Source organism: Gopherus flavomarginatus, chromosome 25 (assembly GCF_025201925.1).
Source record: "Gopherus flavomarginatus isolate rGopFla2 chromosome 25, rGopFla2.mat.asm, whole genome shotgun sequence".
Taxonomy (NCBI): Eukaryota; Metazoa; Chordata; order Testudines; family Testudinidae; genus Gopherus; species Gopherus flavomarginatus.
Window position 1 is genome coordinate 9226279 of NC_066641.1, and position 121896 is coordinate 9348174.

Genomic DNA, 121896 nt, shown 5'->3' on the forward strand with positions numbered 1-121896 from the left:
TGCCAGCCACACTGACCTTTAGAATCCCAGAGGGAACCAGAGAATCAGAGCATCTTCCCTCCCAGATTTGCACTTTGGGTCCGAGTGAGTGAAGGTGAGATTCAGGTCTCGTCTGTTGTATGGCCAGGGGAGCATGGTCCTGATTGCTAAAAGAGGAGCTTTACCTTGGCGCAAAAGAACAATTAAAATAAGGAGCAACTGAGAAGCGGTTGGTGTTTCCAAACCTCCACTGTTTTAGAATTGGGCTTGGAAAAGAAAGAAGTGTTTTCCCCATCCCAGATGTCTTTGCTGTCTCTACAGTGTAATGCAGGAGAGGCTACCTGAAGCACTGGCAACAGTCTAATATTTTCTCCTTCCAGAATTCCTCAGATCTCTGCACGAGGATTAATTAATTCAGTGTTACAACACTGCTGCAAGCAAGGGAAGGTAAATCACTGCAGGTGGGGAAACTGAGTCAGAGATTTGACTGAGGTTGGAAGGACAGAGGGGGAAATAGAATCTGGAAGTCCTTATGGTAGAGAATATTTCCCCTTGCGGAGGGAGGGCAGGAACCCAGACTCACAGTGCAAAGCTATAACCTTCAGGCTACATTCCTATCCTGGGGTGGGGGGGAAGTGCTTTACAAAGAAGAGTAGTGCCATTAGCCACACTTTACAGATGGGGACACGGAGGCAAGAGCATTGAAATGACTTGCCCAAGGTCACCCAGCAAGCCAGTGGCAGAACCAGGAAAAGAACCAGATCTCCTGAATCCCACCGCTGTACGCTATCCACTAGGCCACCAAAGCAAGCCATTTTAAGTGGGGACATCTAGACAGAAGATTATTACTCACACCCATTCTCCTAGCACTGCCTGCCCCATAACGTGACCAATGAAGACTTGGCCAGTGAATCTGGGAGAAATACCATGCAAAGGAAGAAACTGTGTTTCTCTCTGAAAAGCCCAGGAATTGATCAGAATCCAAGCTGGTTAACATTTTTGTCATAAAAAGTTGTTTAATCAAAACAAAGTGTTCCCCTTCGCCCCCCTGTTTAACTTTCTGTTAAAAAAATTCAACCTTATCAACATTTCCCATGACATTTTTCACTGACACTTTTGTCAAAATTTGCTTTAAAATGACTGACTTTTTTTATACCCAGCAAATCCACATTTTCTTCCTGAAAACAGAGAGGCCGGCAAATGAAAAAAAAAATGCAAAAACAATTTGGGTGACAACAGGTCCCCTGCAAAATGGAAACAACTTGGATATTTTGAAATTGGTGTCCAGGTTTTTTGACCAGATCCAGGTAAAATTAATAATGTGCCTGATCAATAAATATGCTCTCTCTCTGGCTGCTTCCCCTGCAAATTGATCCCACACTCCTTGCAAAGGCTGCGCCTAGTCCCTGAGTCTGGAGTGTGTAAAGATTAAGGTTTGAAAACCAATGGGTCTGCTTCTGCCTCCGGAACAGTCAGATGAGCACATGGAAATGTCATGGCTGCCTTTCGCCTGCAAGGGAAGGAGCCCCTAGCTTTCTCCACCCTTCCTGCCCTCCTCATTAGTTCTCCCATTAGCCTGGCAGATTGCTCAATTAGCAGCAGTTTGAAAACTGAGCTCCCTCCCTAATGTGGAGCCCACTGAGGAAGGAGGCTGCCACAAACTGTTCTAATCACACTGTAATAAATCCTGCGCAGGGCCGGCTGCCAGTTCACGGATGGTGATAGCTCCACCACATGTACCTTCTCCAGTGCAGATAGCAGAAGCCATAATATGGGAGGTAGAAAGAAGGGTTTCTGGGGGGGCAGGGAGATGGATGAGTGTCTCTCTCTCTCACACACACACACAGTCTTCCCCTTTCAGCATATATCCAAGAGCTCTTCTGTGTACTCTCCATCTCACTGCTGTGGAGCCACCTTCTCTTACTGTGCTGGTGGTGGGCACAGAAATCTTCCTCCCCACCGGGTGTGCTGTACACAGACGCAATTCTCGGGCAGTGCCGAACCCCTTCCAGGCTCTTCTCCCTTTCCTGGGAGTGGTCAAACCTGGCTTCCACTGTAGAGGAACTCCATCCAGATGTTTTTTCTCCCAGTGGATGTTGCGCCCGAGTCCGTCCCAGGATAGGCTGAGAAATTCAGCTCGGAAGCATCTTGTTCTTCAGGGGGTTCCTTATATCCAGAGCCCGTTCCCAGGTCCACCTTCTCCAGGGTCTGCACTCATTGAGGGGGGGATCTTTTCTCCCCATCAGCTGTACCCAAGTCCCGTTTCAGCTGGGCACACAAATCCAGATCAGATACCTCCTCCCCGTTACGCTGAGATAGCTTTCATGGCGCTCACTATCTGACACAAGCACGGTCTTTATTAGCTAATTTCTCAGTGATTTGCACGCTGCCCCATCATGAAATAGTCTCTTGGAAATCACAGGATTCCTGACCTACTCTTTTTCTCTTGTGCCCAGATGTAGTGTCTAGTGGCAGCCCTCTTCCACCCTGGGAATTTATATCTGCTCATATCTTACTAGTGGTGGAAGAAATATAACAGTAGCGCCTAGGCACCAATGGCATTCAGGTCGTGGTGGTAGGTGCTGTCCGGAGTTAGGACTGTCCTTGCCCTGAAGAGCTTACAGTTTAACTGGACAAGACAGAAGCAGGGAGGCACAGGGAGGGAAAGTGACTTGATGAGTGGCATAACTGGGTATATAACCCAGGCATCTAGATGCCCACTCCAGTCCCCTGCTTGGGACACTTTTCCGAATTAGTGGCCTAAATTCTACTGGTGTAATTCTGCTGAACTCAATGGTTTTCCTCCAGATTTACATCAACGTAACTGACAGCAGAGTCTAGGTCCATCCTTGCCACCGAACCAGGGCCGGATTAATGCAGGGGTTTCGGGGCTGCAGCCCAGGGCCTCGGGCTAAGGGGGGGCCCTGCAGGCTGGATGTGGCCCACTACTTCTTTTCATCTGGCCCAGGGCAAGTCTCTGCACCATGGGCCGGACACCGGTCCCCAAGCCTCGGCGCCCTCCCGGGGCTGGAGCCGCGAGCGCTGGCTCACTGATGTGCTCCTGTGGCCCCTAGTCGAGGGGCGTTCAGGGAATTTCTGTTTGCTGCCCCCGACCCCAGCGCGGGCTCCGCAGCTCCCATTGGCCGGGTACTGTGGCCAATGGGAGCTGCAGGGGTGGGCACAGGCAGTGTGCACTGCACAGAGCAGACTGGCCCCTCCGCCCAAGGTAAGCGCCTCCTGGCCAGACCCTACCTACACCCCAATCCCCTGCCCCAGCCCTGAGCCCCACTCCAAACCCCCAGGGGCCCACAAAATCTAATAGCCCTGAGCCCACAGCAGAGTTAATCCAGCCCTGCACCGAACCCTCATGCATCATAATTCTCAGACTAGCTGATCTCTATGGAGAGATGATTCGTCAGGCTGGGGTCTCCTGAGTTGTTCCCCCATGGAGCTGCCCTGCTCTAATTCCCTTTTATGAATCCAAGATTGTTACATCTCTGGTCATTCCTCAAAACTCACGTTGGAGGGATCAGGAAATCTCCATCCTGGGGTCGCTGTATCTGTCAGAGGGACTCTGGGTCTGGCTCCAATAAACTTCAAAGTCCCCTTTGTGCTCAGCCATTAACCGAGCTGTTTTTTCATCTTTGTTTCATCGGCGGCTCATTATTTCTGATTGTGACTGTTGCTGCTTTCTCTAATAGGCTGCTGAAAGGTCCCGTCTGGGAGAGATGCCCCCTTTCACCTCCTTGCTGTTCATGAAAAGACTCTGGGCATGAACTTTTGTGTCTCCCGGAGAAGAATTCCTAGAGAGCCTTAGCCTGAAGCATCCACCTAAATCAGACAGTAATACGAACAAGGACCTTCTGCCTGACCCAGCCAATTACACACAGATACAGGGGCTGAGATTCTGCGCTGTGCCAAGGTGTAGGCCGAGGATGATGGGGAGCAGGGCCTTGGGATTCTGGGCTCATCCACAGTCTTTGTTCCCTGGGGATTTGGGGTTGCTCCAGAGGGCTGGTGCAGCCTGCAGCCAGGGACTGCTCAAATGGACAGCTGCCTCCCAAGGACTGCTCCACAGTCCTGAGCCATCCATAACCCAGCGTCATAACACCATGTTACAACCCCATCTACTCTTGGCTCCAGCCTTCATATGCTCCCTTTGTTTGGAGCAATGCAGTGTCTCCCCCCAACCCAACAGTGTCTGCCCTGTTTATGGCCTCTCTTTGCAGAAGTGCAGGCTGAATCCCTCCCAGAATATTTCACCTCCTTTGTGCCACGCGCTCCTCCATCCCATTCCTGAAGTCACACACATCTCAGTGATGCTGACGGCCCATGTAAGAATGATGGTGGCATCTCCAGGGGCTTGTGCAGGGGCTCTTGAAGGGTTGGCTCAATTTCCAAAGGAGAGCAGGAGCCCCACCCCAGTCACTGTGGTCTCTGCTGAATAGAACTAGAATTCAAGTTCCCGCTGTTCCTCACCCTGAAGTCAAGGTCCCCCAGAGAAAAGCAGGAACGGGAGTTAAGACTGTATTGGGGAGCAGTGGTGATTCGCTCAAGCACAGTCGCTCCCCACACCAGGAGAAATTGTTTCGATGCCCTGACGTCAGCGCGCACACACCCTGCCTGTGAAAAGCAAGGAGGAACTCCAGGGCACCTCTGCAGGGCAGGAGAACAGGAGCCCTTGTCCTGGGACAGCAGCCTGCCCTGGCATTCTCTTTGCAGGACTGCAAAGGATGGATCTAAGCGGTTGGTCTTCTCATGCACGTACAACGTTCTGATGACATGTTCTGCAGAATTTGGGATGGAAAAGAGACAGAAAGAGGACAGTCCAGAGCAAAAGGGTAGCAAGGACAGTCTAGTGGTGCAGGAATTGGGCTAAGAAGCTAGGAGACTTGTGGTCAATTCTTACCTGTGCTGTTGGCTTCTTGCATGACCACAGGCAAGTCATTTAATATCCCTTGTGCATCAATTCCCTCATCATAAGAATGGCCACACTGGGTCAGACCAATGGTCCATCTAGCTCAGCGTCCTGTCTTCCGACAGTGGCCAGTGCCAGGTGCCCCAGAGGATAGGGTGGGATCTGAGTTACTACAGAGAATTCTTTCCTGAGTGTCTGGCTGGCGAGTCTTGCCCACATGCTCAGGGTTTAGCTGATCGCCATATTTGGGGTCAGGAAGGAATTTTCCTCCAGGGAAGATTGGCAGAGGCTCTGGAGGATTTTTGTCTTCCTCTGCAGCATGGGGCACTGGTCACTTGCTGGAGGACTCTCTGCAGCTTGAGGTCTTTAAACCACGATTTAAGGACTTCAATAGCTCAGACATAGGTTAGGGGGTTGTTACAGGAGTGGGTGGGTGCAGGAGATCAGACGATCATAATGGTCCCTTCTGACCTTAAGTCTATGAATGAACAGAACAGGGCATTTTCTACTGCTCCATCCCCTGTTGTCCAACCCCAGTTTCTGGTAGTTAGAGATTTAGGGGCACCTGGAGCATGAGGCTGCATCACTGACCACCTTGGCTAACAGCCATTCATGGACCTATCCTCCATGAATTTATCTAGTTCTTTTTTGAACCTTGTTATAGTCTTGGCCTTCACAACATCCTCTGGCAAACAGTTCCACAGGTTGACTGTGTGTTTGTTTGTTTTAAACCTACTGTCTATTAATTTCATTTGGTGACCCTTAGTTCCTGAGTTATGAGAAGGAATAAATAACACTTGCTTATTTACTTTCTCCACCTCCAGTCATGATTTTATTGACCTCTGTCATATCCTCCCTTAGTTCTCTCTTTTCCAAGATGAAAAGTCCCAGTTTTATTAATCTCTCCTCATATGGCAGCCGTTCCATAACCCTAATAATTTTTCTTGCCCTTTTCTGAATATTTTCCAATTCTAATATATTTTTTTGAGAGGGGGAGACCACATCCGCGTGCAGTATTCAAGATGTGGGCGTACCATGGATTTTTATAGAGGCAATATGATATTTTCTGTCTTATTATCAATCCCTTTCTTAATGATCCTCAATATTCTGTTCGTTTCTTTGACTGCCATTGCACATGGAGTGGATTTTTCAGAGAACTATCCACAATGACGCCAAGATCTCTTTCTTGAGTGGTAACAGCTAATTAAGACTCCATCATCTTATATGTATAGTTGGGATGATGTTTTCCAATGTGTATTACTTTGCATTTGTCAAAACGAGAATCTTATTACCCTACCTTACAGGATTGTTGTGAGGATAAATTCATTAATGATTGTAATAAGCAGCTAGATAGAGTTGGAGAAATACTACTGGACCTAAAATAATATGTGACGTATTTAAAACACATACTGACTTTACAGGAATTTGGGGGTTTGCTTGATGTTCAGTGAGTGAGCAAAGGTCTTGCTGTTGCTGTTCTGAGCCAGCACTTCCTGTTGTTATGGCGGGAATCACCCGGTAGTGCTGTTACACACAGTCTTACAAGAACTTTTTCTTTAGTGCGCAAGCAAGTTTTTAGCCTTTGAAGAACTGCTGATTCTGCTTTTGGTGTAGTGAAGATTCTGTGGGGAGAGGGGGAATTGTGGCAAGTTTCAAGAGACTTTACTCTCTGCCTTAATCCAGAGACAGAGTTGTTCTCTGGGAACCAGTCGTAAGTGCCTAAATTGCAATCCCTGAAAGAAAGGCTTGCCTGTGTGCTGTTTGTGACCACCTATGTTCCAGGACTGGTGTAAACTTGGATCTGAGAGGCACCTGTGTGCCAGTTTCACCTAAGTACATTCAGATATTGCCGGGTTCCACTGGTGCTGTCATAAATAGAGCTGGGTGAAATTTTGTCAGCAAAATGTTTTTTACGTGAAAAATGCAAATTCAGTGACACCAGAATATTTCATGCATCTGGGTCTACTTCACCAAATTGTTTCGGTCAGGGGGAAAAAAACCCTGAAAAAAATCAAAACATTTCATTTCAACATTTTCTAAACGAAACATTTCAAATTTTAAACTCCCAATGACTTTTTTCCTCAAAATTTCCTTTCGTTTCTTTAAAATGTAAAAACATTTTAAAATACTCAAAATTGAAACAAAACATTCTGTCCTGTCAAACAAAACATTTTGTTCAGCTGTAAATGGATCCCAGCCCAACTTTTCAATTCACAAAAAATGGTTTGACACGCAACAATTTGCTGCCCCCAGAATTGCCATCAAAGTGAAAAAACCCTGATTATTTCTAGACTTTAAGGCCAAAAGGGACAATTATGATCATTTAGTCCAGTGGTTCTCAACCAAGGACATTTGGGCTCCTAGGGGGCCTTGAGCAGGTTTCACAGGAAGCCTCCAAGCAGGGGGAGCATTAGACTCGCTGAAGCCCAGGGCCTTGAGCCCTGCCACCCGGGGGCTGAAGCTGAAGCCTGAGCAATGTAGCTTTGTTGGGCCCCCTGTGGCGTGGGACCCCGGGCAATTGCCCTGCTTGCTACCCCTTAACACTGGCCCTGGTTTTTATATGCGGAAAAACATTTGTTGTGGCACAACTGGGCTGTGAAGTTTTTATAGCATGTTGGTGACACGGCCGTTGGGGGGAGGCTAACCTCCGGCCCCTCCCTGTGTGCCCAAGGCCCCCCCTCTCCCCATCTGTCCCTCTCCCACTCCCATTCTGCCCCCCTCCCTTGCAGGAGCCCAGAGCACCCCCACTGCAGCCCCTGGCCCCAGCATCAGGCGGCCAGGGGGCGAGACCCCAGCCCCGGTGCTCCGAGCGGCCAGACAGAGCCCCCAGCCCCGGTCCACCAGGCAGCAGTGCCCCCAGCCCTGATGCTCTGGGCAGCCGGGCCATCCCCAGCCCCAATGCTCTGAGTGGCACGGACACCGTGCCCCCAGCCCCGGTGCTCCGAGCAGCGTGGCCCCAGCAGCAGCCGCCCTGAGTCCCTGTGGGAGGCAGGTCAACCAGCCTGGGACAGCCAGGCAGAGTGCTGGGAATTGCAGGAGGGGGCCCAGCCTAGGGGATGGAGTGTGGGTGGGGCCACACTAAGCTGTTTGGGAAGGCATAGCCTACCCCTGCCTACAATACCCGCCGCCCATGCCTGAAATCTTGATTTTAAGACTTCAGAGAATCCACCATTTACTGTAGTTCAAACCAACAAGTGACCTGTGCCCCATGCTGCGGAGGAAGGCGAACCCGCCACCCCAGCATCTCTGCTAATCTGACCTTGGGCAAAATTCCTTCCCGATCCCTAACATGGCAACTTGATCCTGAGCGTGTGGGTGAGACCCACTAGCCAGACACCCAAGAAAAAATTCTCCGTAGTAACTCAGAGCCCTCCCCATCTAGTGTCCCACCTCCGGCCGCTGGAGATATTTCCTCAAAGCAGACATGGATGGGCCATATGCCATTGTAGGCAACTTCATCACACTCACCCATCCATATACTTATCAAGCTCAGCTGCCCACTGCTGCCCGAAGCCGAGCTTGGAGTCCCAAAGGATAGGCCAAATCCTTTTCTCATTTACATTGGTGTAAATTTGATACAATCCTTGGGTAGAAATGAAGCCTTGCAAATGTAATGTTGCCGGCAGGGGTAATAGGGTATTGAAAAACACAGCTAGACAGATTTTAAAAGCAGAGTTATGGGCAAGGAAGTGGTTATGGGCCAGATTTTGAAAGAGCTCCCATTTAGGCACCAGAATAAGGCAGTGGGTTTTCCAAAGAGCTGTGTCCGGAGCCCTCGGGTCACACTAGGAACTGCTGGATACTGAACATTGGGTCCTTATTTAGGTGCGCTGGACTTCTGAGAAAATCTAGCCCTTGTGTGCAAGAGGCATCACTGCAGTCAACTATGTTGTGCATCTTCCTTTACTGCTGCAAAGTAAGTTAACTATCCAAGAGATGCAGCAGTGGGAGAAAGAACTGGATTCTGCAAAGTCTTGTGCACCACCAACTAAACTGTCAGCAAAGTCCCAGTGGCAGAATCTTTGCAAGGCCCCAGCAGCAGTTAAGCACCGACCTCCCACTGAAAGACAAGGCATCTAACAGCTATTTGTGCCTTACATCTCTCCTTTTGTCTTTGGCGGCAGAGTCCTGGGTAGAGTTTGCAGTGCTAGGACAGGTAGGCAAAAAGCATTTTAGACCTGGTCTACACTAGGGATGGCGGGGGAGGTGGTCGATGTAAGATACGCAACTTCAGCTACAGGAATAGCGTAGCTGAAGTCACATATCTTATTTCGACTTACCTCCCGTCCTCACGGCGTGGGATCGACGGACGCGGCTCCCCCCATCGACTCCGCTACCGCCGCTCGCCCTGGTGGAGTTTCGACGGGAGCGCGTTTGGGGATCGATAGATCACGTCTAGACGAGACGCGATATATCGATTCCCAATAAATCGATCGCTAACCGTCAATCCGGCGGGTAGTGTAGACATACCCTTAGATTTGTCCAGAGAGCAGATACAATTAGGAATCGGTGCGGGAAAAAAAAAAAAGAATAATGACGTGTCTATTCTCAGCAGTCTTTTTCTGACTCACTGAGTGCACTTTCAGGCTGGAACTCTGAGACTTGATGAGTTAAAGATGGGCTTATGCAGCCCCTGTGTCGCCTCATCCCCAATATCTACAAATTAAACATTATGTGTGTCAGCAGGGAATTTAGGGAATCAATTGGCAGATAATTAAGGCGCACTGAAATTTTGGTTTACGGAGGAATAAGCAGCAAAAAGGCTTAAGCTCAAAGACCTGTCGGTTGTTGTCAGTGCCAGAGTTTGGAAATATGCAAATAGACGAGATGCTGGGTGGGGGTGGCGATATTTGTGAGGAAATACCTGGGGACCAATGGAAGTGCATTTGGCAGAGAGTCATGGTTTCCTCTTAGATGCTTTAAGAGTTAAAGAACATGGCGGTAAACAGCTCCCTCCTTGGCACTTAACTATGCTGCTTTGTGGGACTCAGGCTGCTGCCTTTGTCAATTGCCAAAAAAAAAAAAAAAAATCCATTGAGGTGAATGAGAGTAGGAGCAGGCCCTTAAAGAAGGATAGTGACTGTTTAGATGAGGAGTAAAGGCTGCTGAGTGATGAGAGAGGACAAATTCCAGAAGCCCTCTTTTGTGATTTGCAAACACTGGGGTGAGATTCTATGTGGCACCTTCCTCGGACAGCCCTGAGGGAGGGAGGGCAAAGGTGGCTTTTCACCACTTTTCTGCCCTCATAACGCTAGACTATGGTGGAAACCAAAAATGACAACCAGCATAACTTAGAGCAGCCCAGGAGGCTGCTCTATGCTACAACAGCCTCCCCAGGACTGCTCATAGCTTGGGGCCTGCTATGATGACCATAACAGCCTGCACAGAATTCTCCCCAAGTCCCTTTTTAGCAGCCATCTGTCTTAAGCACCTATCTGACCCCCATCAGGGTAGTAGGGAATCTTTGCTGTGAGGTAGGACAATGCTATTATCCTCCTTTTAAAGATGGGGAAATTGAGGCACTACAAGATCACATGACTTGCCCCAGGAAGGCTCTGGCAAAGTAGGGAATAGAACCTGAGTCTTTAGCCACACAGACCTTCTGCTTCTTCCTGGCCCCACATCAGCCTGTGGCAGTAGGGAAGTGAAATTCTACCCCAGGAATTTCTGAGCACCTGACCATCCGTCCCCATGAAGGTGTATCAAGTTGGGCACTTGGAAATGGAGGCCCCTCCAAATCCCATCTGAAAAGCTTGGCCTTGGTGTACGGCCTATAGGGTTAAAACGGGGGGAGAGACAGGCAAATGTGATGACATTGTCACAGACACCAGGAGGCAAGGGTGAGCAGCATCCCAGAGCCCAGCACGCCAGAAAATCAGATGTTCCAAATCGCTCCTCTTACTCCGCTCTATGCTCCATGCACTGTTAGAACATCTCCGCTCTTTTATTTTGATTTATTTACATTTTCTCTCTGCATTGCTAAGCGCCCGTCTATCCGAATCCAGCAGAGGTTTTTGCAAGGCCTGGTTGTTCTTTCTCACCATCATCTGTCGAACACAGGGGGAAGGGAAAAACACCCATGACTCGGGACCTCTCCCTCATCGACGTGGCCATCATCATGTTTTCACCCTCTCGCTCTCTTAAAACAAACAACATCTGAGCTGCTGTTATGACCTAGAGAGGGCCGTGGAGACCTGCAATGGCAACTGAAAAATGCTGCTTGGAGAATCTCTCTGGACGCTGAGAACAAAAGGTCTGGAATCACTTTAGCAGCCTGAAAAGGGGACGGAGGTGGGAGGAGTAGGATGTGTGGCTTCTGGACAGAGCTGATCATTGCCAGCTGCCCTCAGGCCCTTTAAGCAGGACGACTCCCCGGAGTCCCTGTGTAGTCACTAAGAACTTTAACAATCCTCCTGGCCCTGGATCGCACCTTTTCTGCCACGTATCCCGTCGCGCTTCGCCGTGTGGGGAAGTTCAGCCGCTCAGATCATTGGGAAGAGATTTGCTGAAAACAGATGCAAAGCTGGTTGGGAGGGATGGTGGGGCTCTGTCCTTCTCTTGCCGACACCGAATCTTGGTGGATCTTGGTGGGGATCTGTGGGGGCCCTGCCCCCTTTACTGGGTCTGTCCGGGAGGCAAATCCAATCCACCACGCTGGAGGAGTCAGGAGGACTCACTGAGGTGGATTCAAGGGGAGGCAGGTAGAGCTTTCCATATTCAAGGGCCAGTGCAGGCTAAGGCATCTCACCCCTGGTTCAATGAGCCCCATGGGGCTTTGCAAGGGTGCAGAATTACCAGGCAGCAAGGCAGACTTGGCCACGCCCTGCCTCCTTCCCTGATCTGCCTCATCTCTCCTCGGCCCGGCTGGGGGAGGATGTGGAGGCAACATCTCTAGGTGTGGGAATGGGGTTCCCTGGGAGGGCAGGATTCCCCAGTCAACAGGCGCCAAATTCATGGGTGCTCCAGGGCTGGAGCACTCGTGGAAAAAAAATAGTGGACACTCAGCATTCACCAGCCACAGCTGTTTGGCAGCTGAGGGAGGGACTTGGGGAAGGCAGAGAGCAGCAAGCGGCGGGCGGGGGCAGAGCGGGATGGGAAGAGGCGGAGTGAGGGCAGGGCCGTGGAGGAGGGGGCAGAGTGGGATGGGAAGAGGAGTGAGGGCAGGGCCGTGGAGGAGGGGGCAGAGCGGGATGGGAAGAGGAGTGAGGGCGGGGCCTTGGAGGAGGGGGCAGAATGGGATGGGAAGAGGAGTGAGGGCGGGGCCGTGGAGGAGGGGGCAGAGCGGGATGGGAAGAGGAGTGAGGGCGGGGCCTTGGAGGAGGGGGCAGAGCGGGATGGGAAGAGGTGGAGTGAGGGCGGGGCCTTGGAGGAGGGGGCGGAGCGGGATGGGAAGAGGAGTGAGGGCAGGGCCTTGGAGGAGGGGGCAGAGCGGGATGGGAAGAGGAGTGAGGGCGGGGCCATGGAGGAGGGGGCAGAGCGGGATTGGAAGAGGAGTGAGGGCGGGGCCATGGAGGAGGGGGCGGAGCGGGATGGGAAGAGGAGTGAGGGCGGGGCCTTGGAGGAGGGGGCGGAGCAGGATGGGAAGAGGAGTGAGGGCGGGGCCTTGGAGGAGGGGGCGGAGCAGGATGGGAAGAGGAGTGAGGGCGGGGCCTTGGAGGAGGGGGCGGAGCAGGATGGGAAGAGGAGTGAGGGCGGGGCCTTGGAGGAGGGGGCGGAGCAGGATGGGAAGAGGAGTGAGGGCGGGGCTGTGGAGGACGGGGCAGACCGGGATGGGAAGAGGAGTGAGGGCGGGGCCTTGGAGGAGGGGGCGGAGCAGGATGGGAAGAGGTGGAGTGAGGGCGGGGCCTTGGAGGAGGGGGCAGAGCGGGATGGGAAGAGGAGTGAGGGCGGGGCCTTGGAGGAGGGGGTGGAGCGGGATGGGAAGAGGAGTGAGGGCGGGGCCTTGAAGGAGGGGGCGGAGCAGGATGGGAAGAGGTGGAGTGAGGGCAGGGCCTTGGAGGAGGGGGCAGAGCGGGATGGGAAGAGGAGTGAGGGCGGGGCTGTGGAGGACGGGGCAGACCGGGATGGGAAGAGGAGTGAGGGCGGGGCCTTGGAGGAGGGGGCGGAGCAGGATGGGAAGAGGTGGAGTGAGGGCGGGGCCTTGGAGGAGGGGGCAGAGCGGGATGGGAAGAGGAGTGAGGGCGGGGCTGTGGAGGAGAGAGTGGAGCGGAATGGGAAGAGGCACAGTGAGGTAGGGCCTTGGAGGAGGGGGCGGAGCAGGATGGGAAGAGGAGTGAGGGCAGGGCCTTGCAGGAGGGGGCGGAGCAGGATGGGAAGAGGTAGAGTGAGGGCGGGCCTTGCAGGAGGGGGCGGAGCAGGATGGGAAGAGGCGGAGTGAGGGCGGGGCCTTGCAGGAGGGGGTGGAGTGGGGCAGGGTCTCAGGGCAGAGCTGGGGCGGAGCACCCCCGGGGGAAAATAAATGTCAGCGCCGATGCCCCAGCCCCTTTTGCCCCAGGGTGCCAGCCTAGCCGATGCAAACAGGCTGCAGGGCAACGCTGAACAGGACCCACTGGGTATGTCCACATTGCAGCTGGGAGCATGCCTCCCAGCCCAGATAGAAAGAATCGCACTGGTTCAACTTGAGCAAGCATGCTAAAACGAGCAGTTTGGATGCTGTGGCATGGGCAGCCGGCTTGAGCTAGCCACCTGAGCTTGGACCTGTCCCTAGGGAATGAGCAGCTGGTCCACACCACAACCTCTGCCCTTGCTCGCTCCTAGCCGCGGTGTAGTTGTGCCTCGCTAAATTTCTAGACCTCTACCCACATTATTCCTGGGCCTTGGCAGGGTGGACTAGGCCATTGAGAATCTTTCTGGAAAACCTGGGTTTTGTTCTTAGCAGGGACAGACAGTAGCAGAACAAAGATGTCTCTGTTTAGGGAGTCTGGCCTTTCAAATGCAGAGACTGACTGCAGCATCGCCTGCCCCTGTGGATCCAAGGACCAGGTCCCTCCCAAAACATCATGAGCGCTTAAGAAGTAATGCTTCTTAGGTCCTTTTAATTGACCTTCTGATTTAGGAGCCTTTATGGGTCATGGTTTTCAAGCTTCTCTCTGCAGCCACCAGGGCTAGAACTTGCCTTGTGTTTTCTTAAATGAAAGCTGAGATTCTGCTGTAATCACATGACTCTGGGAGCTGGGGCTTTAAGAAAACAAAACACCAAACAGCACAAGACTTGGCAACACATGGCAAAATCAGAGAGCAGCCAGCAAAGAAGGGCTTACTGGTCCACAGTATTTCTGGGTCCCCATGCCCACTGATATGCCCTGCTCCCCACACAGCATCACAAACTAGCTTCAATCAGGAGGCAGTGTGATGTAGTGGCTAGTGCACTGGCTTGGCACTCAGCAGATGTGGGTTCTATTCCTGGCTGTGACCTGCTCAGTGACCTTAGCAAGTCACTTCCCCTTGTTGTGCCTCAGTCTTCCTATCTGTAAAATGCGGATAATGCTTCTGATCTCCTTTGTAAAGCACTTTGAGCTCTCTGGATGAAAAATGGTATCTTAGAGCTTCAGAGAAGCAGCCAAATATTCAGAGGCTCCGTGAGACAGCAAGTCCAAACTGTCTGAGTGTCACCCATTACTAGTCCTCCCCCTCTAGAGAGAGGCAACTGGGCCTTTGAATCGCAGCCACATATGGGGGCAAAGCCTGGTCCAGTGTGTGAAACCAGAGTGAATGGTCTTAGCCAGCGCTTGAGAGACAGAGGCTCTTATCCCAGCCGGCCTGCTAGTGGCACCCGGAGACACTGAGGCAGATGGGCCATGGCTGCTTCTGTGGGATACAGCCTGACGCTCTCCCCCTGTAGGTTCCTGGCCCCGTGCAAGAGGCAGATCCACAGCCCCCAACTGCTACCTCACCGCCATGCTCATTCCTCCCTCACAGGCCAGCCCAGGGAGAGAACCACTGCAGAGCTCTGCTCCGCTGTGTGCTGGACGACGCCCGGGTCCCTTGGATGGCTACTCTACTGCAAGGCATCCCCTTACGCTGAGCAGCCCACGCCACACTGACTTCGACGGCCTTTGGCTCAGGCCCCCAAAAGGGGACCCCCTGGGGATCGGCCCCCTCGTCAGCTCTGGGCTAGATAGCATTGCTTCCCCTTGCATTGTTCCCAGTCTTATTTCTGCCCTTTTAGATAACTGCCCAGCCACTCGGGCCCAGACTCGTTCCGCTCCGTCCATTTCAGCCCCTCTCGCTGCCTCTCCCAATAAAACTTGACCAAGTGGGGACTTCTGAGGCTCCATTCCCCCTTCCCCCCCACACCCTGTCCACTGAAAGAACAATGTGGAAAGAGCCTTGTCCTAAACTGTGCCAGTTGGGCGGAGCAGATTGCACTACGCCCTTAAGGACAAAAAGAGCCCAGATGATTAGTGACATCACTGGTCATTTTGGGGAGATTTCTTTTCACATGACAGTCAGCCTCCACAAAGGCCCAGATTGTTCCTCTGAGGAGTCTGCGAGAACTGCTGGTGCATCCGCCCCTGCGCATCAACAACAATAACAACAAAAAAGCCATGTCAGGCTTGACCTACTGAGTTTCCAGTTCTGCTGAGTGAAGGCACAATTCAGACTTTTCCTGGGCTGCATCAGAGGCTGCTCTTGCTCAATAAAAGGGAGGTGGTAAAAGGTGCCAATTTGCAATTACAACATGGATGTTAGCTGCCGGTCACACTGTTCTCTCTGCTCGTGTGCAGTGGCAGATTAGCCACTGGGGCCTGTACCCAGGGGCTCTGGCCAATTCCCCGCCCTGCCCGTCCAGTGCTCCTGCCAGGGAAGCCCCCATGGCCCAACCATGCTCTCCAGCAGGCGCGCTGGGCAGGTGGAGCTGGGCAAGCACCCATGCCCCGATGCCACTTCCCAGCAGGAGTACTGGGCTAGGCGGGGGCGGGGGTCGGGACGGGGGCGGCAGGGCAAGCCTCCGCGCCTCGACCCCTTTCCCCAGCAGGAGTGCCAGAGGATGGGGGGACTGCAGGTGGAAGGGGTGGGGAGGGGCCCCCACTTGCTCTGACCCAGGGCCCTACAAGCCCCTAATCTGCCTCGGCTCGTGTGTTGCTGGGATAGTATTTGTATATGTAATTATTGCCTGCCTCTCCCCCAGTGTCTGACCCCCTCCCCCCACATAATTTCTCCCAACTGTGAACATTCAAATCAAAGATAGGAAAAAATGGCTTAAAACCCATAATTTTGTAAGACCGTGAAATTTTTAATTGATAAAAATTAAAAAATGCTTAAAAATTAACATCATCAAAATAAAAATCAAATTCAGCCAAGTCTACTCATACTCAGGATGGTTTTTAAGGACACCTTATTCTGTTGATTAAGCTATACAGGGTTAAGAGGAGAGCTATTTAACAATTTTCCAGCTGAACTTTCTTCTGTCAGAAAACGCCATTTCGTCAGAATCAAAACTTTTCTGGGGAACATGTTGGCTGATGAAATTTCATTTGGAAAAAAAAAAAATCCCAAGCAAAGCGTTCTGATCATATCCGTATTTTCAGAACAGCACATTTTGATTGTTTTGTTTCTACAAGTATTTTATTTTATAGTATAATAAAAAATGTTTAAAGAGTCTAAATCAAAACAAAACGTTTCAATATTGATCACAATGAAATGTTTCAATTGACCCAAAACCATTTCTTTAAAAATTTCATTTCGCAGCAAATTTCAAAATGCTGCTTTTTGTTTCAAAGTGTAACCACCCTCCTGCCTCCCCGAATGTCAGAATTTCCCATGGAACCAAAATTCCGGTTCCTGACCAGCCACAGAAAAGAGTCATCTGGACAGAGAGACTTTAGGACGCATCATTAGCTGGACAATTCTAGCTCAGGAAATTTCTAAGCTCCCGACATCAAATAGTTCTTGGCTTTTGTTGTTTTGTTTGTTTCCTTTTCCTCGTCATCTTTCGCTTTAGAAAGGTAGGTAATGAAATGCAAAAAACCTCTCTACGCTAGTGCAACATGAAAAAGACAAACTCAAATACACAAAAGGCAGAAAACTAGAAAAAGCTATGGCTGCTTCCACATAATCAGCACATCTGTATTTCATGTCAGTAGTTATTATTATTATTTGTATTGGGGTAACCCCTAGGAGCCCCAGTCACGGACCATGACACATTGTGCTAGAACAGGGATTGGCAACCTTTGGCATGCGGCCGGCCAGGGTAAGCGCCCTGGCAGGCTGGGCCAGTTTATTTACTTGCCACGCCCACAGGTTCGGCTGATCGTGGCTCCGACTGGCCGCGGTTCGCCGTCTCAGGCCAACGGGGTCTGCGGGAAGTGGTGCGGGCCGAGGGACGTGCTGGCTGCTGCTTTCTGCAGCCTCCCATTGGCTTGGGACAGTGAACCGCGACCAGTGGGAGCTGCAATTGGCCGAACCTGCCGATGCGGCAAGTAAACAAACCGGCCAGGCCTGCCAGGGGTTTATCCTGGCAGGCCACGTGCCAAAGGTTGTCGATCCCTGTGCTAGGCTCTGTATAAACACTGAACTAAAATATAGTACCCGGCTCCACAGATCTGAGCAGTAGTTTCTCTTTCTGGTTTCCTTTTAAAATCTACACAAGAAATCCATTAAAGCAGCCTTGTGCAATTCACATCACAGCCTGGCAAATTGCAAACCTCTTAATCTGACCAGGGCCAAGGGTGGGACACAATGTGGATGAAGAACTAAAAGACAGGATGCACCAAAATTATTCATGGAGGAAACTTAAAATATGTTGGAATTTATTCCATTAATGTGAATGGTTCCATCTGTGACCTCAAAAAGGAGTTCCTGACAACAGAGATACTTTTCCACACGTGTAGTGAGACAATGGAACTCCCTGCTACATGATGTGTCTTCCCCCTCACTTTTGCTGTGGCCAGTTATTGACACCAGAATCACAAAACTGAGGTTGTTGTTAGAGTTATCTGCACTCCAGGAAGGAATCATGGAGCATCGCAAGTTTCATAGATTCATAGTTTACAAGGCCAGAAAAGGACTGTGATGATCAGCTGGCCTGATCTCCTGCATACGCAGGCGAGAGACTCTCACCCCGTGAGGCCCATGGTTGAGCCAGAGCATCTCGTTTAGAAAGACACGAGTACAATGTTTGCATGCAGTATTGTTGTAACCGTGTCGGTCCCAGGATAGTAGAGAGACAGGGTGGGTGAGGGAATATCTTTTATTGGACCAACTTCTGTTGGTGAGAGAGACGCTCTCTCTCTCTCAAATGCTTGTGCGTCATTTTGGACGCTGGTCAATCATTGTAGGCCAAGTTTGGGCCTTGGCAGGTTGATGATGATCGCACCCCACCCTTGTGTCTGGCTAGGTGTTGTCCAAACAGAATCAAAAGAGCTTGCAGTCTACGTACTGTATAAGACAAGAGACCATGGGGTGCTACAGACGGACTGATGGAGGAGCACAGTGAGCCAGGGCAGGTCACCATGATGGTCTCCGCTCACCCTGCTTTCTCACCGTTCTCTGGTTTTTTCTAGGCCTCCCAGCAAAGGCTGATTTGGAGGAGGACAGTGAGGTGGAGAGAGACGGTTTCATAATCTGATCTGGACGGGATACTTCTAAAGGGAGTTCAGTCTCCACAGTCCACTCTGCTCTTGTCCTCTTTAATGCTTGTGCTGCTTATAGGTGGGTGGTTTCAGGATGGGTACCGGCTTTTTCAGGTGGCTTCCGGGTAGAATGTAGCTTTCCCTTAGTATAGCCCTTTCTGGGAATATTCAAAGCATCTCTCTTTCTCCTAGTGTGCATGGGGTGGGGAGAGGTATTGTGGGGTCTGGATGATTAAAAAAAAAAAGCATCTTTCCTTTGCCTGACTCAGATTCTTTTGTCAAGTAAATGAGGGTTTGTTGCTCCATCTGCAATTCCAGCATGGTTTGAAAACCCCAAGCTAATTATTAAAACGGTCTCTATGAGAACATCAGGCAGCTGGGACCACAGGAAGAAAACAACCCATTAAAGAGCGCAAATGAACTCGGCGTGCAGGGATGGGTTGGAATCAATGGCTGTGCGCTAGCATTCATGTTATATTTATTCCTCGCTGCACTCACGGCTCAGCCCCTTTAGAGGGGGGACTTTAATAGCATTTCCATTTGTAGCCAGAAAGTGTTGGAAGGAACGCAGCCTCTCCCAGGCCGGCCCGCCGGTGGCGAGGCAGGAAGCCGAGGCCTTTCCTTGCCAAAAAGTCATATCCCCAGCTTGTGTCTGTCTGATTTGGTTGGGGAGCCCTGATGGGTTTCTTTGGCCTTCGGTGGCACCTGCCTGGCGGCCCCTGTGCGCAGTGCTCATGCCGCGAGAGACCTCCACCGTGGGCAATGACTAGGCTCCACAGCCTTTTCGTGGCCAGGCTCGCGGAGAGGCCCTGGAGACTGACGGTTTAACAAGATCCCTGTGCCCTCTGTCCCTGTTCAGTCTCTCAGGTTGTTGGTCTGACTCCTTTCACCAGGGACTGTTTAAGCCCTTCCCCACAAAAACCCTGAAGAGCTCCATCCTGCAAGGGCTTTGGCCCCGATCCTCAAAGAGATTTAGGTGCCCAACTCATTGAAAGCAATGGAAGTTAGGTGCCTGAATTCCATGGAGGAGCTGGGCTTGAGGGCCTGCACCTCACATTGAAGTCCATGGGGCTTCAGGGCACTCAGCAGGTGCAGGATCAGGCTGCATTTGCTCACAGCCAAATTCTAGGACTTTTACGTCAATTGTGATTTCAGTGAGACAACTCATGGTCTGTGGTGCTATCCAGTGTCAGCAAGGGTGTGAGAATCTGGCTCCTGGTCTGCTAGGGAGAGCAGTTCAACATGGACCTGTGCTCAGTTCTCCCTTGAAGTGTCAGTGACCAATGTGCTTTGGGACAGGTGTCTCTATGGATCGGTGCGTATCCAGGCACAGGGACAAACGTCTGCCTAGGGATCGGTGCGTATCCAGGCACAGGGACAAACATCTGCCTAGGTATCGATGTGTATCCAGGCACAGGGACAGGTGTCTGCCTAGGGATCGGTGCGTATCCAGGCACAGGGACAAACGTCTGCCTAGGTATCGATGTGTATCCAGGCACAGGGACAGGTGTCTGCCTAGGGATCGGTGTGTATCCAGGCACAGGGACAGGCATCTGCCTAGGGGTCAGTGCATATCCAGGCACAGGACAAACGTCTCCCTAGGGATCAGTGTGCATCCAGGCATTGGGACAGGTGTCTGCCTGGGGATCGGTGCGTATCCAGGCACGGGGACAAACGTCTGCCTAGGGATCAGTGTGCATCCAGGCACTGGGACAGGTGTCTGCCTGGGGATCAGTGTGTATCCAGGCACGGGGACAGGTGTCTGCCTAGGGATCGGTTCATATCCAGGCACGGGAACAGGCATCTGCCTAGGAATCGGCGCACGTCCAGGCATAGGGACAAATGTCTGCCTAGGAATTGGTGCGTATCCAGGGACAGGAACAGGCATCTGCCTAGGGGTCAGTGCATATCCAGGCACAGGGACAAACGTCTGTCTAGGGATCGGTGCATATCCAGGCACGGGGACAGATGTCTGCCTAGGGATCGGGGCATATCCAGGCACAGGGACAAACATCTGCCTAGGGATCAGTGTGTATCCAGGCACGGGGACAGGTGTCTGCCTAGGGATTGGTGCGTATCCAGGGACGGGGACAGGTGTCTGCCTAGGGATCAGTGTGTATCCAGGCACAGGGACAGGTGTCTGCCTAGGGATTGGTGCGTATCCAGGGACGGGGACAGGTGTCTGCCTAGGGATCAGCGTGTATCCAGACACAGGGACAGGTGTCTGTCTAGGGATCGGTGCGTATCCAGGCACAGAGACAAACGTCTGCCTAGGGGTCAGTGTGTATCCAGGCACAGGGACAGGTGTCTGCCTAGGGATCGGTGCGTATCCAGGGACGGGGACAAACATCTGCCTAGGGATCGGTGCTTATCCAGGCACGGGAACAGGCATCTGCCTAAGGATCGGTGCGTGTCCAGGCATAGGGACAGATGTCTGCCTAGGGATTGGTGCGTATCCAGGGACGGGGACAAACGTCTGCCAAGGGGTCAGTGCGTATCCAGGCACAGGGACAAATGTCTGCCTAGGGATCGGTGTGTATCCAGACATGGGGACAGGTGTCTGCCTAGGGATTGGTACATATCCAGGGACGGGGACAGGTGTCTGCATAGTGAAGGGTTTGTATCCAGGGACAGGTGTCTGTATTGCACGCCTGTGACTTCATGAGATAGAGCCTGCTCTTGCCCTGGTTTGCTGAGTTACTTCACGTGAGCTATGGGAGAACTTTGCACTCTCCATCTGTGGCTGTGATCGTTTTGGAACAATGGCACTTAAGTCTCCACTTCCCTCACAACTCGCAGCTGATCTGAATACCTCACTATGCCCCTGTGACCCCTCCAGCACTGAAGACTCTCTCTCACTGCCAGGCTTCCATCAAAGATGCTGGCCGTAGGTTTCCTCTCTTTCAGTCCAACAGCCCCATGAAATCCCCCTTGGCTCTTTATGACTAGGAACCCTTCACTTGACTGACAGATGCATAGACAAACCTGACGGCAGCTCTGCTGCCTGGATGGGTGGCTGTTTCCATGGTAAAAGCAAGAGGGTCAGAGAGAGGTCTGGGATGTTTTAGCCTTCCTGTAATAGCCTTAATTGCCCATTTATTTAGTGCAATTACTCCCAGGTGCTTGTTCTTGTCTGTGTGACCCCTAGTGAATGCATCTTCAGCCCTGCTGGGCTATTCTGAGCTGCCCTATCGATCAGTTTCCTGCCAAGGTGGCTGAATCTATCAGAGTTCTAATTTAAGCATCATGTGATATGTTCGGTGCATGTGCTTGAGTGTGCATGGGCATATGCATCTCAAGTGCAAAACCACCCCTAAGCAGTGAGACATTGTTACATTGACCGCCTGCAATGTCAGCCAGGCCCTGTCCCACATCCTGTATAGTTTACAATATGTGCATTGACACCGGATATTAATGCAACTTTTGCAGATTGTCACGAAATTTTACCAGCCCAGGTTCGTCATCCAGCCATCACTAGCAGGTCTGGGGATAGTGTAGCAATGACTGACGATATTGTATCTGCTGTACCTTGGAAGGACATTGCTCACAAAATTACCTACGTGCCACAATAAATCTCCTGACTTTGGTTGTTGCAGATTATTTGCATCTGAAATGATGAATCATAAAACTGTGGAACTTATGCTGGGCCTGGCAGGACCAACCCAGTTTGTCCCGGGATCCTGTTTCCATCAGTGGCCAGAAGCAGATGCTTCAGGGGAAGGTATAAGAAACCCCTATAGTAGGGTGAACTGGGATAATCTGTCCCTTCATAAAGGCCTCATCCTTATCCCTAACAGTTAGAGGTTTGCTTAAGCCCTGAAATATTAGGTTTTATCTGCCTTTTGATTTTTTTTTTGTTTTAGGTATTACAATTCTGGATATTCTTGTTATCTCTATAAATATCCAAAACCTCTCTGAATCTTACTAAATTCTTGGCCTCAGTGGCATCATGTAGCAGGGAGTTCCATTGTCTCACTACACGTGTGGAAAAGTATCTCTGTTGTCAGGAACTCCTGACACTAGGTCTCCTGAAACTGATCCCAGTGGCCTTGCCCCTGAACCATGCTGCTCCTCAGTGAAATGTGAAAGCAACAAGCTTGTATTGGTGACCGATCGTTTGCTAAAACTGGGTAAAATACTCATTTCTGAGGTATGCCGACCTCAAAGGGGGCGACGCTCCAAAGACACAAAGGGCAGAGAAAGTCATTGGGAATTGGGCCCTTGGCCTTCACTTGTGCTTTGTCCTAAAAATAAACGGATGTGTCCATAAATGCCAGGGTTTGACTCTTCACTCACGCCCACTCAGCCCCAGGGACGCTCCACCTGACATCAGTGCGGTTACTCCTGGGTTACACCTGTGGAAGTGAGAGGGGAACCAGGCCCTTCATCTATGTGAGTGGTCTCACATTTTCCAGAATAACCAAACCAAAGGGTTGCAGACCTGAGATGTGCCAGGGAGGAACGGTGACTCCCTCAACGACTTGTCCATTCATCCTCTTCCTCCCTGGTTTGAGACCATCTGTTTTCACTAACGCCGGGCTCCAGTTCTGATCCAGATCCAAACTTCTCCCAAGTTTGCACTTGCTCAGAGCGAGGGATTCCCTGCAAGGGTAGGTCTACACTGAACTCAAATACCCGCAGCTGCCCATGGTCAGGTGACTCAGGCTACCCATGGGTGTTTGATTGCAGTGCAGACCTACCTGAAGGCAAATCTTTGATGCTCCACCCAAAGGACGAACCAGGGACTGGCTGGGAGGCAGAAACCGGAACCCATGTCCCCATGATGGAGCTAGGCAGAGACCTTTCATGGGCAAATTCAGCCATTGAGCAAGAAGGCAGTGAATACAAAATCCAGCTATCGAAGCCTGTGGCTCATTGCCAGTTACGCTAGCAGATGTTCCTGTGGTAAACACAGTGCTGTTTACAGGCGTTTTATGGTTTAGGCTGAGATCATGGATTGTTTGCACTGCTGATGCAGTTAATTGCGGAAGGACTGCAGGCTTGTGGGGACGGGGTGCCAGACTGAGGTTAATACCAAGTGATCCCAACAAAGTCAACGTGCAGAACTAGGCTTCTATAAGGGAGACACTAAAGGGACCCAAAATGGCCCATACTTACCGTGTGGTCGGTGTCTTTCTTTCTCTCCCTCTCTCTCACACAAATAATCTTCCCCTCTTTCTCCCATCTAGGTCCCCTTTTCTCTTTCCTCCGCCTCTCTCACCTCCCTTGCACTTTGTTTCTCTCTAGCGCTAGATAGGCTCTTCCAGATCCTCTTACACGCAGCCCGTGGGCCAGGCAGCACCTGTGGTACGCCCCGTTCCCACAGCAGCACGATGAGGTGGGGGAATGCGAAAGGGCCCAGATGTGCGCCGTAATCGATCCTCAACGAGAAACAGCTGGAGGGATGGGGGAGCGATTAGTGGTTGAAGGGAGCGGGAGAGAGAATGAAGTGGGGGGTTGGGGGAGAAAGCTGGAAAGAAGAGTGGGAGCTTTCGGAAGGGAGACACCTGCAATCTTTGCCAGCACCAGCCTGGGCCTTCTTGCTGCTGTCAGCAGACAATTACCAGCCATTAGGACCTTCCTTGACGCGGAACAGGTTTTAATGCAGCCAATTTCAGCTCGCTGGCCCCTTCCGCGGGGAATGAAACTTTGTTAACCGGCGATAGGGATCTGGAAGTGGCATTAAAGTAGGGAGACCGGAATAACGTTAGCCAGATGCCGTGGGCTCCTTCCCAGGCCTTTATCGCAACACAAGGCCCAGATCCTCCTCCCTACAGGGCTCTGCTTTTCCACCCAACAGCCCCAGAACCACGTGGGATGCAGGTACGAGGGTAGCGTGTGTGCACGCAGGCGCATCAGAGTGGGTGTGGCCGGCGAGTAGGTTCTTATCCCGCTACGGAGGCAGGGTGCCCAGAGCACAGCCTGAGAACTGCAGGATCCTAAAAGGACACTGCCTCCTTGCTACAAGTGGGTGGAGCAGGGTGGGTCAGCAGCAGGCGCTCTTCCCTCCACATCAGCATTGAGGTTATAGCCAGGCAGGGTACTGGAGCATTGCTGTGCCGAACCATCTTTCAGAGGAGATATAAAATGAAGACCTGGACCCTTTCAAGAAGCAAGTAAGAGTCACAGAGTTAACGCAGGTGCCCTGACCAAATTCATCCCCTGCATGAATCTTTCCATGCTATCTTCTTAGCTAGCCCTCCGCATGGGAGCACCTCATGATGCTCCTGGAAGGTAGGGAAGTGATCTCTTTCTCTCTTTTACAGCTGAGGGCAGCAAGTACATTCCTAGGCTCACAGTGGAAGCTTGTGGCTGAAGTAGGAATCAAACCCAGGTTGCTTGACTCTCACTCTTTATCCTCTAGAGGTTGAGCCACACAATTTTTGGCCCAAGCTCATTAAATCAGTGATTCAGCTACTTTGGTGCCAATCCCTAATGTAGAAACGTTTATACCAGTTTCAAACTGTTTATAGCCGTTTAGCTCATGTGGGCGCAAGCTACACCGATATACACAGTTTAAAATCGGTATTAGTGTGTCCACACATGAGGGGGTTGCACCGGTTTCACTCAATTAATTAAATCAGTGTAAGTGTGCAGACTAGCCCTAGGCCAACTTTCTTCCCATTCGGTCAACACGAGTTTCTATCGCACCAAGTGACTGCAATATAGACATACCCAAGCCAGCTATAAGCTAGTGAGCTTGAATCTCAAAGCACCGAAGCTGCGGTAATGCAGGCTGTACATGCCTGCCCAGAACCCTGTGTAATTACTCGGGAAGCTAACCTGCACTGTCACAGTTTCACTACTCCAGTACCCATGATGAACTCCGGGGGAGTAATGCTACATTCTGCTCTAGTAAACTAACATAAATCCAGAGTGACTTCAATGGAGTTGAGCCAGATTTATACTGGTGCAATGGAGAGCAGGACGCAGCCTGGGAATTCTTCTTCACTTCTTGTCCTGAACTGTTTGCTGCCATGTTCCACCCCAGAGGTGGGCACAGTGTTCTCTATGTATCCCTTACCTCCGTCACTGGGGTGCTGTGAGGCATAATTCTTTACTTCATAAAAATCTCAGGTAAAATTTTCAAAAAGTCTTAAGTGACTGAGAAGCCTACGTCTCACTGACTTCAGTTCCAGTGACAAAAGCCTTTATTGCTACAACAATTAATAACTTAATTATAATATCATTAATAATTTGCTTTAATAATTATTATTCATTATTTGTATTCTGAGAGCAGCTAGAGACCATAAGTCAAGAATCAGGATGCTAGGTGCTCTACAGACATACTTGAGAGGGGGAAGGGGAAAATGCAGAGAGGAGAGGGAGAAAGGGGGATACACACAAGGACAGGAGAAAGAGGGGAAGAGTGTGAGTGAACGCAAGATCAGCAAAAAGAGAGAAGGGACGGATGCAAACTTGACTTAAGTCTTCACCTCTTTACTGTGTACATTATTCAGTCATCTTCATTGATTTCAAGGGAGTTAGGCACCTAAACTACTTAGGAGCATTTGAAAATCCTACTAGCCACCAACCTGCATTGTTAGGCAGCTAAAGATCTTTGAAAATCCGGTCCTAAGTCACTTTTGAAAATTGGACTTAAACTCCTCTGCACTTTTGAAAATCTTCCTCCTCCTGTCACAGGGGGCCATATCAGCAATTCCTGTTATTATTTATTTACTTGCTAACTGTTGGATGATTACACAAGCAGAGCAGCTGCAGGGTTTTATTGCTAGTGAACTCTGCCAGAAAAGCAATTTCTGTTCCTCTCTCAAGGAAGATGCAAGTAGAAAACGTCAGGCTGAAAATGCCTCCGGGTGGGGACTGCATCCTCATTTGGCCCTCACACAGTTCCAAGCACACTGGTGTTTAACAAATAACAACTGATATAAAGAAATACCACGACTACGTGCGATGTACATGTAATAATGTCTATAGATCCAAAGATCTTAAAGTGCTTTGGAGACACTAGAAAACAGTTCTGCACCTACAATTTAAAGCAGATTTTCAAATGCTGAGCTCTTATGAAAATCTGGTCCAATGCGTCACCACTCCTCGTAATAATATTTATTATGTCTTCCGGTAGGACCAAGAGAAGACCACCAGCCAAGAGCCATTGTGCTAGGCACTGTACACAGACAGAATTGAAAAGACGGCTCCTACTACAAAGAATTTATCCCATTTACAGCTAGGGAAATTGAGACACAAAATGTGACTTCTCCAAATTATCTTAGATTGAGGGCAGAGTAGTCTAAGATAAACCCCAGCTATCCTGCTTTCCATGTCCCTTTTCTACCTACCTAGATACTTACATTACTGTAGAATTTGAACACCACACCACCTTTATTGTATTTATTGTCACATCCCTATGAGATATGGCAGTGCTATTTAACAGATGGGGAAGTGAGGCACAAAGAGGGGGAGGGATAGCTCAGTGGCTTGAGCATTGGCCTGCTAAACCCAGGGTTGTGAGTTCAATCCTCAAGGGGGCCATTTGGGGAACTGGGGTAAAAATCTGTCTGGGGATTGGCCCTGCTTTGAACAGGGGGCTGGACTAGATGACCGCCTGAGGTCCCTTCCAATCCTGATAGTCTATGAAGGGCCACATTTTCAAAGGTATTTATGGGCACCTCATGGGAATGTCAAAAGGGCTATTGTCAAATAGGAGCTTTAGAAAATCCCATTGGGCACCTAGACACCTATAAAATTCTGGCCCTGAATGACTTGCCCAACATCTCACAGGACATCTATAGCAGAGCAAGGGAACACTTGTTTCTAAGTCCCAGAGTAACACATCCTTCTTGTGACATTACCCAGGGTACAATCTGGACTGATGAACAGTTGTGTCCCCTTAATTTTCCAGCCTGGGGTGCCTTTTACTCTGCTTTGCTGTGAGAGCAACTACTCCTGGTCAGCTCACACACAGCTTCCAGCATGTAAATCACTCCCAGCTATACTGTCTGAGTGCTCTGCTCAGCCACCCATGAATTACACTGCAGACCAACACCAGCAAACTCCCAGTCCCAGACTTTCCCCCAGACATGTGCATCTTGTACTGCCCAGCACCCGCCTACACAAGACACGCTCATATAAAGTCAGTCATTTAGAAAACGACATGCACAAATCTTGTTATCCCATATGGAGTTTCCCAAACACTTCAATCCCACCGTGCTGCTTCAGATAAAACAACGAAACACATAAATTAACTCCAGGAAGATAGATTTGAAGAGACTGCAAGTACTGAGGCATAAAAATCAGAATTAGTTGCAAGAAAATAAAAGTAGAACATAACTAATGCCTAGCTTAACAAGCTACGTGACTTCAAAGCACATGTTCCATCAGTCTTTCTGGTTGAATGTCTTTCAGTAAGGATTCCTCCCCCAGTGCAAAACTCTTTCCTTTGTTCTTCAGGTGTGGTGGATGCTGTGCTTAGAGAAAAAGGGAGGAATAATTTGTGGCATCTCCTCTTACAGTTCTTTCTTTTCTTTGAGAACCATCCCCAGCTAAGGTTCAGGAGACAGAAAGTCTGTGTGGACGGGAACCCTCAGCTGTTTCTTTGTCAAGATGTAGATTTTCACCCATGTCCTTTTTCCTGCCAAAGAATGGCCACTTAACTAGGTCATGGTCCATTTGATTTTGGTGACACTTGGCTGAGGCGCTGGCTAGCCTTTTGCCTCTGGGGAACTGGTTTGTGGCTGCTCCCCCCAGACTTGGAACATGTCTTGGGCCATGTCTACACTAGCACTTATATCGGCAAAACTTTTATCGTTTAAGGGTGGGAAAAAACACACCCTTGAGCAACATACATTTTGCTGGTTTGTCGGCGGGAGAGGCTCTACTGCCACTCATTGATCTGGTTTTATTTTGTCGACTGGAGAGCTCCCTCCCGTCAGCATAACATGGCAACACAAGTGCTCTTACAATGGCACAGCTGAATGTAAGAGCGCTTGTGTAGCCATGTATTGGTGCCCCATAAGCTTGTAAGCGTAGACATGGCCTTAGTAATATCATACAGACGACTCACAACTTTACATGAAATGCTGCCACATGTATTTTACCGGGACAATAATGATCAGCAAATTATGAGTTTTCAAATGACACCTCACAAGGCATATTTCTGTACAAAATTGATCACAGCCTTGCAAAAGGAGTGAACATAGGGGTACAGGCTGCCACAGTTGTTCTAACCACTGAACTACATCACGCCTACTACACAGAGTAGTCGCAGCTGTTAAGCTCTTGGCCAACCGCCAGCGTGGCTGTGCTTGGGACACTCCAGTCTCAAAGCCAAAGAGAGGGCTGCAACGTAATGAATAACTCCCAGCCCAGAGCTCTGCCCCTCCATGTACGTCGGACAGTCATTTAAACATTTGCATGCTGGTGCGGGGAAAACACCTTCTCCAGAGCCTGTGTGGCTATTAATTTTCTAAATCACACAATATGTTATTGCTGTTATAAACCAGGGTTTTGCTGTGTCTGCAGGCCCTGGAAATTAGTCATTGCTGCAGTTAACAACCAGTGGGTTCACTCGTTAATTGCCCTACCTCTGGCCATTAAATAACCAACCAGTCGTTAACTCCTGGTAAAAAAGCAATTAGTCGGAGAGGGGATGGAGTAAGACTGCAATGATAACATGGGGAGGATGAGAGCCAGAGACAGCTGGTAGATAGGGCAACCTGCAGCGCTCTTCTCAGACAGGAAATTCATGCCTGGTCTCCTATGGAGCATGGCTAGAAAGGGGATGCAGCATTCGGGGGAGCCAGGAAAGAGACAGTAAAAAGTCTGAGCATCCTTATGGGAGGGCTTACAGATTCATAGACTCTGGAAGGGACCTCGAGAGGTCATCGAGTCCAGTCCCCTGCCCTCATGGCAGGACCAAATACTGTCTAGACCATCCCTGATAGACATTTATCTAACCAACTCTTAAATATCTCCGGAGATGGAGATTCCACAACCTCCCTAGGCAATTTATTCCAGTGTTTAACTACCCTGACAGTTAGGAACTTTTTCCTAACGTCCAACCTAAACCTCCCTTGCTGCAGTTTAAGCCCATTGCTTCTTGTTCTATCATTAGAGGCTAAGGTGAACAAGTTTTCTCCCTCCTCCTGATGACACCCTTTTAGATACCTGAAAACTGCTATCATGTCCCCTCTCAGTCTTCTCTTTTCCAAACTAAATAAACCCAATTCTTTCAGCCTTCCTTCATAGGTCATGTTCTCAAGACCTTTAACCATTCTTGTTGCTCTTCTCTGGACCCTCTCCAATTTCTCCATATCTTTCTTGAAATGTGGTGCCCAGAACTGGACACAATACTCCAATTGAGGCCTAACCAGCGCAGAGTAGAGCGGAAGAATGACTTCTCGTGTCTTGTTTACAACACACCTGTTAATGCATCCCAAAATCACATTTGCTTTTTTTGCAACAGTATCACACTGTTGACTCATATTTAGCTTGTGGTCCACTATGACCTCTAGATCTCTTTCTGCCATACTCCTTCCTAGATAGTCTCTTCCTGCTCTGTATGTGTGAAACTGATTGTTCCTTCCTAAGTGGAGCACTTTGCATTTGTCTTTATTGAATTTCATTTGGTTTACCTCAGACCATTTCTCCAATTTGTCCAGATCATTTTGAATTTTGACCCTGTCCTCCAAAGCAGTTGCAATCCCTCCCAGTTTGGTATCGTCTGCAAACTTAATAAGCGTACTTTCTATGCCAACATCTAAGTCGTTGATGAAGATATTGAACAGAGTCGGTCCCAGAACAGATCTCTGCGGAACCCCACTTGTTGGGGCTTGATCCTGAGAGGTGGCATGGTGCAAATGGGCAGGGTGCTAGCCTAGCAGTCCAGACTCCTGAGTTCCATTTCTGGTTCTGTCTGTGACTTTGGGGAAGTCGCCTGCCCCTCTTATCCATTGTCTGTTCAGGACAGGAGCTGTCTCCTACACTGTGGGTTGTGTCTACACAGCACTTGGAAGGTGTAATTGGAGCACAAGTAGACATGGCCCAGCTGGCTTGGGTAAGCTAGGTGGCTAAAAATGGCAGTGAAGCTGCAATGGCACAGGCTAGCTACCCGAGTACGTATCCCAGCTGGATTTGTACTCAGGTGGCTTCATAGCTATTTTTAGACAGCTCTGGTACCTCTGATGGCCACTCAGACAGACCAGTGTATGTACACAACCCATCACAATGGGGCTCCTGATCTCAAGCCAGGCCCTTAGGTGCTCCTGTAATACAAATACTACAAATGAGAGGTCTTTCAACAATAAGCTTTTGATCAGGGCTTTAGAGAGGGAACATAGTCTAGGGGTTAAAGAACAAGGTGGACCTCAAGAGATCCAGAGCCATTCCACTGACCTTACACATTGGTGTCCATCTTCCGATTTTTAATGATATTGACCAAACTAGTGAGGGGATTGTGAGAATTAATTAGTTTATGTCTGTATAGCACTTTGAGATTCTTGTGTGTGGGGGAAGTGCTAGCTAAGACAATGCATTAAGTTCATCATTCTTGCCACTGGATGAGCTCAATAAAATGTGGTCCACTTACAAGCCAAAAAAATGATACACATCAGTTCTCCGGCAATTTGAAAGTCTGTCTGGGTTCTTTCTGCCCCAGACCGCTTGCCAGTAATAACAATACTGCAGTCAGAGCATAGATGATGCATGAAGTGAAATGAAACCTACCTCATTCTCCTGTAGCCACTTGGGGTCTGAGCCAATCAGGAAGCAGGGTGGGCTTGGACAGACGTGTGGCATTCGTATCTATTGTAGCCAATCAGGATCAAGGATGCAGGAGCAGGACTTTGCACTCTTGCCCTTATCAATCAATCAGATGGAGGATTTATGGCTAATTGGAATTTCGTTTTCAAAACATGCTGGAGTATGAGGCATGCAGACAATGGAGCCTCCCTCTGTGAGAATTTCTCTCTTAGGCCCCCTATTAAGAAGCTAGTTATCCTAGCAGGCCTGGTCTGTAAGCACAGTTGCAGCACCAGGTGTGATTCAAACACTGGTGCAACATTGTGCATAGACACTCAGATCAGTTTAAACCTGGCTTACAGCAGGTAAGCTCGTGTCTGTAAATATGAGTGTCCACAGGCCAAGTTGCACCGGTTTATCTTAAATCGGTTTTTAAACCAATTTAAGTTAAGCCAGGGCGACTCCTATGGGTAGACACGCCCTTAGTGCTACGCAAACTATTTGCAACGAAAAGCAAAGCACTCAACATTTAGAGGGAGATTTTCAAAGACACAACGGGGACGCTCAGATCTCATTGAAAGTCAATGGGCACCCCATGCTTCATTCCCGTTAGGTTCCTTTGAAACCTCAAGTTTTAGGCATCGCATTACGAACTCGTTATGCCAAAGCAGCAGCCCACATTTTCAGAACGATCTGGGTTCTTCTGTCTCCTAGAAGGCACGAGCCCACTGGTGAGCAAAACTGCTCTGATGCAGCTGAGGTTGGAATGTCGACACCTTTCCGATGGGGAAAATCGCCATTCTGCTGGTGTCCCCGGAAAAGCACAGCCTGCGGAGCATAAAATTGCCCAAAAGGTAACGGTAAAAGGACGGTTCAAAACCTCACTGAAAATACCAAACAGCACTAACATCTACACACACACAGGGCACATGGCATTGCGCTAATGTACAATAGTCCCTCCTGTGCTGGCTGTGGCACGGCCCAGACCCGTGACACTAATCTGCCCCTGGGACGCTGCTAAAAAGGAAGGGCAGAAGCTGAACCAGGCCCTGTTGTGCCTGCTCAGAGTAAAGCTCCCTTAGTACTTATATTAATGCATCAGCAGTGCATTGAATTAGGTAGAACAAAATCCATCACGGGGGTGTGAGAGACCTGGGTTCTAATCCCTCCTCTACCACAAGCTTCTTGTGTGACCTTAGGGGATAATCAGACCAATCTCCCAAGCTATAGTCATAAAGCCCTCTGAGATATAGAAGGTGCCACATAAATTTGGTTGTCACTGCATGTGTGTGCGTCCATTCCACATGCACCAGAAACATAGACCTGGTGGCACGGCGCTGTGTGCTCGTTCACGCAGGGCAGTGTTAATGCCTACGCCGGCTCTCCTGCCTACGTGTGTCTGCATTGCTTCCCTTGCGGACACTGTTCTGTTCTGTGTTGTAAGAGGCAGTTTGAACATTCGCTTTAATTACAGGCTGACAGTTGAGTCAGAGGAGCCTGAATAGCAGCCATTCAGACCTCCTGCAGCTGAACTGTGTTTATCCTCCAGCCACAGACACCGAAAAAAAGCTGCTCCCAGCTCCGGTCTGGGGAAGAGGGGATTCTGAGACGGCAGCAGGTTGAACCCTGCTTCTCTTTGCCACTTGAGGAAGAAGTCCTCCTTTCGGTCCCTGTTAGCACACTGCCCTCTCTGCGGCTCATCTGACAGCAAGAGACGCTAGATGTTGTAATACTGCCACTTTCTGACCTGGCCACTTCTGTAGCAAGATTTGGGGTCAGATCGACGGTAGAAGATACTAATGCTCTAGAATCTATTTCCATTATAATGTTCTAGAATATAACCCTCTTAGTCCTGCTCTAGAACATGTCCTGTAATAATGCGATCAAGCCTAACCCATAGTAATACTTGAGAACCTAACCCACATCATAATATTCTATAAACCATAGGTGCCGACTTTCTAATTTTCTGAGGGTGTTCGACCCCTGCTCCATCCCTAGCCCTGCCCCCACTCCATCCCTTCCCGAAAGGTCCCACCCCCACCCCACCCCTGCTTCACTCCTGCCCCCGAGCGCCCCCCGCCCCTCCCGTGCCTCCTGTACATTGCTGAACAGCTGAGCCACAGTGGAGGGGAGGTGCTGGGCTGGAGGGGGAGGAGCTGATCGGCAGGGCCGCCGGTGGGTGCTGAGCACCCACTATTCTTTTCCCCTGGGTGCTCTGCTCCAGCCCCAGAGCACCCACGGAGTCAGCGGCTATGCTAGAATCTAACCCCTGGCCCCATAGGCACATTCTATACCCTCACTGCCGTATCTAGAACCTAACCCTATAGTGATGCCCCAGAACCTAGGAGCGATGTTCCTGCAGGATTCGGTGGTGCATTAAGGCTCCAAGCCCCAAACCTAAAATGCATATTCAGACAACACTTCTACTGGTTTCAAGGGAAGTTTCTGCCTGAGGAAGGATTTCAGGATGGGTCAGCTGAGCCGTAACAGACACTGAATGATGCACAGGATTGGCTCCATGTGGGGACAGGTTCTAAAAGCTTTATGACCTTAGTAAGGGAGGTGGGTTCAGCAGTAGCATTAGTTAACAGGGGAGATGAGTTTGCATGAGCATGGAAAGGTCAACCACTCCAGCAGGATTTTCCAAAGCCTGCATTGTAATGCTCAAAGTGCCATTCAAGTAGCCACATAACACACTTGGGCCAGACGGCAACTCTTCAGTGGCAATGCGCTAGGACAGAGCACTCATCACCAGGCCACGGCTCCTCTTCTGGTCCCAAAAAATGGGGAATAAGCAGCCAGGGGCAGGGAGTAGGTGGAGCCTTGGCTGAGGGACATTCCGTGACGTTGACAGCCGTCAAAATTAATACTATTGAAAAGCCGTGCTTGTTATACACAAACGTGTGATTCACCTGCGGAACTCCTTGCCACTAGATGAGGTCAAGAGCTTAGTCAGATTGTTGCAGAAGAATTAATGTAGCTGACAAGACCATCCACAGACACAGTCAAGAGGATAAAAGAAGTAGGGATAGAAATCCCCTATTTCAGGGCATAATCTTCTCATCTCACAGTATGCTTATAGACACAGGGAGCAGTACAGCGTCACCCTGACTCTGGCTAGTTGCACTGTTTCTATAGCAAGTAAGTTTCGAGTGTAATGGCTTGCTAGGCCAATCCACCCTGTGCAGCTCATGGGAATGCCAACGCAGAGCCTGCTGGGAAGAGGTATCAGCGGTTCCACCCCAGTCCACTTACCTTCCAAGGCTAACAAGGTTGGAGTGCTCGGATTCCTTCTTGCCTAAAGAGGCGAAGTGAGCCCTGTCTGTCTTCATTTGAAAACAGAGTTTCCCTTCTCTCCCATACAGTTGGTTGCTGGCAATTTACCGCGTAATATTCAGGGTGACCCTTCCGGCTACCCCCATCCGCCACGCAGGGGACGCTCCTCTACGCTGCTGCATCCCAGCACAAGGATAAGCCCACCTCTAAATGACAGGGGATGGGAAGCAGATTCCTATGTGGGCAGGGCAGTCCACAGTAAAGGTGTATCGTGCAACACGCCTATAACCAGAGCAATTCAGGCACCGTATTAACCTGAAAAAACTGGAACTTCTGGAGCATCATTGCTCCTCGTATTGGGACACAAGGGTCTTCCCACTGCTTGAATGCTCTGATTCTGAAGCAGCATTTTCAAGCATTATTGCCCAGCTGAGGCCGGAGTTCTGGTGAAGAGCAGGATGCACTCGGCAAGATGGTCAGAGATCAATGACTGTCTTTATAGCTGACTGACAGGAAAATACATCTCCAGGGTCACTTGGCAACAAGCGTTCAAATTCTCCAGAGTTTGCAAATTTCATGCCATAAATTTTTCCTGGGGTGGACTCTGGGCAGCATTGTCCCAAAGAGATGAATTTTGGATGGTGGGAAAAAGGGGGCCTTTTGTTCTAGGGGCTTGCTGCTCCGTCCATAGATAGAGAAGTCTGGGCAGCCCTGGCCTTCCAGCTCAAACACAATGGGCCACTTCTTGAGTGCGAGGCCAGGGCTTAATCCAGTTGAGGTTTTGCCCCATCTAGGAATGTCTCTTCTGAAATAAACCAGATTGCCACACAGAGTCCCGATTCAAAGGGCGGCTCAGCATGTGTCCGCTCGCTCTACAAGCCCTCATCTGTCTGAAATCCCATTGTCAGCACTTGGGGAAGGGCGCACAGATATTCTTTTGGTTTGGGGTTTTCTCAAAGGCTTAATGTTCTACTGGAGAGGGGGTGAAAAAAGGAGGGTTTGCTGTCTTCAAAAACCAAAATCTCCTCTTCTTTCTGTGACGGAGATTAAAATCGCTCTAAGATTTGTCTAGCCCTTGGCCGGCTCCTTCTGATAACAGGTTCCTCCTTGGAAAAGCGCAGGCTGTGCTTGTTGCCAATGAATGGATGATCAGAAAGCGTGTTTGGTTTGGTACGGATGAACTAAATGGGGAAAAAAACAAACAAACCCACAAAGCTGGCTGACGGTTTTGTAGCAAATGATTCTGCAGCTCAGCAGGGCTATTTGCTCTCTTGCTGAAGTGAGCAACTATTTCAGCTCCCCTGATTGGAAAGGGAAATGAAGGCGTGGAAGGTTCTGATCGCTCCTGAAGCTGCTGACATGCTGCCCCACAACCTCATTAAACAAAGAAACCCAACCCACAAGTCCCAGCGCTGGTAAAATGAGTCGTTCAAGATCTGTAGATGCTACAATCCCGGGCATCTTTCGCTGCTGCTAGGGAGACCCCAGCCCTGTGTGGCAGCTGCCGGCCTAAATCTTGAAGTCCTTACTCACTATTTACTCAGGGTTTAGCTCAATGTTACCCTGCCCCTTGTGGGTGTAAAATGGCTGGGTGGGGTTTGCATGGACACCTCTTCACTAGGAACCAGGTACTCATTTCATATTGGCTACCAAACGGCTGTCAGGGGGTCAAACAAGGGGGTCGCTACTGACCTGGGCTCCCACTGAAATCTGGAGTAAGCCCCTGGGCTGGCTGAGCTGATGACCTAAAGCCAGTGCTTAATTTGCAATACAACAGGCGCCGGTGCTCAAGCAATTTTTTTTACTTTAATAACTGATGTGGCCAGAGGTGTCAGGGCTATGAACTGCCAAGCCTAGAGGTGCCGGCACTCAGCCCTGGCACAAACTAAGCCCTGCCTAGAGCCGAAAGCTTCCCCGCTGCCACTCCTGATCCACTGAGAAATCCGGTGCTGTGTTTACAACAGCTCTTGAGAACGGGAAAGGAAGGAGAAGAAGCAGCAAAGAGAGGGAAAGAAGATTTGCAAATACGGCAAGAGGGTGCACAGAAGTTTAATGTTTAATGCGGGGTTTAGCGTGTGTTGTCATAATCTTCCAAATATCACTGGGAGACAAACATCAACTGCCAGCTCATCAATCGCGTGGTAATGGCTAATTACCAATTGGCCAGGGAATTTGCTTTAGCAAAACAGACACTCAGCAAGCACAAACAAATGTAGTGCCTGTTCTGTGTGCCGAAATCCCAAAGCAGGTCCCAAGAGAACATCTGCAAAGCTGGGAGCTGGCAGTCATCCTATAAGCTAAACTGATATTGATCCAGGTTCACGGGCACCCAAAGCCGGGGGCTTACTTTTGGGGGGCAGTGAGGGGGGACCTGAGCCTCTTTCACTGTCACACCAATGTAAATCAGTAGCAATTCCACTGCGAAAAATGGGCTTGCAGTGTTGTAAACAGAGGGTAAGTGAGAGGAGAATTGGGCCCGTAGAATTTAAAGATGGAAAAGTCCTGTTGGCTCATTCGCTCCCTCTCCTTGCAAATGCAGGAGTATTCCTTCCCCTGAGCGCGAGAAAGAGAAAGGTTGTCTCAATGTCGCCCCCTTGGGGTGAGGGTAGGCAGCTCGCTTATACATCATTTTTGTGGTGCAGCAACTTTGGTCGGGTCTTGGGCTACAGCTGTCGCTCTTAGCAAGTCCACCCCTTTTCAGGGGACATAAACCAGTCCAAAGAAAAGGAAAATACTTCCACGGACCTCAGGGAGCTGGGTCCTCTTCCGTACCAGGCAGAGGGGAGCAGTCTTTCGGACCCTGCAGGCATTCTCGGCTCCCGCTCTTCTGTGTGGCTAAAGGCCAGGGCTTCATCAGCAAAACAGACAGGCCCGTCCTCTTCCTCAGAGGGTTCAGGCAGGCGGCAGTCTCGAGCCACTCACCAGTTAGTACCACAAGGCCTCAGCCTGGGAGCCATGGCTCTACTTGCTTCTGAGGGTCCCCCAAACTGCACTGCCTTCCTCCCACGTCCAGGCCTGACTAGCCTTTCAGGTGCAACAGGTTGGTGTTGGTGGGACCACAAACGTTCTTTAACCCTTGCTTGGCTGGTGTGGGGGTTGGGTGAGGGGGGAGTCATCTTCCTCACCACAAAACACACGATTTCAGAGGGAGTTAAGCAGCTAGATACCTTTGGGAATCTGGGGCTAAGTGACTTGCCTGAGGTCTCACAGGAAACCTGCCATGGAACAGAGAATTAAACCTAGGACTCCCCAGTCCCAGGTTGGCACTCTAACCATTAGGCCAACCTTCCTCTCTGCAATGATGCAGAGTCCTTTTTATATGAGTCCTTAAACCAATGCAGCCTCAAAACAGGTCTTAAGTAGAACCAAGGCATTGCATTTGAACTCTGCACCAGGCTGCATTTCACTCCAAGTGTTCTGATTCCAGCCCCCAACTTCCAGAGGGCAGATTGTAACTCTCGCTAGCAAACCCACAGAGCCATACGGCTCCCTTCCATGGAAAGCTGGAGCACTGACCTGACATTCACCTGCAACCCGAGATGGTGACCCCCAGTTAGAGGGGAAGCGCTGAGCGATGGGAGATGTTTGGGATTCTCCCCGCAGCACCCCGCCTCCCGGTCACAAAGCAATGGGTCAGCTTGTCAAGCAGGCGTCAGTCCTGGCTGAATCACCCTTGAGATATTCCCCGGACAATAGGCCCATTTTCTTGCGTCCCAGCCGGCGCAGAAAACACAACAGCCTCAATGCTCTCTCTGGAGTGTGTCACCGGATCGTGACCCAGGAGAGAGAAAGAGCGAGACAGAAAGAGAGGGTGACGGCTCCCATACTGCTCCCAATAATCACCGCACCAACCAGTGAAAGGGAACAGGAGTCGGAGGAGTCTGCCGGAAATGTCAAGGCGTTCACGTCACACGGGAGCTGACTGCAACATGATGGATCGGTGGCAATCCACCTGTCACTTCCTCACCACACCATCAGGCTCTGACCACATCAGCCAGTAAAATGCCACCCCTCCTCCTCTGGCTGGGACATCAGGCAATTTCATGCGGGATAAGGGTCAGTTTGATTACAGATGGGCCCAAATCTGACAGCACCTAGCCTGTGAGATGCTTCCTCCTGCTAGGATAAGGATGTTGGGTGAGGAACAGCCAGGAAGAAATCTCCTGGGAGTTATTTCTCTGGTTTAGCCCTGGTTGGCGCAGGGGTTTTAGGTCGAAAAAGGAACAAAGAACAGAACAGAAATCTACAGGGATTTGTTCCTGTGTATGTTGTGTCTCTGGTTGGGACCGGGATATTATGGGAGAAATAGTGAAGTATTAATTATTATTATTATTTAACCTGTTAATTACGGCAGTGCCGACGGGCCAACTAAGAATGGGGCCCCAATGCGCTAGGTGCTGTACAAATACTGTTGCAAAGTGCTTACAATGTAAATAGCACAATGGGTTTATTCCATGTGTCTGCTGGCTAATCTATCCATCCCCTCCATCTGTCTCACATGGGCCAGATCCTTTAGCTGGTGTCAACTGCCATAGCTCCATCCAAATCAGCTATGGTGCTTTTAAGCTAGCTGAGTTCTGGCCCCTTAGCCCCATACAGTCTATCACTGTCCCTAATGCTCTTTTCCTGAGGAAGTGGAAGGTCTCTTCTCTCCCCATTCTTAGGGGTAGAAGGGGGGGGGGGCTTATGCATGTTCGCACACATACTGTTGACTTCTCTCTCTCTGTTGAGTCCGTTCAAATTTCCTAGGGATTGAGTTTAATGGGGATGGACACGTGTGTGTATAAACACAAATGACAGAAGAGGTCACATTCCATCCCTCGTATGTGGCTCTAAAATGGGACAATCTGGCAAACATTTTTGCCTGGCTCTGTGAGTTTTGCACATGTCCCAGGTCCGTTCCCAGGCATGAAAACTCCAGGTTTCCAACAACAGCCATTTCTGCATGAACAAGAAACGTCGGTGTGTAGGGAGTTGGAGAAAGGGGGTGAAATTGCGCAAAATGAACCAACAAGCACATCCATGCTTGGGTCTGCATTGCAAAAGGCTGAAATTCGCCCCGGCAAAGAGGTCGACTTACTGATTGAATTCCACCCTGTGTGAATCTTGCAGACCTCTGAAAGGGTGCATCTCTCCTGCTGTTTATTGCCTTCACTTTCTCGCCAATAAAGAATGTTGATATTGGATTAGACACAATTGGACAGAAACCACCTGGGGCCAAATGCACCCCTGGGGTAATGGCACTGAGCTGTATGAACTTACGCCAAGAATGAATTGGGCGTCTGTTGGTTCTGTTCCTGCTTAGGATAGATGAGTGAACAGAAATCTCCCAGATATGAGTGGCTATTGTTGGGGAAATAGCTAGGTAGAAATTCCCTGTATTCTATCCCATTGTTTAAGGAGCCTGGGTATCCCAGTTGTCCTGGGACCACAGATTGTACCATGGGAAAGCCCACAATTATTCATTCCCTGGGGGTTTCTGAGCAGGTAGCAATGCTCTGATTTCGCTCGGGTCTGCTAGCGACCCTCCACTGTCATCAACGATTGACACTAGCATGAGATCAGAACGAGGCCTGCAGAGTTCCAAGCCGGGTGATCGCGGTTTAGCCCCTCGGCCCTTTCGCCCTTACATCATTTGATCTGGACAAGACCAGCCTTACGTGGCTGTAAAGTCGTTTCAGGCCCCCCCTCACCCTCCATTCCCTTCAGCAAGCTGATCACGAGCTCCCCGTGGCCAATCTTTTCAAGTTCATGAGAACAGACGTGCAGAGTGCTGCAGCCCCCGCTCCCTGGGCCTCTGGCTGGCCCCACAACTCAGTTTCCCCAATGGATGGGTTGTTGGAAACCTAGAAGGAATTTCAATCCCTTGTGCAAAGGCCTTGCTCTCTCCAGCCGGATGGATGAGAGTCCCCAACGATCCAGTGTGCCTATAAACACCTTTGCGTCCTCTTCTCATTCCGCCGCCATTTCCGCTTCCCAGCGCTGCCGAGGCAGAAAAGATCCTTTTGTGAGCTGGGGAGAAGGGCTGCCAGATACAAGGACACGTTTCCCAAACATCTGCTCCGTGCAGCTGGGCTCCACAAGGGACATTGCGGGGGTTTCTAGGGCATGCGTGTGTGTTTTCGTAAAAAAAAAGAACAGAAATAGATGTGTGGCCGGAAGCAGGATCTGTGAACCTGCTCTTGGAGCTCTGGGGATGGATGCCGAGAGGATCCTTATTATGTTGCGCTTTCAGACTCACAGGACCCCCTGCAGTTCAGAGCCTCCACATCTGCTCTGCTCTCCCTGGATGCTGCAGGTTACTGAAGAGGAGCTGGCAGCCAGTACGTCAGGCCCAGCTGTTCTTCGCTGGTTTGGAGCCACACACGGACCCTCTCGCTGTTTGTAAATAACGCCAGGGGTTGGCCCGGTTCGCCCTACCAACAACTCTCCGTTGTGCGCAGGGCTGCCCAGCCACAGCGACACCTGTGCGAGTGCACCAGACAAAACAGGGGCCAACTCTGCAACGAAGTGAGTAAGGGTGAGCAAAGGCCAGGAGTGAAGTGCTCACCTCTCTCTCTTCCACTCCTGCAGAGCCTGATTCAGCTCTCACGCACAGGGGTGTAAATCTGGAGGAACACTGCTCCCGCCAATGGAGTTACGCGGGTGTAAAAATGGAGTGAGAGGCAGCTCAGGCGTCCATGCAAATGCCACGTGCCCGAGACCGGCTGGTGCCGGCCCATGGGTCAGAGCCAGCAGCTGTACAGCAGTGGCTTTACTCTGGCTGCATGGCTGTGTTTGTTGCATAACTCAGCGCGTACAGGCAGATCCATTGTGCACACACAGGCATGCACGGGCGCGTGCACACAGCCTGCGTGGGGGCAGGCGTACACTGAGCGCCAGCCTGATTCCACTGAAGGCAACTGGGAATTTCGCCGCTGACATCAGTGGAAACAGGATTTGGTCCATTTGATGTGCACCCCCGAACCAGACGCTGCCACGCACACCTACAGAGCGTGCACACACGTGCAACTGACATGGGGCCAGAGCCGCCCAGATGAAGCCAATGGAGCCACGTTGACTGACAGCTGCTTGGGATTCGGCCCACTGCGGGCAGACACACACATGCTCGACATTCACACAACCATGGCACGCTCCACCTCCACCAGGGGTTGGCAACCAAAGATGGCACGCGAGCCAATTTTTAATGCCACACTGCTGCCTGCCAGTGTCCCAGCAGGCAGCAAGCAGGATGCCATTAAAAATCCTGCCCAGTCCGGCCCACTCTTCTCCACCCCCCGCCTTGCACCCTCCCGCGGGGGCAGGGAGCCGATGCTTGATCCTGCCCGCTCCCCTGCCTTTTCCCGCAGTGTGCTGGGCTCCTGCCTCTCCTCCTCCACTCCATCCTTCCCTCCCTGCCGGCGGATCAGCTGATGGCCCTTGCGAGAGAGGGGGTAGGAAAGGAGCAGTCAATGTGCTCGCTGCTCCAGGCAGAGGCAGAGAAGAAGTAGGGACAGGGTCTTGAGGAAGGGGTGGTGGTGGAATAGTGGCCTATCCCCTCCAGCCCCTTGCCCTGACCCCCCTCACACACACCCCAGCCCTCTGCCCTGACTCCGCCCTCACACACACCCCAGCCCTCTGCCCTGACCCCCGCTCACACACACCGAGCCCTCTGTCCTGCAGCCCTGTACACCCCCAAGGCCCCTGCCCTCCGCCCTAACCCCCTCTCACACACCTCCAGCCCTCTGCCCTGAGCCCTGCAGCTCCCACCCCCCAGGTCCCTGCCCTGAGCCCTGTACCCCCCTCACACATACCCAGCCCTCTGCTTGACTCCTTCATCCCCCCCATGACCCCAGCCCTGACTCTGGCACCCCCACACATACCCAGGCCCCCCAGGCCCTGACATCTGCACCCCCCTCACATTCCCCCAGCCCTCTGCTCTGACTCTTGCACTCCCCCCACATACCCAGCCCCCTCACACCCCATGCACCCCCACATCCTGACTCTTGCACCCCCCATATCCCCATCCCCACCCCTCGCACCAAATGGGAGTTCCTGCACCCCCTCATTCCCACCTGCACCCCTCGCACCAAATGGGAGCTGCCCAGGTAAGCGCTCCACACCCAAACCTCCTGCCCCAACCCTGAGCCCCCTCCCTCATTCTACCTCCTGGCCAGACCCTACACCCCAACCCCCAGCCTGCTCCTTCACCCCAAGCCCTGTGCTCAGGACACTCCTATCCTCAGCTCAGTGCAAAGAGAGGAAGAGAATGGGCCAGAACCAGGGCGAAGGTAGGTACTCACTGTATGTGGGCAGGGCCGGGACCCCAGATTGGCAGCGGGCTGAGCGGATCCGGCAGCCGGGATCCTGGGTGATAGGAGCCGCTGGATGGAACCCCTGAGTGACAGCGGGCTGAGCTGCTCAGCCCACTGCTGGCCTGGGGTCCCGGCCGCCGGCCCCGTACAGTCTGCTGCCTGTCTGGGGTTCTGGCTGCCGGACCTTTGCCAGCCGGGGTCCCGGCCGCAGGCCCCGCTCAGCCCACTGCCGGCCTAGGTGAACAGAATCCCAGACCAGCAGCGGGCTGAGCGGGCCGGCGGCATTAGCTCAACATTTTAATTTCGTTTTCAATGAAGTTTCTTAAACATTTTGAAAACATTGTTTATTTTACAATACAACAATAGTGTAGTTTTATAATACATAGACTTATAGAGAGAGACCTTTTAAAAAACATTAAAATGTATTACCGGCACAGGAAACCTTAAATCAGAGCGAATAAATAAAGACTCGGCACACCGCTTCGGAAAGGTTGCCGACTCCTGGCCTGCACGGGTGTGAATATGCACAGAGCCAGAGCAGTTACATCCTCCCAACCCTCCCACAAACTCAGCCGTTCAGCTCAGCAGCCTTGGTGCTTTGTGCATGATGGGGACATGGGCATATCCAAACCTCATGCCACGGGCCCCGTTCTGTGCGTCGCTATTTTTGTGGACGGCAGCGGCCGCTCCTCGTTGCACACGGTGGGAGGCAGGGAGCGTTCCCAGCACACAAAGGAGCTCCCTGCTCGCCTTTGATGAGTAATTACTGTGCCCTGAAGGCAGGAGTCTATTTTTTCCAGCCCTCCGGCCACGTTCATTCACCCCGTTCTCCGCTCGGCTCTGTTTAACTCCCCCTCTGCCCGGTCTCCAGTCACCGCGGCAGCTACTAAAGCGCTTTTGTTTGGGCACACAAAGCAGGAGAAGGTCACAGCACACAAAAGAGCCCACAAGGCCGGCTTTCACCCACAGCCGCGGGTCCCCCCTGAGCCCGCACTCCAGCGCCTGCCGGGGCAGGGAGAAGCCAACACCAGCAGCTCGATCAGGAAGCTCAGAGAACGCCGGTGCTCCTGCTGGAGCATGCTGGGAGGTTTGCAATGCAAGCCAGTGGGGGGTTGGGGGGGTCGCCCATGGGAGGGTGGCCATGCAGTGGGGATGGTCCCGGTAGCTAGATTCTTGGGGGTGGGAAGGGTATTGATGGGACCCTGACCCAGTGCTCCCCAGGAGGCACGTTGCAGTGAAACATTTTTATTCATCAACTCCAGGGAGCCGGGATCTCACTCTAAGAAGCCCAAGCCATTGTGGGTCTGATTCTCATCGATGTCCACTGGAAGGCCCCTTCCCAGTGCCAGGATGGCGTAAAAGGACCTTGGAGTGAATTAGACTTGTCTGTCTTCCTGGCTCTCTCCAGCCTACTTCCTGCTCTAAAGCTCCAGGGGCAAAAAATCCTTACTATTTATTATATGTCCCAGGACCTCATTGTGCTAGGGGCTGTACAAACACAGAACAATGGCACCAGGTCACACCTGGGGAATCTCAAATCCTGAACCCAGCCAGTGCCATGCTGAGAAGTCAGGAACCCACCCCGCTACCGTGGAAATCAAAGGCAAAACACCAGGTGACTTCACTGGAGGCAGGATGGACCATCTGGCTATGATAATATCTAAGTCTAATCACTTCACCCGGCACTGCAATGCAGCCACTTGAGCGGTGGGGCTCAGCAACCTTGCACAACTACTTTAGGACAGGAAGCGGAGGAGAACACCAGCCGGATCTGAAACTGGAGGGGAAACTCAGGCAGAATGTGGAATTCAGGGAAGGCCTGGGCATTGACAACACGTCCCTCACAAATAGCGCCACTGCGTTCAAGAATCAGAACCTCAGATTTACCCCATCTCTGCAGCGGTGCAGGGCCTCTGACCATGGGCTGGGGCATTGGTTACGTGTGACTCAGAAGGAAGATCACCTGCTATTGAGTCATCAGCATCAGCCCAACACCCAACTCCTATCCAAATACTGACCTCTCCCACCCCTACGTAGGGTGCGAAATCCAACAAGATCACAGCTGGAGCTGGTAGAGCCGCAGCACAGAACAGCTGCAAGCGTCAGACTCTGCCCAAGTCTCCAACATACCTGAGCCTCACACTGGCTGCGTGACCCGCGATGTGCTGACGTGACTAAAGGCTTCCTCTTCCCCTCTCCTTCCCGCAGACAGCTTGGAAGAATGAGCAGGCTAACCTAGGAGCTCAGAGGCGATCGCTGCTGGGAATCTCTATGTGAAATGGTGCCGAGTAGCTCGGCTCTGCAAAACTCCAGGCAAAAACTAGGGAAGAATCTAGATTCCAGGTGAGGGACTCACTTTATGAACAGCAAATTGCATTCTTAGCACCTTGCGTTTTCACTTGTGGCACTAGGAATCTAAGACTGGCCTCAGTCCAGTTCCTGGGAGGTGAGGAAACCACCTCACAGACATCACCTCTGCCTTTGGCACTAATCGGATCCTGGCTGGCAGTCTCAGCAGAGACCAAGGATGCGCGTGAAGGCTGAATGCCCCGCTGGCACTGCAGAAGGGGTCCGTGCAGACGGGACCTCTGGAGCTAAATGCATGAGCTGCTCCTGCCTGAGCTAAAAGACAAATCTCTTAGCCAAGGCTGTGGCAGGCTCACCAAGCTCCAGCGGCCTAGCCACTGCTCCCAGCACGCAGAGGGTTACAGAGGGCTAATGCTCATGCAACTGATAAAGGAGCGGGCACAATGTTGCCCTTTGTGGTACTGGGGACTGTGCCTCTAAGGGCTGAGCTTCCCAAACAGAGAGTGTGGGTGGGGCATGGTGACACTCCTGTTGCATAAAGCCGGGTGGAACCGGACACTGTAAAAAGCAGATCCCTTCAAGTCCCAAAAGAACTGAGTGATCACTGCACACCACAGCCCCCCTAGTTCAGCCCCCAGAGTCAATTCCAGCAGGCTCAGGGCTGCTTTATTTCACCAGCTGCTGTGACCCCATGGATCCACTCCAACAGCCTGCGATTACCGGAGCACAGGAGCATCCTGGCCATGAACCCTTCAGCCCAGCCACACCCCCTGCAGCTGCAGCTAGGAAGGGAGGTGGCAAAGAAGCTGACTGACATCACCCAAGGAGTGACGACCCCCTTCCCCCCACTGGGGGAATCCTCGGTGCACGCACAGAGGGGTATTTTTGTGTTAAAGATTTCAATGCATAGGGTGTCCTGCCAACCAGGAATCTCCTGACCCAGCATTGGCTGCAGGCAAATCAGAACCAAACCAACCACCTTTTAATCCCCCTAAAAATCCCCATTAATTTAGGAAAGAACCACATCCTAGGTTCTTCCCCAACCCACAGGGCAGTGACAAGACAACCTTGGCCAGTCGAAATTCAAGAGAGAAGTCTCCCGACTGCCTTGTCTCCGAGGATACGGAATTTCTCCATAAGCGTCACCTTACGTTTCCCCATCTTCCTCTACTTCATGGAGCATGAAACTTCCCATCAGACACGTAGCATATTTCTGTGTCTATCTGCAGCCTGTTTCCCCGGGCTACGCACGTGTTGACTGAGATGCATATGCCAATTCAAATCCTCCCTGACCCTTTCTCCGATGTAATTACTATCTTCTAATCCACTTTAAATGATACCGGCTTCAATTCTCCTTTCGGCTCCAGGGCACGTGTCACCGAAGGTTCAATCCCCCTTCACCTAAGATGATCTGCTTCCTGCGCTTAGCAGAGGCGGGGCTGTGACCCGACTAATTTTGTGCTAACCCAATGCCCACATGGTTGCCTCCAGCTGCGCGTTGCCACGCAGCTGTGAAACGGTTGCCATGTTCCACCCTAGAAGTAGCTGCATTTCAGAGGTCGCAGAGGCAACTCTTCTATGAACTTGTGAAAGATACTAAAGCACTTTGGAGTGCCTTTGGCAATCAATGCACAATGTAAGCAATGCAGTAGTAGCAAGGCAGCTGTGTATAAGTGTGATCTAAGTGGACTGGGAGCCAGGAGACCCGAGTTCTAATCTTAACCCTGCTGTATGACCTTGAGCAGATCATGTATCCTCACAGTGCCTGTTTCCCCTCCTGCTCTTTGTCTGCCTGGTTTATTTAGGTTGGAAGCTCTTTGAAGGAGAGTCCAACAACTTCTTATTTCCAACGTTATCCAGAAAAGAAACTGGGAAGACCTGGAACGAAGCCAGAACAGCTGCCATGGCAGCTGTGCCATTGGGCAGTCAGAGGGATGCTCCCAAGAGGCCGACTAAAAGAATCCCTCCGTGGAAGAGAAGGAAAACGTATGGGACTTAACAGCAGCGAGGGCATGCACAGAGTAACCCCTGATCGACAGGGATGGGGGAGCCTTGTTTGTGCCCTGGACGATGTTTGGTGGCTCTGGAAGGATTCCGATTCCTATAGGATCAAAGCACCTTGCAATCTTCAACGGATTTCTCCTCGCAGCCCTTCGGGGGTGGGACAGTGCTATTATCCCCAGTGCAGAGATGGGACCTGAGGCAGCAAGGTCAGCAGCACACTATGCCCAGATCTGCGGGATCCGGGCTTGTGGATTCAGTGTTTCCAAACCTGCACGTGAGCATCCGCATTGTATTGTAAACCCTGGTTTGCAATTCCTGGAGCCGGGTCTCACTGCTGCGCTGATGCGCCCACACAGCACCACGCAGACCTTCTGACTCGAGTCTGCAGCTTGAGCTGCGTCCACACTGTAAAGTGACAGGGCTTGGACCTAAGTCTCAGCAGGACCTGGGCCTGGGCACATCCCCTTAGCAGGGTACTAGGACCCAGGTCATGAGTGCTTGCTCTAGCCTGTTCTAGAGTATCCCCAGAGGCCAGGCGTTGCTTGAGCTGGTTCACGTCCACCTTGCTTGGGAGCGAGAGGTTCGAGACAGGAGGCTGGCAAGGGAGGTCCCTGGTTTTCTGCAGCAGATTGTTGCAGGGCAGTGGTGCCACCGTCTGCCAGGAGCCCAGCCTTCCCTGCCAGTTAGGAGAAGCCGAGAAGCACAAAGGTGCCGTTTGCAGGCAAGAGCACCCTCTAGTCCCCCATCTCTCTGCAGAGACTTGCTTGATTTTCTTAGCGGAGTGGGAAGAGAACACCAGGCCACACAGAGCGCTGAGGTTGGGGGTGGACAGTGGCAGTGAGCTGGGTTTGGTGGAGGCCTGGCAGCTCGGAGCATCTCCTGTGGTCAGGACTGGATAGAGGAGGAGGATTGCTCGGCTTCAGTCACCCTGGGTGGCAGCAGCTCTAGCAAATTCTTCCCATTGCAGCTGACCAACCCTTCCTCTGTCTTCCAAGCTAGCAAATTTTGATCTTAACTAAAACGCTGCAGCCTTCCAAACTGCCCTTTCCCATTCTCATTCTTCTCTCCCCCGCCTTGCTGGATGAGCGTGAGAAAACCCCTTCCCCACGCTGTGCCTCAGTTTCCCCATCTATAACACATAGGTAACCATACAAACCCATCTCGCGAGGTGGGGGGGGGGGTCATGAAGCTTCATTCCTCCACATTTGCAAACCACCCTGGGACCTTCCACAGCTAAGTGCTATGGAAGGATGTGGGAAGAAGGTTATTATTCAGAATTATCCTCTCTCCAGGTGCCATCAGGAGGGACGCAAACTTGAATGGTGGACGTTCACAGACCCGCCACGGTGGCTGACTGGTGTTTCAGGTTAAATGTAAGACAGAGACGAAGAGCCCATTGGATCAGCTACAATAAACATGATTTATTTAGGAACTCATAAATCAGGCTGGGCCCCCGAAGCGGGGACACCCAGCCATTAAGTGCTCTGTCCCCTGCTCCCCCCACCTACACACATCTGATACCTGATGGATGTCGGGATCCAAGCTACATGCTCACAAATCACCAGGCTGCAGCTTAATGAAGACCCCATGCTTCGTGGCATTAAGTTAAAGGCAGAACATGCAGGAGAAGGTGCCTGGAACATGGCTGGGATGCAAAGGGTGGGGCTTTGCCAGGGACAAGTGGCCACAGGCTTAGCTGGATGTAATCTGTCTTTTCTTTCCTTTGTGGATACAGGGTCGGAGGGAAGGTAGGTCTCCTGAGAGCGACCTGTGCTGAGGCTTTAACAGGAGGGTGCTGTCTCCTCCTAGTGGCTATTTAGGAGTAGGGATCGCAGTCACCAGGAAAGCAGCCTGCAGCAAACGGGGGGTTTGTAAACTTCGGAAGTTTGACAATGTTTTTTGTGTGTCTGTGTCCGTCTGTCTCACATACACTCTCACGCCCTTTGCCTTTACTGACTGGACGGAGGGTCCTGGAAATCCTTGGTGATCAACAGCCTTTCTGCCATTTTCTGAGACTGCTTGAAATTGCCACCTGATCTCTGTAATCCCAAACATGACGGAACGTACCATAGGCCTGGTCTACATTTAAATATGAGGTCGACTTCACTACGCCACTTGGGACTATGAAAAATTCTGCACCCTGTGAGATGTAGTTAGGTCAACCCAGCCCCCAATGTAGATACAGCTAGGTTGATGGCAGAATTGTTCCATCAATCTAACTACTGCTTCTCGGAGAGGTGGATTAACTGGAAAACCCCTACGTTGATGTAGGAAGTGTCTACGTAGCATAGCTGCAGCTCCATAGCTTTGCCACATACGCATAGGCACAACCCCTGTAAAAAGAGGCAGGGCTATCTAATGATTAAAGACAGAAGTCGGGACTCCTGGGCGCTGTTTCTAAGTGTGTGGAAGGAAATGTGGTGTACCAATTTGGGTACGAGACTAAGAATCAGGACTCCAGGGTCTACTCCTGGCTCTGCCACTGACTCTCTTTGTGACCCTGAGCAAGTCCCTTGACCTTTCTCTGAGCCTGGTTCCCCATCATTAAAACTGGTGAACTAATTACTATTTCAGAGGGCTGTTGTGAGGCTCCATCAATTCTCACCTGCAGACAATGTTTATAGACACAGCAGGTTCAGACCAATCCTGTAATCTTCCCCCCGAACTACCCACGTTTCTTCTTCAAAGGGTAGCCAGGTGGGTTTAGCTTTAGGACCTCCGCAGTGCACTGTCAGCAAACACCAAGCCCCATCTTTCTCTTCCCAGCATCCGGCTTCCCACGTTCCTAGGAATGCTGCTTATTCAGCAGAGAAAAAAGTCAGTTTCAGGTCTTTTCCCCTCCTTTAATGAAAGGAGAGGAACATGTAATGGCTGATTACTGTGATTGTGGTTAGCCAGGGCTTCTGGGACTTGATGCTTCAGTTAACTGGGGGATATGCCGGAGCATGAGAAAGGGATCCGAGTGACCATGTGCGGCCCCAGGTGGGCAGGAACAGAGGTGAAGCAGGAACAGAGACTACCTTGCTTGCTTAGACGTACCAAGTTTCTCCTCTGTGACCAAAATCCTGGTACTAGACTAGGCCTCTTAGAGATTACTGTTTTCTCCATGTTCACATGCTCTGCACAATATCACACCCACAGCTCGGTACCACAGCTCAATCCACCGTCCCGAGTCATCCCACTAGAATCCAGAGCGAGGAGCATGGTAAAAGACTCGAGATTGATAGATGGCTCCAAATACTCACCCGGAGCCACTCCGCTAGCTGCCGTAATCTGAGAACATCCCAGCTCTGCCAACTGCTACATCTTCTTCACTGTGTGCACCTTTGGGACGCATGGCTCACGTGGACTTCAAACCCTCTGGCTCCTGCTACTGGTATTCCCTAGAATGCACGTTGCCAGCAGCCAGTTCACCAAATGCCAGTCACCTTGCCATATGGGCACCCTTGCTGCGCCAACTGCTCCAGAACTGCAAACTCACCCTCCCATGTCTAATCCTTTGCACTCTCCGGAGTACCCATCTATATCACCCACTTTACCAGCTGGGCTTGGCATCTTCCACTACCATGCTGCTCAGAGCCCAGCACACTATCACATGCCCTACCAACTGCTCTGCACCCCCCCGAGCCCCTTCCCCCAATGCTCCTGCCAACTTTCCCAAGACACCTGCCACATGGCCCCTTCCCTGAAGCACAATGGAACGTTCACCACCATGTTCACTGGCCTGCGGCTCTTGCCGTCAATCAATACAGGCATCACTGTCATCAGCTGTGTCAATCATCCCATACCAAAATGGTTCTTAAAGATACACATGCCAGGCAGCCCACAGACCCACCTCGCCTGCAAACCTTCTTGGTTTCAAGACACTCCCTGCTATGAAAATACCCTTGCTCCTACAGAGCATCCTACTCTTCTTCCTCTCCCTTATGTAAACACCCCTCCTTCCCACTAGGAAAAGACACCTTTCCGAGATCACCATCACCCTGCATGGCGGTGACCCCTGACTCTCTTACTGCATTAGGGCTAATGATGCAACTATTAGATAGGGGAGAGTTCTCTCATTTTCAGGTGCTCAGCATCCTTAATTGAGGCCAGATTTTCTAGAGAGCTCAGGTCCCATTTAGGCTCCTAAATAAGGGCCTGAATCTCAAAGTGTTCAGCCCCCAATGTGACACATACAGACAGATTTTCAAAAGAGCCATAAAGGTTAGGGTTAAGATTCAGCCATGTTACCTTTTGTCTCTTCAAGCAGCTGTCCTTTAGCCACGCTTGGTTATTTCCACCACCAAAAATATTTAGAGATGTTTCTTTTGAAACTTCCAGTAATAACATAACTGAGCAAAGCCCTGCTTTTTTTTTATTTAATTCCAAAGATCATCCCAGGCTCAAATGCAGGGCACACACCTGACTAATACACATGACAAGGTCCTCACTACGAAGCAGTAGGGCGGAAACTTGAAATGACCCGTGATCTTATTTGTTTAACATGCACAGCATTTTCTACTACTTCATTTCCATGATTCAGCATTTCATGGCACGGCAACATAAGAAATGACAGAATAAAGTCAGGTTTGGGCACAGGAATTCCCTGACTTGCACAAAAAGGTTTTGGTAGGAATGGGGAATATGACCTTTCCCAGGGACACACTTACCTTGCAGAAGGCATGCGAGTGGAGGGACATTGGAGCACTGTAGCTGAAGAAGTCTCCTTACTTTGAACAGGTAGGTGGTTGAGAGTTGAAGCATAGTCCTTTCTGGTGACAGCCTGACTCCGCACAGTTTTCTGGTGGGAGCAGAGCGCATCCCTTTCTGGGGATCCCTTTACAGGAACGAGCGCTCTAGGGCAGTGATATAATGGCTCTTTGTAGGGGCCCTCCTGTGCTAGAGACAGGTCAGAGGGGTTGGGGTATGGTCCTTTTGGGGAACCCTACGGTAGGGGCCCTACCTGGCTGAGATGTTTAGAGAGGGATCAGGGCATGGTCTGTTCGGGGAACCCCTGCCCCCCCAGAGACGTTTAGAGAAGGATCGGGGCATGGTCCATTCAGGGAACCCCTGCCCCGTAGAGACGTTTAGAGAGGGATCAGGGCATGGTCCTTTCGGGGAACCTCTGCCCCCCAGAGATGTTTAGAGAGGGATCGGGGCATGGTCCGTTCAGGGAACCCCTGCCCCCCAGAGACGTTTAGAGAGGGATCAGGGCTTGGTCCGTTCGGGGAACCCCTGCCCCCCCGAGACGTTTAGAGAGGGATCAGGGCATGGTCTGTTCGGGGAACCCCTGCCCCCTAGAGACGTTTAGAGAGGGATCAGGGCATGGTCCTTTTGGGGAACCCCTGCCCCCCAGAGACGTTTAGAGAGGGATCAGGGCATGGTCCGTTCAGGGAACCCCTGCCCCCCAGACACGTTTAGAGAGGGATCAGGGCACAGTCCGTACGGGGAACCCCTGCCCCCCAGAGACGTTTGGAGAGGGATCGGGGCATGGTCCGTTAGAAAGGGATCAGGGCATGGTCCGTTCGGGGAACCCCTGCCCCCTCGAGATGTTTAGAGAGGGATCGGGGCATGGTCCGTTCGGGGAACCCCTGCCCCCCAGAGACGTTTAGAAAGGGATCAGGGCATGGTCCGTTTGGGGATCCCCTGCCCCGTCGAGATGTTTAGAGAGGGATCAGGGCATGGTCCGTTCGGGGACCCCCTGCCCCCCCGAGATGTTTAGAGAGGGATCCGGGCATGGTCCGTTCGGGGACCCCCTGCCCCCCAGAGATGTTTAGAGAGGGATCCGGGCATGGTCCGTTCAGGGACCCCCTGCCCCCCAGAGACGTTTAGAGAGGGATCAGGGCATGGTCCGTTCGGGGACCCCCTGCCCCCAGAGAAGTTTAGAGAGGGATCGGGGCATGGTCTGTTCGGGGATCCCCTGCCCCCCCGAGATGTTTAGAGAGGGATCAGGGCATGGTCCGTTCCGGGACCCCCTGCCCCCAGAGAAGTGGGAGGGTGGGGTGGGAAGGGTCTTTTGCAGGATTCCCTGCCTGGCAGAGAAGTGTGGCGGGGGTTGGCGCATGGCTCTTTGCCCATCACACTGCCTGCCGGGCACCGGGCGGGGAACGAACAGCCGAGAGCCAAGCCGCAGCCGAGCCCCTCAGCCACCAGCTCCTCCAACACGTGCATCCCGCGTCCCGCCCCCCGCGGCCGGACTACATTTCCCAAGAAGCCGTGCGCCCGGCGAGGCAGAGCAGAGACCAATAGAGAGAGACTATGCTCCGCGAGCGAGGCAGGACGATGCCTGCCGGACGTTGTAGTCTAGCCAGCTTCGGCCTCGCCGGACAGGGGCGAGCAGGAGGCGGCCGTATAACTACGAATCCCAGAGCGCTTTGCGCCTGCGGGAGGCAATGAGACGCGCATGCGGAGGAGTGCGCAGGCGCTGTTGGCTGGCTGCTCATGTGGAGGTCAGGGCTGTGGCAGGAGGTGAGTGGAGCTGGGGGTCCGGTCCGGTCCGGTCGCTGCCGGGAGTGGGGGAGGAGCGCTCGCTGCGGACCCGGAGAGGGAGGTGGAAGGCCGGGGTCAGAACCGGAGCGCGTGAGGCGCCCCGCCCACCGTGGGGCCGGGAGATGGGAGTGGGGCCTCCTTTGGCGGGAGAGCGGGGCTGGGGGGCCCTGGGGGAGTTGGCACCGAGGGGGAGCGGGGCTGGAGGAGGAGGAGGAGGAGGCAGGGGCAGTTGGGGGCCCTGGGGGAGCAGGGCTGGAGGAGGGGTCGGAGGGTCCTGGGGGAATTGGGACGGAGGGGGAGCGGGGCGGGGGCTGGTGGGTTCTGGGGGAGTTGGGGAGGCGAGGGAGGGGGTTGGTGGGTTTTGGGGGAGTTGGGGAGGGGGAGCAGGGCTGGAGGAGGATGGGGGGGCTGGAGAGGGAGGGGGTTGGCGGGTTGTTGGGGAGGAGGGGGAGCAGGGCTGGAGGAGGATGGGGGGGCTGGAGAGGGAGGGGGTTGGCGGGTTGTTGGGGAGGAGGGGGAGCAGGACTGGAGGAGGATGGGGGCTGGGGAGGGAGGGGGTTGGTGGGTTTTGGGGGCGTTGGGGAGGGGGAGCAGGGCTGGAGGAGGATGGGGGCTGGGGAGGGAGGGGGTTGGCAGGTTTTGGGGGAGTTGGGGAGGGGGGAGCAGGGCTGGAGGAGGATAGGGGGCTGGGGAGGAGGGGTCAGAGGGTCCTGGGTGAGTTGGGCTGGAGAAAGACGGGGGAGGGTCAGTTTGGGGACCCTGGGGGAGTTGGGAAGGAGGGGGAGCAGGGCTGGAGGAGTCAGAGCGTCCTGGGGGAATTGGGAAGGATGGAGGACGGCTGTTTTGAGGGACTGGTGCCAGGGGGAGGATGATTGGGGGGGTGGCTGGGGAGGGGGATTTGGAGGTCCTGGGAGGGAGGACAAAGCAGTGGAGCCCTAGTGATGGGATGTCTCTGGAAGGAAGCCTTGCCCTAGTGCGGGGGCATGGAGTGGAGTGAAGTCAGTGGCCTTTGCAGCATCTGACCTCTGGAAGCCTGGAACCTGAGAAGAGGAGCTCCACAGAGAGGCTAGTCTTGGAGGTTGTCCCCTTACTATGGGAGCCCAACAACTGGGCTTGAAGTGCGATCTGACTGGGAAGGGGGCCTGGAGCTGCAGCTATTCCTGCTGTGATGAACGCTGTCAGTGGGAATGGGAGTTATTTATTGCTCCGTCCTGCAGAGAGAGGGGAAAACATAGGCTCCTTATGTAGTACCTTTCTAATACGTTTACTGGATTTTTGCAGGTGTGACTCTGCAAAGAGGCTGCAGTTGGACTGACAAATGGCTTCCAGACTGTTTGAGAACATTGGCAAATTTGGCTTGGGATTAGCCATCGCAGGGGGAGTTGTCAACTCCGCGCTATATAATGGTGAGGAGCAGAAATAATCTTTTTCTACTAAAAATTAGTGAAGCTGAGATATTTATAAGAGAGTATAAATTTGCCTTGAGATAGTCCTTAAGATCAGATCTGAGGATTGGGAGAACTAACCTAATTGGCCTTCCTGGCCTTGATTCTTGGTTGCTCTGCTCCTTGTGTTGTCACTCACACCAGTGCAAAATGGGTGTACAGAATTATCAATCTTAACTGCTAGTATCTGAAAACAATGTAACTGACAACACAAGGTGCACAAAACAGAGAATCAAATCTCCTGCCTAGAAAACTCTCTTCTGTGGTGTCCTAGAAAGGTGAGTGGTCTAGTGATTGCAAGTAGGGGACTAGGAGCCAGAAGTTGTTTTATCGTTTGCTTTCCTACTGACTGACTTGACTTTGGGAAAGTCACTTAACTTACTTGTACCTCAATTTCCCCATGTAAAATAAGAATACTTGATTAGCCCCTTGGGAGCTGGAGAGGCTTAACTAACATGGATAAGTCTCTGTACCCTCTGTGAAGTGTTTTGGTAATGTGCAAAGTACGATCAATGATGAAGGTTAAAGTATGTGATCTGCTCTTTTTTCTCCTCTAGTTGACGGAGGACACAGGGCCGTTATCTTTGATCGATTCCGTGGTGTTCAAGATGTGGTGGTAGGAGAAGGAACCCACTTTCTCATCCCCTGGGTACAGAAACCAATCATCTTTGACTGTCGTTCTCGCCCACGTAATGTCCCTGTCATCACCGGCAGCAAAGGTGAGTGGTCTGGGCAAGTGGCAGCTGTGAGAGCAACATTGGTGTCATTCACCCAGGGCTCCTTAGGGTGTGTCTACACTACAGTTAGACACCCGAGGCTAGCCCGTACAGACATATCCTTAGTGCCCATGTCAACTAGAGCTCAGTCCTGCAAAATACTGGCTGCCTTGCACTCCCCATGAAGATGATAGCAGAAAAAGGTTTTCAGCACCTCGCAGGATAGTGCTTTTATATAGTAAGGGCTTTAGTGCCTCAACGTTAAGGCCTTGCGAGATTGTAGCTCCTCAGAGCACCTCTTTGATCCTATGTCTTGTCCCTTATTCTCATGTTCCTTTTGGGTGACTTAGCAAAGTAAGCTAATGGGGATGGGATTCCCTGGGACAAAATAGGGCTAAGTAGGCAGGGCCAGAGGGACGGTAAGACTTGATTTTCATAGTCTGTGTCCTTACAGAAAATCATAATCGCGATAGGGCTCTTGTCCTTTCTGGTGTGGCAATCCCATGGGTGTTAGCATCAGTCTGGCACGTGGCCTCTGCCAGTAGTCTGTTCTGTGATGGGCAGTGGTAAGGAATCCTTTCCTCAGGCCTTCAGGTTGTCCCTTAAAGACAATTTCCCCATATGTAGAGTCAGATAAATAATTCCCAGCCTCAGAAACAAGACAAAGCTTAAATCATGTTTGTAAGAGGTGTTGAGATCCCCAATGAAGGAGACAATAGAAGGACAAATTGGGCAGGAGAGATACCTGCTGCTGCAAATTTTGGGGGAAGGAAGAGATCTGAACACATTTGTCTTTCCCTATTTGGTGACTGTGGAAAGAGCAATCGCATGCTATCCCTTGTCTCTGTGATTTGTTGTCTGACTCATGGACCTATCTCTGCAGATCTACAGAATGTGAACATCACGCTGCGTATCTTGTTTAGACCAGTTGCCGCCCAGTTACCTCGAATTTTCACTAGCCTCGGAGAGGATTATGACGAGCGTGTACTGCCATCCATCACCACTGAGATCCTAAAGTCTGTTGTGGTAAGGACCATGCAACGGCTTGTGCCAGTTGTGCTGCTATGATCTTCCTCTAGCAGCGAGAGGCCTAACTTAGCATGGATCATTCAATGCTCCAGACTAGAGACACCCTCCTGCAAGTTGTCCTCCAGAGAATGAAGATGGTCATACCGCTGTTTGCTTCTCTGCCCTCCCCCTGTTGGGAAGAGTTGATAGTTGCATCAGATACAGTCTTGTCAAGCATGATGGGGAGCTGAGTTCATTTTGATGCTCCTCAAAACTGTTCTCTCTTGAGTTGGGGCTATCTTCAGCCTTGAATCGCTGTGGGGCTTTCCAGCCTTGCCAGCAAAGGGAGTCCCTCTTCTCAGCTCTGTATGTACTTAAACTCACCCACTGAGTAGGTACAGCGCACACACTATCATGTAGGCCCTGCTGGGCAGTCACTGCTGTAGCTTGTGCTTAAGGACTGGATGGGAGCCTGTTTAATTCAAAGGAACAGGTAGCTCAGCATTTCCTGCTCTTTGGGTGTGGGGACACCAGACTCATCTGGGGGTGGGTGTGTGCAGAATCTGTGGAGAGCTGAACGAACCCAGATTTAACATGCACACTGCACACCTGTTTGCTTTACCTGTGGCATGAGGTGCAGGCAGCTCCTTGAAAACTACCCACCTTCCCTCCTAGCTCCCCTAGCTGGCTGTGAAGAAGCCTCAGGCAGCCCCGTCCCCAACCTAGGCTTCTCTTCTCCAGTCTTGTAGCAGTAAGCTGCAAAAACATGTGGCCTTCTGGAAAGTGGAGGGAGAGGAGCTACACAGTACAAACACACTATAGGGAGAATAAAGAAAGGGGTGTGTACGTGGGGGCTGGGACAGGGGCAAGAGAAGGAAGAACAAAGGATGATAGGAATTGGAAGGAAAGGGGGAGTAGCAGCAGGAACTGTATTGCTATAGTAGAGGATGCTATAAGGGGCACAGAGTGTCCTTGACAATCAGTTGCAAGTAGGCTCCAAATGAAAAGGGCTGGAATTCTCTTTTAGACGGCAGCCCCCAAAACCTCCTTGTCTGTGGTGGGGAAAGCTGGGTGGAGACGCTCAAGATGTCGTGAGCTTTCCTTTGTTAGAATCTGCATGTTTGTGCACGTCTCTTTCCCCTCTCACTTCTGCTGCCTGTCCTGGCTTCAGGCTCGTTTTGACGCAGGAGAGCTGATCACACAGAGAGAGCTGGTTTCCAGGCAAGTGAGTGAAGACCTCACGGAGCGAGCAGATACCTTTGGCCTCATCCTAGATGACGTTTCCTTGGTAAGAGCTGTCTCTTCTTAGGAGTTTGCTCAGATAAGAGTCAGCAAGAGTGCAGTGGGATTGAAGGCTGGGACTTGTGCTTTTTATCCTAGGTTAGGGGAGGAATGTGATACATTGGGTAACTCAACACTGCAATAAAATACCTGTAGCTGGAGCTATAAAAATTGCAGTGTTGCTGTTTGGGCTCAGGCTAGAGCCTGGGGTCTGAGATTCTGCATGTGAGGAAAGTCTGGGGGCTCATGCTGGAGCCCAAACATCTACACTGCTATTTTTAGCTCAGCCCCATGTCAGCTGATCTGGGCTCTGATGCTCAGTGTCACAGTTTTTTTTTCTCCCAGTGTAGACATATCCTCAGTGGCTAGGACAGGGTGCTGGTAGTTAGTTATTGGGTTTTGTTCCTGGCGGCTGTTACTGAGTTACTGTGACTTGAGCAAATCCTTGAGGACCTAGGCTGTACTGACTTGCTGGCTGACAACTGTGCCTCAGTTTACAAGCTGTTTAGAGACTCTTGTGGAAGGCCCTATATGTACATAAGGGGATCTCTCACCAGGGCTTCTGAAACCCTGCAGGACAAGCTACAATACCCTGAGCGCCCAGTAAAAAAAATCCAAACCTTGTTTGGCATCTTTCCCTTCAGTTTTCTGCCAACAATTAATTCCTCCTCCTGGCTACCCCCTGTTCTGAGACTATCCTTGAGGTGAGCTCTGCTCTAGTGCTTGTAGCATGAAATCATTTTATTACATGCACTGCACCGCTTTTGGGATTTCCCTACAATAGCCAATCAGAGCAGACTCTGGACTTGGCTTTGGAGGTGCAGGATGTATTCCTTAGAAAAACACTCTTGGTGAGGTGTGTTCCCTGTCCCAGTATTTCCCTTCTGGAAGTGAGTATTGGCTCTTTCTACCTGATGCGGCTGCCTTCTGAACATGCTGCTGAGGGAGGCTCACCTTTCCCCTACCGCATCTCAGTAGAGCGCAGCTGTTCAAACAGCGTGCTGAGAATACAAGTACAGAACTGAGCGGGAAAAGTGGGTCGGTTTCAGGACAACTTGACCTACAGTGAGCTCCCCCTACAGGCTGCATTGGGAAGTTACAGTAGGACTTTATGGAAGGATAGTGTAATGTTTCTGTGATGCTATGTCTGCAGTACCGCAGTAAGTCGACCTACACTACACAACTGGAGTCGATATACCTTAGGTTGAGTTACCGCAGGGGGTCAATGTGAGAAACTCTCCCATCGACTTACCTTACTCTTCTTATCGGGGGCAGAGTACAGAGGTTGACTGGAGAGCGATCCGCTGTCAATTTGTCAGGTCTTTACTAGGCCCGCTAAATCAACCACCAGTGGCTCGATCTCAGAGCATTGACCCCAGCTGTAGTGTACATGTTGCCTGAGTCTAAAGCCTACTGTGGGATGATTCCATTACCCAATTTTTTGGGGTTTTACTTAGTAAATGCTTTTCAGCTCTGTTCTCCCTCACCCCTCACCGCCCATTAAATTCAAAACAGAAACCAGTTGAAGGTAGAAACTGAGTCAAACCTGATCAAAAAGGCTGCTGCTCCATTCACGTCAATGGAGCTATGCCTGTTTACATCAGATCTGAGTTCACTGTAGAACATGGTGTGGCTCTCCTTCTTGGTCCAGTATCCCAAATGAGATCTGTGAGGAAGAGGGACCTCTTTCCTCCAGCTTCAGTGATACAGGCAGTTTTTCTGCCTCTCAGATGGTGAGTTCCTAGCAACAGAACTGTCCTAATGGGTACTCTCATTTTGCTTATTCTCTCCTCCCCCAGACACATCTGACCTTTGGGAAGGAGTTCACGGAGGCAGTAGAATTGAAGCAGGTGGCCCAGCAGGAAGCAGAGAGAGCCAGATTCATAGTGGAAAAGGTAGGTGCCCGTGGATGACTTCAGGCTGGGAACTGACTCCAGTGTCATCCAGTTCCTACCCCGACTAGTAACATTCATTGTGGGGAGGGATAGCTCAGTGGTTTGAGGATTGGCCTGCTAAACCCAGGGTTGTGAGTTCAATCCTTGAGGGGGCCACTTAGGGATCTGGGGCAAAAATGAGTACTGGTCTTGCTAGTGAAGGTAGGGGGCTGGACTTGATGACCTTTCAAGGTCCCTTCCAGTTCTAGGAGATAGGTATATCTCCAATTATTTTATTTTATTTATTTATCTGTCCAGTGTTCTGAAGCACTTAAGAATGCTCTGACCAGGAAAGCATGCCACGAAACAAACAGGCTCAATCTATTCTTAATAGTCACACCCCAAAGCTGTGCTGTTCTGCTGAGTCTTCTGAAATCATTACTAAATAGTAATGTTCTCTGGAAGATTTTTAAAGGAGGGAGTGTCATCTCTTGCAAGAGCTGGGGTGAGAGACAGAGGGCACTCAGATTCTGTTTCTGACTTGCTGAATCTTTGAAACAGTCAATTAAGCTCTCCATGTTCCAGTCTGGAGAATGGGTATAGTACCTACTTCAGGGGTGCTGTGTGCTTAATTCTTTGCATTGTACTGGGAAATCCTTGGCTGATCTGAGTGCAAAGCATTGAAAGTTTCGATAAAAAATAGTCTTGTTTCCAACAATGCCCAGGAGTTTTATAAACAAGTTTCATGTTGACACATGCTGAAAATGAAACTGATTGGAAACAAAGTGAAACCAACCATTCCAGTTGTAAGATGGTAAGGAAGCAAGTCTGTGCACCTTTAGCTGGGATCTCTTACTTTGCCAGTGCCCCTCATTTCTTGTCAATTAATGGCCTGGCTGAGCTCCCTTGTTAAGGCTGTTGGTGAGGGAGAGGGGAAGTTCAGGTCTTAAATCGCCAAGAACAGCAGCTGCATTTTCCTCCTGCTTTTCAGGTTCTTCATTCCATCTATTCCTACCTTACATGTCCATTCTTTTTTGCTCCCCTTGCAGGCTGAGCAGCAGAAAAAAGCAGCTGTCATTACTGCCGAGGGGGACTCAATAGCGGCCGAGCTGGTCGCCACCTCGCTGACCGCAGCCGGCGACGGCCTGATTGAACTGCGCAAGCTGGAGGCAGCTGAAGACATCGCTTACCAGCTCTCACGGTCCCGCAACATCACCTATCTGCCGTCAGGCCAGTCGGTGCTGCTCCAGCTGCCCCAGTGAATGTAGCTTTGCAGCCACCTAATCGCCTCTAAATAATCCCTTAAACAAACAAACAAAAAAAATCATTGAGATTTCCTGATTGGGTAAAGCAAAGGAAACAAAATTAAATGCATCCTCAATCTCATAACACTCAGCTCTCTTTGACGACAATACCGAGTCCCTCCGGTGGCCTTGTATGCTCAGTGCAGAAGCTGCAATGGTCAGTAAACTAGATGGAAGAAATTGCCTCTTTTCCAGCAGCTTGAGAATCTTGGGTAGAGTGGGGCGGGGGTGAAATGATGTCTTGTGTTCGCTTCTTGGATGAATCTGTAGTAGCCCAGGCCATTCTCTGTTAACCATAGAAATGTTGTACCGGTGAGATTTTGTCATGCTTCACAAAGCATGGTCAATATAGGCAATTGTATGCGTGCGCTGGACTACTGCTGTTTGTCCTGCTGCCTACAGAAAGGGAATGGGAGTGCTGAGGGCCTTTTTCCTTGGTCAACCCAGTGTTTTGCAGGTGTAAGCTGAGGCTAAGAGGACATCTGTTGTCAGGTTAGCAGCTCTGCTCTGATTGGCTTTCTGAACTGTGGCATTATAGGCAGGTGGTGTGACTTTATGGTATGTGTCTGGGGGTGTCAGCAGCTGAGTTCCACCCTTTCCAAAAGGTGGAACTTTCCTGATGTAGAAGTGAAGCTATTTCTACTATACAGGAAACATTCCTTCTGTGCATAATGAAGTAGTTCCCTCTCTCCCCCTCCTTGGTGCCCCGAGTGCTGTGACTCCCTGTTGTACATGGGGTTGGGTCTCCACCAAGGCTGGTAAATGTGGTGGCGTTTGTCTACGCTTCGGACAAAGGTGGTCTGACTTAATGTTCCACGGTTCAGACAGTCTGATTTTGGCAGTATGATTTGTTGCAGCACAACCGCTGTTTTTATTTAGGGAATCTGAATTACAATGAGGATGTGAAAGATGAAATTCTATAACCCAGCCTTCAATAAATGAAACCACCACCCTGCCCAGCTTTGTCATGTTTCATTTCTTAAAAGAACGAAGTTCTGAAAAAAGGTGCTTCTTGCTGTTGCTATTTCAGGTCACAAAGCAAAAGTCCCCAGCAGCAAGATTCTCTCTGGCTGAAAAGAAGGCCGCGTCTTGAGCACAATTCCCAAGCAGTAGAGCTGGAGCAAAACCAAATTGCTTTTGGTTAAATAAAACTTGGCTTGAGCAGTGGCGTTCTTGAATTAAAGCTTGAGCTGTCTTCCACTAGAACAGGGGTAGGCAACCAATGGCACGAGTGCCGAAGGCGGCACACGAGCTGATTTTTTCAGTGGCAATCACACTGCCCGGGTTCTGGCCACCGGTACAGGGGGCTCTGTATTTCAATTTTAAATGAAGCTTCTTCAACATTTTTAAAACCTTATTTACTTTACAACAATAGTTTAGTTATATATTATAGATTTATAGAAAGACCTTCTAAAAACGTTTATAATACTGGCACACAAAACCTTAAATTAGAGTGAATAAATGAATACGCGGCACAGCACTTCTGAAAGGCTGCCGACCCCTGCACTAGAAGATTCTAACCTTCATGTATCTGTTGCTGGGCTTCCTGTTTGCACTTAGTGTGAGAATCAAAATGCTCTGATAAGCTGTTGTGAGACTTTCGCTGAAACCAGTGAATAGAAGACATCTTGCAAGGCTGCTGCTGCTGCTGCAAAGATTCACCAGCTGGACTTCCAGCAGTTAGAGGGCTCATGTATATCAGAGGCAGAATAATTCTGAGGGTAGAGCACTAGACTGAGAATTGGACTTCGGGGTCTGGTACCTGCTTTGCCATCGATCTATTGTGTAGCCTTAGGCAAGTAACTTCACCTCCCTGCACATCAGTTTGCCCATCTGCTAAGTGACTCTTAGCACCTTTCTTCGTACAGTGCATGGAGAGCTATGCAGGGCAGAACTCTAAGATCTGTTAGTTATCCTGGTTTTATTTATACTAAGGCAGCACCTACAACTCCCAGGCCTGGACCATGCCACCACTGTGCTAAGTCATATACAAACCCAGAACGAAAAGACAGGCCCAAAGAGCTTATATATAATACACTGACTACACCTCTCTGCTACTGGTAAAAACAATTCCTGGCTGGTTGCTGGTGCTCGGAAAAGGAGAGTCCTTTCTCTTTGTGCACAGTCCAGCTCAGTTCTAACCTGAGAATTTCTACAGGGCCAAAAAGGGTATTTCTTCAGCTGAATGTCTTTCTCCCAGGTGAAAACTACCCCAATGAGAGCATGAGCTAGTTTCCTCCCATGCGTTGTCCCAGCCTCCACTCCCAACTCTTTCCTCTGAGGATAAGATCAGTTCCTCATTTCCTCCCATGCATTGCCCCAGCCTCCACTCCCAACTCTTTGCTCTGAGGATAAGATAATTCCATATTGGTATCAGCCTTCAAGGGGAAAGGCTTTTTAAAAAAACTCATTCGTTGCCTGGTATTGTTTGGGCTACTGGTTACCTTGCAGGCAACAAGCTCTGCAGGGTCATGCCACTGACAGTTCCTGCTCCAGCTTGCTGAGAAATCCTGTTGGTATGGTGGCACTTGAAAGAACTGCTACGTTCTCCAAAGCAGAGCCAGTCGCAAAGGGGTTAAGTTTAAAATTACTTTGCCACAAGCTACTGCAGTAGTAGCTCAAGAGACTCTTTCTTTCCCTCTCTCCCACTTCTTATTGGCTGTGGAACCTGCCTTATTTGCCACCACCTCATCAGCAGAGTGCTGAGCCCTCAGAGCACCCTCAAATCTGGTCAGGGCAGTTGGCAGCGATGGGTGATGTTATCCATCTTTGGCCACAGCCACATGTGGCATCCTTTCATTGACCTCTAGTGTGAAGGCTAGCTGCATATAGACCCCAGCCCCTTCAAAATTGGTTCAGAAGGGCCCAGGACTGGCATGGCAAATCAAAGCCAGGTACACATGGTCAGATCAGTTATAAGAGACTGTTTCGTAGCAGATGTCAGAAACCATTCTTCTTGCTACATCGACATCACAGAGAAATGTGGGCAGGGCAAGTGGGCCCACAATGAGTACCTCACTAGCAAGTGTGCTCTTGGGTGGTCAAAGCCACTTGGGTTTGCTCTGATCTTCTCAACCATTCTGGTTGTAGCATCCTCGCCAGATGAGGGGAGGACCGATGTGGCTTAACGTGGGGAACCATGATACCAGTGTGGGTCAAAGCGTGCCAGTTATGATGCACACGATTGAATATAGTTGTGTGTCACCAACTTGATGTGGGATGAATGGAGCCAGATTGGAGCACCATATGCTGCAGCAAAGTAACAGGGCTAAAGCAGATGATTGGAGAGTTTGAATGTTTGCTCCCTATGGGCTGCTGATCAGTTTTGTTTAGCAGGTAGTTACATGACCTCACCTGAAGGCAATTTTCCTCATGATGTTAAGATATGAGAGATCTGTCTAGGGTTACTCCAACGTAGACTGGGTGGGATGTGTGTTTCAAGTGATAACCATTGAGAAAGCTATTCAGTTCTTTTGCTGTTCTGGCACTGTAAAGATGGAATATACTCAAAACTGTCTTGGTCACACTTGGTTGTAAATGCCACCAACTACTGTATTTGTCCATCTTAATCACCTCAACATTTAGGGCATCTTCAAGTCTGGGGAATGACTGGCAGTGTCCCCCACTGGCAGTGTCTCCTTTATTCTAAAGGAAGCACCCATTAAGCATGAGTGAAGTGCAGTCTCAATGAAATGCTTTAGCACTAGCCCCTCTCACTCCACTACGTTTCTGTGGTGGTGTAAACACCTGGCTAGTAGGACCAGATCTGAGAATGCTGGCCTGATTTTCATCTGATGGCCACTTTTGATCCTTGCGCTGGAATTCACATGAAGGTAAAAAGTCTGCCTATCCCATCCAGTCCTCTTTCTGCTGCCAAGGTAAGATCTTTCAGTGATGAGGTGCCTGAGCTTTCAAAGTATTTTAAATGTCTGAGCAGAAAGGTAAATAAATCCCAAGTAACTCCCAGACCTGCTTTCCCCTCCACTGCTCCCATTCTTTATTTCTGGGTTTTATTGCTTTAGACAGTCTTAAGGAAGCTTCCACTCTTCTCCCATGGCCCTCTTTAAAGATCCTTAGTGCTTCCTGCATTTCTCTAGATTAAGTTTCATTTGCCAGGTGCTGGGCTCAGAACAGTGGATCTAAAATCCCTTTCTCAGCTTCTGTTGTTCTGTGTTACTTCTTCCTCCGGTTTCATGTTTTCAGCAGAGTGGAACGCTTCCTGCTGCTTTTGTTGTTAACGTCGCTGGAGGAGATGATTGAAAGGCCCGAAGGGTGGCCTCTGGGCCTTATTACTTACTATTTCCTCCACTTTTGGAGGAAATTCTTTTCACAAATGTTCTCTAGTTGTTAACTGCCCTGTTACCCTTCCTCCAGCTGCCTCTGGGTTTAAGCCAGAGCTGCCATGAGACTGAGAATTTCAAAGCTCCTCTTGAAAGCTGCATTTGTCCCACCACCTGCAGGGAGCATCTCTTGGCTATCCCGTGCCTACAGTAGTTTCCCAAGTTGGTAAAACATGTGGCATCATGTCTCCTGGCCAAGCGCCAGCAATGGGCAGTGACCCCAAATCAGGGACATGAGAAAAATAGCAGCACAGGACGCTTGAAATGAGGGCTGGGTAAGTGGGTGGCTTGGGGGATCAGGGTAGGATACAGAGCCTCTACCCTGACAGATGTAGCTTTGACTGAATCCAGCTGTAACAAAGGCATCAGCCTCTCATGGGCTATGCCAGCGGAGCTTGGAGCTGTCAGCCCAGTTCTCTGTGTACAGTTGGAACATGTCACCCAAAAATGCCACCACACTTAATACTAATTAGCAGACTCCTTGACAGTCTCAGCAGAGAACTCCAGGACTGAACTGAGCCAAAGGCTGATCTTCCCTCCTCTCTCCCTCTTCCCCCCTGAGGCTGGGAGCTTCCATAACCAAGGTTAAGAAGCTGGCAGGGCAGTCTGGAGGACACTTGCAGTGCCACGACCCATCCTGATGGGTTTAGAGAGGACTTCAGGCTCAGGTCTGCAACTCCCAGCAGAATTATTTAAAAAATCAGCACCCTCATGCCCCCCTTGAAGAATGTGGCTTCAGGTTCAGCACTGATGATGTCAATAAAACAATAAATGTGAAACAGCGGCAAGGACTAAGATGCACCGAAGGTCAAAAAATGGGGACAGGTTAGAGGCATGTACATCTTGTGCTTCTCAGTGCACGGTAGGTTGTTTTGTTACCACTGATCTCCTCACGGTTAAATCACACTTTCTTATTCCCCTCTCTCTTTTCTGTTAACAACTTCCTCCAACTACTGAGAAGTCCTATGTGATACCCCTGGGTTTAACCTGGCTTGAGTTGCTAGACCCACCTGTCTCTGCCCTTTCCTACCTAAGAAAGGGATTCTGTGTTAGTGGAGAGACTGTCATAGCAGGGTGCATGCAATCATTGGGAAGTTACGAAAGAGGAACTTACTCAGTGAGAGGTGCTGGATAGGCACCCCGAAGGAGGCAGTCCGATCTCTACTAACCAGCAGAACTGGTGCACCAGGGAAAGTCGCAGCACTAGCTTCCTCCATCTTGCCCCACCAACACGCTTGAAGCCCGTTCCTGAGAGATCAGTCTTAGGCAGCGAGGAAGCAATGGTACTCGCCCATGATCCAAAGGTGCCAAGCGCAGAGGTAATTTTGTGCTAGACTCCAACATGAGGAAGCAGTGACCAAAGATTGATGGTGGTTGGGTGTGCTAGCTGAAATGAAGATGTAAGACCTTGAGTTAGTTCTCAGTAGATAAGATGTCTGCAGTCAAACTTCACTCTCCCCACTAATGGGCATCCTTCTCAGAAAAGGGGATTGACTGGACCGTGAAGACTGAACTCCCCTCTCCTTGCCATATTTGGTCTTTCCACCAGGTATGTGTCCACCTCACATCAGTGCATCTCTTCAGTGAATATTGGAGGGAACTCCAGGGCACGTCACCATCACTAAAAATATACTAGAAACAAAAAAGGAAGTCACTCCAAGCAATGCCCAGTGCAGAATCTTTCCTGTTTATTGTTCCATACCGACAACAAAAAATGCCGCTCTGTTTCCAAAACCTCCCTGTAGCTACTTACCCCACTGACTGACACAGATAGCAGCATCATGTTCAGACAAAATCCATGGCTTTTCCAGTTTCTTACAGGTATCTGTGAAGATAACTTAGACACTGAAAGTCAGGGGGGCTAATTCACCAGGTGGGAAATGAGGGCTGCAGCCTCCAGACACGACAGACCATTTCATTCACTGAGAAGTGGAGATCTACAGAGGGAATACATTTTTCACAGCCCCGCACTGTGTTTGGGGGACGGGGAGCAGTCACGAGCAGGCCTTGTCCTTGTAGCACCACTAGATGGCAGCAATAAATCTGCTGAGCAGAGCAGAGCAGAGCAGAACTTGCGGCCAGAAAAGGAAAAGAAAAGAGGGTGTTTCCCTTGCAATCAAGGTAGGTGAGTAAAGAGGTCAGGGCACCCTCAGAGGAGAAAGGCTCTTCCCGGACCTTGGGGGCAAAGACAATACCAAGAAAGTGCTGGGCCAGCACTAAACATGCAAACCGTTGGTGTGAAATCTGTCATCCGTTCATGTGCAAACAAAGTTTGGGTGCTCAGCTGCATGTTTAACCCCTTCTATGCCAGGTTATCCCACTAAACCCGTGATACCGGACTCCTTGCCAGGGCAGGCTTTTTCAAACCAATCTCCCTTGCTCATCTCACTGGTTTACTGCTGCAGTACTAAGGCATCTCATTCAAGCTGTGCTGCCCGTTTCCCTGTTTGATGTGTCTTGTGCCAAGCTTTTGGTAGCTTCAACAGTTGTATCTTTGGTCACATCTACACAGCACAGAGTACCCAAGCCCGGGCACCTGCACATGAAATCTGTGCTTACCAAGCATGTTGCATTGATACGTTCACCCCTACCAGTGTAGCTGCATCTACTCTGGAAGTGCACCGACTCCTGTCTGATGATGTCAATAGACGGCTTCCTTGTTTAATCCTTTCCCCTGCCAATTTCCATGCCTGACATGGCAGCATCCCCTGTGCACCCCTGATTCTGGAGAGACAATATTTCTCACAACAGCTGTCGCACACCTTATCCCTAGTGGTGAATCCAGACGGAGGAAGTTTCTTGCACCCAGTGCCCAGAGGCAAATCCAGTGGCAAAGTTTTTGCCTGATGGTGAATCCACAAGCAGGAAGAAAACAAGTGGTTTTGAAAGCAAGTCGTTCTTGCAAGTCTAACGCAGCACCTCTCATTCCACAGTAGACTGCTGCTTGGAATCCAGTTGGGATCTTCTCACAGCTGCTCCACAGAGGGAATGAAAAAACCACGAGCTGGAGAGGAGGAATATTAAGCTGTGCAGAGATTACATCCATCCTGTTGTGCTAGAGTCTTGGTGCCTACAATTAACGGTGTAATTTATCAGTGGCAGAGGGATCCACCAGGTGCCAGTACTCTCATCTATTTGATCTGATCTACACAATTTAAGTGAATTTAGAGCTGGTAGACGGTGCTAGCCTGGCAGCCTTTAAGACCAAGATCCTGTATTTATTTAGCCACTGAACAGGGACAGCAGTGCATGCTTAACCCCAGCATTTTGCCACCAACATCTCTCAGGCCTGAGCTGGATGTCCCATGTCTTGGGCCAGCGGAGACTTCCAACGAGAGACAACGGGGGCCAAGTGCATTGGTGCTTTTCCAAGTAGGGACTAGACTGAGAACTGCCAAACTCATTTCACGGATGCTGCCCGTGGGCAATCATCTGGTCAGCAGCTCCAGTCACTGCTGACCTACGGTGGGTACAAGCTAGCGTGAGGGCCTCCATCCCTTCTCTCCCTCGTTTTAAGTGTCCCAAGATGATTTGATGGTTGCAGCTTGAAATCTTCCTCCATATTAAAAACCTCATCTTTACAATTCTCTAATGTTAATTTGCATAGCTGAGCTCTAGACTCTCTAAGGCTGCTTGCAGGCTTACTTATCACTCAGAACAACCAAACACATTTTTGTTCAGCACAAACAAACAGGAAACTGCCTGATTTCCTCTCCGCCTCGCCTCCCCCCACCCCCGTTTTTTTAAAATAGATAACCAGTTCACCTGATTTGTGAAGAGAAGACCATGAGTAACCACACAGCCAGGCATCGTCAGAGCGGTTGTAACTTGGAGCTTAGCCGTCAAACAGAAAACACGCTTCCTCTCTGTTGCAGCAGCTGCCGCAGCCGAACTCTATCCAGGTAAGGATGCTCCCTGGGTTTGCTGTACTGTGTATCATAGAGCACAGCTGGAGGGGACGTTTTATAGCCATTAGGGCTGGGATGGTAAGGCAAGACCTAGGGTCTGGTTCATCGTTGCTTTGCAGCTGGTGGAGTAGTTCAGCATGGTGGTGTTTTTATACTGCCGCTGTGAAGTGCGGAGAGTGAGAAATATACTGAACTGGAAATGTGGGGGAGAAGAGAGCTAGCAAAATTCTGAGCCAAGCTGTAACCAAATCTAACCTGGAGATGGCTAGATCTGAAGATCTTAAATTCCTGGTGCCCAATTCTGCATATTCATACCAGTGTCAATCTGGATTAACTCCACTGAAGCCTGATCCTAAACGCCATCATCACAACAGGCCCTGACTCTCCTACCACAACCGTTTTACAACAGCGTCTGGTTTACGCCAGGAAAAACAAAACTCAGGACCATCAGCATTACTGAGTGACCACATCTTTGCCTCAGTCTCCCAATTTGTAAAATGGAGGATAACTTTACTCCAGAGAGGTCCAACAGGGTGTTTAATGTTATTGAGGGAGGGGCCAAAGCCTTCTCAGTCAATGAGATCTGGATCAAAAAGCCCCTTGGAGCAGAGATGGTTTTTGTGTTCTGTTTGTACAGCACCTAGCACAACAGTGTCCTGGTCTCTGACTGAGGCCCCTAGGTCAGTGGTCCCCAAACTTTTCAGGGTCGTGCCCCACTCCCTTCCCTCACCTGCTCTCCCCGGAGCCAGGAGCGGCCCCATGGCTCCCAGGGGGGAGGTGGGGGAAACCGCAGACAGGAGTAAGGGTTGAGTCTGGGGCCAAGAGAATAGCCAGGAATGGAGCCTCAGCCAGGCTCCCTCCCCAGCCCCATGGGAGCTAGCCAGGCCCTGCCACACACCCCTGAATGTTTGGGGGTGCACCCCACAGTTTGGGGATCTATGCCCTAGGCATTACAGCAGTGGTTCTCAAACTTTTGTGCTGGTGACCCCTTTCACACAGCAAGCCTTTGAGTGTGACCGCGCCGCCCCCCCCCCATATACATTAAAAACACTTCTTAAAATATTTAACACCATTATAAATGCTAGAGAAAAAGTGGGGTTTGGGGGTGGAGCTTGCGAGCCCCCAGGTAATAACATCACAACCCCCTGAGGGGTCCCTACAGTGATACAAACAGTAAATAGTAATTTGATCGTCTTTAGAAAATACTGCAAAATTTTCCTCTTCAAGAAAGCCTTTTAACCATAGCACGAATGACTCTCACACCACTGACACCTACATCTACTCAGCCTAAAACAACCTTCGCTGCAGACGGGACTCTAGCGACGAGCAACCCCAGTGCAAATCTCTCATTAGCCAAGCTCAAGCGAGAACAGCCCCTCTGAGAGATAACCCTGGAGCGGCTGTATCCACACTAACGCTGCACTCACTCATGTCGAGCCCCTCATGTGAGGACACATCTCTGGGTTCTTTGTACTGCAATAACCTGAACCACTCTATGAATTCTTTCCCCGTGAACTGGGGGATAACTTGTCTGTCCTTTCTGGGCACACAGCAGGAATTATGGGAAGGCACAGGAGAACTAGCAGCACTCCAGCAAAGTTAAGCTGCATCCATGCTGCAGAGCGGTCGGGGGAGCAGCTGACAAGTTGTGCTGACTGTACCTACACCCCTGGCAAGCCAGCCATCTCGAGTGAAAAGCACTCCTACACTCCAGTGAAAGGATTTTGTGCGTGGACTGTACTCAAGTTAGGGGCAACACTCGAGTTATTTCTAGCTCTTTACATGGAAGAAGCCCAGACACTACAGTGATGGGTGACAGCATAAAACCCAAAGATATAGAATAAGTGGCCTGATGAAGAACAAAGTCAAAATGCCACTGATAATGGTGTAATAAACGTCATCCCAGGAAATCAAAAACAGAGCTGTAAAGGACGGGCACCGCATGACAATAGAAGACACTTCACCCCAACTTGGGAGACAGTGTCACCCGCTTGATAGAGGAAATGAATAAACTTTCCACTGACGAGGCAGCTTTTCGTCTCTAGATATAAAGGTACTTTGCAAGGCAAGCCTCATTATCACACAGCTGGGAAACACTTGCTCAAGGTCACAGAGATGGTGAAGTCAAAAGGACAACCGTGGTGGTGCAACAAGATATACCTAAGGTCACACAGCAAGACATCAGTACAGATGGTCTCATTACCCAAGGAGACCTGACTCTCAGCTCCATGCCCGGCCCATGGGTAGCAGCCGTAATAAGGAACAAACTCTCTCCAGTCTCTTAGGAACTGCCCCAGAGTCCATCGGAGCAGAGGGGAACTAAGGATGTTGAGGAGGGTTATGCAGGAGGTTCAGGGTCCATGTACCACTGGCTAGATGCAAAACTTGTCCTCTCAATTACAGCTAAGCCAGAGGGCAAGGAGTTGTGGCAGCGACAGGAAGGATGGAACAAGGCTGGACAGGAGCGCGCTCATGATGCCACCAAAGCATTAGGTTAAAAATACTCTTGTGTTCAAGAGGCAAGAACAGGAAGGAAGCAGGGGTTAAGTCTAAGCAAAATGAGCATGTCCAAGAGAGATTAATTCAAACAAGTCCTTTAGAGGGAACAGGACTCCTGAGGCTAATTCTATAAGGTGGAGAGTAAGAACCTATGTATTCTTTGTATTCCTCTAGCACCAAAAACTCCACCCTGGATTGGAGCCATTGGGTTAGGTGCTTTACAAACACTTAGGTAGCTAAACACCTTGCAGAAACTGGGCCAATGGGAGTTAGGCACCTAAATACTAGGGTGACCACATGTCCCGATTTTTGGGTCTTTTTCTTATATAGGCTCTTATTATCCCCCACCCTATCCCGATTTTTCACACTTGCGTCTGGTTACCCTACTCAATACTTTGGAGAATCTGGCCTTAGGGCTTGTCTACACAGGGAAGGATGTGATTTTAAAGCACTGTAGTTATAGAGGTATAACCACTGTGTGGACACTTATTCCAGCATTAGCAGGCTTGGTTTTTGTTTAGCTTGTTACTTGGGAAGGAGTTTAAGCTTACCCTCATTCCCCGAAGCCACTCAAATCAGAAAAAAATGGTGTCCTCATCTGGAGTCATACCAGTATATCAGGTTAACTACAATGATATAATTATAGTGGTAGAACTGGTCAAAACTTTCTCATGTAAACAAGACTTTAGAAGAGTTCATCCCTGCCCTGAAGTGCTTACAGTAAAGACAAGACAGAGAGATACAAAGAACCAACATATTAGCGAAGAGTCAACAGAACAGACTTTGAACGTTGCAATTCCCCACAACCTCTGCCAGATTCCCGTTCACACAACAGCTCTCCCATTCCCAGCCCTGTCCAGCTGCTACAGTGCCAGACTCAGCTTACTCTCCAGTGTTTAAAAGTGATATTAGACCAACGATCCACCCAAGGACCCCCCCGGGGAATAACTGTTCTTTTTCTGAGCATCATTACTGTGTCCAGCACAGTGAAAACATATATATGAGACATTCTTTGTCCCAGTGAATTTACAGTTTAATTACCATGCACTGATCCATTAGGGCTTTCATTGTTATACGGGATCTATAGCTTCTTTCTCTCCCAAAGTGACAGCCAGCAAGGATGGCTGAGCAGCCTAAACATTAGGTTTGAGACACCTTGACACCATCAGTTCTGACCTCAACCTTTTTTCCTTCCTATAAAATGTAGACCATTTAGTTTACTGGGTGACGGTAGGTATCAAAACTGAGACTCTGCCTATGCCACAGGGATGTTTACGATCCCATTGCACTTCTTGTAAAAGTAGGAGCTTACGTCAGTGTCCTTGGCTTTCCCTTCCCACACTGTTCTGTAGTGCACTGCGTGGTGTTTGGTCACTGCTCTCCACCCCAGAGCCAGCTGCACCTCAGTGCTGCTGCTCTAATTTGTTAAGTTTGTAAAGCTCTTTGGGATTGTTTAACTTAAAAAATGCTTCATATATAATAAATGTATGATAATATTAAAAATCACAGGCCACGTTTAATGAAGCTAGCCTAATAATTACTTACATTTTTATAGCACCTTTTATCCAACAAGATCCCAAGGTGCTTTACAGATTTAATGAGCATCAGCTACAAGCTATGCACAGGAGGCACTTCACCTACCACAGAAATGCAGCTACCTCTGGAGTGAGATAGAGCAGCTGTTTGGGGAACCCTACACAACAGTCATGCGCAGAACTATGCCACATTGATCTGAAACTGTACAGGGGAGGATGCAGAATGTAGAAGATAATTACCCACACTGGAATTTCCCCAGGATATCTTGACCAGTGCCACAGGATCTTCAGTGAGCACGTGGTCGGGGCTTATGTTTTATATCCTTTGGGGGGGAAGGGGTGTTTGCAGGATGGGTTACATACCTCTAGAGGTTGTACAATGATTTGAAAGGAGACTGTAGAGGGAAGACGACAAAGAGGACATCAGAGAGCTGATAAGGATCTGTGGCTGATTGGCAAGCGTGCAGCTCCACGTGTTGAAGAAGCTCATGGGAGGCAGAGGTGTGGGTTTGGTTGTTTTCTTTCCTACCTGGCTGACGTGTCTTTTCATGTCAAAACTTGGATCAAAGAGAAAAAAGAAAAGTAAACAAAACAGACTCCTTTGTGGGAATAGGAACTGAGTTTGGCAGCCAACATCTCTGAGATTCTTACTGGGGAAACTGAGAACGGGCATTGGGATTGGTAAATCACTAACAAAGAGTGTCCCACAAGGCACTCGGGGCCTGCAGGAGATATACAGGACAAGGGCCCAAGGCTAGGAGAAAAGTCAAACTGCTCTAGAATAGCATCTTCTATAGGGCACCATTCAGCCTTTGTGGTACAGAGATGATGTTTGGGAAATGATTTCATTCTCTCGGGAAACAGGCCTGAACTGGAAGACCAGATCAGAAACTCTTCCTTCCCTGAGATACTAAATCCAGGAGGCAGTTCTCTTTGCTCATAGCCATCTCCATCACCCTGCTCTCTAAGCTGCAGGTTCCTTAGTTTTTGCATTTAAGCTGTAATTTTGGAGCACACTTTGAGTTTATCTGTAATTGAATTCATTCACACAGGCAGGTACTGCTCTTGCAAGGAGAGACCACCCTCCCTCTTCACCTGAGCCGCCTTCTCTCTGCAGTCAAAAGAGGCAGCCCTGATTCTGTTAGGCCTAGATTCTTCCCTGGCCACAGCAAGGGCTCCCTGCCTCTCAGTCTAATCGCTACTCAGGCTGATGTAGAACAGCCTGGGGACAGCTCTGAACTGAGCCAGCTGGTAGGTTATGAATTCCAAGGAACCGATGGGAGCAAAGGTACTGCAGCCCCACGTCCCTATAGTGAATGCAGTAGGTGGCGAGACACAAAAGTCAGCTATGCTGGCCCTATGCTCCCCAACGTACATTGTCCCTTTTATTTGAGGTTTTAATTCAGTGATATTCAGACTCAGTATCTGAGCCGCAAGGGGCTCTTTAATGCATCTCCACAGCTCTTTGCAGCACATGATATAAAAGCACTGTGTGATTTAATTAACAACCAATCGGGATGCTTTTACGATGCTATTAACCAACTGTAGTTGATTAAAATAATAATACTCGGTCAGTCATTTTGCTGTGAGAAATTTGTGTATATATTAATATTTCCCCATCACACCGTTTAAATATGAATATATAGTACTACAGTAAATGAAACAATTAATTCACATTCTGTGGCTCTGTTGGATAATGCTGATGGCTAATTTGGCTCCTGAGCCACTAAGCTCTGAGTATCACTGTTGTAAATGAAAGATTTCAGGAGAGCTCTGTTGTAACCCTGTATTACAGGACTGAGTCATTTTCATGTTGTACTAATTGTGACCAGGTCAAATCTGTTTGTAGGTAATTTAAATACAAAAAGAATTGCTTAGGAAAAGCTCCCACCAAACTTTACCTGCTGCGCACAACAGACAAGGCAATAAAAGAAACAACCCCAAGGACCAGAGGCAATGTGGTCAGTCGGTGGGGAGAGAGGTGACACTCACTGTGGGTCACAGCCCAACTGCCGAGCTACAGAAAAAATGCTACCAGGAACCAGCTCAAGTTAATCATTTTGAACCTTCCCCTTTCCAGTTGGTGCCACTCTTGCCCTATCTTCTTTTACCCCCTAATCTGGTCAAAGTAGAATTCTTACCCCTCCTACACTGTGTTCATCTCTGGGGCAAGGGAAGTCATGCGTCTAAAGGCATGGGACAGGCTTCACGGCCTCTCAAAGCAGGGCCTCCCCTGAGCACCGTGAGATGCAGGAGCAGGAAGAAAATAGCTCCACAGCAATCCAGCATCCTCTTCCAGTCCTATATCCCCCACCAATCACCCTTAACCAGCACCCACACACCAAGCAATAGCCCTGCCAGCACCAACTACTATCCCTTAGTTTCTTCAGTGACCCAGTTCCTGCAAAGCATTGGGAAATTCAGGTCACAGTAAGAAGCCACTGAAAAGTGCTATAAAGAATACATAGCTCTTATGTAGTGCTGCTCACCAGTAGATCTCAAAGCATTTTACAAAGGAGGCCAGTATCATTATCCTCATTTTACCTGTGGGGAAACTGAGGCACAGCAAAGTCAAGTGACTTGTCCAAGGTCACCAAGAAGGCCAGTGGCAGAGCCAGGAATAGAACTCAGGTCCCTGGGGTCGCAGTCCAGTGTGCTATCCACTAGAGGCAGAATTTTGGTGGGATGGGTTCTAGGTGGAAAAAGACTAAGAAACTTGGAGATAGGGTTTAGAGCAGCAAACTGCAAATCAAGACTACTGGTTTTTCTTGCTGACTGCCAATAATGTGGGTAAATCAGATAATCTCCCTCTGTCTTAGTTACAAATGTAAAACATTTTACAATGCCCCTGTGAGAGAGATAAATACTTGTACTTTCATAGCGGCCTTCATAATACAATAACATGTTGCCCTTTTATAGCACTTTTCATCTGAGAATGTCAATGCACTTTACAATATTAACTTAGTCTCACAACATCTCAGTAAATTAAACATTATTACCATTTTACCAACAGGGAAACTGAGGCAGAGCAAGGTTAAGTGATTTGGGCAAGGTTATACAGCAAACTGGTGGCAGAGGTGTGACTAGAACAGAGTGTTCTGACTCCCAATCTGCTGTTCTAACCACTAGGTGCTTTTCCAGCAGAGCTGTAACCAAATCTAACCTGGAGAGGGCTAGATTAGAAGATTCTATATTCTTGGGACCCAATTCTGCGTAGTCACACCAGCGTCAATCTGGATTAACTCCACTGAAGTCTGATCCTAACTCCATCAACACAATAGGCCCTGACTTTCCTACCACAACCGTTTTACTGTGGTCAATGCAGCTACTCCTGATTTACACCAAGGAAACAAAACTCAGGACCATCAGCCTTACTGAGTGACCACATCTTTGCCTCAGTTTCCCAATCTGTAAAATGGAGGATAATGATACTCCAGAGGTCCAGCCGGGTGTTAATGTTTTTTATGGAGGGGCCAAAGCCTTCTCAGTCAATGAGAACTGGATCAAGCCTTGCAAACACAGAGTGCTACACAAACATAGAGAGGGACAAAGTGGATGAGGTAACATATTTTATTGGACCAACTTTTGTTGTTGAGAGAGACAAGCTTTCTTTGAGGACCTGAAGAACAGCTGTGTGTAAGCTTGCAACTCTGTCTCTCCCACCAACAGAAGTTAGTCCAGTAAAAGATATTACCTCACCTACCTCGTCCCTCTAATATCCTGGGACCAACACAACTACACCACCACTAGAAACAATAAAAACACTTACTAATATTTGGCACTTGCCTTCAAAGCACATTAAAAGCATTCTTCATAAGCCCTCTGGAATGTAGGTAATATATGTACTATCTCCATTGTACAGATGGGAAAACAGATACAGAAAGATCAAATGACTTGGCCAGTGCGATACAGGGAGTCAGTAGCAGAGCTAGGAGAAATCCCAGGAGATGGTTTCGAGTCCTATAACCAGACCACATCTCTCTCTACATGCACCTTTGTGCTTCATATATTCCATATCAATGTTAGGACACTTAAGTGCAACAAGCCTTCGATTAAAAGAGAATAGGGCAGTATTTGCATTATGCTACAGGTTCATGATTCCATGCACCCTTCAGCGAAGCTGACAGACAGGGGTTTCACTGCTATTTGTAATATAAACCCACATGCTACAGAAGAGCAACTGAGCCCAGAACCCAGTCACTTTTACTCAGAGCCAAACAACGATCCATGCGTGGGTTGGTGTTAGCCACAGTGCCTCAAAGCTCTCAGAGCATTGCCGCAGCTCGCCCAACTCAGCAGACTTTAATTAAGTGAAATCTCACTGTAATTACCTAGATGAGGACAATAGAGTAACGGTTAGTTTAGGCAGCCTGGGATCATTTACACTACTGCTTTATCTGTGCTACAGTAAGTCAGCATTAGCCTCTTTCTCCAGCATAAGAGGTTGGAGGATGGGTAAGGATGACAATACTTAGTAACTGGGGGGTGGGGGCACAGAATTGCATGCATAGAAAGAAAGCAATTGAACTTATTTTTTAATCTTGCTGCAGGAGAGACTGCTCACACAAGTGCCAACAGCGTGTCTGATGCTGTTCTTACTGGAGTTTTGCCATAGTCACACTGGTTGCAGGATTAGGTGCTGCAACAGAGGGATCCCAGAAAAATGAAATCACATGTACATGCAAACTGTGCTGCATTTGCAACAACTGTATGCGACACTTTGCAGTTCTGTGGCTTCAGTCTTTAGCACTTGCCCTTATCAACCATGTTACAGGATTCTGTGGCATCAGTGGCCTAGATCTTATTTATGATGGCAAGACTTGCAGGTTTTCTGTAGTTTTAGGTTTCTTAAAAGTGCAAAGAGAATTAATCATTAGCAATAATAATTAACCCAGTGATCAACACCCACCAGCCCTCCTCCAAGCCAAGCAATCACCCGAGCCTACTGGGCTCATCACCTACCCTCCTGAGCCCCACACCCATCCCCCTTCCAAGGGTGGCACCCACTCCAACCCCATTGAGCCCCACACCCATCCCCCTTCCAAGGCTGGCACCCACTCCAACCCCCTGAGCCTCACACCCATCCCCCTTCCAAGGCTGGCACCCACTCCAACCCCCTGATCCCCACACCCATCCCCCTTCCAAGGCTGGCACCCACTCCAACCCCCTGAGCCTCACACCCATCCCCCTTCCAAGGCTGGCACCCACTCCAACCCCCTGAGCCTCACACCCATCCCCCTTCCAAGGCTGGCACCCACTCCAACCCCCTGAGCCTCACACCCATCCCCCTTCCAAGGCTGGCACCCACTCCAACCCCCTGATCCCCACACCCATCCCCCTTCCAAGGCTGGCACCCACTCCAACCCCCTGAGCCCCTCACCCATCCCCTTTCCAAGGCTGGCACCCACTCCAACCCCCTGAGCCTCACACCCATCCCCCTTCCAAGGCTGGCACCCACTCCAACCCCACTGAGCCCCTCACCCATCCCCCTTCCAAGGGTAGCACCCACTCCAACCCCCTGAGCCCCACACCCATCCCCCTTCCAAGGCTGGCACCCACTCCAACCCCCTGAGCCCCACACCCATCCCCCTTCCAAGGGTAGCACCCACTCCAACCCCCTGAGCCCCACACCCATCCCCCTTCCAAGGCTGGCACCCACTCCAACCCCCTGAGCCCCACACCCATCCCCCTTCCAAGGCTGGCACCCACTCCAACCCCCTGAGCCCCACACCCATCCCCCTTCCAAGGCTGGCACCCACTCCAACCCCCTGAGCCCCACACCCATCCCCCTTCCAAGGCTGGCACCCACTCCAACCCCACTGAGCCCCTCACCCATCCCCCTTCCAAGGCTGGCACCCACTCCAACCCCCCGAGCCCCACACCCATCCCCTTCCACGGGTGGCACCCACTCCAACCCCCCGAGTCCCACACCCATCCCCCTTCCAAGGGTGGCACCTACTCCAACCCCACTGAGCCCCTCACCCATCCCCCTTCCAAGGGTGGCACGCACTCCAACCCCCTGAGCCTCACACCCATCCCCCTTCCAAGGCTGGCACCCACTCCAACCCCCTGAGCCCCACACCCATCCCCCTTCCAAGGCTGGCACCCACTCCAACCCCCTGAGCCCCACACCCATCCCCCTTCCAAGGCTGGCACCCACTCCAACCCCACTGAGCCCCTCACCCATCCCCCTTCCAAGGCTGGCACCCACTCCAACCCCCCGAGCCCCACACCCATCCCCTTCCACGGGTGGCACCCACTCCAACCCCCCGAGTCCCACACCCATCCCCCTTCCAAGGGTGGCACCTACTCCAACCCCACTGAGCCCCTCACCCATCCCCCTTCCAAGGGTGGCACCCACTCCAACCCCCTGAGCCTCACACCCATCCCCCTTCCAAGGCTGGCACCCACTCCAACCCCACTGAGCCCCTCACCCATCCCCCTTCCAAGGCTGGCACCCACTCCAACCCCCCGAGCCCCACACCCATCCCCTTCCACGGGTGGCACCCACTCCAACCCCCCGAGTCCCACACCCATCCCCCTTCCAAGGGTGGCACCTACTCCAACCCCACTGAGCCCCTCACCCATCCCCCTTCCAAGGGTGGCACCCACTCCAACCCCCTGAGCCTCACACCCATCCCCCTTCCAAGGCTGGCACCCACTCCAACCCCCTGAGCCTCACACCCATCCCCCTTCCAAGGCTGGCACCCACTCCAACCCCCTGAGCCCCTCACCCATCCCCTTTCCAAGGCTGGCACCCACTCCAACCCCCTGAGCCTCACACCCATCCCCCTTCCAAGGCTGGCACCCACTCCAACCCCCTGAGCCTCACACCCATCCCCATCCCCATCCCCCTTCCAAGCCTAGGGCCTATTCCCCCCCCCCCCAAGCCCCACTCTCAGCACTGCCTCCCCCCTTCACCCTGCTGAGCTCAGTATCCACCCCCTCGCCCCAGGGCGAGCCTCTCACGTGTGCACCGACCCCCCCCCCGCGCTCGGTTCCTCCCCTCCAGCTGGACTTCACTTGCTAGCAGAGGTGAGCACAGGGCCGCCCTATGGCGCATGCGCCAACTCCATCCTCGTCCTTTTCCCTCCCCGCGCCGCCGCCGCCGCCTATGGGGCTGCGCGCGCGACCGGCTGAAAAGGCGGCGCGAGGCGCCTCGCGCGCGCGCGCTCTGCCTTTCACTCCCTTTTCTCCCCCCTCCCCTCCCTGCCCCCCTCATCGCTCGCGCTCGAGCCTGAGTCGCGAGACTGGCTGCGGCGGCCACGTAGCGCTGCGGCGGCGGCGGCTGAGGGGAGCGGGAGCCGCGTCCGGCGGCGGCGGGGCCTGGGCCTGAGGCGGCAGCTACGCGAGCGCCGCGGCGGCGGCTGAGGGGGCTGAGCGGGAGGGAGGGCCCCTGGCGCCCGCCCCCCTCCCTCCCCCGCCCGGCATGGACGGCGGCGGAGGTGGCCAAAAGGGGCTCGGCCTGGGTGAGTGTGGGCCGCCCGCCCGGCTGGGGACCCCCGTCGGGCCTGGGGGCAGCCGGCTGGTAGCGCGAGGCCCAGCCTGAGGGGGGAAGGAACTTGAGCAGAGTCGCTTCCCGGCCTGGGGGGAGCGGGGTGCGCCGGCGGCAGTGGGGAGGCTGCAGCAGGTGAAGCCCCCGGGGGAGGCGCACCCTGGGGTGCGCGGGGGGTGCACTAGTCACTGCACCTTGAGGTAGAGGGGTCGTACGGGGGGGGAAAGGGGGGGCTGCACCAGCTGTTTGTAGCCCGGGCAGGTGGCGACTGAGTTGCATGAAGCAGGTAACTTGCTGCATCTTGCATTGAGCTGGGGGGTGGAGGGGGGGGGTGTTGCATTTCCACACCCCCCCTCCCTTCGCTCGACGATATGCCTGGGTCTCGCCTTCCTTCTTCCCCGGAGCGGCGGGATAAGTGCGGGGCAATGGAGAGACCTGGGACAACCTCTTCACCCTGTCACCTGCGAGCAGGGCACCCGCCACCCACTGTGTGTGCATGCCCCAGATTGCCAGGGATGCGGGGGGCCTGTTAAATGCATCCCCTTCCCTCCTCTGCTGCTGGTTCTGGAGTTATGTGGGGAGGGGAAATGTATTCATCTCCTTTTTCTCACCCCCCCCCCCCCATGATTTTTACTCTAGGGCTGTCGAGGGGTGTGGGCAATGTTTTCTAGTTTCTTCAGTCACTCCATAAGGCACATTGCCTTGATGATCCCAGGACAAATCATGCAGTATGCATGCTTCAGTCTGTACGGAGCTGGCTTGTGTGCAGCTCATGGATCTGTGAATATCTTGGTACTGTACCTGCATTACAAACATGAAATGGTTAAGCATAGTAGTAGTATATGTGCACTTTTTTTTTAATATGCCTAAGGTATTGGGTCTGGGTGTAGAAGTGGTCTGAGAGAGTGGGGGTGGTAGTGTGTGCACTAAGGTTATGAGGGATGTGCATTTTTTTCAGAGGATGACCTGCGACTTATTGTTCTGGGAATGGCAACTGGCACATGCTTTGTTGACAGGGGTGTATGCGCGATGAATCAGAAGAATGATGCTGGTGTGTGTGCACTGAATAGAGGAGATGCTCTAATGTGCAAGCATTGATTTGTGAAAGATGGTCTGATGCACCTTGATTTGTCATGGCATTGACTGCCTGCCTTGTTTGTTCACGTGGTCTTAATGTGGAGGTTTGCCTTGTGCATCCACTGGGTTGAGCTCTGATATACCTGTACTGAATTGCATTGGTGTGGGTTCTGGGTTCATAGACTATATTATGGAAAAAGGATGGGGGCGGGGTTTAGAATCTCATTTAAAAAGTATAGTATCTTTAATGACTTTTTATACACTATTTTTGGTTTTAAAAAAATCATCCCTTTCCACATAACATGGTTTTAGTATAACCAGCGGTACCTTGTTTTTAGAGTCTTTTCCCTCCCGTTTTCACCTGCTTAAGATACTTTGTCTGTTTTATGGTGATTAATCAAGCACCTACAGTGTCTTTGTGCTGTATGAAAAAAGGAGAACTCAGTCCCTGCCATAGACAGTTTATGCTCAAATCTTGTTATTGACACCATAAGTTGGAGTGGTGCAGATGTTGGATAGGAGGCTTCTCAGAAGTGTACAATTGAGAGATCATAAAACGTGAAATCATTTAGTAGTTTATATTGCCTTTGTAATTATGCAGTTTTGCAGTGCCTGGGGAGAGGGGTTTTATACATTTGTTATTGTAAAATTTTTAGTGAGCTGCATTCAGTTTTTTTCAGAATTGTATCTAATGACTTGGGTTTCTCTAGCTACCAGCTTCAGAACTGACCTGCAAGAAACTAGATCTGATGTATTTGTGAAGTTCATTTCAGAATGAAAATAAAGCTGTAGTATGAAGTAGCTTGTGTAATTGTTTAGCTTTAGAACCTGGACTTGTCATTTACACTAGCAGAAGCTATTCAGCTTGCACGTTTAAGCTGGTACCTATTTTAAATGATCTGCTGGGTTAAGTGATATTGCTTTTTTGTTTGACACCAGTGTGAAAATACAGAGGTTTAGTTTTTCCAGATACATCTTTCATGAGGTGATCTCTAAGTTAGTAACAAGTTAGCTATATTTTAAGGCAGTACACCTCTACCCTGATATAACGCAACCTGATATAACACGAATTCGGATATAACCCGATAAAACAGTGCTCGGGGTGAGGGGCGAGGCTGCACACCTTGGGTGATCAAAGCAAGTTCGATATAATGTGGTTTCACCTATAATGCGGTAAGATTTTTTTGGCTCCCGAGGACAGCGTTATATCAGAGTAGAGGTGCATATCAATTTGGACATGTAGGATGCTGGGAGAATCTGCTTTTGTTGTCTGAGTGGTAGGGTTAGGGAATGTGAGAATATCATACTATAATTAGAGTTGAGTAATTGCACATAAAGGGGAAAACTGTGTGTGTACACATATAGGAAGTTTTTTCCCCATTTAGAGCAAGAGGAGCTTATGTAGTGTTAGCCTCAGGAAGAGGTGGTGAAAAAATCCTTTAAATTCATGCAGCTAAAATTGGATAGACCTCAGTAAACAAGAGAACATCTTTCATCCTTATTATCATGTTTTATATATGAATGTTTAATTGAAGAGTAGCATGCAAACAGCATATTCCTGAGACAGGGATAGAAATGTTTTAGGCGATTCCAAAACTGCATGCCAGAAATTACCTATGTTTATTTAGCATTCCGTATATACTAGTGCCATAATATGCCTGTACAAAAAGCAAGCCTATTGTTCCTGTTATGTTAAATTTCTTTTGTAGGGGCAAAGAAGTGGCAACTTGTTGAGAAGATAATCTCTTCTAAAACCTGTTTCTTTGCGTTAATAGTACAGAACTTTTTCTAACCATTTACTTAAATTCCTACAACACAGAGCAGCTAGTCATGTAATGTGTTCTGCTATGAGAACTGTTGTCTTCCTGTGAGATCCAGCACTTGGCTTGTACTGGAAGACAAACTGGATAAAATCGTAATTTAAAAAAAAAAACGTACAATTTTTAAAAAAATGTTTATTTGTGTTGCTAGTTCTGTACATTCTAACCATTTTATTTTAAATTACTAAAATAGATTATTGTATATTTACTTAACTTCCCAATTGTTAGTAGAATTTCAGATTTTACATGGAAATTTGTCTATTAAGAAGCTTCATATTTAAAAGGTTCATCTATACCAGCGGTAGGCAACCTATGGCACACGTGCCAAGGCGGCACATGAGCTGATTTTCAGTGGCATTCACGCTGCCCGGGTCCTGGCCACCAGTCTGGGGAGCTCTGCATTTTAATTTAATTTTAAATGAAGTTTCTTAAACATTTAAAAAACCTTTACATACAACAATAATTTAGTTATATATTATAGACTTATAGAAAGAGATCTTCTAAAAACATTAAAATGCATTACTGGCATGTGAAACCTTAAATTAGAGTGAATAAATGAAGACTCAGCACACCACTTCTGAAAGGTTGCCGACCCCTGATCTATACTGAGAAAGATGAGTCTAGGGCATTGTTAATATTTTTACTGAAAGAACACAAATTCAGTCACAGAATTGATAAGCAAATACCCCATACTGTAATTGCAGCCTTATGCCATCTTTGGTTATATTGAACTTTTGTAAGTTAGGAATGCTAAAATATTTCAACCAAGCTAATACTTCTCCATCAGGGTTTGAAGTCACTGGGATTTATATTTCTGAGTTACATAAATGCTTTAGAATATCCTACCCTTAAATATGGGTTTAGGATCCTAACTTTAGATATTATTTGTGTGTGTGTGTATATATGTATATAACATTCATATTAACTTTATTGTATTGTAAGTCTAAATAACTTTTCATTATTAACACTGATGCTATTGTTTGTTTTGAAGTAACAAATTTTATACTTCTAAATATTTAATAGAAATACAGTTTTTGTCTCAGATGCTGCAAATACTTGTGTACATGCTTAACTTTAAGTGAGTTCATGTCAGTAAAGTTATGTATCTCCTTAAGCATTTGCAGGATCAAGTTCTGCAATTTTGTAAAATTCAAATAAATTATCCTAACGGTAATGTTGTTTTAAAAAAGAAAACCTTTGTAATTTAGTTCATTTTAAATTTTAATCTTCTAAATGAGCAGTAGTACAATTTTTTTTTATGAGGCTTCATAAAACTGAGTGATTTATATCATTCCATCCTGTTGGAGGACAATTGCAGAGGGAGTGAAACTCTTGAGGTAGCTGTGGTGCCAGCAGCTCAAACTCATTAGTACAAACAGCTTGCATTAGTTTCCTTGACACTTTCAGACACTTTTCCCTAAGGAGGTTTCGGACCAATAGTTTTCTCCCAGGAGAAGCACTCAGCTTTTAGCCATCCTGAGCTTTGCAAACTGCTGCAACCAGAGCTACATTCAGAGTTTCTGGAGCTCCTGCTTGCAGTTTTACTCGTAAATTTGGAAATTTGATTATTTTTGTGAGAAAGTGTGTTTAAAAGGAATATAGGAAAGAGTTTAGTAATGGGCTTGCTTCTTGTTGCTACAATGCAAAAATGATTTAGTATTAAATTAACATGTAGTTATGAAGCTTCAAAAAAGTTTTCTCAGTATAGTTGCAAAAACATCTAAATGCACCTTTGCTCTTGCTTGCTGAATGTTTGGGAGAATGCCAAAAAGTGTACCTTAAAAATATGCTATAAGCCTTTAGAATTGAGGATAACTACTATACTTTCCTTGACAAGGGGATTTGAGTTCTTGTGTCAACAGTATTAGGACCTTGCTGTCAGCTGAGATGAAACCTGTCAAGCAGTTTCTTTCTTTTCCAAACATTGAAAACTTCCTTTTAGTCTATTTCTAAAGGAATATCTGAGGTGGTAACCAAGCTAGCGAGACATCATAATCAAGTAGTATAAGAGTACAGATCTGCTTAACTTTTTTTTCAGCTGTAGATTTTATGGTTGAAAATTTATGGGCTAGCAGTCTATGATCCGCATACCTTCATTTGTTTGAATGTTGTACACAATAAGGTGAAAATACTTGACTTGGAACGTAACTGAATCTTGCAGATGTAGAGGGCTTATTGGAACTTTGGTTGCACTGTGGCTGGCTGGTTTTGATGACAGTAAAAATCTGCTCCAAATGCTTCACTTACTCAAAGGCATTGCTTATTTAAACCTATTTAGAATTTGTGGTGAAAGGGGTGTTGTGAGACATTAATGTCTCAATGAATGCCTTGTCTGAAGTCAAATCACATGGCAGGCCTAGTGTGAATTTTAGTGGTTAGTGTAGGCAGCAGACTAAATCAGAAGAGAGATTGGACATTTACTGTATGTTAATCTGATTGCTGAAGGCTGACAGTCCTGATAGCATCACTATAGTTGTGTTCGACTTCTGCAGATACTCTTGTATTTAGGATTTCAGCTAAAGGTGAATGTTCTTTGCAACTTACATTAAAAAAAATCAAGCAAGCTGTTTTTTTTTTGAGCAGTAACTTTAATAACTCTCCTTCCTACCTACATGCTTTGTTTTTCTGTTGTTTTTTTGTTTGTTCCTTGCAGGTTAGATCATTTTATAAAATACAAAATGGAATTTGTATCCTTGACTCCAACTAATTCCTCTTGTTTTTCAATCTTAATGGATTGAGGGGTGCAGCTACAGTTAACTCAGTGAAGAAACCTTATTTAATTAGGATTTCTTATAGATTTCTTGATGGGATCAGTTTACTATCATCATGTGGAGAAATTGGAGAGGGTCCAGAGAAGAGCAGCAAGAATGATTAAAGGTCTTGAGAACATGACCTGTGAAGGAAGGCTGAAAGAATTGGGTTTATTTAGTTTGGAAAAGAGAAGACTGAGAGGGGACATGAAAGCAGTTTTCAGGTCTCTAAAAGAGTGTCATCAGGAGGAGGGAGAAAACTTGTTCACCTTAGCCTCTAATGATAGAACAAGAAGCAATGGGCTTAAACTGCAGCATGGGAGATTTAGGTTGGACATTAGGAAAAAGTTCCTAACTGTCAGGGTAGTTAAACACTGGAATAAATTGCCTAGGGAGGTTGTGGAATCTCCATCTCCGGAGATATTTAAGAGTAGGTTAGATAAATGTCTATCAGGGATGGTCTAGACAGTATTTGATCCTGCCATGAGGGCAGGGGACTGGAGTCGATGACCTCTCAAGGTCCCTTCCAGTCCTAGAGTCTATGAATCTCTCTGGGTTCCCTATTCTTTCACTGTGACCAAATCTACAAACATACCTGGGTTTCCTAAAGTTTTACACTGGGAAAGGATTGGCACATGGATAATATGGTTGGTTGAAACCTTAATTCACAATAGGATGGCATCTGCTACTAGTAGTACACCTAGATTTCCTGTAATATAGCATTGCACTTGGATCTGGGTCACTGTTAATAACACTTCTTTCTGGAGACATGCACTAGAATGGGATTGGCCTTCAATGTACATGATTTTCAGTAAACTTATGCCATGAAAAGACAAGCCCTTGTTCAGAGAAATGACTTTTGGAGTTTGAGACAGGGTCCAAATTACATAGCAATAACTCTTCCTTGCCCATGTCATGTAGTGGCAAAAATGGCTGCTATAGCCCTCTAGTTTAGGACTCTCAACTTTTCCAGACTGCTGTACCCCTTTCAGGAGTCTGATTTGTCTTACATACCCCAAGTTTCACCTCCCTTAAAAACTACTTGCTTAAAAAATCAGGCATAAAAAGACAAAAATGTCACAGCACATCAGTACTGAAAATTGCTTGCTTTCTCATTTTTACCGTATAATTATAAAATAAATTGACTGGAATATAAATATTGTACTTGCATTTTGGTGTATAGAGCGGTATAAACAAGTCATTGTCTGTATAAAATTTTAGTTCGCTAGTGCTTTTTATGTAGCCTGTTGTAAAACTAGGCTTGGTTGAGAACCACTGCTCTAGTTTGTCTGGTTTTTGAAATGTGCAGGTCTTCTATCTAGTGCAAGGATTAACCTTACTAGTCAGGGTAAAAACACCACCACTGCTATCATGCTATGCCTATCTGCCTGTAAGCCATGGCTCCTGCATTTTAGAGATACAGAACAAATTGTGTGCTATTAATTGTAACTTCTTATCTTTCTGTTTTCTTAAAATGTACCTCAGTCATGTCTGAAATCTTTATTTTGCATGCCCGTATCCGTTTTCTTTCTCTACTTTTTGTTCTCTACTTCTTTCTCTATTTTATTTCTCCTACTTCTCCCCTAAATCAATCTTTTTTCTCTTCCTTACTACTTTTCTAACTTGTACCTTTCTTTGAAAACAGATTCATGATCTTATGTATCTTCTGTAAACTTAGCCAATTTATGAGTGATATAAAATAATCTCTCCCACAGACATTGGTTTGTGCATCCAGCCACTCACATCCCACTTCTATTCATCCTGCCATCCAAACATGTAAAATCCAAAGAACTCTGTGAAGTTAAAGTTCCTCACTGTGTCTCAGCCATCTCTCCTCATCCACAAACCTCTGACTATTGGAAAAGGGGAGAATGCTAGGATCGCTATTAGAGTGCAGTTCTTGGCTTTTGCTCAGTGTCTCCATGTTTTTTGGTTCTTACTGGCAGTTTATCAGTTTAATGTTCTCTAATCTTTTTTCTTTTACACTTCTCCCACACTAGAAATCCTGGGCTTTTGCAAGGCTGGTGTTTCCAATGTAGCCATTGTCAACCCTCTGATTTGGGTCCTTGTCCCCAGTAAATATCTCTTCAGCCCACCTTTTCAGCTATTCATAGCTTTCCCAAAATGTGAATTTGACCTGAATCTCGAGACTTCCATTGCTACTGCAGTTTTCACTCTAGGTTTGCCAAAGCTGTGAATAGTAGCTGAGATACTGCAGGTGCGTGTGTTGTTTCCAGAGGAGATCATGCATCAAGTATACATTTAGTTCATATTTGGAAGGCTGTTTTTGCAGTTATAAGAGCTTGAAATATATTACTTTAAAATGAAAGTATAGATTATGCATAAGCTGATGGCATTTGTCTGAGAGAGATTTCTGTTTGCCACAGACTGATGAATTTTTCAAGCTGTGGAAAAAGTGTTTTTTCCACTTCAGCTCTCATGAAGCGTCCTAGGATTTGTTATGGCACTACTTCTCTCTGCTTGCTATCTCATTGCAAATTGTAGGGTCTGGTTACACCCACCTAAGCAAATTGGTCATTCTAGGGGATCACATCTCTTCATTATATGTGCTGTCAGAACCAGTAACAGGAGTACTGTTTCTTGTATAGACACTTTAGTCCAATTGTGTGAACACACTTTGCAAACATGAATGTAAGCTTCCCTGCCCCTGTGAGTTAGGTTTGCAGTACTACAGTGATGAAAAACTTTAGGTGTGTGCTATCCTGATCTTGCACAGAGGGGAGGCAAGTTGCCCAGCATCACGGCATGAGTTAGTGGAAGAACTGGGAATAGCATCCAAGAACCCTGCTCTAAATCTCTACCACTGAACAGATAGTACTAATCTGTCTCTTGCATCAGTCCAACAAAAGAAGGTTGACATGAACTATTTAAATGGTACAGTGTGTCTGCACTGGACATCCTGGCTGATGTAGACCTGTTCAGCAAGTCCGTACATAACACTCCCTCCAACTGCTGCAGTACTAATGCATTCTGAGTACCTAACCCATAGTTATCAGCAGGGATTTGAAAAGCAGGATTTTGTAGGAATGGCAATACATGACTGGAGAGGTGTTGTACCAAAAAAAAAATGAGATGTGAACTGTATAACATTTCACTATATAAAATGTATTTTGTCATAATAAAAGTTAGAAGTATTGCATAAACATGTTCTTTATTTGTTGAAACAAGAAAAGCCTAAAGTTTACATGCATTTCACTTTGTAAAGCAAACTTGGTATGCATAATTTACAGAAGCTCCAGTAGGTCAAAACAAAGTACAGTAATTAGGAATATAGATCATTGAAAGTTTGCAGGAGCATTGAGAGATTGTGCAAGCAGACCCAGTTGAGACAGCTGCATCAGCACGTTTATAACTTGTCGACTCTAAACATCTTTTCTTAAAAACTTTCCACCATTGCTATTGTGGCTACAGTTCCACAGGTGGTAGTGCTAGCATAGAAACATAGCCACCTATATCTTAACCCCTGTGTTGGCTAGACCTGCTCTGAGCAGGGTTCAGGGACCGAATGGTTTAAAATGCTAGCAACAGATCTAAACTAACACTCCAAACTGGTGTAATCAATATTGTTGGTGGAAATGGAAGGAGATTTTTAAAAGAATTAATTGCAGGCATAGCCTTTTTCTACACTATTACTGTAGCGATGTAGCGTGGACTCAGTATCAGATTAATGATAGTGAGTTACATTCCAAGCACATGTGGTTCCAACTGTGCCTAAAACAGTTGTGCACCTATTGCGAGTAATTTTGCATGTGGATATGAGGTGTGTGACAAGTTTATTGTACAAGGCTCTATTGGACAGGGGAGAACATTTAACACCATGATCTGTGGGCATATTTCAATATTCTAAAGCAATAAGTTTAAAAAATAAAGTTGGTATTAAATGCACGCTTCCACAAAGCTCAGAAAGAGCTTAATATTTTAGTGCAAACTTTTACCTTTTATTGCCCTCATCAAATAATCAGAAATGTTTAATTTATTAAAACATTTTAATTTATAAAACACCTGCTAATAGGGTAGCAGTGAGTCAAAATGTCTTAAAAAAACAAACACAAAAAAAGTCTGATAGTTTTGTCAACCTAGGAGGGATGAGTTAAGACCAGTGTTCTGGTGGAGTGAATCCTCAACATAGTGGACTCACAGTAAAGATTTTTATTGAGGTGGTGATGGTGGATCTCCGAAAAGGTGGGTGGTATTGGACCACATTACCTGATAGGATGAATAATTTAGGATAATTGACAAAATTTTGTAGTCAAACAACAAAACTGTTGTTAACGATTTAATTAAGGTGACTCCTAGGAGAGCATTTATAGAAAGTAAGTCCTTCCAAATGAAACCACCCCCATTCTGGCCCACCATCTGATGTTAAAGGCCTACCCATCTTAGGGCTGTCTACGTGGGGAAATTAAAGGCTTGTCTACACTGGCACTTTACAGCGCTGCAACTTTCTTGCTCAGGGGTGTGAAAACACACACACCGCGAGTGCAGCAAGTTTCAGCTCTGTAAAGAACCAGTATAAACAGTGCACCAGTGCTGGGAGCTACGCCCCTCGTGGAGGTGGTATTTTTAGAGTGTGCCGTGACTACGCAAGCAACGTTAAAGCTCTTCAACATCAGCTTCATTCAGGAGCAGTCAGTGTTTGTGACACTTCACAAATGGTAAAGATCAATGGTTTTGCTGTAAAAACAACTGAAAGGCAGAGACTTAAACTGGATAATAAAGTTGCAGCCTTCTTCTGTGCTAGCAGTGCTGCTTTCAGTGTAGCACAAAATGAGCATTTTAAAGAAACAAGTGATGCATTTTGCTCAGGATATACTCTTCCAGACAGATTTCAGTTTGAAGTCTGCTATTTAATGCTTCAGTGAAAAAACAAAGGATAAACTAAAGGTATTAGCATTGTCATTGATGCAAGAAGGTTGTTGGGACTTGAGAAATGACACAATAAATGAGTACAAGCAGCCATAGAAGAGAGACATGTGTTCATAGAATATCAGGGTTGAAAGGGACCTCAGGAGGTCATCTAGTCCAACCCCGTGCTCAAAGCAGGACCAATCCCCAGACAGATTATTTTACCCCAGATCCTCTTCAGTCCTTGAGGGGGACATTCCTCACAACCCTGGGTTTAGCAGGCCAGTGCTCAAACCACTGAACTATCCCTCCCCCATATGCAATGCTATTGATTCTGTATCTGAAAATAAAACAATATTGTGTCCCAGTTGCTCGCAATAGCATCCAAAATTTCAGAGAAAAGTATGAAAAAGGAGGTATGTGACATTTTCTTATATAAAAGCATTGAAATGAAGATGAGGGTCTTTGCAGGAGCACTTTTGTTAGCCCTCTGATGTTTCAGTGTTCAGTATGCTCTTTAAGCCCTGGGAATGACGTAATACTAATACAGACCTGAAGCACGTTGTGGAAACTCAAATTTTCTCAACCGCTCATGCGCCTAAAAGTCATTTAATTGCCTTTTTTTTTTCCCAATGGCCCATCTTTTGGTGAAATCTAAGGAATACTGTGTGTTTGTATCCAGCTGCCATAAGAGTGTTGAGGAGGACTTTGATCAACACATAGCATCTATTTTATACAACAAGGGATACAGAGAAGCACTGAACTTGTATTGGAGGAGGTTTCAGTGGGACTTGACAAATTATAGCCTGATAACACTTCTTTCTCAGTCTCTGTGGAAATCTGGCTTGATCTAATTAATGGCGAAGAACTGGAACCCTACAAGAAGAAAAGAAGGTATGGACCTTCTTTATTATTTAGCTAACATGATTGATCCCAAAGACGAAGGTCATAGTTGGGGTCCAGAACAAGAAGAAGAGTCAGAAATGTGATTAGAACGAAATCTTAAATTCTCTACTTTTTCTTTGCATTTAAAGTTGAAAATCCACTTTTCTGCCGCTAGTCTGCTTTTAAAGGAGATTGTTCCATCTAATAGTGGGAAATTTTAGAAGTAAAATCACAGGACAGGACAGTTGAATTCAGAATTTTTTCAATGTTTAGAAGACTCACTCCTGTCCAATAAACTCAACATCTCTTGAGTGTATTTTAACACACTTGGTTTGGTTTGGATGAAACTTCATTATAGACTAGGTCAGTGGTTCAGAAATTTTTTACTGAAGTGACCCACTAACTGCATTTTCTTTTAAGTGACCCACTATTCCATATATGCACCTTCTACCCTGGCGCTGCAACCCAGGGCAAAGGGCAGTTCCTCAGAGAGGGTGTTGTTGGAGTGCAAGCATGCCTTGCATTCACCCCACACAGTACTTGGTTTCTATCCCATGGGGCTGGGGCCAGTTCCCCTCTCCGGATGGTGTGACCTGAAGCACAGGATCGCAGTGCTACTCAAGTTTGGCCTAGCTGTCCCTCCATCATGACATTAGGTATAACTAATTAATAGACTGGGAATTTGATGATTATGTTCAAATAAATTACTTACAGAATTGCAAACTTTTTTAATTTTGTACAACGTATGTGTCTTATGTTTGAGGAATAAATATACATATGAAATGCAAGATATAGTATGTGTTTTATCTCATTTCATAAAACCTTTGTAGGTTTTCCATTATTTTGAGAGTTTCATGGAGGTTGTTTTGATGAGCTATTAACATATGATTTTGCACTTTCTAATGTAAAAAGTTTTTCAGCTGTAATTAATCTTCATGACCACTACAGATGTGGTCTTATTATTTTTTTTTGAGGGGGGTGCGGTCTCAAAATCTGAGAAGCCTATCGGAAGTAAAGATGTTTATTGAATAATTTTAGTTCTTGCACTTTTAAAATTGTCATAGAAACTATTGCTAAGAAAATATTAAAGTTGCACGATTAATCACTCAAGTCATCAAACGCCAAAGTTGAGGTTGCATGTGCAACTGTAATTCCACCTACTTGTGTGGATGCATTAGGATAGTCTTTAGTTTTGATCCTCTGCTATTTCCCAAATACACTATATCAAATAAAATTGTAAAACTTTAGATACACAAGGCAGTATCTTATACTTTTTTATTTTGGTATCTTTACACTACGCTATTTTATTTGCCAAAACGATCTAGTATTTTTAGACTTCTGAAATGTTTTCTATCTTTAATGTATGTGTTTTTAATAATTTAATCAGCAGCCATTTACTATACCTTTTCTTTCCAGCCCTCAGTCTTTAGGTGCTGTTTTGGAGATGAGGCAATTAGAGCGATAGTTTAGTTGAAAAACTGGCTTATGTATATTAGTGTATTTCACTAGTGCTTTGTTGTTGTTAATCTGTAATAGGTTGTGTAAGAGAGTTTCCTGTGTGCATGTCATAGAAATCAGTGTAATCAGTTCTCCTGTTCAATATAGTTATGCACAGTACTAGAAAATGTACATGTTCATGTAATTAATATCATTAATGTATATTATTGTAGCACCTAGGAGCCCTAGCCAGGGACTAGGACCTGTTGAGCTAGAAGCTGTACGAATACTGAACAAAAAGACAGTCCCATCCCCAAAGACCTTACAGGTGGATACAGGTCAGATTAAAGGTTGCATGTGCAGCCATAATTGTCATTTCCTGATGTGCGTGCACATCAGGGCAACCTTAAGATTCTTAATATTGTAATTGATGGAACTCCATTATTTTTAGAAGGGAAGAGATAGAGAAAATAAATTTTATAATGTGGAAGTATGACACCACTGGAACATCCTGTCCTATCCACCTTGCAAGGTCCTGCTAGGAGTTAGCTCTCTGCTCTGAACATTAGAGTTTGCAGAGGAGAATTCCTTATCTGCAAATTTTAGGTGTACAGCTTTTATTTTACAAAATTCATAAGGAAACGGGGGGTGCACATTTCATAGGATGTTTAGAGGTCTGTGCTGGAAACATGCACCTTTTTGTTTCTAGTGCTTTCTGTGGAATACATTATTTGTATTATGTTAGCACCTATATGCCCCAACCTGAAAGAATGACCCCATTATGCTAGGCACTACCGCCGCCGTCCCCCGCGCCCCCCCCCCCACCAAAAAAAAAAAAGGTGTGAGAGAGTCCCTTCCCCAAAGATCTTAAATCTAAATAGACAAGACAAAGACTTCGTCTGTACTGGGATTTCAGCCAGTGGTGTAGCTACAGCAGTATGGACCCCTAGAATATACACTGGTGTAACACAGTTTGCACTGGCTCATCTTTCTCTGTCCTGACTCTAACTCTCTCAGCTGTAGAGTTGTTTGGGAAAAAAATATTGCAAAAGGATGTAGAAAATATTTTTTCGCTCATTCTCAAAACCAGCTAATGCATCTTTGCTAAAATAGTAATAATAATAAACAAATTAATCACCCTGGGGTAGGAAACGAACCTGGGACAGTATCCCAAAAAGTGAGTTTCAGAAAATTGAGTTCCTGAAAAAGCAGGCAGAATAGAGAGTTATGCAGCTTTGCTGTAACAGCCTCTCCCTCTATAAGCAGCACAATTGTTTGTTACGATTGGTTAAAATCAGTTGAGTCTGCAATTGGTATTAAATGGACTCAGGTTTGGTGCTGCTTTAAAAGCATAAATCTCTAAGCACAGATTTATAGTGGTGAAGGACAGTTGCATTTTTTTTCTCAAGAATCTTCCATTCTTTGCTTCGTGAAGGCAACTCAGGAAGCTAATTTAACTTGCAGTCTAGTGGACTTTTTTTTGTTTTTGAGACTTCTTAGCCAGTGCAGAAATTATAATCAAAATGCCATTGTAAAGTGGCAGTTTCATTGCTGACTTTGTTAGACGACCTGCCATACAGTCTGTTTTCCAGGAATTTGGATTAGTAGAGATGTACACTAGTTCTTTAAATAGTAGTCTGATTCTACATATGCACCTAGACTTTATGGTTTAGAGTGAACCATGGTGACATTCAGACCTCGGTGGTTCAGGAGCCAAATTAGCGAGCAACATTACCCAAAAGAGCCATGTAGAGTTGTCAAGGTTCCTTCCCCACTCTGAACTTTAGGGTACCGATGTGGGGACCTGCATGAACACCTCTAAGCTTAACTACCAGCTTAGACCTGGTTTTGCTGCCACCACTCCCAAATACTTACTCCCTTCCCTGGATAGTCTTGATAGACTACTTCACCAAGTTCCTGGTGAACACTGATCCAACCCCTTGGATCTTAACACAAGGAGATTTTAACTATCCCCCCTCCTTTTCCCCATCAGTTCCTGGTGAGTCCAGATCCAATCCCCTTGAATCTTAAAACAAGGAAAAATCAATCAGGTTCTTAAAAAGAAGGCTTTTAATTAAAGAAAGAAAGGTAAAAATCATTTCTGTAAAATCAGGATGGAAAATAACTTTACAGCGGAATCAGATTCATATAGCCCAGAGGAACCCCCTCTAGCCTTAGGTTCAGAGTTACAGCAAACAGAGGTAAATTCTCTTAGCAAAAAGGAACATTTACAAGTTGAGAAAACAAAGTTAAACCTAACACGCCTTGCCTGGCTGTTACTTACAAGTTTGAAATATGAGACTTGTTCAGAAAGATTTGGAGAGCATGGATTGATATCCTGTCCCTCTTAGTCCCAAGAGCGAACCACCCCAAAACAAAGAACACACAAACAAAAGCCTTCCCCCCACCAAGATTTGAAAGTATCTTGTCCCCTTATTGGTCCTTTGGGTCAGGTGTCAGCCAGGTTACCTGAGCTTCTTAACCCTTTACAGGTAAAAGGATTTTGGTGTCTCTGGTCAGAAGGGATTTTATGGTATTGTACACAGAAGGGCTGTTCCCTTCCCTTTGTAGTTATGACGAGTGAATTCATTGTTTCATTTACTATTTATGTAAATATAATGTAAAATTCTTACAGCAGAATGACTTACCAAGTATTCTACAATTGGTAGTAAAAGCATCCTGATTGGTTAATAATTAAATCCGTGTTTTAATATCCTGTGCTGCAAAGAGCTAAAGGAGACATATTAAAGAGCCACTTGTGGTTTGTGAGCCTCAGTCTGAGAATCACTGGGCTAGAACATATTTCAAGGTAATTTGGCTACAGACATAAAAAAACTATCTAGTGTATTATTGTGTTATCCAAAAATAACCCCAAAAGCAAAGAAAATTGTCTTTATCATATAGCAAAGACTATGGGTTTATAATATTTTTAAGAACCATGACAGGACAGCCTCTTCAACTTCCTTTCATATGAATTTAGTACTTGCAAAAGATTCCAGATCCATAGATTTAGAGATTCCCTTTAGTCACAGATCTGTATGACATTGTCCCCCAGTTCTTACCTGTAGGTACAGTATAAGATCCTGACCTAATTAATAGAGAAGGCCTCTACGTTTGTCAGTCTTGTTTGTAGACTCCAGTTGGAGGACACTGATGCAAGGTATCCTTTTTCTGAAATTGGAGATGTCCAGTCTGCTCCACTTTTTCCATGGGAATATTAAATATTTGTAGGCAAATCACCAGCTCCACATAGTGAATATGTTGCCTGCCAAACTGGTTAAATAGGTGTTTGAGAGCTTAAGTATTGTCAAAAAGAAATAATGTGGAACCATTAGAGAGATGGCTGGAAATATGAATCTTCACATTTGCTATTGTAACGGTCCTAATGCAAATGTTAAATTCACCTAACAGTCTTGTGTGCTAAGTCTCTGGAGATGTTTTAGGCCATGTCTACATCTAAAATTTTGCAGCGCTGGTTGTTACAGCTGTATTAGTACAGCTGTATAGGGCCAGCGCTGCAGAGTGGCCACACTTACAGCAACCAGCGCTGCAAGTGGTGTTAGATGTGGCCACACTGCAGCGCTGTTGGGCGGCTTCAAGGGATTTCGGGGAACGCGAGAGCAAACCGGGAAAGGAGACCAGCTTCGCCGCGGTTTGCTCTCGCGTTCCGCGAACCACCGTGCAAACCACAGGGAAGGAGACCTGCTTGCTCGGCGGTTCGGGGAACGCGAGAGCAAACCGGGGAAGGAGACCAGCTTCGCCGCGGTTTGCTCTCGCGTTCCGCGAACCACCGTGCAAACCGCAGGGAAGGAGACCTGCTTGTTCGGGGAACGCGAGAGCAAACCGCGGCGAAGCTGGTCTCCTTCCCCGGTTTGCTCTCGCGTTCCCCGAACCGCCGAGCAAGCAGGTCTCCTTCCCTGCGGTTTGCAGGGTGGTTCGCGGAACGCGAGAGCAAACCGCGGCGAAGCTGGTCTCCTTCCCCGGTTTGCTCTCGCGTTCCCGGAACCACCCTGCAAACCGCAGGGAAGGAGACCTGCTTGCTCGGGGTTCGGGGAACGCGAGAGCAAGCCGGGGAAGGAGACCAGCTTGATTACCAGAGGCTTCCTCAGGTATGCTGGGATACCTGCTTATTCCACGGAGGTCAAGAAAAGCGCTGGTAAGTGTCTATACTTGATTACCAGCGCTGGATCACCAGCGCTGGATCCTCTACACCCGAGACAAAACGGGAGTACGGCCAGCGCTGCAAACAGGGAGTTGCAGCGCTGGTGGTGCCCTGCAGATGTGTACACTTCCTAAGTTGCAGCGCTGTAACTCCCTCACCAGCGCTGCAACTTTCTGATGTAGACAAGCCCTTAGTTTAAGGACAACTGCAGAGTTGATAGTTCAGTGTTTTAAAGATCAGATTTGGAATATTCACACTCCCTGTTTCTACAATTTCAAATACCAGCAGATTGACTTAGTCCTATATCGTTTTGAGAAGGGTAAAGGTTTCACATGTTGAGGTCTTTTGGATAAGGCATATTTAAAAAAAAAAAAAAAAAGACATTAAATATATAACATTCCACTTTTCTTAAGAGGTTTCATTTGGTTTCTTTAGCCAAAACACACTCTTCTGCCCCAATCATGGTATATGCTGTATATTTGTAACCTGCTGGCCACCACCCCAAGGTGCCTAATTCTTGGTAGTGGTTTAAGTATATAGTTCAGGGGCGGGCAAACTTTTTGGGCTAAGGGCTGCATTGGGTTTTGTAAATTGTATGGAGGGCCGGTTAGGGGAGGGGGTCGTGGCCTGGCGCCCACCTCCTATCTGCCCCCCACACCCCGGGACTCCTGATCATCCAATTCCCCCATTCCCTGACGGCCCCTCTGGGACCCCTGCCCCATCCCCACACACCCACTCCCTGTCTCCTGACTGCCTCCAGAACTCCTGCCCCCTGCAGCCCTATCCAATCCCCCTTTCTTCCTGCCGCCACCATGCAGCACAGAGCACTGGGTCAGGCCAGACTCTGCAGCTGCACTGCCCCAGGAGCTCATACCCCCGCCACCCAGAGTATTGCGCCGGTGGCGGCGCAAGCGAGCTGAGGCTGCAGGGGAGGGGGTCAGTGGTGGAGAGGCTGGGGGCGAGTCTCCCAGGCCCGGAGCTCGGGCCGGGCAGGATTGTCCCGCGGGCCGTAGTTTGCTCACCTCTGATATAGTTTGTACAGTGCTCCAGGAGGAAAGATGATGTAGAAATGTAAGAGAATTTCTTTGGACATGTGTATACCCGGGCTTTCTAGAATCTATCGCTGTTTTCCTGTTACTGATGCTTTTAACGGGCAATATAGCCTTACTTTATCAAACTGAGGTGTACTTTCTGTCTCGCTGTGTGTGTGTGTATTTATACACAGTAGAAAAATCTTAGCAATTTGGACTCTTTTGACATTTGACTTCAGGATGTGCAAAATAAATTATTAAAAAATATAACAGGAGCTTTGACTGAAAGGTGAAAAGAAATAATAGTATGTTATAACATGCTTATCAGATGAAAGAGGAATCTGTAGGATGCTCATCTTTTCAGGAAGGCCCTGGCAAACTAGAGATCAGAGTTGAGGTGTGTTTAAGAGGATAGTTCAGACTTTCTTCTCGGTCAGTCCTTTGTCTCTCTGCCGAGATTCCAAAGAAGATAGCCAATTAGTGCCAGTTTTCTCAGTAGTTTTAATAAACATGCACATTTGTCCACTGGGAATTGGTTGAGACTGATCCATTTGAAATGGAGATGCCCTAATGTGTGGCCTTTTATTTCACTAACATGCAAACTACCACCCCTTATGCTGTATCATTTAGTATCTAACCTCTTGAATGACTTGATGAGAAGGTCTTTTGTATGTGCTATACAAACTTTTGGTGATACACTACAGTTCTGGAAAAAATTATCACAGGTAATCATCATGGAACAGTCTCTTCAATTCTGTTGTGATGATGGTCGTCCAGCAATAAACATCTTGGCACATTTATGCTATGTTCCCATACTTGTGTCAAAAGCACAAAGTAAACTTACTGAAAAAGTAGAGTGTTTTTCTCTCTCCTTTCAGTTGTCATTATCTTAGGTGTTACTTTTACCAATGGAAGGTAAAATTATAGAAATGATTAAGTTATCATGTCTCTTGAAATCTAGCAGGTAATAGGATAGGCTATCGGTTGTACAGACCATCTAGCACATACCACAGTTAGATCTGCAGAGACATTCGCATTACAGACACAGCAGTAGTTGGTTTAATTTTTCCAATACTTGGCTTGAGAATGAAAATCTGCAGACAAATCAGGAGACCCTACCTATGGATCTTCCAGATGGCAGAACTTAAGTTTAATTCTTATTTTGAATTTGCACTTGTACTTTGGGGTTTTTAATGTAAAGTAGCTGAGATATATTTACACTAAGGAGAACAGTGATTAACTGCATGCAGTGACACTTCATGACTTAATTACTAAACATTGATATGACACAACTTGTATCAAATATTGTTTCACTAATTATATATGAGGTCTCCGGTGCACCGTTCTTTTATTTCAGGCCACTATCCTTCAAAGTTTCTAAGTATATTGAGGCTTTGGTATTTTTTGGGTGTGCTTTGAAGTACCATGGCATGTACTGAAATACGGGTTCCAGAAGCAGAAACTGGCTTGGGAGTTTATTGTTATTTTAATCAAATGTTTGCATTTTCAAGTTCATAGTAAATCCTTGATAAAGAATACACTTCCCAATTCAGAGAAAAGTGGTCTCATCACTTCTTAAAGATGTTTTTAGTGCAAAACAGTAGTGAGAATTCATTCAGACTTCATTACTTTTACAAAATATAATGTGGAACACATTTAAGTTTGCTGGGTAGTGTAATTAAAACTAAATTATATTTATGAAACAAAAGTATATCTTCTGCCGTATTCTCCTTGTATTTTTATCATGGTAGTTCGCTAACTTGTTCTTTCTGAAAATTCAGTAATTCAGTGGGTAACCCAGTGATTAGTATTAATTAGCAAGGTTCTGTTGTATGTACTGAAAATAACTTGAAGCACTGTTTCTCATCCAGTCGGTCACAACCTCTTGGGAATCTGGGGGAGTCATGAAAGGCAATTGGGGGTTGCAAGGCACTGAAAATCTTGTTACAGTTTAAAGCAAAGAAAATCTCATTTCCCCCTTGTACACCCTTATCCTTCAAGGTCAAGTGTTCTCTGTCAATCTCTCTTGAAAAACACACAACATACATTACATGGGCTTATCGCTGGTACATTTTTCACTCCTATAGTAAATGTTAAGGCTATTGTGAAAATGTTCAACTTGGGTTAAGGATTGCCTACTTGAAGAGGTTGAAAAACACTGACTTAGGGGTAATAGTCTGATTTTGGATACCTTTGTGATGCAATACAAGTGAGTTGATGATTTAGCTGTCAAAGTGAATTTGTTGCTGGTTGTTGAAAGGGGAGAAGTGGACCCACTAACTGGTTAGGAATTTGTTGGAGGGTTGGTCAAAGGGCAGAGGTTGGTCTGGTTTTGTGGCCATAGTGTTCTGCCATTGGTACCATTTTAATTCTTGTGCTTGTGCCTATATATTGTGCATAGTGGACCTATAATAAATCAATAAAAACAATAGTGTCCTACTTCTGTTCCAAATGAATACTGGCTATTCTGCTGCAGCACTGTATCTTAAACAATGTACATGGTTTATAGCTGCACGTGAAGTTTTACCACCTGTAAACTCTGCAAATCCTGTTGCCCTGGGACTTGGTGCACCTGCTGATTGCCAATATAACTAAAAAGAGTTAACGGGCCATTTTACCTTGAGTAGCCTCTTGAAATATGAGTTGAGTACTAATGCTAAACAATCTGTTCTGTCTTATATTAAGCTGTGACACTCTGAGTAAGGCCATGTCTACACTAGCAAGCTTACAGCAGCGCAGCTGTACTGATACAGCTGTGCCTCTGTAAGACCTCTCATTTAGCTGCCCTATGTCAATGGGAGAGAGCTGTCCTATCGAGATAAAAAAACACCCAAGCGAGCGCTGACATAGTGCTGTGCACACCAGTGCTTATGCTGGCAAAACTTATGTCGCTTAGGGGTGTATTCTTTAACACCCTTGAGCAACATAAATTTGCTCACATAAGTGGAAGTGTAGATATGGCCTAAGTTTCCCAGACCTGAAGAAGAGCTCTCTGGCAGCTCGAAAGCATGTCTCTCTAACCAACAGAAGTTGGTCAAATAAAATATATTATCTCACCCACCTTGTCTTTCTAATATCCTGAGAGCCACATGGTTAGGTTACAACACTGCATAGTATAACTAAAAGACATTCACAATTCTTAACTGCTTCAGATTTCTAATGTACAGGTAGAGTGGGATTGCTTAATAGTGGAATGAGGAAAAGATAATAAGTCTTTTTAATTATACTTTCTACTGGTGTGGATTGTGAATTATCTCATTGTGTGGATAAGAGGTTCTCAAGTGGCCTAATGCTGTTAGGAGAGGCTCCTTGCTTTAAAAGTCAGAGTGAAACCTGACAAGATATAACTTGACCGTATCCATTTCAAAACCTGTTGCTCTGTTGTTTTTTTGAAATTGAAGCAGTAAGGAAAAGCCTGTCTGTCAGTCTTTGTCTGAGCCAAAAAATTCTTATTTGGGGAGAGTGGGGAAAAGTTTAAAAAAAACCAAAAAAAAAAAACCATCGATTTTTACTTTATCATGCTAGCGGTGAAATTTTCAGTAGGACTCTTATTTAATGGAGTCATATCTGGAATCTGCATGTATCCCTTTAAAGTAGGCTGCCTGCATCAACCATGGCTTTTTATTCTGCATTGTAAGCAAAATTTAGATTGCTTACTTTATAAATTTCATAACAAGGAAGCAGTTTTGTAAGTTTTAGCCATTCTGTGGGCCTGTACATAAAACTAATTCCTAATGCTTGTGTACAGTTAGTAGTATTGTAAAATAAGTTTTGGCCTGGGTTTCTGTGACCTTTATTATTAAAGTTGAGGGCACTTCTTATGCCACATTGGTGGAAGTGAAGTCCAACACAAAAGAGGTTTGAAGTAGAAAATTAGTTTATTCTGCTTCCAACTCTGGAATACTGTTTGCCAGCATAAGGCATTTTAATGACTAGTTTCTGAATCAAAGTAAGTACTAAGCTTAAAGACTAAAGCCTCGTCTATACATAAAACTTATACCATTATAGCTGCATCAGTAAGGGGTGTGAAAAAACACATCTGCTTATGATATCTGTGCTGACAAAACTCTCATTGAGACACAACTATGCCAACAAAAGAGTTTCTGTTAGCATGGCTAATGTCATTTGCAGAGGTGCTGGTCCTATACCACAGAACTCCTCTTTCTGTTGGTGTATACTGTGTTTACATTGGGGGGGCTATGTTGGCATGGGCTCTGTAGTATAGACATAGCCTAAGAGTCAGATGCTGGAGTCCCTTTCATGCTTCTTGGTGAGAATCAGCCCTCAGTTTTGAAATCTTTGTGATGGAAGTTGGAGAGCTCCTGCAAGGAGTATAGATAGTAGAGAGTAGGACTTGAAAACTTCACTCGTTCACCCTTCCTTATGATGAGTTCAGAGTTTTCCCAAGCAAATGCCATCAATTGTATGCAATCTAAACTTTCATTTTAGAAAAGTAAGTTTCTAGCCTTCATGGTTGCAAAAATAATCTTTCAAGTGATAACTAAGTATAAACCCAGTGCAGCGCGGTCTGTCTTTCTCTGTCTGCAGAGACCACTGCAGTGATTCTATATAAATGCTCGTAGGTTTGCAAAGGTACAGCAAAGTGAAAACAGACCAGTATCTTTGGCAGTTAATCACTGCTGATATTGGGAACCGTATGGATAGCAGCACAACTAGTAAGAATTAGGTCAATGTCACTTCTGCCCCGGAGAGCTTGTAGAATGCTTCATCTTCCTGTCTTCTGTGGGAGCCACCAGAAGTCATCCAGCTAGGTGTGTAGTATGCACCTAGTTTTGCACAGTGTATGTCAGTAGCTACACAACTGTGCAGTTCATGGAGAACCATGCTAAGCAGTTCGTGTCAGTAGCTACACAACTGTGCAGTTCATAGTTCACAAAATGATTTACAAATGGGTAAGCATTATCTCCATTTTACAGATGGGGAAATTTGGCACAGAGGTAGACTTGCCCAGGGTCACATGGTGAGTTAGTGACACAGTTAAGAATAAAAGCCAGGTTTTCTCACTGTCTGGTCTCTATTAACCATACTACTCTGAGAAGATGTAATTTAAAATCTATAGTCAGTAGCACTCTGTACATCGGACTCAGACTGGCCTTGATTTAAAACAGCTGATATTGAATCAAAGTTAGAACAAATAATTGTTCGAGTTCATTGCTGTGTAGATTTTTCTATTTTTAGATGGCAGATAACATGAAGAAATGTGGTTTTTCATTAGAAGTAGCAAAGGCATTGTGTGAAATGCTGCTCCCACGTAGATGCTTCCTCCACCTACACATTTGTCTGCAAGTTAAGATTTGGTGCACTTTTGCTTCTGGGCTTTATGCCTTTAGTTCTTGTAACCTCACTTTTTAGGTTTTTCCAGTGTAGTCTCTGAATACAAATTTCCTGCAGGTGCCTCATAACTATTCATTTTATATTCATCATAAAACTACTCCTCCCTGAGTTTGAATTCAGATATACTTCCTTTAAAGGGAGCCTGTGTTTCTCCCATTTGCCATCTGATAGAAAAAGCATTCTTTCAGAATCTGAACAAGTCATCAAGATATGAGACAGACTCTCACGCTTTAAGAAAAATAGATCTTTTTTGTCTGTCTTGTCTTTGTATTTTCAGCGTTAAGATTTGTGTATTTTGTCAGAAATTGCTAGTAAAGGATATATATTAGCACTATTTTATTTCAAACTATTTAATCTTCTGATGCAATGCATTGTTTGTATTGAGAATCTATTAAGTGTCCCTCTCCTTACCATCTGTGTGGCAGTTAATGAAATTTTGTTCGAAAGTTGTGGGTCCCTTGAGGGTTGCAAATATTCTATTCAAAGTGAAACTAGGTTACTGTTTCTGCAGAGTGCAGTGGTTTAAGACCAAACAGCTTTTGATACGATTCAGAATGTGTCCTTTTGCTTTTGAAGTGGTAATACGTTCATGTAGAGTGGTTTTATTATATAGAATGTTCCTAAAATGAGCAGAGGTGAAACAATTCTAATAAATATGAAGACAAAAATTCCTCCATGTTCAATGAAAAGATGATTTTTGTTTTTTTCTTGTTCATAGTAGCCTGTTAAGCTATTTCAGATGTTATACTCTCAATGATTATACACACTTCTAGTTTTAGCCATGTAACTTAGATCTGTTCAATGAGCTTATGAAATAACTGGGTATGGTTTTCTATACATCATAAACTCTGTTTGCTAGGTTTTATTACTAGTTTTTAAAATTCTGTTGAGGGGAGGAACATAATGGTGGATTTCACACTGTGTTGTGCAGACCACTTTGTAAGTACCTCTTTGGGCCCATATTGCCTTGCAGTCTTTCATCTCCCTGCACTATCTGTAGAATGCTTGGTTTTTTTATTCTGCAGATTATTGATAGTCGGTACACCCTAGGAGAAGCACCATTGGTTTAATGAATTTGTTTACCATAAAAACTTTTCCTGAAGTTGTCCTTTTTCAGACACCTTAATTGAACTCTTTAAGGTTGTTGAATAGAGAAATGCAACATATACTTCCTTCTTTATATAAATTGTATTCAGCTGTATCTGGAATGAAGTTATCATATTTGTGGTTTGGAGAATGTTTTTATTAGTAACTCACAGAGCTAAGTGGAAAGTAGTGTGTAATGTACAGCTGTAATATAGTAGTCTTCTTACCTAAGTCGTGTTCAGTTTTTTTTATTGAAGTCAATTTAGTGCATGTGAATGGTGCTGACTTCTACCCAAAGGTGCTTTACTCCGTTGATGGGATGAGTATTGCATAGGAATAGCACAATAAGTCTCACTACACAATGTTGTTAAATCAAAGGTGCCTCAACTCTGAACTGGTGGAACAAGCTTTAGAGGTGGATAGTTATGTAATAATATTCCCATAGAAGAAGTTTCTTCTTAACCCCAACAGTTTAGTGGTTAGCTTTTCTGGTTCTCCTAGCTCTCTGTTTGGTGGTCTGTCATCCTCCCTTCTCCTTCCTATGGGCTTCCCCCAGGCCTCTATCCTTGGTTCCCTCCTTCTGCACCCTCTCTAGGTACTGTTGTCTGCATGACTTTTTGACTGCCACATTTATGCTTATGGCTCAGATATACCTCTCTATCTCATCCACTCAATCCAAATTCTTGGTTTGTCTTTCTAATTTTGCGCTGCTTGAAATGTCATTTCCTGAGTGAGGGGGAAAAAAAATTGAAGTTCTGATTACTAGTGGTAGATATCACGTGGTATTTTTTCGCAGGAAGAAGTAGGAGCATTAACCCTGGTGTACTGGTCAAACTCCAACTTCGGTAACTGCAGGTGAAATTTAGATGGGTAGAAAATGTTGTTATTGTTTGGCTTCTAGATTGGGGAGTGAGTAACCGTGGGACAGGGCACAAGCTGAGATAGAAGAGAATAGGTCCCTTAAATCAAATGGAGATTGTATGAAGAATCTGTGCGATGGAAATAGAAACAACTGGACACACAATGTCTTCCAGTCTAATTTACTGCTTGCAGGATGAAAATGTTTACACTGAGACTCTTCATGCATATGTATATTAGTAGAATGTCCTTTGGCACATAATCCATTCCAGTTTGCATGCTACCACAACCTGCAGGGTAGAAGAGGGAGGAGGCAGCTTAGAGATGCTTTCTCAGGTGTTCTACAGAACTTTCCTGTCTGGTTACCCATCTCATCCAGGCTGGCACATGTACAGAATTTTTCACGGCCTTTTTGATCTGAGTTTCTCTTGTTCTGCTGTAACTTTCTTTGTAGCACAGTAAAATTGTCTCCTTGGTGCTACTGGGAACCACAGTGAGTTTGTTGACTTACTTAAAGGTGACCTGCAAAAAGCAGAGAGAGGGTCTGTGCCTCTTTTTTGCTGCTTTATGATATATAGAGAAGATTTGAAAAGAATAACTGCCGTCCTCCTCATCAAAAATACTTTGTATTTATCTTTGATATATCAGAAATATTAAGTCTGCTATTCTCAGGTTTTACAGGAAACTTTTTCTTTGGGAGTAGTCTCAGATGAGTATTGCAAGTCTTCTCAGCCTTTAATTGTGTGCTGAATCTTTAACAAAGCTATATTGGAATGAAAATCACTTCCTTAAGTAATTAGATTTAAAAATATGACATCTGCCATCCTATCAGTTCTCCACCTTTCCATAGACCATCAGGAAAACAGAGTAGAGCAGACTTCAATTTGTCATGTAAAAGATTATATTTTAAAAAAAAAATTAGGAGGAGGGTGTTTTAGGAGGACTATCATTCAGGATGCATTTAGACATAAGTTTAAGTTAAAAGGCAGTGGGCACCCTTTTTTTGTTTGCACATGGCCTTTATCCCAGATTATCCGCTATAAGCTGTGGATCTAGTACTATGGTCCAGTTTCATATTTTACAGTTTGATAGTCTCCCCCTCTCAGAGGGTCTGTTGAGATTTGCGCAGTTGCCAGTAATCAGTGGAATTAAGACTTTTTTGATTGGTAGTGCAAAGAATAGATCACTAAGCATAATGAATAATTAACAATTGGTATGGTGGATCCTGCTGTGCTCTGCCTAAATTGTACACATGGAAAGAAAACAAGGAGCTTGGGGGATACATTTCTTCAATTATTTTTAAGAAACTGACTTAATTTTCTCTGTTCTTCTTTGTAGATAAAATGTTTGGAGGTTGGCTGACTGCTTTCTTCAGAAGAATATTTACTACAGCTCTGCTTTTGCCATAATACTAGAATTCTGTGATCTACGCTTCAGTGCTGAACACCAAGAGAGAGTCATATTTTAGTCATACTGTTTAGATGGAACAGGCATCTTGAAAGCCCATCGTATTTCACAGCTGCTTATTTGATTTTTCTGGGATCAAAGGCCCTCAATGAATCAGGGCCCCCCCAATGAGTCAAACAGCCAATTCTTGCCAACAGCTGCTTGAAAACAGTGCCGTGCATGTAGCAGGGATGGCACAAGAGGAAAGCCGTCGTGGGCAAGTGCCACCTACATTTTATCATGCTGCCAGTCAGGAACTTGATCTGTCCACCAAAGTGTACAAAAGAGAGTCAGGAAGTCCTTACTCTGTGTTGGTGGACAGCAAAATGAGTAAACCACATCTCCATGAAAGAGAGGAGCAGCCATATTTCAGGGAGAACAGATCAGTGGGAGAGGTCCGGGCTGTGAAAGAAGATAGAGAGAACTCTGACAACTCTGAGGAGGAAGAGGAGGAGGAAGATGAAGTGACTTACAAAAGGGAGCAGATTATAGTGGAGGTAAACCTTAACAACCAAACATTAAATGTATCAAAAGGGGAGAAGGGTGTCCCCTCCCAGTCCAAAGAGACTGCTGTTCTTAAGACCAGCAGTGAGGAAGAGGAGGGTGACAGTGGGGAAGAGGCCACTGAAGACAGTAATGATGATGAGGAAAATGAGAGGCAGAAGAAAAAAGAGAAAAGAGTGGAAAAAGTTAGTGTTACCCAAAGGAGAACAAGGAGAGCTGCATCTGCTGCAGCAGCCACAACTTCCCCTTCACCTAGAACTACAAGGGGCCGTAGAAAGAGTGTGGAGCCCCCCAAGCGTAAGAAGAAAGCTGCAAAGGAGCCAAAGGCACCTGTGCAGAAATCAAAGTGTGAAGAAAAGGAGACTTTGACCTGTGAGAAGTGCCCCAGGGTGTTTAACACACGCTGGTACCTGGAGAAGCACATGAACGTCACTCACAGGCGTATGCAGATCTGCGACAAGTGTGGGAAGAAATTTGTTCTAGAAAGTGAGCTGTCCCTTCACCAGCAAACAGACTGTGAAAAAAACATTCAGGTAGGTTAGTTCACCTGCTTGCCAGATTTCCACACCTTTCTGTTGTGCCCTGGGTACAGCTAGTGGACATCTCAGAGAGAGTATTTTTTTTGTGGAGACAAGATCCTGACCAAGATCTACCTCTACCTGTCAGCACTTCTTGGTGTCTGCCAAAGGAAATAACTTGTAGGGACCAGAGGATGCCCCATGTGCTATTTTAGCAGAGTTCTTGCTAGGATTAATCTACACTGTGGGAAGATGCCAGACTTCATTTTAACAAATGCCAGATACAAGAATAATGGGTTGAAAATGTGTCTACAGTGCACCACCTTGTACAAAATAGGACCTGATCTTTCAGAGGTGCTGACCCACCTGCAGCTTCTAGTAGCTTCAGTCAGAGTTTTGAATGTTCGGCACCCTTGAAAATTAGGCACATAATGTATAAAGGTAAGAATTTCAGGGGAGAACAAAATGGTGACGAGTGTCAGGGAATAAGCAATGTGTAGAATGTTGACTGAGACACAAGTGACCTAGAAAAATTGTAACACCTTCACGATGTGAAAAGTGTTAATATGTCATCTTTGCTTTCTGGGTCACATTAAAAAAATTAATATGTCAAGATAATTTGATTTACAATGGTGTTTATATACACGTACATAGGTGTGTGGAAATCCTTCTAATAATGCAGAAGATGAACCTGTTCATAAACCTGCCCATTTCTGCAGTGCTGCAGAATCTGAATAAATAATAGATTAGCCTTTTGAATTTGCTGTTAGTAGGGATATTTCTGTTGGTCTGCGTCTCACCAGGAGGTTTGCCACTTTTAGTTATACACATAACAGTGGAAAGCTTTGCCATGAAAAAATCATTTTAAATAATTTAAATTATGGAATACAGTTTTTGAGCTTTTGACTTATCTGTGACTTCCTCTCTGCTCATAGGCATATATGTTATCTCATAACCATGGGCATTATTGTTTTATCTGGTGATTTAGTCTTGCTTTGTTAAAGAAAACTTAACACAGTGCTGCATCCTAGTGGTGAAATAGGCCCACTGCCCCAGGGTAAAGCTACTTGAATTCAATTTTAATGTAGTTGTAACTTTGAAGGCAGAAGGACAGTAAATTATTCCCATCCAATGAGTATCATCAAAAGAGGGCACTTTTTTTAAAGAATACTTACATTTGTCTGAAACGTGACATAAGAGCAGCCATACTGGGTCAGACCAAAGGTCCATCTAGCCCAGTATCCTATCTTCCAACAGTGGCCAATGCCAGGTGCTCCATAGGGAATGAACAGGTAATTATCAAGTGATCCATCCCCATTGCTCATTCCCAGCTTCTGGCAAACGGAGGCTAGGGACACCATCCCCTCCTATCCTGGCTAATAGCTGTGGATGGACCTATCTTCCATGAATTTATCTAGTTCTTTTTTGAACCCTGTTATAGTCTTGGCCTTCACAACATCCTCTGGCAAAGAGTTCCACAGGTTGACTGTGCGTTGTGTGATGAAATACTTTCTTTTGTTTGTTTTTAAATCTGCTGCCTATTAATTTCATTTGGTGACCCCTAGTTCTTGTATTATGAGAAGGAGTAAATAACACTTCCTTATTTATTTTATCCACACTAGTCATGATTTTATAGACCTCAATCATATCCTCCCTTAGTCATCTCTTTTCCAAGCTAAGAAGTCCCAGTCTGATTAAATTCTCCTCATATGGGAGTCATTCCATACCCCTAATCATGTTGGTTGGCCTTTTCTGAATAAGTTACTGGACTGCTCTAGTATTTTGAAAATAATCCTAAACATGAAGCTTGGATTCTTACCTAAAATGGATCTTAACTTTTTGGTACAGCAACCAATAATTTTTGACCTTACTTAGAATTTGCTTATAAAGTCTCTGAACAGCTTTCCCTTTTATTTTTAATTGCATTTCTGGAATTGTACTGATACGCGGTTTACACTGTTAGTAAACAACAATAGAAAACACTGTGTGTGTGTGTGTGTGTGTATGTATGTATGTATATATACATACATACATACATACATACACACACACACACACACACACACACACACACACACACACACAGTGTTTTCTATTGTTGTTTACTAACAGTGTAAACCGCGTATCAGTACAATTCCAGAAATGCAATTAAAAATAAAAGGGAAAGCTGTTTTACTTTTTTCCTATATATATATATATATATATATATAGGAAAAAAGTAAAATTTTATAAATAAATGCAGACTTTCCAATTGTGGAGATACACATTTCAAGTGACATTTCTGACTGAACTGTTTTACCTTATGTTCTAGCTCATAGGAGGGAGATGAAAGGAAGGATACAAAGTAGATCCTGGAGCTAGAATTGCAATAAAACAGTTGGGCATGACCTATTAATGACAAGTCAACATACATAACAAAATATCTAGGAGACAGCCATGTAATGAAGTGGCCTAGTACAAAGCCATTTTATACCTGGGCATTTTGGTGTTAATTTTTTTTTTTTTTTTTTTAAATCCAGCAGTGCTACCATTAAGTCAGTTACATTTAGTGTTAACATCCCTTGAAGACCTAGTGTAGGCAAGACAACAGCAGCTTCTGGTATTTTTACCACTATCAAATAAACCTGCTTCTTAACAAGTTTAACTGACATGGTAATAAAAGCTTTGTAACCCACTGGAGCCTTGTTTACACTAATGCTTTTACTGATGCTAACACCAGGTGCAGTTGAACGAGTAACAGCACCTGTAGGGTTTTTTCTAAAATTCCTCAAAGTGGACAATAGTCTAGGAGACATTAGACCTATCGGTTTACCTGTAATAGATTAGGAAAAAAAGCCCATAAATATCTGCATAAAATTAATTTGAGGCATCTGTGGCGTCAGTTAGTGCTTATTAAACTATGGATGCACTATAAATGCCCCTAATGTCATCTGAGTAGAAATGTAAACATTGCCTGTGTGTGTGTGTGTGTGTGTGTGTGTGTGTGTAAAAGTTATAAACATTCTGTTGCATCCTCATGCCTATCGATGAATTGAAAAAAGTCATTGCACTTCTTAAATGAATCATTTCTAAAGCTTGTAGTGCTGCAGAGACCACTTAAGTATACATTTAAAGGATGGTATTGTCATTTAGTTGACTCAGCTCACAGCAAATCATCTTTTATAACTGTCAATGGGATTTTATAAGTAGTTAACGTATGATATGTAAGGGACTTCTGGGGACATTGAACAGAAGGACACTTACCACGCTTGAAAGGCATTACTGGTACAATGTTGGTCTTTTGACCATTGTTAGTATGCAGTATATTGAGTTAAAAATGTACTAGAGGCTTAAGTCACATATTCAAGTGACTGAGGCACTTAGGAGCCTAAATCTCATTGAAAGTCAACTCCTAAGTGTCTGTCACTTACGAAATGAGAATTAAGGTCCTATATTTTTAAGTGCTTATGAAAACGTTATCCTATACTTCTTTCAAATTCAGCAACATTTTATCTTTGCTTCTATATAATAATATATTCATCATAATATAATATGTAAACTATAGGACCAGGGGCTAGTAGGTGCTATTATGCAGCCACATAAATAGCTGCATCTTGTGCTCCAGAATCTAAGCGTTGATTTAAAAGTCTCACCCTTATTGGTTACACAGAAAACTTTTTAAATGGGAGCCAAACATAAGGCCTTGTCTGGGCTGGCTTTTAGCCATTAGTATAGCTATAGCAGTGCCAAATTCCTAACGTAGACATGACTTATGTTGGTGCAAGGCATTTGCACTACTGTACTCTAGTCAGGGTAAGTCAGCCCACTTATAAGACCTGCTTTAGTTATACAGACAAAACTACACAGAATCGTTTGAGGGCAAGACAAAGATGCCACATGTATTATGATAACAGAATTTGAACACTCACACTCACACTCTCTTCAGCTGCTCGGTAGTTACCACTCCTGAATGTAGCTTGAGTTCGTGGCTTCAGTTTGCAACTTGGGATCGTAGCTCGTGACAGCTAACTGGCCAGGAAAGCTGGCCACGAGGAGGAGCTGGGTCTCTGTCGGGCGTGCACTGATGCCCCTCGATGTTGATAGCAGAACGTTACCCAAAATCTCATCTCATCCATCTTTTTAATAGGCTTATAGTTTGAATTCAAAGTCTGTGGATATTGCTCTGTCACACTGCCTCTGGGTTTGGTGATTGATCACCTGTCAATTGCGGACGTGACTTTCAGCCTTGAACCTGGCTTTGATCTTTCTTCTGTTGTTCTTTTGTCCTTTTCTTTTTAGGGTGGACTTTTCTTTCTTTGTTTAGGGCTGTTGTCTGCATCTTCAGCCGTTGGTATTTGAACTTTATTTCATCAGGACAAGCTGGCACTAGAGGTTGATTCTATCACCCACACATATCTCATTCACACATCTAAACTAAACTAGTAAGATTACAGCAGGGCTTGCAAAAATGAAGGCTGCAGCAACAAGCCTCCCACAAAATGGAGTAAGCGTTTTAAAATGGGGTTTGAATTACAATAGTGAACGGAAGTTACAATGTAGGCAAGTGTAATGAAATGGTGACCAGAAGTTACAATGATGAAGTGAACAATTAAAAACAATTTCATTTATCAGTTCTACATTGTCAATCCAGGGGTATTGAATGGGTCACGCTTTATGTAATTGTTTTAAGGCTATATATTGGGAAACAATGTGAGCTTGTGGTTTTAGCTTAAAATACAGCCTTTTCATCCAGCAGCACGTGCCACACATTACAATTAACATTAAATTTATGAGAATAAAGAAAACAACAGTTGGATGTAACATAATTTTTAAAGTTGAAAACCAAGAGAGGGACCATCCCTTTTAAAATATCATACCAATGGTGTGTCATGTTTTGTTCTGCTTGTGCGGATACTGTTAATATTTCAGGTCCCTGAAAAAATAGCCAAACTGCGTGTCTGAACCTGGGTCTGTGTAGTTACAGTCAGTTGCCTAACAGCAGCAAAGAATCCTGTGGCACCTTATAGACTAAGGCCATGTCTACATCTAAAATTTTGCAGCGCTGGTTGTTACAGCTGTATTAGTACAGCTGTATAGGGCCAGCGCTGCAGAGTGGCCACACTTACAGCAACCAGCGCTGCAAGTGGTGTTAGATGTGGCCACACTGCAGCGCTGTTGGGCGGCTTCAAGGGGTTTTGGGGAAGGCGAGACCAGCTTCGCCGCGGTTTGCTCTCGCGTTCCCCGAACAAGCAGGTCTCCTTCCCTGCGGTTTGCAGGGTGGTTCGCGGAACGCGAGAGCAAACCGCGGCGAAGCTGGTCTCCTTCCCCGGTTTGCTCTCGCGTTCCCGGAACCACCCAGCAAACCTCAGGGAAGGAGACCTGCTTGCTCGGGGTTCGGGGAACGCGAGAGCAAGCCGGGGAAGGAGACCAGCTTGATTACCAGAGGCTTCCTCAGGTATGCTGGGATACCTGCTTATTCCACGGAGGTCAAGAAAAGCGCTGGTAAGTGACTATACTTGATTACCAGCGCTGGATCACCAGCGCTGGATCCTCTACACCCGAGACAAAACGGGAGTACGGCCAGCGCTGCAAACAGGGAGTTGCAGCGCTGGTGGTGCCCTGCAGATGTGTACACCTCCTAAGTTGCAGCGCTGTAACTCCCTCACCAGCGCTGCAACTTTCTGATGTAGACAAGCCCTAACAGACGTTATAAAGCCCACTTTATAAGACCTGCTTTATTCCAGTGCAGAATATCTGTGTTGGGAGTTTGCGATGGTTTCGCTATATTGGTGTAGCTACACTAATGCAAAAGTCACTCATGTAGGCAATCCCTTAGGCACTTCTGCCTCTGCCCAAAGGGGAGAGGGAAAGAGGAGGATATACTCCCTCTCCAGTATCAAATGCTTCAGAATCCAAAAACTGTCTCCCAAAACTTCATGGGTGCCTGACTGTCTTCTTCATATTCTCCCTGTAAATAGCTATTATGCAATTATACCTTGTCAGTACTAAAGCTTGCAGCATGTTAAAAATGAAAATTTGGGAGCAGCTTTTTGAAAAATGAATTTGATTGGAAAGACAGCGAAGAGGTGGGGGCCTAGTTGCATAATCTAGTTCTAATACACCAAGTAAGACATGGAGCCTTGTCTAGCACAAATCCCATGTGGCTTGATTACATAAGTGCCAGTTGGACTGATGATAATGGCTCTTCTGTCATGTATAGACCTAAATATAGCTCTATATGATGGATTGTAGCCATTCCAAAAGAGCCTTTGTGTTCTGTTGGATAAGTATCTTTTCAAAATTAGTGCGTTTACAAAGGCTTTTATTGTTCTGTTAGGCTGCATCCAGACATTAAATTGGTGTATCCAGATTACTTGCCATTGATTGCTCATGGAAATGCTAGATTTCCAATTCCCAATGGCTGACATTGCGTTAAATCAAATGATCACTTTTTAGCACTGTTTTACTCTCCAGGGTTTTTCCACCATCGACTGCAGTTTGTTCCTGATATCTCCAAGTAGGTCCTTTGAAAGGAGAATGATCTTCCTGGTGGCAGTGTGATGTGCAAACTCCCAGGCCAGCAAAGGTTGGGTGCACGGTGAAGGCAGTATGACTTGCCCATGATGGGGGAGGAACACTTCATGTTGACAGGAGTGGCACTGTCTCCTTAGAAAACTGCATCTAGCTCACTTTGACAGGAGCAGGATGATTGACAGCCAGAAAAGATTAAAATTTCTAGAGAACTCCTTCCCTTTCCCTTCAAAGATAAAAAATGTTTGGTGTCTTCATATATTGCTCCATTAAGTTTCACAACAGTTATTCTGAAATGTATAAAATTGTACAAAGATTTTTTTAAATTATGTTTCTTTTGAAAATGGGGGTGTATGTGAGATGCTTGTCCTTGATCCTGTCTGGAGATTTCATGGTAATGCTGGGGTTGGGGTTTGAATTGAGAGATCATGTACTGCATGTTTCCCTATATAAAATGGTCTTGAAGACAAGGCAAACAAGGTTCTTGGATAAGAAGTAGTTTATCTCCATGAGTTAGTATATTAGGCTTTCACCTCTGTAGAACTGGGTTTAAATTCTGGCCCTGTATTGCTGTCTCCTTTGGGCTTGTTGCTGGAGTTTCAGCTCTGGCATTAAGATGTTTCTTCCTACGTAGTTCTGCTGCCGAGAAAAGTAAGGAGACATTCCAAGAGTTATGCACAGCCTGCAAGTTTTCTTGTTTTTTGGCCCTGAACAAGAACACTGATATGGACATTCTAGACCTCTCCTCCCAATACTAGAATCTGTCTGGACAGTCCAACCTAACTTGAACTGACCCTATAGATACCACCACTGGGTTTTGGAAACAGGATACTGTAGTGTAGTCGCTGCACTGCTCTTGAGATGTCAGCAGATGGCACCAAACTGCAAGTGAGTTAACTTCTGTTCCCTCATTCCACTATTCTTTGGTTTGTATTCCTTGTAAGTGTGTCTACTTTTACCAGATTCTTAAAAACAGTGAAGTACATGTTGGGATTCTGACTACTACCTTGTTTTGGGGACATTCTTCCTTGAGCATGATATGTGCCTTATCTCTGCTGACTTGTGGCTTTAAAACTCTTTGTGAATTAAGCTTCCTTGTTTGTCCCATTCATTCAGTGTGTTTCCTGTAAGAAATCGTTCAAGAAGCTCTGGTCTCTCCACGAACACATCAAGATTGTTCATGGATATGCAGAAAAAAAGTTCTCTTGTGAGATCTGCGAAAAAAAGTTCTACACAATGGCCCATGTGCGGAAGCACATGGTTGGTGAGTTCTTGCTGCTTATGTTTGCTGAGCCTGATACCTTGTTGTCGTCCTGGTCCTTAACTGTTTTTAATATCTAATCTATAACGCAAGTAGCCTGACTTCCTTAGCTTAATCTGTTAGTAGAGGGAAACTAAAAATGTACATTCATAGTACTGGGAACACCAGATAGTATTCACCTCTATAGTATCAGTCTTTCTCCTCAGGACTCCAGAATGAGAGATTTTGAGTGAAGTAATATTTGTTTTTGCATTTTTAGTAACCTTTTCTACATAATGTAATATATATGTTGCAGCACATACAAAGGATATGCCATTTACATGTGAAACCTGTGGAAAATCGTTCAAACGCAGTATGTCGCTCAAAGTGCATTCCCTTCAGCATTCTGGAGAGAAACCTTTCAGATGTGAGGTGAGGCAGCCACTTTAATTAAGTGTTGACATGGTATGAGGCATATGCATCTAGTACCCACCAATGTGAAGCTACAAATGTGAAAATGTCTTATCTATGCAATGAGGTGCAGTTGTATTAAGGCATGGGAAAAAATGTACTCTCTGGGGAGAGCAGAGCATAAATGCAGGTAGAAGTAATGCAAAACTGTCAAGAATCTGGTTTGGTTCAGTGCTGCAGTGGAAGTAGCCAATTACTGTGTGTCATTTTCCTTTGCTGGGAATACTACGGGGGCAGAAAAATGGTATTGGTTTTGAGAGTGAGAGGGTAAAGAGGGTAAGAAGCTCTCCCTTTCTTTCCAAAATCAGGAATGAAGGAGGGTAGGAAGAAACCTTTAGACCAATTATCCAGATCTCTCTTAGCATCTTCAGGAAAAATGGAGGAAAACAAAGCTTGCCATCGCTTTCATCAGTGTTAGGGAGGATGAAGAAACAAAGCATCTCTTTCTGCCTTAGCTTGTGGGGAGGAAGGTGTAGTTCTAAATTTACCAGAAACCTACATGCCAAACTACAATAGGACTCAACAGAATCCAGAGAAAGTGCTGGTGGAAGAGCTCATTGTTTTCCCTCTTCAGCAGTGCAAGGAATACATTGGGCTTTCTAATGAAACACCCTGTTAGTGAGTGAAATGGAGAGCCATTTTTCATATTACTTGTGGCCATTAGGTATCTGATGAGCAGTTTCAAAGCCCTGAGTTTTCATAAATCTCTTTAATGCTGTACCTCCTGGGTACACAAGATAATTCTCCTAATAATGGATCCTTCCTCCCCACACACACACAGTGTGGGTATCAATAGTGTGTATTTCATATGTGCATTTTTAACTGGATGGCCTGTTGTTGTTAAATCATCTCTAGATTGTATGTTTTCTTTGTGCATGAGGGGTCTACCTGTGTACTGCTTTGGGGTGGTCTTCTGGATTTCTATATATGCAGCAGTAGAATACCCTTCTGCAACTTCGTTGCTTCCTTACCAGAGATGACTGAAAGTCAAGGTCTGTGTCTGTTGCAGAACTGTGATGAAAGGTTTCAGTACAAGTACCAGCTGCGTTCCCACATGAGCATCCACATTGGGCACAAACAGTTCATGTGCCAGTGGTGTGGCAAAGACTTCAACATGAAACAGTACTTCGATGAGCACATGAAAACACACACTGGTAAGAACATATATAAGAAAAGTGCACACACCTCCAGGGCATTAACATGCCAACTCTTCCATGTGCATCAGTCCCACCAAACTTATGCCTGAAATCAGATTCAACCCATATCCATCCAGTAACTTATGACACCTAACCTCCTCTCCCACTGTCCTGTATACTGTATTTCAATTGCAAAAATGAGTGGTTGTGCATGTTTCTCTTCATGTTACTGTGGTTTGAAGAAGCCCATTACCCAGCATTTTTAGAATTCTCCTCAGGCACCAGACTATGAAGCTGGGAGAGGAGCTCACGAAGATTCAGGGCTTTTTTGGGAAAGCAGTGTTGGTTGTGTTTTTATTTTGGCCATAAGTAGGAAAGAGTGCAGTCTGTGGAATATACAGCTCATTGACCGCTTATAGCTGAAGTAAATTATGTTAGCAGAAGCTTTCAGCCTAACTGGCTGCTGTGTTTATCTTATAGGAGAGAAGCCTTTTATCTGTGAAATCTGTGGCAAAAGCTTCACCAGCCGCCCAAACATGAAGAGACACCGCAGAACTCACACAGGGGAGAAGCCTTACCCATGTGATGTGTGTGGCCAGCGATTTCGCTTTTCCAACATGCTCAAGGCACACAAGGAGAAGTGCTTCCGGGTCACAAGCCCCGTTAATGTGCCACCTGTTGTTCAGATCCCACTTTCCACAACTTCTGCTACTGCAGTCCTTTCTGTAGCAAACACACCCACCACCCCAACTCCACCCATCAACCTGAACCCAGTAAACACGCTCCCTCCGCGTCCCATCCCCCATCCGTATTCACACCTTCATCTCCACCCTCACCCACACCATCCACACCATCTCCCGGTCCCCCCAGTCCCTCATTTACCCCCACCTCCAGCCCTTTTTAAGAGTGAGCCTTTAAATCATAGAGGCCAGAGTGAGGACAACTTTCTGCGACACCTGGCAGAAAAAAACATTTCAGCACAACACCACTAACACCTTTTCCTCCTGCCAGCTCTTTTTCCTCTTTTACGCACATGGAAACGTGCCCTCCTGGAAATTGCAGAGGGAGAGCTAGTGAAGATCTTTCAATCCACTTTGTCCCCACTTGGAAGGTCCTGGTACACTCATGAATCAGTTAACGAACAAGAAAATTCCATTGGATCAGCAGTGATCATTTGAACCAGGGGAACCAAAGGGACTGAAACCCAGTTTGCTTGTGTTCTTCTGATGACTCTTATAAATTTCAAATACTGAGACTTGTGGAATTTTATAATTTCATATCAGCTGATGAGGTATGCTTGCTTTTATATCCTGGACTTCTCCTCAAAGAGGGGATAGGCCTGGTTTCCTTTGTACTAATCGGAAAGGCTGTGAGATTAATACAGAGCATTAATTGTATCACTGTGTATCGTAATGAATTCTTTTCAGCTTTTGGTGCTGGCTACGGAGTGAGCCAGCCACGTATCACAGTATATCAAGCATTATAGAGAAAGACAAAAAAATTTGTTTGTGTAGCTCTCCTAATGCACTCTTTATTTTACTACAGAAATTATTTTAGAGTTTTTTGTATAGACCTATTTAGTAGTCTGTTTCTAAAATGAAATGTATTTCAATAAGCGGTGTAATTTTTTCAGTGTAGCTGGACCTATGTTGTATAATAGATAAAATTTTATAATCATCAAAATGTGATTCTAAAAAGATGCAAAGAGCTTCTATAGTTAGTTATTCTTACATCCATACAACTCAAAAGGTGCTTCAGAGAAGAGAGAGACCCAAGAGGTCTCTGGCAAGGCTGCCTCAGAAGTGGTATTGATTTCAGAACTTTTATGTAATTTATTTAGTAGTTTTTAAACCTTACCTTTCCCCTTCCACAGTGTCTCTTAGGCTTATTGAACAAAGACATTGAGATACCACACTCCTGCTCTACAGGTTTCACTTAGTTCAGTTGGATGGAAGTGTGGAATGGGTTAGAAAGGGATACATCTGTGGGGTGAAGAGACTCAACAGCTCGAGTTATGAAGTCACAGGTGAGTGAGAGATCTGACTTAGGAGAGGGAAATAAACTATCTCAAGTCAGCCAAACATATCTTCTTTTATATAGAAAGGCCTGGTTTTAATGTTTGTTTATGGTATGATTTTAATCAGGGGATCATATCAAATGCTGCTCATTCAGATTGCTTTTTTTAAAATTCCTGGACTTAGGAGAGGAGAATTAAGTTAGTTTCACAAATGTGGTGTTTTGGTTGATTGTAAGAATGAGAAGAGGAGAAATTTGAATGGGAAAATGGGGTTTAAGTAGACACATTGCTGAGAAAATGCAGTATGTATCCACAGTATGAAGCTCTGTCCCATAGCCATGACACATTCAGATGACATGGGATGATATTGAGGGGTTCATAGTCCCATTTTTGGGACAAATCTAGGTTTGACAGTTATAGGTGGAAACCTTTGAATTTAGACAAGTCACTGTTTCATAATCTTGTGAGGCACTGAGTGAGTGGTAAATGGCAAGTTTGGTGCAGAGGTGGTGGGCTGGAAGGCCAAATGTATCTGTTTTAATCAGTGAGTGGTTTATTTTTTCAGGTTTGTATTTTTGTTTAAATGACATTGAATATAGCAGCATTATGCAATCTAGGTAATTGTTGCCACCCTCAATGAAGAGACATAGGCTGAGAGCCATTGTACTGTAAGTTTCAAAAATGTTTCCTACTATTTTGTGCTGCTTTGTCAATTGAATCCCACCCAAACTCCATCTCCAAAGACCCCAGTAGACAGATTGCCGTTTTAGTTAATGAACTGGGCTTTTGTGGCTGATAGATATCGTCAAAGTAGCAGAAATGGTGGGAATTCTTCCTAGCATTATTTCTTCAAGTTTAATGCTGCTGTTCACTGTTTTTTTGAAACACCACATTGTCTTTTGGGAATTAACTCCTTGGAAGATATTTTACAAAGTTTCTGCCATCTAATCATCAATGCTTTCTTTTTTCATAGGAAATTTTAGGAACAGGAATTAAGCCCTTTTGGCCCAACTTACTCATTTTTGACCAAACTGAAAATACACACACCTCCCTCCCCTGCCCCATTTCTGAAGAATAAAAGAATGTGGGTTTTTTAATGTTTCTCTATAATATTTATATACATCCTTTATCTCATAGGTGATAAAGCCAGTTATGAAGGTGAATTTACACTCATGATTATGACTGTTGTATTTACTGTGGCTGGTCCGCCCAGGAAAGTTCTATGCATTCCATGTCACATTTACAACCTACGTTTCTGTTGTGCCATGATTTTATGGTCAGGCCTGTTATTAAAATGATTTTTAAATGCTAAAACAAAATCTTGGTAAATGAATTGAATTGTAATCCAGTTTTGCAAAATGATTTTCTTCTCAATAAATTTACAGTATTAGGCTGCTATTCAAAATTCTAGAATCTGACACAGTTTTTCTCTTCTATAGTACACAGTACTTGTACATCTTGGATTTCAGCTGATTTTTGCCTCTGAGATACAGAAACTTCTACCATTTTGCAGAAGAAAGTAAAATTGGGCTAGGAAAAATTAACTTAATAGTCATATGTTTAATAGAATGTCATAGTACAAAATGATTGGAGACAAATTCTCTGTAATCATTTGGGGAAAACTTAAAATGGAATCTGACATGCTTGTCTAAAAGTGCTGCAATATTATTGTACCATAAAACTACAAACTGCAGTACCAGAGGGTAAGTGAAAATTCAGAGGAAAGATTTGCCATGGCTACTAGCATATGTTTAACATGGCATGTGCCCTAAATTATATTAACACGAGCCCCATTTACAG

The 121896-nt window shown here is 47.2% G+C and overlaps 2 protein-coding genes and 1 long non-coding RNA gene across 3 annotated transcripts; 2 read left to right on the forward strand and 1 right to left on the reverse strand.

The window, feature by feature from the left end:
- The first annotated feature begins 53383 nt into the window (after nt 1–53383).
- Nucleotides 53384–62105, forward strand: PHB1 (prohibitin 1). Its single transcript, XM_050935204.1, has 7 exons — nt 53384–53501; nt 54804–54928; nt 55525–55686; nt 56567–56709; nt 57863–57979; nt 59772–59867; nt 60896–62105. Exons 2-7 carry the CDS (start codon nt 54841–54843, stop codon nt 61106–61108), a joined length of 819 nt encoding a protein of 272 aa, XP_050791161.1. The 5' UTR covers nt 53384–53501; nt 54804–54840; the 3' UTR covers nt 61109–62105.
- On the reverse strand, nt 62096–78345 carry LOC127040702 (uncharacterized). The gene is made up of 5 exons (XR_007771532.1): nt 78112–78345; nt 73796–73989; nt 69256–69558; nt 66605–66877; nt 62096–62459 (listed from the first exon to the last, which is right to left on the reverse strand). It is a non-coding gene; the product is annotated as an uncharacterized LOC127040702 (long non-coding RNA).
- Nucleotides 78346–80797: 2452 nt separating this feature from the next.
- On the forward strand, nt 80798–121501 carry ZNF652 (zinc finger protein 652). Its single transcript, XM_050935182.1, has 6 exons — nt 80798–80901; nt 107593–108737; nt 116349–116496; nt 116789–116904; nt 117953–118097; nt 118560–121501. The coding sequence occupies exons 2-6, from the start codon at nt 107829–107831 to the stop codon at nt 119069–119071; spliced, it is 1830 nt and encodes a 609-aa protein (XP_050791139.1). The 5' UTR covers nt 80798–80901; nt 107593–107828; the 3' UTR covers nt 119072–121501.
- Nucleotides 121502–121896: the final 395 nt, after the last annotated feature.

Excerpts from the sequence above, each read along its gene's own strand:
- PHB1 (XM_050935204.1), top strand. The coding sequence starts at position 54,841 with ATGGCTTCCAGACTGTTTGAGAACATTGGCAAATTTGGCTTGGGATTA. Across the intron at positions 57,980-59,771 it reads TCCTAGATGACGTTTCCTTG|ACACATCTGACCTTTGGGAA; the intron begins GTAAGAGCTGTC and ends CTCCTCCCCCAG. Across the intron at positions 59,868-60,895 it reads CCAGATTCATAGTGGAAAAG|GCTGAGCAGCAGAAAAAAGC; the intron begins GTAGGTGCCCGT and ends CTCCCCTTGCAG.
- ZNF652 (XM_050935182.1), top strand. The coding sequence starts at position 107,829 with ATGAGTCAAACAGCCAATTCTTGCCAACAGCTGCTTGAAAACAGTGCC. Across the intron at positions 108,738-116,348 it reads ACTGTGAAAAAAACATTCAG|TGTGTTTCCTGTAAGAAATC; the intron begins GTAGGTTAGTTC and ends CCATTCATTCAG. Across the intron at positions 116,497-116,788 it reads TGTGCGGAAGCACATGGTTG|CACATACAAAGGATATGCCA; the intron begins GTGAGTTCTTGC and ends TATATGTTGCAG.